This window comes from Oncorhynchus tshawytscha, unplaced genomic scaffold, assembly GCF_018296145.1.
Source record: "Oncorhynchus tshawytscha isolate Ot180627B unplaced genomic scaffold, Otsh_v2.0 Un_contig_7123_pilon_pilon, whole genome shotgun sequence".
Taxonomy (NCBI): domain Eukaryota; kingdom Metazoa; phylum Chordata; class Actinopteri; order Salmoniformes; family Salmonidae; genus Oncorhynchus; species Oncorhynchus tshawytscha.
In genome coordinates this window covers 1-125,000 of record NW_024609705.1, presented here as the reverse complement: position 1 = coordinate 125,000, position 125,000 = coordinate 1, and the positions used below count along the sequence as shown (strand labels likewise).

Sequence of the window (125,000 nt, the reverse complement as noted above, 5' to 3'; positions counted from 1 at the left end):
AGTCACAAGGCCTCTTGAAGGAAGGCAGCTGACTAGTGTAACAGATAAGGAGAGAGGCTTTGGGTTGTTGTGATTACAACACTGCCCTTACAGTTATGTTCCCAATCATGGTGCAAGACCTGGGCCTTCTTCCCCAGAGCCTGAGTAGCGCTAGTTTCAACATTGCATCATTACAGTTACCGTTAGCATTGTTTCCCCAAAAAACATTGTTGCCCTTAAACCTGTCAATAACACATACAGATGTGTTTTTACAAAAGTATTAAAAGATGATCTCTTTTGTTTTCTGACTCTTAGGTCCACGATGGCTCGCCGCTGCGCCTGTGGAAGGCGTCCGTGGAGGTGCCTGCGGGTCCTGAGGAGGTGTTGACGCGGGTCCTCCGGGAGCAGGGCCGCTGGGACGAGGACCTGATGGAGAGCCGTGTGGTGGAGACGCTAGGCGATCGCACAGAGGTTTACCAGTACACCAGGAACACCATGGCCCCCCACCCCACCAGAGACCACCTCGTGCTCAGGTAGAAGATCTCCCTACACTCCAGAAGGGTTCTTCAGCTGTCCCCATAGGAGAACCCTTTTTGGTTCAGAGTAAAAACCCTTTTTGGAAAGGTTTCTACATGGAACCCAAAACGGTTCTACTTGGAACAAAAATTGTTCTACCTTGAACCAACAATACTTCTTCAAAGGGTTCTCCTATAGGGACAGTGTAAAAACCCTTTTCGGTTCTAGATAGTACTTTTTTCCTGGAGACTGTACCTACCTTCCCACGCCTTGTATATCCCCTTCTTGTGTTGTTTTTATACTTCATCCATTATTTCTTTCCTTCTTTCATTATTCTCTTCCTAAATGATATAAAACATCTCTGTCTCTCTTTCTCTCAATGGTATAAAACATCTCTGTCTCTCTTTCTCTCAATGGTATAAAACATCTCTGTCTCTCTTTCTCTCAATGGTATAAAACATCTCTGTCTCTCTTTCTCTCAATGGTATAAAACATCTCTGTCTCTCTTTCTCTCAATGGTATAAAACATCTCTGTCTCTCTTTCTCTCAATGGTATAAAACATCTCTGTCTCTCTTTCTCTCAATGATATAAAACATCTCTGTCTCTCTTTCTCTCAATGATATAAAACATCTCTGTCTCTCTTTCTCTCAATGGTATAAAACAACTCTCTCTCTGTCTCTCTTTCTCTCAATGATATAAAACATCTCTCTCTCTGTCTCTCAATGATATAAAACATCTCTGTCTCTCAATGTATAAAACTCTCTCTTCTCTCTCAATGATATAAAACATCTCTCTCTCTCTCTTTCTCTCAATGATATAAAACTCTCTCTGTCTCTTTCTCTCAATGATATAAAACATCTCTCTCTCTGTCTCTCTTTCTCTCAATGGTATAAAACATCTCTCTCTCTCTCTCTCTCTCAATGGTATAAAACATCTCTCTGTCTCTCTGTCTCTCTTTCTCTCAATGATATAAAACATCTCTCTCTCTGTCTCTCTTTCTCTCAATGGTATAAAACAACTCTCTCTCTGTCTCTCTTTCTCTCAATGATATAAAACATCTCTCTCTCTGTTTCTCTCAATGATATAAAACATCTCTCTCTGTGTCTCTCTTCTCTCAATGGTATAAAACATCTCTCTCTCTGTCTCTCTTTCTCTCAATGATATAAAACATCTCTCTCTCTGTCTCTCTTTCTCTCAATGATATAAAACATCTCTCTCTCTGTCTCTCTTTCTCTCAATGGTATAAAACAACTCTCTCTCTGTCTCTCTTTCTCTCAATGATATAAAACAACTCTCTCTTTCTCTCTTTCTCTCAATGATATAAAACAACTCTCTCTTTCTCTCTTTCTCTCAATGATATAAAACAACTCTCTCTCTGTCTCTCAATGATATAAAACAACTCTCTCTCTGTCTCTCAATGATATAAAACAACTCTCTCTCTCTGTCTCTCTCTCTTTCTCCAATGGATAAAACAACTATCTTTCTCTCTTTTTGTGGGTGACAGACCTACCTAAGGGAGCGTGTGCGTTGGTGTGTACCTCAGTGGACCATGGCGGGGCAGCGTCTTTCTCTCAATGGTATAAAACAACTGTCTCTCTTTCTCTCTTTCTCTCAATGGTATAAAACAACTATCTTTCTCTCTTTTGGTATAAAAGTCAAAATGTCTTCTCTCTGCTCCAGGACGTGGGTGACAGACCTACCTAAGGGAGCGTGTGCGTTGGTGTGTACCTCAGTGGACCATGGCGGGGCAGCGTTACTGGGCGTGCGGGCCAATGTGCTCACCTCACGCTACTTCATCGAGCCATGCAGCAGCAACAAGTCTCGCCTCACACACATCTCCAGGGTCGACTGCAGGTGAGTCAGCTGGAACGGAAGCAGTAGAAACAGTAGGATAGAAACAGTAGAATAGAAACAGTAGAATAGAAACAGTAGAATAGAACCAGTAGAATAGAACCAGTAGAATAGAAACAGTAGAATAGAACCAGTAGAATAGAACCAGTAGAATAGAACCAGTAGAATAGAAACAGCAGAATAAAGGCTAGACATGCTCAACTCTGAACTAAAATGTTCAAGGGAACTAGAGGAGAGCTTTAAATCAAAGTAACTCTGGTCTGATACTAAAACATCTCCTCTCTAAATCAAAGTAACTCTGGTCTGATACTAAAACATCTCCTCTCTAAATCAAAGTAACTCTGGTCTGATGCTAAAACATCTCCTCTTTAAATCAAAGTAACTCTGGTCTGATACTAAAACATCTCCTCTGGTCTGATACTAAAACTAAATCAAAGTAACTCTGGTCTGATACTAAAACATCTCCTCTCTAAATCAAAGTAACTCTGGTCTGATACTAAAACATCTCCTCTCTAAATCAAAGTAACTCTGGTCTGATACTAAAACATCTCCTCTCTAAATCAAAGTAACTCTGGTCTGATACTAAAACATCTCCTCTCTAAATCAAAGTAACTCTGGTCTGATACTAAAACATCTCCTCTCTAAATCAAAGTAACTCTGGTCTGATACTAAAACATCTCCTCTCTAAATCAAAGTAACTCTGGTCTGATACTAAAACATCTCCTCTCTGTCTCTCTGTTTCCAGGGGTCGGTTCCCAGAGTGGTACAATAAACTGTATGGACACCTGTGTGCCAGTGAGGTGGTGCGGATACGCCAGTCCTTCACCACCCAGATGGATAAGTGAGGGCCAGGCAGCTCCACTTGACTTGGAGACCAAAGTCACAAGAAGGGGCGACACCCTGGAACCAGAAAGAGTCTCTATCCACCCCCACCTCAGCCCCTAATTCGCTACAGCCCTGATGCTGGTTGGGGTTGACTGGGGGAGGACAACCCATTGACTCATTGACATGATTCAAGCTCTTGACAGACATACCCTTGTGTCCTGGACAGAGAGACTTTGAACAGACTTTGTCGTCATCCGTAGACTGTCATCAACAGCCAGGTGGGGTTACTGCCTCCGAGGGGTCCTGCAAGGCCTGGAACGGCCATGGACCCTCACAGTTCTTTCAGAGTTGTGTTATGGTTCTTGTGCTAGGTGATGTGTTGCGGGCGGCACGACCAAAGTAAATGTGTCTGAAATGGAAGTATGGTGTCACTCATCCAACAAGCATAATACCTTTACAGAGAGGATGTGACATCACCGTCAGAGGATGTGATGTCACGGATTAGTTAAAAGAGAATCTATAGGGGAGGGGGGCTTCTGATAAGAGAGAAGGTTAGTGTGTGGGTGTGTGTGTGATGAATGGTTGATTAATTAGACGTATTTCATGCACTGGCTCCCAGCTGCAATATAGTGTGTATATACTATATCCTGCATCTGTTCATGTTGCTTTTTCCTGTTTCCTCTCTCTCTCTCTCTGTGTGTGTGTGTGTGTGTGTGTGTGTGTGTGTGTGTGTGTGTGTGTGTGTGTGTGTGTGTGTGTGTGTGTGTGTGTGTGTGTGTGTGTGTGTGTGTGTGTGTGTGTACTCGTTCACAAGTGTTTTTATCCTGTTACAGCGGAGGCAATGTCCACGACATTGTTTTCAGGAAGATACTGTATTTTTCGACAGATGGATAATATGGGCTAACAGTTGTGTGAATGTATTGAAAATATGCAATATCTGAGTTTGTATTGATAAGTGGGGTATGGTGAGTTGATAGTTGGTTAAATGGCATTAGGGAAAGCTAGTATAGAGTGGGTTTAAAGGATGGAACAGAAGCAAAATGGTGGCTGGAACACCAATTGGTTGAGAGGGTTAAAGTCGCCCCCAAAACTAAAATGGAGACTTAGATTCTGATGGACCAAGCTTAAAGAAAGTAGACATTCAGAGAACATTTTGATTGATTCCACTGCTTAAAAGAGCATCGAGAACAACAACAATCAACAGGGCTAGGATTCCAAAATGGCCGCCATTTGTAGGCTAAACGTTGATGAAAGGAACACTTCCGGTTGTTACTTTTGTAGTAGTACGATGTACAAGAGCAGTCAAGGTAGTCTTCTGCTTCACAGAAGAAAAACCTGGGGGGAAAGAAATAGAAAAGAAGAGAAGAAATGAATAGAAAACAAAGAAAAGAGAAGGTCCTTTTATAAAGGTGTGGGATTTTACAGGTTTTACTGTAAATAGAGGAGGAGAAAGTGCAGGGAATGTTTGTCTGGTTTAAAGAAGGAAAAATAATCTATATGCGCAGGTTTATTTTCTGTCTGTCTGTCTGTCTGTCTGTCTGTCTGTCTGTCTGTCTGTCTGTCTGTCTGTCTGTCTGTCTGTCTGTCTGTCTGTCTGTCTGTCTGTCTGTCTGTCTGTCTGTGTTACCTTAAATGAAGTATAAGACTAATAGTAACCAAGTACACCTTCATCCGGGCCGGATTTGGGCCCCGTGTTAAAACCTATACGTTCTCTGTTCAGTGTGTGACTCATTTGCTAAGCGTTGTGTTGTATTGTTAAACGTGTGTGTACATGATTTGTATGCCGTCAGATATGAGTAACGCATGACAATGACATTTAATTTAAAAATATATTTATACCTCAGATATGTTTTTTTTGTACCATGTTTATTTTATTGTAAATGTTACGCTTAAGTTACAGAAATGTGTTTTATATTTTGTATTATTAATATTATTTCTGTACAGATTAATCACAGTCACGTGCACTATTAAATGTATTAAACAAAGAGTGTTGTCTTAGTTGGGTCATTGGCTGCTGTTTTGAAATGTTGAGTGTTCAGGTGGATTGGAGTTGTTGACTTGGTTTCTGATGTCATTTAATATGATAATGCACTTCACAATGGTCTCATGTAGGCTGCCCCCCAAAAGTGCCCCTTTTAAGGTTTTTCGGGCCAAAGGAGTGCCATAAGCAGTACACCATTACCCAAACATTGGTTTTGTTGTAACTCTGAACTACCTTATCATGGCTCTGAGAGTTTGTTTCTACATTCCCTCTCAGACAGGCAGCTTAGCCTGGGGTCATACTGTACCCTGCCCCTGGATTACCTCTCTCTCTCCCTTCTTCTCCCTCTCTCTCTCTCTCTCCCTTCCTCTCACTCCCTCCCTCTCTCTCTCACTCCCTCCCTCTCTCTCTGTTCCTCTCACTCCCTCCCTCTCTCCCTTCCTCTCACTCCCTCCCTCTCGCTCTCTCCCTTCCTCTCACTCGCTCTCTCTCTCTCTCCCTTCCTCTCACTCACTCCCTCTCCCTTCCTCTCACTCTCTCTCTCCCTTCCTCTCTCTCCCTTCCTCTCCCTCTCTCCCTCCCTCTCTCTCTCCCTTCCTCTCACTCACTCCCTCCTCTCTCTCTCTCTCTCACTCTCTCTGTCTCTTCCTCTCACTCCCTCCCTCTCTCATTCTCTCTACCTCCCTCTCTCTCTCTTTTTGTCTCTCCCTTCCTCTCTCTTGCTCCCTCTCTCTTTCACTCCCTTCCTCTCTCTCTCACTCCCTCGCTCTCTCTCCCTCTCCCTCTCTCTCTCATTCTCTCCTCACAAACAACATGTACAGTAGAGCGAGAGAGAGAGTGAGAGAGGTCCAGAGAGAGGTCCAGAGAGAGGTCCAGAGAGAGGTCCAGAGAGAGGTCCAGAGAGAGGTCCAGAGAGAGGTCCAGAGAGAGGTCCAGAGAGAGGTCCAGAGAGAGGTCCGGAGAGAGGTCCGGAGAGAGGTGGACAGGCAGCAGGCGGTGGCTTGCTTGGTACATAGATGGTGATCTCACTCACAGTCAGTCTTACATAACTGGTTCATATGGCAGAGGTGGACAAAGGGGCTGTTGTGGCCACAGCTGGAGGGGGTGGACTGTCACAGGGTCTGAGGCTGGGCAGAGGGGGGACTTTGACCCCCCTAGTGTTCCTCTCACATGCCGTTCAAGCCAGCAGGGGCCATCTGTGGGCTTGAGGTGGGTGGGGTTGGCGCTTTTTCCCACACACACACACACACACACACTGGGCTCTCACTGGGCAGCTCACACACACACACACACACACACACACACACACTGGGCTCTCACTGGGCAGCTCACACACACTTACTGTGTGTGTTTTATGCACACATTCCCAGAGACACACGCACATCCTCAAATGCTGTATGAACATGCTGATTCTACACACATTAGATGCACACAGGCATTTGATACACGTGTTTTAGATCAATGCAGTGTTAAAACAAAGTGTTTTAATTTATGATGAGGCAACAGGAGTGGAAGAAATGTTACATACACATAGAGTGCATCCTTTATGGCACCCCTATGGGTCCTGGTCAAAAGTAGCACACTAAATAGGGAATAGGATGCCATTTGGGATTCTGCCACACTCTATGCCTTCACGGGGATTAGCCACACATACAGTACATGAACAGAGGTGACATGCACAAACCTGCGTGAACACCCACATACGCTGTACTCTACATCTAGATAATGTGCAGATATTATACAGTACACATTCATTCCCTCTCAACGACAACCCTCAGTCACGTGGACAACAAGAGTTTTCCACATTCTCTTCTGAAGGGTTTCTGTGAAACCAGAGATCAAATAGAGCTTCCAACTCACACACACGTGTTACCCTGTGTGTGTGTGTGTGTACAAGGGTGCGTGTGTGCATGCATCAGTATCTACAGTATGTGAGTGTGTGTTTGTGTGTGTGTGTGTGTGTGTGTGTGTGTGTGTGTGTGTGTACAAGGGTGCGTGCGTGCAGGGTGCGTGCGTGCATGCATCAGTATCTACAGTATGTGAGTGTGTGTTTGTGTGTGCGTTTGTGCATCTATCTGGGTGAGCATGCATGCATCTACGTGTATGTGCGTGTATCTATGCCTCCAAGTATGTGTGTGTCTCTTCTTGGAAACCAAACATCTCTGAGCCCGCCCCGGTAAGCGCTGACCTGGAGTCAGCACCAGGGACATGTTCCAGACAAATCCTTTGAGAATGGTGTGGAGGAGGGTTCCCAAATTGATAAACGGGTGGAGAGAGGGAGAAAGAGGAGAGGATGACAGAGTAAAAGTGTGTGGGAGAGACATCGTAATACAGCAACACTGGAATTCCTCTAGTTGTGACGTTACCTCATGAAACCTGAGGTGCAGGGTTGGGGTCCTTTCCATTATAATTTCAGGCAATTTTGGGAGTCAAATTCTCTTTAATGCTTGTCAGTGAGCAAAACGTGAAATTGGAATTTGGTTTATTTTCAGGATTGACTGGAATTGAAATGGAATTGACCCCAACCCTGCTGAGGTGTGTTCAGTGAGATAAAATGTTCATAAATGATTGCATATTCTACATGGCACACAGTCGTGTCTTTTCTACACAATTTGGATCTGATTGTTCTGTACTGTTGAACCATCCTGAACAGGTTCCCCCTCTCCAGGGGAGCGTTCAGCCAGACAAAACGTTTTGGTAGGTTCAGATAGAAACATGTAATGTAGAACAAACATGCTTCTCCGACGTGTCGCCTAAGGAAACACTTTGACTCCGTTAATGGAATTTCTATCTGCAATGTTCGACAACGTTTGGCAACTGAAACGTGGCCCAGTCATTGCAGTTACGGATGTCTCTCCTGATTGGCCAACAGCTACCAAATCCCTAGATGGCCATGCTACAAAGAATAACTACGAGCTACATCGTCAGAGTTAATGAGTTAGTACATTAGTTATCAGAATCGCCAATATAATCATTGGCCATTAAGGAGAATTAAGTCAAATCCCTATCTCCATCCATGGCTAATTTAGGAAAGGGACCATTTTAGCTAGTAAGCCACCAGAGGACAACAACCCCATGAGGAGCAACCATTCAAATTGTTTCTGTCAATGACGTATTTTGATGCGATGGGAGTGAAGCCAAATCCAAACTGGTTTTCCTTTACACTTTTTTTGGTGCACCAGGACCAATCACAGCTGAGCTCAGTTTAGCTCAACGCTGATTCGCTATTATTTTATACTTTTTTAATCAAAGGAGGCCAAATGCTCATTGGCTTCCCTTGCCTTCAAGGATACAGAAGGCAACAATGTCATACTCTTTATGACCAGACAGCATCAGATAGAGAAGCGCTGTTTTTCTTACTCAGATGCATTCTCCGGGATATTTTTTTTTTAACCTTTATTTAACTAGAAAAGTCAGCTAAGGACAAATTCTTGCTTACAATGACAGCCTACCCCGGCCAAAACCTACCCAATTGTGTGCCGCCCTATGGGACTCCCAATCACAGCCGGTTGTGAAAAAGCCTGGATTTGAACCAGTGTCTGTAGTGACACCTCTAGCACTGAGATGCAGTGCCTTAGACTGCCGTGCCACTCTGGAGATACAGTCAGCTTCTTGCGAATCGAAGGAAAATTATGAAACAGAGACGAAAGATAAATTATATTATGTTTTTTTTCTTGGTCAATTTTTGGATGCTTCCCTTGGCAGCCATGAATACACACCACTGCCTTGACCCAGGGTTTATCATGATCACTGAAGCTTTAACCTGGACCCAGGGTTTAACATGATCACTGAAGCTTTAACCTGGACCCAGGGTTTAACATGATCACTGAAGCTTTAACCTGGACCCAGGGTTTAACATGATCACTGAAGCTTTAACCTGGACCCAGGGTTTATCATGATCACTGAAGCTTTAACCTGGACCCAGGGTTTAACATGATCACTGAAGCTTTAACCTGGACCCAGAGTTTATCATCACTGAAGCTTTAACCTGGACCCAGGGTTTAACATGATCACTGACGCTTTAACCTGGACCCAGGGTTTAACATGATCACTGACGCTTTAACCTGGGGTTTACCCTGAGGGACCCAGGGTTTATCATGATCACTGACGCTTTAACCTGGACCCAGGGTTTATCATGATCACTGAAGCTTTAACCTGGACCCAGGGTTTAACATGATCACTGAACCTGGACTTTAACATGATCTGAAGAACCTGGACCCAGGGTTTAACATGATCACTGAAGCTTTAACCTGGACCCAGGGTTTAACATGATCACTGAAGCCCTGGAGGGTTTAACATGATCACTGAAGCTTTAACCTGGACCCAGGGTTTATCATGATCACTGAAGCTTTAACCTGGACCCAGGGTTTATCATGATCACTGAAGCTTTAACCTGGAACCCAGGGTTTAACATGATCACTGGCGCTTTAACCTGAAGGGTTTAACTTTAAACCTGGACCCAGGGTTTAACATGATCACTGAAGCTTTAACCTGGACCCAGGGTTTAACATGATCACTGAAGCTTTAACCTGGACCCAGGGTTTAACATGATCACTGAAGCTTTAACCTGGACCCAGGGTTTAACATGATCACTGAAGCTTTAACCTGGACCCAGGGTTTAACATGATCACTGACGCTTTAACCTGGACCCAGGGTTTAACATGATCACTGGACTTTAACCTGGACCCAGGGTTTAACATGATCACTGAAGCTTTAACCTGGACCCAGGGTTTAACATGATCACTGACGCTTTAACCTGGACCCAGGGTTTAACATGATCACTGAAGCTTTAACCTGGACCCAGGGTTTAACATGATCACTGAAGCTTTAACCTGGACCCAGGGTTTAACATGATCACTGAAGCTTTAACCTGGACCCAGGGTTTAACATGATCACTGAAGCCTGCTTTAACCTGGACCCAGGGTTTAACATGATCACTGACGCTTTCACCTGGACCCAGGGTTTAACATGATCACTGACGCTTTAACCTGGACCCAGGGTTTAACATGATCACTGAAGTTTAACCTGGACCCAGGGTTTACCATGATCACTGAAAGTTTAACCTGGACCCAGGGTTTAACATGATCACTGAAGCTTTAACCTGGACCCAGGGTTTAACATGATCACTGAAGCTTTAACCTGGACCCAGGGTTTAACATGGTTTAACAGGGTTTAATCACTGAAGCTTTAACCTGGACCCAGGGTTTAACATGATCACTGAACCTGCTTTAACCTGGACCCAGGGTTTAACATGATCACTGGCGCTTTAACCTGGACCCAGGGTTTAACATGATCACTGAAGCTTTAACCTGGACCCAGGGTTTAACATGATCACTGAAGCTTTAACCTGGACCCAGGGTTTAACATGATCACTGAAGCTTTAACCTGGACCCAGGGTTTAACATGATCACTGAAGCTTTAACCTGGACCCAGGGTTTAACATGATCACTGAAGTTTTAACCTGGACCCAGGGTTTAACATGATCACTGAAGCTTTAACCTGGACCCAGGGTTTAACATGATCACTGAAGCTTTAACCTGGACCCAGGGTTTAACATGATCACTGAACCTGCTTTAACCTGGACCCAGGGTTTAACATGATCACTGAAGCTTTAACCTGGACCCAGGGTTTAACATGATCATGATCCTGGACCCAGGGTTTAACATGATCACTGCGCGCTTTAACCTGGACCCAGGGTTTAACTTTAACCTGGACCCAGGGTTTAACATGATCACTGAAGCTTTAACCTGGACCCAGGGTTTAACATGATCACTGAAGCTTTAACCTGGACCCAGGGTTTAACATGATCACTGAAGCTTTAACCTGGACCCAGGGTTTAACATGATCACTGAAGCTTTAACCTGGACCCAGGGTTTAACATGATCACTGAAGCTTTAACCTGGACCCAGGGTTTAACATGATCACTGAAGCTTTAACCTGGACCCAGGGTTTAACATGATCACTGAAGCTTTAACCTGGACCACCGTGTGGTTTCCCTTGATGGTTAAGGATCACACATTCAGTATGTTCCTGCCACATGGTTGAGAGGACCTGGGAGTCATGGCCTGCGTCTTAAATGGAACCCTATTCCCTACATAGTGCACTACTTTTGACCAGGACCTATAGGGAATAGGGTGCCATTTGGGGCGTAACCATGGTAGCTCTGTCTGTGTAGATGGCCTGATTACAAATGCATGACAAGCGCATGAGACGTTTATTGTTGTGACAACAGGCATTATCAGTGATGAAGACATGGTATGTGTCAACATGAAGAAAAACATGGCTTGCATGAAGGTTGTCTTAAAGTTGACATAATAATATTATAAGACATTCTATGGCTCTAACGCACATACACAGATACACACACAAGCACATACACACACACACACACACTTCCAGTGACTTCACGTCCCAAATGTGTCCCATCTGGCCCTGATCCCTCTCCCCCAGCCAGTTCTCTGCTGGGCGGCCACACAGACTGGTGGTTTTACAGTCAGTCTGTCTGGACATGACATCTGAATGGCTTCTCTGTGGGCAGAGACTTGAGTCATAGAGAGACGGAAATTCAACCTTAGTAAAACATTAGTTCAACATTGACTCATTCTCTTTGAACCACCGTTTGACTATTTCAGGCCCTTAAGCATAGAGTCAGACCAACATACAGTATCATCAACATGGAAAGACACGTCCCAGATTCAAAGACAACCACATAGCCCAGAGGTTATTCCATCCTCAAACACGGTTGTCGAGGTACACAGTCAGCACAAGTAGTCATAGCCTTCCACCAAGACTGTAATTGGTTGAATGAGGTGAGTGATTGCCTGGCGGTAACAAAAGTTCCCCAGCAGGTCCTCTGCGGATAAGAGTTACCACCACTGGGGTCAGATTGATTTCTAACTGAGCAAGGGTTTAAGGAATGAGGCTACACTACCGTCTAGTGGTCGTTGTAAGCAACTACAAGACCCTGACACCGGTATGATCCAACAAAATGTGCTGAACAAAATTCAGAACATGACGTCTGTTTCAAAAGGTAATCATACTTGCAAAATATAAATAATTGCGTTATCACTATCATCATTAATGGTGATATTGATGATTAAACTGATTCGGAGGACTCATGTGTACAATGTGTACAAGTTATTTTTCAAGGAAATGATCAAATACAAATCCTATATCGTATCATCTCTATCCCTTATTATCGCAGCAAATGGATCAATGCAACAATGTATTCATTTTTTATAAATGTTTGATGTATTTGTTTATTTGTATGGATCCAAAGAGTACATGGCTAGGCTGACAACCAAGAAGGGTGCAATTGCGGCCCGCATTTCTGGCCCGCAATTCTGGGCCACTGTTTACCGGTTTCGCCGTCGTGGTTTTCCTGCTATCCCACCTTGGTTGTTCCATCAGCTAGTAATATATCTAGGGTTGCTTGAGAGGCTAATAGATGTTGAGGAAGGAGTAGATTCAGTTGTGAAAGTTAACATTTAATAACACAGAACTATGCTTTCTTTAATATATTCACAGATGGATCTAATGACCCTAAAAAAGGCAGGACAGGAACAGCTTTTAGAGTTTACGGTGGCAGTGACGAAAAGAGCAACAGGTCATTTATGTGTTTACACAATGGAGATGTCCATACTCTTCGCTGCAGAGTGGGCGGAGGAGGTGAGGATGACGGTAGTCATCTAGTCTGACTCCTGTGCAGCGCTGATGAGCTGAAATTCATGTGTGTCTCAGAGCAGACAGGGTGTATTGTACGAGGTCTTACAGTGCTTGTATAGGGTGAAACAGACAGGGGTGTTTGTGATGTTCCTCTGGGTACCAGCTCATGTGGGAGTAGAGGGGAATGAGGAGGTGGATGCTATCGCCTAGCAGCCTCTCAAACATCCTAATGTTGAGATGTATTTGTCCATCAGCAAAGCAGAAGCCAAGGGGTTATGAGAACAATGGTTAAAAACGTAAAAACAAATGGCAAGAGTTGTGGAACAGGAAGGGACAGGGAAGACACCTGTATAATATCTAGGAAAATGTGGGGGGCAGGGAGGTCCTCAGGCAGAGGGGGGAGGTCCTCAGGGAGGTCCTCAGGCAGAGGGGGGCAGAGGGGGAGGTCAGGGAGGTCCTCAGGCAGAGGGGGGAGGTCAGGGAGGTCCTCAGGCAGAGGGGGCAGGGAGGTCCTCAGGCAGAGGGGGCAGGGAGGTCCTCAGGCAGAGGGGGCAGGGAGGTCCTCAGGCAGAGGGGGCAGGGAGGTCCTCAGGCAGAGGGGGCAGGGAGATCCTTAGGCAGAGGGGGCAGGGAGGTCCTCAGGCAGAGGGGGCCTTAGGGGGGGAAAGGGAGGTCCTCAGGCAGAGGGGGAAGGGAGGTCCTCAGGCAGGGGGGCAGGTCCTCAGGCAGAGGGGGCAGGGAGGTCCTCAGGCAGAGGGGGCAGGGAGGTCCTCAGGCAGAGGGGGCAGGGAGGTCCTCAGGCAGAGGGGGAAGGGAGGTCCTTCCTCAGGCAGAGGGGGCAGGGAGATCCTTAGGCAGAGGTCCTCAGGCAGAGGGGCAGGGAGGTCCTCAGGCAGAGGGGGCAGGGAGGTCCTCAGGCAGAGGGGGCAGGGAGGTCCTTAGGCAGAGGGGGCAGGGTGGTCCTTAAGAGGGGGCAGGGAGGTCCTCAGGCAGAGGGGCAGGGAGGTCCTCAGGCAGAGGGGGCAGGGAGGTCCTCAGGGGGGAAAGGGAGGTCAGGCAGGGGGGAAGGGAGGTCCTCAGGCAGAGGGGGCAGGGAGGTCCTCAGGCAGAGGGGGCAGGGAGGTCCTCAGGCAGAGAGAGAAGGGAGGAAAGTGTAATCACAAGGCTGAGACTGGGAAACACAAGGCTCAACAGGACATTGAAATTGGTAGGAAAACAACCGACTGGGTGATGTCATCACTGTCAGGAGGAGATGGAGACAGTGGAACATGTTCCATTTCAGTGCCAGCAATATGGGAGGGAAAGGGGGAGATTATTGTTAGATTTAAGGAGTAATGGGGTTGAAGAGCCAATATTAAGTGAACTGCTGGGGAAATCTTCAGGGGCTGTAGTATTTAATGATGTATTTCGCTTCCTTAGGGAGATGAGAATAATGGGTAGGATTTAGACCTTCCTGTCTCTGGTTAACACTCCCGTCCAGTTGGTGGCGGTAATGCACCTTAAATAGTCCAATGAAGAAGAAGAAAACGAAAGTAGTTCTTTCTCAGGACAACCAGCGCTCTAGGAAAAACATCTATAGTTTGGTAAATGAAGTATATTCTATTGGAAATCTGTTTGTTTGGGGGTCGGGGGTGGAATAGGATACTTGTTTCTTAGTTTGTAAGGTGTATGTGATGAATGAATGTTGTTTTAATGGACGGCAATGGTCTGTGAAGAGAAAGTTTTTTTTTATAGGGGTGTATAGTGCACACCCAAGCAGTAGTGCACACCCAAGCAGTAGTGCACACCCAAGCAGTAGTGCACACCGTAGCAAACCACAGCAAAACGTTATGCAACAAAGACGAGAGTTTCTTAGTAGGCTACTACTTTAGTGTAGGCTAAATAGTTTAGGCATAACAACAATAATCCACATCTTAAAATGCTTGTTCAATTTCACAGGTGTTGAATCCTGGGGCAGTAAAGCACAGCATGGGTTGGAAACTCTTCTACTGTGTTTTTACATTGATGATCGGCCTTCTTGGTACGCTTTTCCTCAATGAATCATTTTAGATACACTATGTTCTTTTTGTGTGAACTGGCCTCTTGATCAACATCATTGAGTGTGTTCACTGTATTAGTCTAATGTTAAATATGTTGAGGATTTAGTTTGGCTACAAATATATAATCCTTGTATTTATTTTACTTCCCGACCGTTTCCACAGAATGCCCCTCGATTGGTAATGGTATCATTATTAAAACTGTGAATTTGAAGCACTCTGTCACTCTCCCTTGCAATGCAACCTGTGACAGTGGCATCGTTTGGAAGATTGTGGATGGCCAGGTCGTTGCCAAGACTGATCAAGGAAAATTAATTGAAGGAAAGCGCTTTGAGAAGAGGGTGGAAATCAACAAAGACCTCTCTCTCACAATCAGCTCTGCGGTGTACAATGACAAGGGCTCATATGAGTGTGTCTGTGATAATCGGAATGTTGCAGATGTGAAGCTAGATGTTCTGGGTAAGCTGAACAGATATGACAAAACTTTACATATTGAATGTTGACTGGGAACAAGAACTATGACTACTTCACTCAGGGATAGATTTGAAGAGTTTACTTCCAAAATGCTATATCCACCATTTTTTAATAAGAAATGATTGGTTATGGGTACCTTCATGTGTGTGTAAAATATTACTGCTTTCCATTTGTATGTCTCTGTATCCAGTGTGAAGGAAGATAGAGGTAGTCTCGTGAGCCAATGCTAACTAGCGTTAGCACAATGACTGGAAGGGTATCTGCTAGCAGTTTTTTTGTTACATTTGACTGTAAAACATAGTAGTACTACTTATTTCTCAAAGAGGCGGCTATATAGCGTTTTGTCTCTGAAATGAAACCATCCAGTGATAGATTTTAAACAAATACATTGAACAAACCCATACCATGATTAGAGAGTGAAAAAACATACCAATCTCTTTCATAATTTGTAATTACATTAAAAGACCAACATTTCTGAAAATGGATATACAGCGTTTTGGAATGAAACTCTTCATTTATGCATTTGCAATTGTTGTAATATTGTAATATTGACCAGACCACTGTTTTTCTGAAGTCAGTGTGTAATTCAAATTCTACATACTGTTGATTTGTGTTTTAGAGTTGTGATCAATGATAATAGTATAATATCATTCTATTCTTTATTTGCGTCTATTCAACTCATGTCCATTTGTCCTTCATTCCCTCATCCTCCACTCCTCTTCTTTTGGCTTTCACACTACGCTAACTTAACCCCCAGCACCTTCTCTCTGACCTTAACCGCCCAGCACCTTCTCTCTGACCTTAACCCCCAGCACCTTCCCCCTTCACTTTAACCCCCAAGCACCTTCTCTCTAACCTTAACCCCGCAGCACCTTCTCTCTAACCTTAACCCCCAGCACCTTCTCTCTAACCTTAACCCCCAGCACCTTCTCTCCAACCTTAACCCCCAGCACCTTCTCTCTAACCTTAACCCCCAGCACCTTCTCTCTAACCTTAACCCCCAGCACCTTCTCTCTAACCTTAACCCCCAGCACCTTCTCTCTAACCTTAACCCCCAGCACCTTCTCTCTGACCTTAACCCCCAGCACCTTCTCTCTGACCTTAACCCCCAGCACCTTCTCTCTGACCTTAACCCCCAGCACCTTCTCTCTGACCTTAACCCCCAGCACCTTCTCTCTAACCTTAACCCCCAGCACCTTCTCTCTAACCTTAACCCCTTCTCTCTAACAACCCCCAGCACCTTCTCTCTAACCTTAACCCCCAGCACCTTCTCTCTAACCTTAACCCCCAGCACCTTCTCTCTAACCTTAACCCCCAGCACCTTCTCTCTAACCTTAACCCCCAGCACCTTCTCTCTAACCTTAACTCCCCAGCACCTTCTCTCTAACCTTAACCCCCCAGCACCTTCCCCCTTCACTTTAACCCCCAGCACCTTCTCTCTGACCTTAAACCCCCAGCACCTTCTCTCTAACCTTAACCCCCCAGCACCTTCTCTTCCTTAACCCCCAGCACCTTCTCTCTGACCTTAACCCCCAGCACCTTCTCTCTAACCTTAACCCCCAGCACCTTCTCTCTAACCTTAACCCCCAGCACCTTCTCTCTAACCTTAACCCCCAGCACCTTCTCTCTAACCTTAACCCCCAGCACCTTCTCTCTAACCTTAACCCCCAGCACCTTCCCCTTCACTTTAACCCCCAAGCACCTTCTCTCTGACCTTAACCCCCAGCACCTTCTCTCTAACCTTAACCCCCAGCACCTTCTCTCTAACCTTAACCCCCAGCACCTTCTCTCTAACCTTAACCCCCAGCACCTTCTCTCTAACCTTAACCCCCAGCACCTTCTCTCTGACCTTAACCCCCAGCACCTTCTCTCTAACCTTAACCCCCAGCACCTTCCCCATTCACTTTAATTGTCATACATTCCATGTAGACCTATATCTAATTCAATTCCTTTCACAATGGCACACCATTCAAGGCCCACCCTCTTCTCCCTCCTCATCTAACAGTCCCGACAGAAATATCAGCTCACGTCGGAGATAATGTCACACTTCACTGCTATGGCTCAACCAATAAGCAGGCAACCGATGGTGAGATTTATGTCCAGTGGGAGAAAGAAGGACAGACTGTGCTGAAGATTGACCCGACCAATACTACCTTTGGCCCTGGATTCAATGACAGGACATCAGTGACCAGGGATGGTTACGGAGAGGGTGACCTGTCCCTCACCTTCACCGGTGTACGCTCGTCTGACCAGGGGACCTACCTGTGCTTCTTCAACCGGGATAGTAAGCCAGGATATCCACATGGAGTCACTCTCACTGTTAAAGGTGGGATGTCTATTGAATTCTTCTCTCACTTAAGTATTGTATTTAATATTCACTTTTTAACGTATAGACATTCTTTGTCTTATTATTATCATAGTAGTAGATGTAGTGTTAGTGTAATATTTCAAGAGAATAGTATTTAGTCATGACAGTCTTGCTGTTTTGTATTGTTGTCTGCGCTAGTTGAGATTATAAACTGGGTGGTTCGAGCCCTGAATGCTGATTGGCTGACAGCCGTGGTATATCAGCCTAAAACCACACCCCCTTAGGCCTTATTGCTTCGGTATAATATTGTTGTAATTTCCTTTATCTTTGCTGCACTAACACTACTATTTTCTATCTTTCTGTCTTTCTCTAGAAAAGCAATTGGAGCCTGCAATGACTAATAGTGAAAGGAGTAGGGTACCAGTGATAGGAATAATTATTCTGTTAATCATTTGTGTGCTCGGGTTAATGGCGATTCACAAGAGAAACAGGAGACAGCCAACAGTGGGCTTCACAGTCACTGGAAAAGAGGACAACATGATGATTGACATAGCATCACCAGCACATCTCTCCATCGAGGATCTTCCTGTTCCAGTTCAGGACAGCCAACCGTTGCCAGAAGTCCAAAGAATCCAGAGTTGTTGTGATGATCATCTTGATGAGACCACGTGTCCTGAGGGGATGGATGAACGCACAGAGGAAGAGGAGGAGCTCCATCTCCCAGTAGCTGAAAGTGGGACACTGCTAGAGCAGGAGAAGAGTAGCACAGGGAGTTGAGTTATGTATGAAGGTAGTCTGTTCTGGTCGCCAACTTCTTTGTTGTCGTGAAATGTTGGATGAAATGTTCTATGTTCACTGGAGTGGATGTGGATGTCTTCCTATCATAGTTTACTGTATGAATCGGTAGCCAATGACTGTAGCTTGATTGCCTTGAATCAAATGATACAGGGTTTATTTTATCTAGGGCCCAGTCTTTGCTGATGTTCTGCCTAGTCTTCCAGCCTCACTGGTGGCTTAAATTGTTTAAAGCTAGAGATTTTACACCAGCATAAGCATTTTATTGGGGGGTGAGAGGTATAAAGGAGGATCCTTTGAGTGTGTGGATATGAAAGGGAAGCTGGTAGGATATAAAGGAGGAATTATTAATCTCTCTGGTGGTGGTGCTACTGATATTGTAACTGGAAGGTTTACTAGTCAAGATCAATGTCACATTTAATCTGGCCTTGCTTGATATCAAAGGGGATATCACAGTACGTGTAATACACAATATCCCCACAAGAGGGCAGACGTACAACATCATTTTAAAGTAAACTATGATTCTTTTTGGGTCAGTGATACACTTGGGACGTCCCTACCCTAAATCCTAACCTTAATCCACAAGCAATACTTTAATCCTTACATTAACTATTTTATATTTCAACTTCTGTGGGGTAGGCACGTCCCAAGGATCCTCGATAACAGATGAATGTATTATTATAACGTATTACATGATGTGTAATAAATATATGTATTTGCTAAATGATTATAAAGAATGTTTGCTATATTTACATTTATTTTATCAAATGTAAGAAATATTATTGTTCACAAAGTGTAAACCTGTGTCGAAACTGTTTTGAGAAACTGGCGCAAGCACCTGTAACTTTTGTAGTGATGGTCATTTTCGGTGAGTCTTTTCAGTGAGCCGGATCTTTTGGCTCTGAGCCGTTCCATATGTCAGATCTGGCCAAATTATTAGATGTCCTGCAAAAACAATGTATTTTTTTTACGCACCTAAAAAAAAAATCTGTATGCACCAGATTGCCGTGATCTCCTCACTATTTATTCTGTCTGCAGTGAGAACTCACCCTCTTTACAATTAGTTTATAATGTATCTGCAGAAACAATAAATAGCTCATAAAGGAGTAGTAGCCGTATGCAAATCAGGGAGCCAAATGAACAACTCTTTCACCAATGTGATTCGGTTCCGTTAATTCGCTTACTACCCAAAGCTAAGAGCCAATTGGTGCTTGATCCGAAAATGTGTTCTGGGGTGCCCTATGGATGGTGTGACAGAATTGCGGACCCCCGGAGCCATGCAGAGACCAACTTGAGCTCCATACCGTATCGCCATGGCCTCTCAAATGTTGTAAAAATGCAGAGGGCATGATTGGTTGAAGGTAGGTGAGGTCGGGAGGTCCTGTATAAACATAAACTCCCTTCCTTGACAGCTGCACCATCGAGAGCATCCTGACCGGTTGCATCACCGCTTGGTATGGCAACTGCTCGGCATCTGACCGTAAGGCTACAGAGGGTAGTGCACACGGCCCAGTACATCACTGGGGCCAAGCTTCCTTTCCATCCAAGCCCAAAAAAGTGTCAAAGACTCCAGTCACCCAAGTCATGGACTGTTTTCTCTGCTACCGCATGGCAAGCGGTACCAGAGCATTAAGTCTAGGACCAAAAGGCTCCTTAACAGTTTCTACCCCCATGCCCCCATAACTGCTGAACAATTAACCTAATGGCCACCCGGACTATTTACATTATTTTATTGTGTTACTTTTTATTATTTTTTACTTTCGTTTATTTGGTACATATTTTCTTAACTCTTCTTGAACTGCATTGTTGGTTAAACATCTTTGGGCTGAGATCCCGCTAACGGGATCAATATGACAACAGCCAGTTAAAGTGCATGGCGCCAAATTCAAACAACAGAAATCTCATAATTAGAATTCCTCAAACATACAAGTATTTTAGACCATTTTAAAGATACAATTCTTGTTAATCCCACCACAGTGTCCAATTTCAAAAAGGCTTTACGACGAAAGCACACCAAACGATTATGTTAGGTGAGTGCCTAGTCACAGAAAAACACAGCCATTTTTCCAGCCAAAGGGAGGAGTCATAAAAAGCAGAAATAGAGATAAATTAATCACTAACCTTTGATTATCTTCATCAGGTGATACTCATAGGACTTCATGTTACACAATACATGTATGTTTTGTTTGATAAAGTTCATATTTATATCAAAAAATCTCAGTATACATTGGCACGTTATTTTCAGTAGTTCCAAAACATCCGGTGATTTTGCAGAGAGCCACATCAATTTACAGAAATACTCATAATAAACATTGCTAAAACATACAACTGTTATGCATGGAACTTTAGATAAACTTCTCCTTAATGCAACCGCTGTGTCAGATTTCAAAAAAGCTTTACCGAAAAAGCACACCATGCAATAATCTGAGTACAGCGCTCAGAGACCAAAACAACCCAAACAGATTTCTACCATGTTGTGTAGTCAACAGAAGTCAGAAATAGCATTATAAATATTCACTTACCTTTGATGATCTTCATCAGAATGCACTCCCAGGAATCCCAGTTCCACAATAAATGTTTGATTTGTTTGATGAAGTCCATAATTTATGTCCAAATACCTCCTTTTTGTTCGCGCGTTTAGCTCAGTAATCCAAAATCATGACGCGCAAGCAGACGAAAAGTCAATAAGTTCCGTTACAGTCCGTAGAAACATGTCAAACGATGTATAGAATCAATCTTTAGGATGTTTTTATCATAAATCTTCAATAATGTTCCAACTGGAGAATTCCTTTGTCTGTAGAAATGCAATGGAACGCAAGCTAACTCTTACGTGAACGCGCGTGGTCAGCTCATGCCTCTCTGACAGACCTCTGACTCAATCCCCTCTCATTCGCACCCACTTCACAGTAGAAGCATCAAACAAGGTTCTAAAGAGAGTTGACATCTAGTGGAAGCCTTAGGAAGAGCAATATGACACCATAGACACTGTGTATTCAATAGGCAATGAGTTCAAAAACTACAAACCTCAGATTTCCCACTTCCTGGTTGGATTTTTTTCTCAGGTTTTTGCCTGCCATATGAGTTCTGTTATACTCACAGACATCATTCAAACAGTTCTGGAACTTCAGAGTGTTTGCTATCCAAATATACTAATAATATGCATATCTTAGCTTCTGGGACTGAGTAGCAGGCAGTTTACTCTGGGCACCTTATTCATCCAAGCTACTCAATACTTCCCCCAGCCATAACAAGTTTTAAGGGCTTGTAAGTAAGCATTTCACGGTAAGGTCTACACTTGTTGTATTCAAAGCATGTGACAAATAAAGTGTGATTTGATTTGATCTTCCTTCACAACAGCCCTGCGCTGCTCCGCATAGTATAAGAAGTATAAATGCCCTGACTTCTGTAGAGGCCATATCACGGTAAATGCTTGACAGCCAAGGCAGACATCAGATTGAACATGTAGCGCCTTTGATGGTTTGGCACTACGGTTGTGGCGGAGGGATTTCATGACCTGGCGGTGGTTATGTGCCTGCTAGCTAAATAATGTGAGGCAAGAACACACCAACTAAAACACTGTCCCTCGTGTAAGTTATAAAAGAAGTCGACACTTTAGGTGTAATTATTGCGTTAATGTACTGTTACTATAATGTCACACAACGTATCAGACTTGTTTGCAGCTATCCAATACAACTAGATAACGTTCGCTAACTAGAGAGCACGGGCGAGCCCAGTCCGTGTTCGCTAGCTTGATCGCTAGTTCGGTTGGAAAATGTGGTTGGCTAGCTAGCTAGCTTTCTTAATTTCAGTTCACTTATTTGAAAAATTGTTAAATATCACACATACTTGTATTGTGTATTAAAAAGCTCTTCTTGAAAATATGGTTTTGATGGGTTTGTCGAGCTAGCTAAAGTTAACAAGCCTAACCAGATGTAACGTTATAGCATGTATTTCCCAACATGATTCCAACTAACCTCAGTCACAGAAGCTATCGAGGCCGATAATAATATTCGTTAACGTTCGTTCTGTCTGTGCAGATGAGGAAGAAGGCGCTAGCAACCGAGAGCGGTAAAAAAAAAAAAAAAAAACTACCGCCCGAACAGGGACTTGAACCCTGGACCCTCAGATTAAAAGTCTGATGCTCTACCGACTGAGCTATCCGGGCTCTGACTGGCAGAGAAAGTGGAAACATTTTGATTTTAAAAACGCGTAGGGTAGATCACGTCTCGACTTACTTGGAAAGCGACTATTCGCTACTACAGCGCATTGTTTCTGTGTTGCTCAGCTCAAGAGCTAGGGGGCACTTTTCACCCCCATAGCTAACGTTACTGTAAGTGTATTGCAGGCACCATCGTAACATTTATACCACAGATTAATAGAGTTTTGGTTTTACCCACAGGTGAATAGGGACAGTAATCGTATCTTTGGTTATACTAACGTTGATTTAGCTAGTTAATGTAGCTACATCATAGCTCGCTAGTGTTCCATTTCATTCTGTGGTCGGCTAACCTAGTACCGGCGCAAAGATACACTATTGGCAATGTGTACGTGTTGATAATAATACCCTACCGATGCAAAGATACACCATTGGCCATTTGTAAGTGTCAATATGCACGGAAAAGCTATTGTCAGCCTCTGTGTTGTTCCTTTAATCTTCATTTATTGGCAATTCATTGTTTTCCTCTGATCAACATACGTCATTTATTAACGTCATTAACGTGAGCAACAAAAAAAACTGAGACTAATGCATCGTGGCAGTTTTTTTTTTTTTGTCTTGTCCAAGTTTAGGACGTGAAAGACCGACGTGTTGATCCGATTAAAGGAAAAAAAATAAAAGTGTACAGGCCCCAGCGAGATTTGAACTCGCGACCCCTGGTTTACAAGACCAGTGCTCTAACCCCTGAGCTATGGAGCCCTGTTCTGTTGAGGCTGAAACGCAGACTGTTTTTGACTGTGGCATGGATAGTTTTCCATCAGAGTTCTACAAGCATTCTGATAACATATATGGTTGCTTACAAAGACCTCAATCGATCGATTTAATTTTATTGTTAAAACATCCTTATATCAGTATTTTAAATCAACACGATAAAGACAACAACAATATCCTGCATTCTGACTTGCAATGTGTTTTCAACTTCAACCACTAGATGGCGTCAAAGAACGACATTTGTCAACAAGCCGTTCAGAAGTTGTTTGTAGCCTGTCATTTGTTGCGCTCAAGTGGATAATTAAGCAATAAGGCCCCGAGGGGGTGTGGTATATGACCAAAATCCGCTGCCCCCGTACAACGCAACGCGGAGTGCCTGGATACAGCCCTTAGCCGTGGTATATTAGCCATATACCACAAACCCCAGAGGTGCCTTATTATAAACTGGTTACCAACATAATTGCAAATTAGTCTTCCAAATGGACAATGCTACCAAGCATACTTACAAAGTTGTGGCAAAATGGCTAAAGGACAACAAAGTCAAGGTATTGGAGTGGCCATCACAAAGCCCTGACCTCAATCCTATAGAAAATTTGTGGGCAGAACTGAAAAAGCATGTGCGAGCAAGGAGGCCTACAAACTTGACTCAGTTACACCAGCTCTGTCAGGAGGAATGGGCCAAAATTCACCCAACTTATTGTGGGAAGCTTGTAGAAGGCTACCCTAAACGCTTGACCCAAGTTTTAAACAATTTAAAGGCAACCAAATACTAATTGAGTGTATGTAAACGTCTGGCCCACTGGGAATGTGATGAAGGAAATAAATTATGAAATAAATCAGTATCTCCACTATTATTCTGACATTTTCACATTCTTAAAATAAAGTGGTGATCCTAACTGACATAAAACAGGGGATTTTTACTAGGATTAAATGTCAGGAATTGTGAAAATGTATTTGGCTAAGGTGTATGTAAACTTCAGACTTCAACTGTATATTCAAGTAAAATAACACTGCAACTAACACAGAATGGGCACACAAATAAATAAACCTGCAGTTGGCATAGCCTGTAAGGCAACACTATACACCTTGCTATTTTTGTGTTTGCCAATGCATTTACAATTTGGGATAACTTCAGGGCAGATCTGCACCAGTGGGGTACTACTACTTTGGGAATTCAATGCACATGACTGGCTTGCTGTAGACAGCCTCCTATGGCTTTGGGCGTGGTATAGAAATAGAACGGAGGTACCAGCCTCCGGAATGGAACATATTCAGTTTCGGAATACAGAGACGGATACGTATGGTTAGCCAGAGGACATCAAATATGTCCAATATTTTCCCTGGAAAACTGAATCAATTCCACCATGGAACTCGAATTCGATATCCAATAAATACGCGCAGGAATTTAATTGAATTGTATTTTATGGATTTATGAAAAGGCGTATTTTTTTTTCCATCACTAAAGCCACTTGAGGATTGTAAATGAGAAACATGCGTGTGGAAGACGGGCGGATAGTTAGTCTTGGTTTTGAACCCATTTCTAAAACCAAGCCTCCAACGCAACGAACGTAAGCAACTAGTGAATAGGCCAATATATGTGATTTTCAAATACCAATACAATGCTGCATTTGTTGTTTGCGTTTTGATTGTGTTTATAAAAAAAGACTAGCCCGTGCGTAAACATGCGTTCCAAATGCTCCATGATCACAATACATCATAATCACTTCTATCATAACAAGTCGCCTTTCTCTGAACTTGGACAAGTCAATAGAGAGGCTATAAAAAACCTATATAGATACCGGAAAGTTTTCTTATTGAATGGTTTCTTTCTTGTGCTTAGCCTAGGTAGTTGTGTACAGTAATTGACACAAGTGGTTTACTTGTAGCCTAATGTAGCCCATCTCCCACCCGGTGGACGATACATAGTTACAGTAATGATATGTAATAAACATGTTCAATAGGCCGACTGTACTGTTTCTAGGGAAAATGACGCGATGATTAGCCAATGATCACAAAGAGCTGAGTAATCGCCCACAAACATGTTGTGCCAGGCTTCATCCCAAAAAATGGTAGTGAATGAAATTGTATTGTACTGAATGCAACTGTACACCCAATCCGTTCTCTCTGCGTAGCATATACCTGTCCAGCCGGTTTCAAAGATTGTGAAAGCTCGATCCGGGAGTTACGGGTATTGGTAGGTAGGTCTATTACGAGAGGGGTGTTGGATGTCAGTTTGGAACAGTTCAACACACGACGCCCCAACGACTGGAACGGAGCTCCTTTCTCTCGCCACTCCAGAAGTGTAGCTTGGTCTCGCCACTTGCGCAACAAGTGACTCTGCCAAAGGGATTTATAAGATTCAGTCGGACACATTTTGTTTCTTTATGCTAGAACGTGACTGAAAAGCAAGGCTTTCGACGAGAATAACAGGAGCACTCTCTCCGTTTCTTTGCCTGTCCACGGTTTATATGAAGGCATCACAACCGGGTATAAAATCCGATTTCTCCGTGTTCGACCATGAAAGTGACACGGATTTTTGTGCCCAGATGCTGCGCTCCTTCACATTAGCACGTCGCCGGCTGACTAAATGTAAGATCCTCTTTGTTCATTTAGGGAGACCTGTATTTGTGTGTAGATATCACCTAGCTACAAGCCCATATAACTTCAAAACTACGGGACTTCGTGTAGGCTTGATTGAGCCAAGTGATGTTGGAATCAGTGATGAGACATCGATCCTCGTTTCAATAAACAGCGATAGGCTACTTTGTAGCCAAATCAAAATGAACAAAGTCTAGCCTGGTTCCGGATGTAAACACTACGTCGCGCCTTCCTTTTTAAACCATGGTTGCTAACAGAGGAGTATTTTCTCACTTCTCTTTCCAGGGCCACCATGCTCCATGCGTCCGCTGTGGTCGTGTGGGAATGGCTCAACGAACACGGGCGGTGGCGGCCCTACAGCCCGACAGTCTCCCACCACATCGAGGCGGTGATACGGAGCGATCCCCGTGGTGGGAGCGTCGTGCTAGGCCAAGTCGACAACCGCCTCTCGCCCTACATCCTAGACCTGCAGTCGATGCACCAGTTCAGGCAGGACACAGGTAAGAAGACGAGAGCTGAGAGGTGGGAATGGCTGTTGTTGTTGTGGGGATGCCGATGTGGTGTTGTTACGCGCCTGGTGTTGTTTGTGTAAGGCACGTGGATGTATATAGGTGGAGACCTTTTGTGAAACAGCACAGTTTAAAATATATGGCAAATAGAAATCAACACTGGATGGTCTTAAGAGAGAGACGGGAAACCATGTATTTGATACCATTCCACGTATTCTGCTCCAGTCATTACCACCAGCCAGTTCTCCCCAATGAAGGTCCTGCCAACTTCCTGTGATGTCCAGTGAGTGTCTCTGTGTCTCGGTCTGTCCAGAGTGGATATATTGTTATAGACAAAAGTCCTATCAGAATTCTTACTTCTACATAGGCCTTTTTAAACATCTTAGGCTCAGTTGTCAGTCTGTTCTGGTTTGTTACTGCACGGCTGTGTTAAATTCAGTTCGTTTTGCATGTGGTTCAACTAATAGACTGCTTCACCACTGGGGTGGAGCTTAGAGCTCACAGCTTGGTTCCATTCCGTCATAGAATGAGAATTAAGAATGAATTACAATCAGTTCCATATTCCTAGGGTCTGGGTCCCTGAGTTAAACCCTCTGCTTGCCTGTCAGACAGAATGGGGTGAAAGTGTGATGACCTACGACAGCTGTACCTCACAGAGCCTTGGCTTCTCTTACGAGAGACATTCTTCCCCCCTAGTCCCCGAATCTAACGCACGCAGCTGCTGTGTGGGGACTGACATTGGGTGGGAGAAAGGGCACCCTATTTCCGACATAATGCGCTAGTTTTAGTCAAAAGTAGTGCACTACATAGGGAATAGGGTGCTCTTTGTGACAGATCCAGAGTGTAAGGGGAAAGCAGAGAGAATGTGACATTTCAAGGCTTAAACAGCAGAGAATCTGCCTCCGGTACCCCCCTCTATAGTCTCAGCAACACTGTCTCCTGTTAATTTCTTTAGTCTTGTCTTTAGTTTTGTCAATAGGCCAGATCTGTAGGGGCCAGCGGCGTCAGAGGCTCGGGACGTGGGAGAGGGAGATGGAAGGAGGGATAGAAAGAGAGGGAGTCGGAGGGAGGTAATAGGGAAGCCCATCTATCTCTCTCTCTTTGTTGAAGTTGAGAGAACAGATGTTTGTTCCTCTATTGTGGCCTAGACATTCACGCAGGGCGCACACACACACACACACACACACACACAGGGAAGAGTGTGGGAGAGAGTTGTAGGAGTAGAACTCGGGCGCATCGAGTCGGGAGACGGGGTAGAGGGCGTACAGGCAATTCTAAGTTCACCGAAGTGGAAGATGAAGACAAAAGAGAGGACGAGAAAGAAAGGGGGAGAGAGCAGTAACGCCAGAAACATCTCTTTTTACCTTGTAGCTCCGCTCTGCTATTTCACCACAGCTGATGATTGTAATGACACTGTGACACCTCTCCCTCCCACATCCTCTCACAGCGTTGGTGCTAGAGACAGACCGCATGAGAATACAGAAGTTCGCAGCTCACCGCTAGCCAAGCAGTCTCTAAACGAGCTTGGCGCCCCGTGGGGATGGTTTTAAGCCTCACGTGTCCATGTTTCTCCTCACTCCGTGTCCTGGCTTTTCCCACCACTGTGTGATGCAGTGCTTCTATGATGCCGTCAAAGACTCCCATTACTTTGTTGCTTCAACAACTTTTTTAGAAATATTATTCGACTTTAAATCCCCTTCCAGTAGCTACGGGGAATTGCAGGATGTGGAAACGCAGCTTCCCAACTGTTCACAGGGCTAATAGTCAATCAGGGAAGCCAGACTGAAGGGTTTCCAGTTGTCACTGACGGCTGAGGTTTCCCTTTTTCTGGAGGAGCCCTGTGGAAGGTAAAACCCATCTAGCGTTAGCGTCTGGCTGTCATTTCAGGGAGCCGTTAGCCTTCAGGCTAGCTGCCGTCAACCAACTCGACATCTAGCATTAGCGTCTGTCAATTCAGGGAGCCGTTAGCCTTCAGGCTAGCTGCCGTCAACCAACTCGACATCTAGCATTAGCGTCTGTCAATTCAGGGAGCCGTTAGCCTTCAGGCTAGCTGCCGTCAACCAACTCGACATCTAGCATTAGCGTCTGTCAATTCAGGGAGCCGTTAGCCTTCAGGCTAGCTGCCGTCAACCAACTCGACATCTAGCATTAGCAGTCTGTCATTTCAGGGAGCCGTTAGCCTTCAGGCTAGCTGCCGTCAACCAACTCAACATCTAGCGTTAGCGTCTGGCTGTCATTTCAGGGAGCCGTTAGCCTTCAGGCTAGCTGCCGTCAACCAACTCAACATCTAGCGTTAGCAGTCTGTCATTTCAGGGAGCCGTTAGCCTTTAGGCTAGCTGCCGTCAAACAACGTTTGGGGAGTCTTTTCTCAAACATAGGCAAATATTTTTCTACCTGAATTGGGTGAATAGAAAGTAGATTCCCTTTGTAATTCTGAGATGCACTTGCCGACTGAGCCATTGCTGTTACCGTCTGTCAGACAACAGGCAGACTGTTGTGAAAGGACACACCCTTCTGACCACTGATTGAGTCACTGACTCCCTCTCTAACACATTGTCAATATGTCTTTCTCGCTCTTTGCTCTCTCTCCCGTCTGTCTCTCCCTCCTCTGTCTCTCCCCCTCCTCTGTCTCTCTCCTCTCTCTTTTCTCCCTGACTCCTGTCTCTCTCCCTCCTCTGTGACTCCTGTCTCTCTCCCTCCTCTGTGACTCCTGTCTCTCTCCCTCCTCTGTGACTCCTGTCTCTCTCCCTCCTCTGTGTCTCCTGTCTCTCTCCCTCCTCTGTGTCTCCTGTCTCTCTCCTCTCTCTTTTCTCCCTGACTCCTGTCTCTCTGCCTCCTCTGTCTCTCTCTGTCTCTTCTGTCTCTCATGTCTCTCTGCCTCCTCTCTCTCCTGTCTCTCTGACTCCTGTCTCTCTCCCTCCTCTGTGACTCCTGTCTCTCTCCCTCCTCTGTGACTCCTGTCTCTCTGCCTCCTCTGTCTCTCCTGTCTCTCTCTCTCTGTCCTCTGACTCCTGTCTCTCTGCCTCCTCTGTCTCTCCTGTCTCTCTGTCTCTCTGTCTCTCCTGTCTCTCTGCCTCCTCTGTCTCTCCTGTCTCTCTGCCTCCTCTGTCTCTGTCTCTCTCCCCCTCTGTGACTCTCTCCCTCCTCTGTGACTCCTGTCTCTCTCCCTCCTCTGTGACTCTCCTGTCTCTCTGTCTGTGACTACTGTCTCTCTCCTCCTCTGTCTCTCTGACTCCTCTCTCTCTCCTCTGTGACTCCTGTCTCTCTCTCCTCTGTCTCTGTCTCTCTCCTCCTCTGTCTCTCCTGTCTCTCTGCCTCCTCTGTCTCTCCTGTCTCTCTGCCTCCTCTGTCTCTCCTGTCTCTCTGCCTCTCTCTGTCTCTCCTGTCTCTCTGCCTCCTCTGTCTCTCCTGTCTCTCTGTCTCCTGTCTCTCTGCTCCTCTGTCTCTCTGTCTCTCCTGTCTCTCTGCCTCCTCTGTCTCTCCTGTCTCTCTGCCTCCTCTGTCTCTCTGTCTGTCTCTCTGCCTCCTCTGTCTCTCTGTCTCTCTGTCTCTCTCTGCCTCCTCTGTCTCTCCTGTCTCTCTGCCTCCTCTGTCTCTCCTGTCTCTCTGCCTCCTCTGTCTCTCCTGTCTCTCTGCCTCCTCTGTCTCTCCTGTCTCTCTGCCTCCTCTGTCTCTCCTGTCTCTCTGCCTCCTCTGTCTCTCCTGTCTCTCTGCCTCCTCTGTCTCTCCTGTCTCTCTGCCTCCTCTGTCTCTCCTGTCTCTCTGCCTCCTCTGTCTCTCCTGTCTCTCTGCCTCCTCTGTCTCTCCTGTCTCTCTGCCTCCTCTGTCTCTCCTGTCTCTCTGCCTCCTGTCTCTGTCTCTCTCTGTCTCTCTGCCTCCTCTCTGTCTCTGCCTCCTGTCTCTGTCTCTCTGCCTCCTCTGTCTCTCCTGTCTCTCTGCCTCCTCTGTCTCTCCTGTCTCTCTGACTCCTCTGTCTCTCCTGTCTCTCTGCCTCCTCTGTCTCTCCTCTCTCTCTGTCTCGCCTGTCTCTCTCCCTCTCATAGACATAAAACCCCAAACTCAAACGAATTGTCACATTGGTAAACACACCAACACAACCTTGTGGCATAGGGTGTTGTGGTGGGAGAGTTAGAGAATAATGGTTGAAATGACATGTTGGTTGATATAGAGTCCGAGACTGACAACAGGCAGCTAGGCAGAGAGTCTGACAACATGCAGAGAGTCTGACAACATGCAGAGAGGCTGACAACATGCAGAGAGGCTGACAACATGCAGAGAGGCTGACAACATGCAGAGAGGCTGACAACTCTGTCTCTCCAGAGAGGCTGACAACAGGCAGCTGGCAGAGAGGCTGACAACAGGCAGCTAGGCAGAAACCCCAAACTGAAACAGGCAGCTTGGCAGATAGGCTGACAACAGGCAGCTTGGGCAGAGAGGCTGACAACAGGCAGCTAGGCAGAAGGCTGAAATGACATGTTGCAGCTATAGGTCAGAGACTGACAACAGGCAGCTAGGCAGAGAGGCTGACAACAGGCAGCTAGGCAGCATGCAGAGAGTCTGACAACAGGCAGAGAGGCTGACAACAGGCAGAGAGGCTGACAACAGGCAGAGGGCTGACAACAGGCAGAGAGGCTGACAACAGGCAGCTAGGCAGAGAGGCTGACAACAGGCAGCTAGGCAGAGAGGCTGACAACAGGCAGCTGACAACAGGCAGAGAGGCTGACAACAGGCAGCTAGGCAGAGAGGCTGACAACAGGCAGCTAGGCAGAGAGGCTGACAACAGGCAGCTAGGCAGAGAGGCTGACAACAGGCAGCTAGGCAGAGAGGCTGACAACAGGCAGCTAGGCAGAGAGGCTGACAACAGGCAGCTAGGCAGAGAGGCTGACAACAGGCAGCTAGGCTAGAGGCTGACAACAGGCAGCTAGGCAGAGAGGCTGACAACAGGCAGCTAGGCAGAGAGGCTGACAACAGGCAGCTAGGCTGACAACAGGCAGCTAGGCTGACAACAGGCAGCTAGGCTGACAACAGGCAGCGAGGCTGACAACAGGCAGCTAGGCTGACAACAGGCAGCTAGGCTGACAACAGGCAGCGAGGCTGACAACAGGCAGAGAGGCTGACAACAGGCAGAGAGGCTGACAACAGGCAGAGAGGCTGACAACAGGCAGAGAGGCTGACAACAGGCAAATAGACAGAGAGGCTGACAACAGGCAGAGAGGCTGAGAGGCTGACAACAGGCAGATAGACTGAGAGGCTGACAACAGGCAGATAGACTGAGAGGCTGACAACATGCAGATAGACTGAGAGGCTGACAACATGCAGATAGACTGAGAGGCTGACAACATGCAGATAGACTGAGAGGCTGACAACATGCAGATAGACTGAGAGGCTGACAACATGCAGATAGACTGAGAGGCTGACAACATGCAGATAGACTGAGAGGCTGACAACATGCAGATAGACATAGATAGACAGAGTGATGGATCAGCTAAACACACAGATGAGACTGACAGGGAGGCATAGGTGCTTCTGAGGCATATATGGATAGGAAAGCACAGAGAGGGGGGGGGGTCTGGTCTTAGAAGAGACACACACACACACACACACACTGGTCTTGGAAGAAGCAGCCAGCTGCCGTCTGAGGCTCGGAGGCCCTGTTGCTGCTCCAGCTGGTCCAGCCGAAGGGGACACGTTTCCCAGACACCCCAAAGCCTCGGGTCGGGGTGCAGGGGTCACCCTGGGGGAGAAAGGATGGAGGCAAACTAAACACAAGCCAAACCTGAAATGTCTCTCTCTTTCAGGAGGGGAAAGAAGTGAAAGGCTCTAAGCTAGGACCCAAGGGACAGGCCACTTCTAAGGAGAACCAGGCTGGACAAAGAGGCAGCGAGAAAGAGGAATAAAGAGGGGAGGGGAGAGAGAAGATATTGAGAGAGAGAGATGGATGGAGGAGGGTAAGAGAGAGATGGATGGAGGAGGGTAAGAGAGAGATGGATGGAGGGAGGGTAAGAGAGAGAGATGGATGGGAGGGAGGGTAAGAGAGAGAGAGATGGATGGAGGGTAGGAGTAAGAGAGAGAGAGATGGATGGAGGAGGGTAAGAGAGAGATGGATGGATGGAGGAGGGTAAGAGAGAGATGGATGGAGGGGGGTAAGAGAGAGATGGATGGAGGGAGGGTAAGAGAGAGATGGATGGAGGGAGGGTAAGAGAGAGATGGATGGAGGGAGGGTAAGAGAGAGATGGATGGAGGGAGGGTAAGAGAGAGATGGATGGAGGGAGGGTAAGAGAGAGATGGATGGAGGGAGGGTAAGAGAGAGAGATGGATGGAGGGAGGGTAAGAGAGAGAGAGATGGAGGGAGGGTAAGAGAGAGATGGATGGAGGGAGGGTAAGAGAGAGATGGATGGAGGGAGGGTAAGAGAGAGAGATGAGGGAGGGTAGAGAGAGAGATGGATGGAGGGAGGGTAAGAGAGAGATGGATGGAGGGAGGGTAAGGTAAGAGAGAGAGATGGAGGGAGGGTAAGAGAGAGAGAGATGGAGGGAGGGTAAGAGAGAGAGAGATGGAGGGAGGGGGTAAGAGAGAGAGAGATGGAGGGAGGGAAGAGAGAGATGGATGGAGGGAGGGTAAGAGAGAGAGAGATGGAGGGAGGGTAAGAGAGAGATGGATGGAGGGAGGGTAAGAGAGAGAGAGATGGAGGGAGGGTAAGAGAGAGAGAGAGTGGAGGTGAAGTACAGATAGAGAGAGAGAGACAGAGGGGTAGAACAGAACAGAAAGGTTCCCCCAGCCCAATAGGTTGTTGGAGGAGAGAGAGAGAGAGAGACAGAGGGGGTAGAACAGAACAGAAAGGTTCCCCCAGCCCAATAGGTTGTTGGAAGAGAGAGAGAGAGAGAGAGACACGGAGGGGTAGAACAGAACAGAAAGGTTCCCCCAGCCCAATAGGTTGTTGAGAGAGAGAGAGAGAGAGAGACACGGAGGGGGTAGAACAGAACAGAAAGGTTCCCCCCCAGCCCAATAGGTTGTTGTTGGAGGAGGAGAGAGAGAGAGAGAGAGAGAGAGAGACTGAGGGGGGTGTAGAACAGAACGTTCCCCCCAGTACAACTCAGTAGGTTGTTGTGCAACAGTCTGTGTCAGATTACTTCAGGGCCCCAGGGCCTCTCGAGTGCCGTCAGTCACTGCGTGTTTCACAACGTAGGCCTTGGATTAGGAGCAGAGAGGCCTCACACACAAACACACACACACACACACACAGGGTAATGGATGATGAGTACACACACACACACACACACACACACACAGGGTCATGCATGATGAGTGCACACACACACACACACACACACACACACACACACACACACACACACACACACACACAGGTCAAGCATGAAGAGTGCACACACACACACACACACAGGGTCAAGCATGAAGAGTGCACAGACACACACACACACACACACACAAGCACCCATATGCAATGACGCACACACACTGGATTGTGTTTCATTCTATCTGATGGCTCTCGTGTTTGGGCTAAGAGGGTCGGAGGGCTACAAAGAGAAGGGACTCCCGAGGGGCGCAGTGGTCTAAGACACGGCATCTCAGTGCAAGAGACGTCCAGGCTGCCGCACATCTGGCTGTGATTGGGAGTCCCATAGGCGCACAATTGGCCCAGCATTGTCTGGGTTTGGCCGGGTTAGGCCGTCATTCTAAATAAGAATTTGTTCTTAACTAACTTGCCTAGTTAAATGAAGGTTAAATTAGATAGAATAAATCGATCTGAGTGTTGTTTTTGTGCTTCTAGGTTGAGCCGGCCATATTGTGAAGTCCTTGTTTACTGTTTTGGTAGTTTATACTCTCTCTCTCTCTCTCTTTATCTCATTTTAAGGGGCTTTATTGACATGGGAAACATATGTTTACATTGCCAAAGCAAGTGAAATAGATAATAAACAAAAGTGACATGAACAGTGAACATTACACTCAGAGGTTCCAAAAGAATAAAGACATTTCAAATGTTATATTATGTCTATATACAGTGTTGTAATGATGTGTAAATAGTTAAAGTCCAAAATAAATCAACATAAATATAGCAGCAGGATGGAGAGAGGAAGAAAATAGCCAGGAGAGGAGAGGAGAGGAGAGGAGAGGAGAGGAGAGGAGAGGAGAGGAGAGAGGAGAGGAGAGGAGAGGAGAGGAGAGGAGAGGAGAGGAGAGGAGAGGAGAGGAGAGGAGAGGAGAGGAGAGGAGAGGACTTCTGTCTAGAAGATCATCTGAGGTCAGTCAGACTAGAACACAGAGAAATGAGGAACGAGGGAAAAGAGAGATGAAGAGAGGGGGAGGGGCATTAGAAACCACAGCTCTTCTTTTAGAAGGGATCTAGCAGACACATTTATGTCTCTTCTTCTCGTTCCCCTGCTTTGTCTCTCCTTCTCCTTCCCCTGCTTTGTCTCTTCTTCTCGTTCCCCTGCTTTGTCTCTTCTTCTCCTTCCCCTGCTTTGTCTCTTCTTCTCCTTCCCCTGCTTTGTCTCTTCTTCTCCTTCCCCTGCTTTGTCTCTTCTTCTCCTTCCCCTGCTTTGTCTCTTCTTCTCCTTCCCCTGCTTTGTCTCTTCTTCTCCTTCCCCTGCTTTGTCTCTTCTTCTCCTTCCCCTGCTTTGTCTCTTCTTCTCCTTCCCCTGCTTTGTCTCTTCTTCTCCTTCCCCTGCTTTGTCTCTTCTTCTCCTTCCCCTGCTTTGTCTCTTCTTCTCCTTCCCCTGCTTTGTCTCTTCTTCTCCTTCCCCTGCTTTGTCTCTCCTTCTTCTCCTTCCCCTGCTTTGTCTCTCCTTCTCCTTCCCCTGCTTTGTCTCTTCTTCTCCTTCCCCTGCTTTGTCTCTTCTTCTCCTTCCCCTGCTTTGTCTCTCCTTCTCCTTCCCCTGCTTTGTCTCTCTCCTTCTCCTTCCCCTGCTTTGTCTCTCCTTCTCCTTCCCCTGCTTTGTCTCTCCTTCTCCTTCCCCCCCTGCTTTGTCTCTTCTTCTGCTTTGTCCCTTCCCCTGCTTTGTCTCTCCTTCTCCTTCCCCTGCTTTGTCTCTTCTCTTCCCCCCTGCTTTGTCTCTCCTTCTCCTTCCCCTGCTTTGTCTCTCCTTCTCCTTCCCCTGCTTTGTCTCTTCTTCTCCTTCCCCTGCTTTCTCTCCTTCTCCTTCCCCTGCTTTGTCTCTTCTTCTTCTTCTCCTTCCCCTGCTTTCTCTTCTTCTCCTTCCCCTGCTTTGTCTCTTCTTCTCCTTCTCCTTCCCCTGCTTTGTCTCTGCTTGTGACATCAGAGTGCTGCTACAGTGCAACTTAGATTCTGTTCCATTAGCGGCGTTTTCTCTCTGTTTTGAGAAAGCGACATTCTGGCACAAGGCTGGCTTTCCCATTGACGCTAAAGGACAAAGGAAGGAGAGACTGGGCCTTGGGTCGGGTCTGGTCTGTCAACCGAAAAGATTCTGTCGGAGTTAGTCAACATTTTCCTGCTCTATTTTTCTCTCTTTCCTTTCGCAATTGTGTGTGTGTGTGTGTGTGTGTGTGTGTTGTTTCTGTGTCTGCTTGTGTGTGTTGTGTGTGTGTGTGTGTGTGTTTGCTTCAGTGAGCAGAGCAGGAATTCACCTCTGAGTGAGGGGCAACAGGTAGTGGACCGCTTGACTGGCCAGGTTTGAGAATGGCTGGAAGGCATGTTTCTCACAGTCATGTAGTGACATGGAGACTGTCTCCCAGGTCCGTGAGAGAAATTTGACTCAATATGGCATAAGGGTCTGCAATACAAATTGATGGAAAGCAGTGTTGGGGGAGAAACATACAACATTATTAAATCCATGTACACAAACAACAAGTGTGCTGTTACAATTGGTCAAAAAAACACATTTCTTTCCACATTGCCGTTGGGTGAGACCGGGATGCAGCTTAAACCCCACCATCTTCAACATATATATCAACAAATTGACAAGGGCACTAGACCAGTCTGCAGCACCCAGCCTCACCCTGCTAGAATCTGAAGTAGGACTAGGTGATATGGCCTGAAACTCATTTCTCAAGTCTTTTCCAACTGATGGGCTATTCACGATACACATCTCGATTTACAACAAAAATACATCTCTAAATAAGCTGTGTTCTACAATTAAAGGTCAAATACACTGCATTTAATCAAATTAATTCACGCTCTTAAAAACCAATAATATTAAGAAACACTCAATTCTGCGATACAGGCATTTGGAATATTGAGCAAAAACATACATTCGAATTAATCAAATTAATTTGATATATTGCCCAGCCCTAATCTGAAGTCAAATGTCTACTGTTTGCTGATGATCTAGTGCTTCTGTCCCCAACCAAGGAGGGCCTACAGCAGCACCGAGATCATCTGCACAGATTCAGATTCTGTCTGGTTGACCTGGGTCCTGACAGTAAATCTCAGTAAGACAAAAATAATGGTTTTCCAAAAAAGGTTGTGAGGTCTGGGTTCCGGTCTGGGTTCCGCTCACCAACCAAAATTTCACAAAATGGGACAAACACCAAATTGAGACTCTGCGTGCAGAATTCTGCAAAAGTATCCTCAGTGTACAACGTAAACCACCAAATAATGCATAAAGAGCAGAATTAAGCCGATCCCCACTAATGACCAACATCCAGAGAAGAGACATTCTACAACCACTTAAAAGGAAGCGATTCCCAAATCTTCCATAACAAAGCTCTTCTCTAAGCCAGTTGTTCCCAAACATTTTATAGTCCCGTACCCCTTCAAACATTCAACCTCCAGCTGCGTACCCCCTCTAGCACCAGGGTCAGCACACTCTCAAATGTTGTTTTTTGCCATCATTGTAAGCCTGCCACACACACACTATATGATGCACTCATTCTTATGTTTAAGAAATGTGAGTTGTCACAACCCGGCTCGTGGGAAGTGACAAAGAGCTCTTATAGGACCAGACCACAAATAATAATAATAATTTTTCTCTTTCTTTACCCATCTGACATATAAAACCTTATTTGTTCATCAAAAATGGTGAATAACTGACCACAGCGTTCGGCGGACGACGTCACCGGCTTTCTAGCCATCGCCACTCCATTTCTCATATTTCCATTTGTTTTGTCTTGTTCCATTACACACCTGGTTTTCATTCCATAATCACACTGCATGTATTTAGTCCTCTGTTCCCCTCCATGTCTTTGTGTGTAATTGTTTATTGTTATGTGGATATTGTCAGGCGCTATACTTTTCCTGTGTTCCGTGTTTTTGGCACGTTATTGTTCTTATGTGCTGTCATTTTTGGACCGGAATTAAAGTGCGCCTCCCGTACACACCCCTGACAACAGGTTAATGAAGGGTCTGCTTGAAAGGATGTACATCACTCTGTAATGTAGGGTTGTATTGGAGAGAGTCTCAGTATCTGTTGCTTTTATACGTCTTACTTCTCGAAAGTCGTCTTTATTCTCGCTCCAAAAACTCCTGTGGCTTATTTTTCAAATGGTCATGTTTCGTTTCTAAATATCTGCTCAAAGGGGAAGGTTTCCTGTGAGAGAGTAACGGTTAATGTGATTGGATGTTAATTATTTGACTAGGCTACCTGTATTTGACATTGTGTTGTTATTTCACTGAACCCAAATGTATAGCTCCGTTAGAAAATATAAATGTACTGTTTGAATTGTCTTTTTTTTAATGTGAATCACATTTTTATTTGGCGTACCCCTGATGGCATTGCGTGTACCCCCGATGGCATTGCGCGTACACCCAGTTTAGGAATACCTGCCCTAAGCAGGCTGGTCCTGGGGCTCTGTTCACAAACAGACCCCACAGAGACACAGGACAGTAACACAATTAGACCCAAACAAATCATGAGAAAAGATAATAACATTTGAAAAAGAGAATTACTTGACACATTGGAAAGAATCAACAAAAAAACAAAGCAAACTAGAATGCTATTTGACCCTAAACAGAGAGTACACAGTGGCAGAATACCTGTCCACTGTGACTGGCCCAAACTTAAGGAAAGCTTTGACTATGTACAGACTCAGTGAGCATAGCCTTGCTATTGAGAAAGGTTGGCGTAGACAGACATGGCTCTCAAGCGAAGACAACCTATGTGCACACTGCCCACAAAATGAGGGCGAAACTGAGCTGCACTTCCTAACCTCCTGCCAAATGTATGACCATATTAGAGACACATATTTCCCTTAGATTACACAAACTCCCATATCTATTGGGTGAAATACCAGCAAGATGTGTGACATGTTGCCACAAGAAAAGGGCAACCAGTGAAGAACACCAATGTAAATACAACCCATATGTATGTTTATCTTTATCTATCTTCCCCTTTGCACTTTAACTATTTGCATATTGTTACAACACTGTAACAACACTGTATATAGACATAATATGACATTTTAAATGCTTGTCCGTGTAATGTTTACTGTTCATGATCTATTTCACTTGCTTTGTAGAGAGAGAGAGAGAGAGAGAGAGAGAGAGAGAGAGAGACCCCTGAGACAGGTGGATAGACTGTCCATCTGGAACCTATTGTTCCCCTCTGCTTCACCCCTCCTGTCAACACACACACTCCGGTTCTCACACACACACTAACTGACCAGTACAGACTGTTGATTGAGTAACGGTGGGAGGAAGAGGAACAGCCATCTGTTGAAAGAGTAATGTTGGGAGGAAGAGGCCAACCACAGTGACGTTGTCTGATCAACAGTTTCCATATCACCCTCATGGGAAAGCGACTTCATCATAAATCAGGTGTTTTATTCCAATAGGATCTTACTGTACTCCTGTCTCATCTGCCATTCAGTCAGTTTACCACGTCCACCATGTAATAGTTGAAGAGCAGGTTAATGAACAGCCATGGTCATTATCACCAGCGAGCTTCCCCTACCCCTAGGAGACTCATCAGAGACACCTCTCCTCCCCTACCACTAGGAGACTCATCAGAGACACCTCTCCTCCCCTACCCCTAGGAGACTCATCAGAGACAGGTCTCCTCCCCTACCCCTAGGAGACTCATCAGAGACACCTCCTCCCTACCCCTCATCAGGACATATCTCCTCCCCTACCACCCCTAGACTCATCAGAGACACCTCTCCTCCCCTACCACCCCTAGGAGACTCATCAGAGACACCTCTCCTCCCCTACCACCCCTAGGAGACTCATCAGAGACACCTCTCCTCCCCTACCACCCCTAGGAGACTCATCAGAGACACCTCTCCTCCCCTACCACCCCTAGGAGACTCATCAAAGACACCTCTCCTCCACTACCACCCCTAGGAGACTCATCAAAGACACCTCTCCTCCACTACCACCCCTAGGAGACTCATCAGAGACACCTCTCTTCCCCTACCACCCCTAGGAGACTCATCAGAGACACCTCTCCTCCCCTACCACCCCTAGGAGAGGTGGAGATGGGTGTAATGTGTATATTGATGTTGTATATACAGGACACCTTTGTAAAAGAGGCCGAGGTCTCAGTGTGTCTTCCCTGTAAATAAAAAGACAGAAGGGAAAACAACAGAATGAGTTGGGAGGGTTTTACGATCCACCGTTAAAATGAGTCCATATTCATTTGGGAACTTTGGATAACCTGAGCCTAGTGGATTTGGAGGGTAACGTAATCTGTGGCGACATGTTCTAAGAACCGGTTCTCAACAAGGAACCTTTGTGGAACTAGAAGGCTCAGGGGGCGAGCTGGAATAGTCCCTCAGTAGTGATGGAGGCTGCTGAAAGGAGGACGGCTCAGAATAATGTCCAGAACGGAGCAAACGGAATGGTATCAACCACCTGGAAACCATGTGTTAGATGTATTTGATACCATTCCACTGATTCTGTTCCAGTCATTACCACGAGTCTGTCCTCCCCAATTAAGGTGCAACCAGCCTCCTGTGCTCAGTAGGTGGTACCCCAGCTGGCCACTGTTTACCTTCACAGCAACCTGTTATTAAGTCACCTTCAACCCCCTGTAGACACACACACACACACACCTGACTTGCTCACCCACCCAAACCAAAACACACACACACACACACACCTGACATTCCATGAGCCACTATACCCCCACTCACTCAAACAAACACACCCACACACCCCCAACAACCCCATCAGCCTGCCCTCTCCCCAGTGGCCTTGGTGAAAGACAGTGAAGGGGCCAGAGAGGTGGATATTATCCCTCAGATCAAAGGAGAACAGTGTTTTCCCTCCCTTCAAAGAGAGGAGCGTCTGCAGACACACTGACAGGGTGGATAGTTGTTCTCCCTCTGGCTGCACCCCTGTGATGAGCCTCGGCCCTGTTCATCCGGGCACACTGTTCATCCGGGTTCAGGTAGTCCCTCCCTGTTTCAGTCCCTTATCGTCCGGTTGGTGCTTACTGAACACAGCCCTCTCTGTCTTCAGTAGAGACTATAGAAGGTGATTGAAGGACATTGACGTGGCCGGGGTCTATCACAGGACGGAAACTCGAAGGGGGGGGTGCACAGCTGTCTTGTCTCGTCACCACAATCCGTTCAGCCAATCAGAACCATTGATTGTGTCGACGGCGACGCTATTCTCCGTCTTGTCTTATGTGCACGTTGTGAACGGCGCTGTGCAAACGTAGCGAGAGTGAAATATTAAGACGAGGGGCCCGGAGTTTATCCTTCTGGCCAGGAAAGAGGTGGGCTGAAGTACGACCCGTATGTTTCTCTTCAAAGGTCATCCACCACTAGAGGTTTCTATCAGAATCCAGTCCACCCGTGACTGTCCTCATCCCAGCTAGTGGTTTGTCTTTGTGAGAGCTGGCCTTTGTTTCTGTGGAACTGAAAGAGGCCTGTTTCCTCTACAGTCTACTGAATCTCACATGCTACTCCTGGGGTCAAGTGCTCATTTCTCTTTTAGAACCATTGTATTGTTTTAGAGAGTGAAGAAGACCTCCCGGCTCAGCCTTTAGTCCCCCCCCCATACACACACACACACACACACACACACTTTTTCTCTCTTTCTCCCTCACTTTCTCTCTCAATCCAATTCAAAGGGTCTCTCTCTCTCTCTCCCTCTCAATTCAATTCAAAGGGTCTCTCTCAATTCAATGGGTCTCTCTCTCTCTCTCGTTCAATTCAAAGGGTCTCTCTCTCGTTCAATTCAATGGGTCTCTCTCTCTCTCTCGTTCAATTCAAAGGCTCTCTCTCTCAATTCAATGGGTCTCTCTCTCTCTCTCAATTCAAAGGGTCTCTCTCTCACACACACAATACCCTTGACTGTGTGCCTCTAACAAACATCGCTAGGCCTGCTGCATTCAGCCACCTCTTTTGATGTCTGTGTGTCCCAGTCTGTCTCGGCCAGGCCTCAGTGTGGGTCACTCTTCTCTCTACCTTGGCATTGGCTGAATGGTCGTGGCACACGTTGCCCCTGGTTACCAAGCTCGTCTCTGATTGGACGGTTCTTGATCCTCCTCGGTTTGGCACCGATGTGTGGTGCCATACTAAGCCTGCTGGTTTGGTTGATTTTAAACCCATTAAACATCTCTATGGTTACCACTATCGATTCATCATAAACCAATATGCATTTCAAATGGAATTTCGACAACTATTCGCTTCCCTAAACAACTATTACTGTTGGTCATTAAGAGTGTCTTTGTAGCTGTTTGGCTGACTGCATTTGGAAATACTTTAATTTGAGTTATGGTCATTTGAGTTGGGGTTGAGTTCAGGTCATTTGAGTTGGGGTTGAGTTCAGGTCATTTGAGTTGGGGTTGAGTTCAGGTCATTTGAGTTGGGGTTGAGTTCAGGTCATTTGAGTTGGGGTTGAGTTCAGGTCATTTGAGTTGGGGTTGAGTTCAGGTCATTTGAGTTGGGGTTGAGTTCAGGTCATTTGAGTTGGGGTTGAGTTCAGGTCATTTGAGTTGGGGTTGAGTTCAGGTCATTTGAGTTGGGGTTGAGTTCAGGTCATTTGAGTTGGGGTTGAGTTCAGGTCATTTGAGTTGGGGTTGAGTTCAGGTCATTTGAGTTAGATGAGTTAGGGTGGAGTTCAGGTCAGAGGATGTGTGAATGTGTGTAAGAGCTCATATTAACTTTCACTTCTGTGGGGAGAATCTAGCTTGTCAATTAAAACCATACGAAAGTTTCCCACATGCATTTCTGTTCCTGTTTCAACCTCTCCACACCTCTCCACACTGTTAGTACCATTTCCTACTCTTTTCATGATGTCGTCATGCATTCCTGGTTCCTCTCAAGGTTTCTTCCATCCAGGGCCTTCGTCCTGTCCACCGTGCTTCTGCTTGCTCTTCAGTGTCTAGACTAGTTTACTGTGAAGCCCTTTGACAACTGCCATTGGAAAAATACATTTGATTGATTGATAGTCGTACTAACCCCAGCATCTCCCCCTGCAGGTATGATCCGGCCGGTGCGCCGTAGCTTCTATGATCCCACGTCGGCGCCGGGCCAGGGTTGGCTGTGGGAGTGGGAGAACGACACGGGCTCCTGGACCCAGTACGACACGGAGGTCGGCATCGCCATCCAGACGGCCCGGGACCGCCAGCAGCCCTGGCTGGACCTGGCGCCGCTGGGCTTCTGCTACCTGGTGGACCTGCAGGGCATGACCCAGATCAACAGGCAGACCCAGAGACAACGCAGGATACAGCGGAGGTCCGACGTGGCCTACCCACTAGTGTCAGGACCGGTACCCAGGAACGGAGGTGGAGGATCGGGTCCGACTGGAGCGTTACTGGGTGTTGGGGTGTCGGGTGTCAACGGACGCGCTGTGTACACAAGCGGCGGGCTGGCTACCATGCAGTCCCTCGCCGGGCAGCCGTGCTCCTGCCAGCAGTGCATGCTGGTCTTTAGTGTGAAACAGAGCACTGTGAGGTCATCGACGCACAAGTTGGGCCACCGGCCGAGTAAACCTCAGAGTAAACCACCCAGCCCCAAATCTGCCACCCTGGGGCGGGGCCAACTCAGGAGCTCCCCCGCTAGATCTGCCTACTCCAAAACCTTACCTCACGGACTCTCCATATCCCGGAACCAGTCCTCACCGCGACGGAATGCTGCCCTCTTTGCCCGCTCCCTCTCTCTCCTCAGTGCCCAAACGGGCACCCTCTCCATCTCCAACCGACCCCCTCCTCCCTCCCTCCCGCCCCCTCAGCCGCCCTCCTCCAATCAGGGCCGCCTCCGTCCGTGCCGCCCCCCTCTCCCTCCACCACGAGTCAACCGGTGCCCACTGCCACGCTCGTCACCCCGGCGACCGCCGTGACGTCACCGCCCTCTCCCGTGCCGTCCCCGTCGCCGCGGCCCATGGCTCCCCAGCGCTCGGCGGCGTGCTCTGCCCCCCTGCCCCAGCGGTCCAGTCTGGCTGGGCTCAGCCGGCCCGCCCTGCAGCGCATAGCCATGGCCCAGTCACGAGCCCTCATTGCCTCTGGGTGAGTGACACACACACAATAACATACACTCACAAACACACACACACACTGATGTAACTGATACACACAAACACTCAGTGGTTGCCACGGTGAGTGAGATGGTTTTGGTTGAGTTGTTATGACTGAATGATTCTGGATGATCTCATCTGGTTCTACTTGGTCTTCCATTATGGAAATACTGTGTTGTTGAGATGGCTACATTCTTCAACTCTTTGGATGCTTTGGAAGTGAGTCTTTACGGGTCAGTGGATGTGGGACTGTGTCTACATGTGAGAGGGAGTACGCATCTAACTCTCCCAGCAGCACCTCTGACAGATGACCATCTGGGGTCCAGAAAGAAAGGAGCGGTTGTGGAGGAATGAGAGGATGGAGGGAGGGGAGGAATGAGGGGATGGAGGGAGGGGAGGAATGAGGGGATGGAGGGAGGGGAGGAGGGAGGGAGGGGGGAGGAATGAGGGGATGGAGGGAGGGGATGGAGGAGGGGAGGAATGAGGGGATGGAGGGAGGGAGGAATGAGGGGATGGGAGGGGATGGAATGAGGGGATGGGGGATGGAGGAATGAGGGGATGGAGGAGGGGAGGAATGAGGGGATGGAGGGGGGGATGAATGAGGGGATGGAGGGAGGGGATGGAATGAGGGGATGGAGGGAGGGGATGGGGGATGAGGGGATGGAGGGAGGGGATGGAATGAGGAGGGGGGGAGGAATGAGGGGATGGAGGGAGGGGATGGAATGAGGGGATGGAATGAGGGGGAGGAGGGAGGGGGATGGAATGAGGGGAGGAATGGAGGGGGGGAGGGGATGGAGGGAGGGGATGGAATGAGGGGATGGAGGGGGGGATGGAATGAGGGGATGGAGGGGATGGAATGAAGGGGAATGGGGGGGGGATGGAATGAGGGGATGGAGGGAGGGGATGGAATGAGGGGATGGAGGGAGGGGAGGAATGAGGGGATGGAGGGAGGGGAATGAGGGGATGGAGGGAGGGGAAGAATGAGGGGATGGAGGGAGGGGAAGAATGAGGGGATGGAGGGGGGAGGGGGGATGGAGGGAGGGGAAGAATGGGGGATGGAGGGATGGAGGGGATGGAATGAGGGAAGAATGAGGGGATGGAGGGAGGGGATGGAGGAATGAGGGAATGGAGGAATGAGGGAATGGAGGAATGAGGGAATGGAGGAATGAGGGAATGGAGGGAGGGGAGGAATGAGGGGATGGAGGGAGAGGAGGCCTCCCACCGTCACTCTCCTCCCCCTCTACCCTGCACTCGCCCACCCCCTCCAACTCTTTCTTCACTCTGTGTCTCTCTCTCTCTCTTTGGGTTTCCCAGGACTCCTGTGTTCTGGGGGCCCATCCCGGGCTCTATTGTGTGTGCCCAAGTGTTTCCACGGCAACCTTTGTGGCTGCATTGAGGCCTAGTCGGCATTAGCAACACAATGCCCGCCTCTGCAGTGGCCAGCCCGGGACGACAGGGTCTGGGCTGGGGGAGCAGTGAGGCGGGTAGGGGGGTTATTTTGGGGAGAAGAAGGTTAGGGGCGGAGGAGGGGAGGTCGAGGGATATATGCATGGGGGTGTAGGGATTTCTGGATAGTAGGGAGTGGGGGGTTAGAAGGAAGACAAAAGCAGAAGCCACAGTCATCATTGTAATGCTCCGTCTCGGTTTGTCTTGAGGCTTTTGTCAAGGAGGATCTTGGGGGTTGGGGAGCAAGAGAGACCTACATTTAGGGAGTTTGGGAGGGTAGACATAGCCAGTCAGACACAGACACTGTCAGAGGGAAGGAGGGGAGGGACGGACAAAGGAACAACTCAGCAACTAGCAGAGATTGATCACAATCAGGCCACAGCCGGAGGGAGAGAGGGAGGGAGGGGGAAATAGAGCAAACCTAGATTGTTGATTGTAATATGCAGAGCAGTGTTACGTTGTCAGTCAGTTGTCGCACACACACGGAGTTGTGAAATTGTTTCAATCCAAGGGGGACACACACAGAGAAAGTCAATATTGACGTCCTCACAAAGCTGCAGGAATGTGTCTCTCTTTCTTCTAGTGGGGGAGTGTGAGAAAGAGACGACAGAGTGAAAACAGAAAGGGGGAGGAAGGGTTTCAGAGGGCTGAGAAAAGAGGAGCGAGAGAGAGACAGTGTGGTAACACCGTTACACTGTATATAGACATCATGATATGTTAAATGTCTCTATTATTTGGGAAGTTGTGTGAGTCTAATATTTACTGTTCACTTTTTGTTTATTTCACTTTTGTTTATCATTTCACTTGCTTTGGCCATGTAAACTGTTTCCCATGCCAATAAAACCCTTAAATAGAATTGCATTTAATTGGAGAGAGAGAGAGAGAGAGAGAGGAAGGGTAATAGAATCTCTGGAAATCGAGCCAAAAGTTTAAAAAAATAATAGAACACAATTGAAATCGATAGAATTTATTCATATGGCAACAGGTACAGTATTTTGTAACACAACAGGGTTATGTTGCATTGACTGTGTCTGGCCAATAGGGGAGCTCTCTGCCACTTTAATAGTCCACCAATCTACCGCTTTGTCTGGCTGTGATGCCGTTTTCATACAGCATATTGGTTAGCAATTTTCAAATGTATCAAAGTTATGGAATAACAAACTGGTGTTTTAAGTGTGTGTATGTGTGTGTGTACTTACACACGAGAGTATGAGAATGCTTGGGAGTTTGTTGCTCCCAAGGCTAAATCATTCGATCTTCATGACCATCTGGGGACACAGGGAGGGGAGGAGGGGGTGGAGAGGAAGAGAGATAACAAAGAAGGGGAGGAGTGTGTGATGGAGTGGGGGTTAGGGTCGCTAGGGGTCAAGAGGCTCTCCCACCCCACCCTCCTCTCTCCCACCCCACCCTCCTCCCTTTCTTCTCCCCACCCCCCTTCCTCCTCTCCCCCTCTTCTCCCCACCCCTCCTCTCCCCCAGCCACCCTCCTTTCTCTTCTCCCCCCCCCACCCTCCTCTCCCCCACCCTCTTCTCTCTCCTCTCCTCCCCCCCCCCCCACCCTCCATTCTCTTCTCCCCCACCCTCCTCTCCCCCACCCCACCCTCCCCAGTCTCACTGTCTGTCTGCCCCTCTCCCACTAAGACACTAGATACACAAACAAACAACCCCAAAGAGAAATAAACTGTGCACTGCAATGTCCACATTCCATTGTCTTCCTAAGCTAACTAGTAAAGTATGTACACTGAGGGAGGGAGGGAGGGAGGTGTGGGAGGGAGGGAGGTGTGGGAGGGAGGGAGGGAGGGTGAGGGAGAGAGAGATGGTAGGATATAAAGAAGGGAGAGGAATATACAGATAAAACAACAGACAGACTCAGAGGGGAAGGGCCTTGGAAAAACCTCATCTGACCCTGAGAAAAGAGGAACAGATGACTGGAAGAGAAAGAAACTAATAGAGATATGGGTGAAGGACGTTGATGAAGAGGAGTGTGGGAAAGACATTCAGTTCATTTGTTTCATCTGCATTTTGGATAATGGGCTCCATGTAGTAAAGGCCCAATGCAGATGTTTTTATCTCAATATCAAATAATTTCTGGCTAACAATTAGGTACCTTACTGCGATTGGTTTCAATGAAAATGGTCAAAAAGAAACAAAAATAGCTTCTTAGCAAAGAGTAATTTCTCAAGCAAGAATTCTGCTGGGGCTGTCTGGGAGTGGTCTGAGTGGGGAGGGGAAAACTGAAAACAAGTTATTATTGGCAGAGAGGTTTGAAACTCTCTTTCTTATTGGTCTATTAACTACTTTCCCGCCTGGTGATGTCACCAGGGAGGCCAAAACTCCATCCCACCCAAACAGCTCTTACACTAAAAGGGCATTATCATCACTTTCACAGGCCATGTGTTTGTGCCTATGTGCTATAGGTGAAGCAGGCCATGTGTTAGTGCCTATGTGCTGTAGGTGAAGCAGGCCATGTGTTTGTGCCTATGTGCTATAGGTGAAGCAGGCCATGTGTTTGTGCCTATGTGCTATAGGTGAAGCAGGCCATGTGTTTGTGCCTATGTGCTGTAGGTGAAGCAGGCCATGTGTTTGTGCCTATGTGCTGTAGGTGAAGCAGGCCAACAACGGTGTGTGTAACTCTGAGTGCAGACATGCTAGTGTGTGTCACTGCGTCTGCGTCACAGGTGGTTGGTGGCACCTTAATTGGGGAGGATACACTCGTGGTAATGACTGGAGCAGAATCAGTGGAATGGTTTCAAATACATTAACCACATGGTTTCCATGTGTTTGATGCCATTCCGTTCGCTCCGTTCTGGACATTATTATGAGCCGTCCTCTCCTCAGCAGCCTCCACTGGTCTGAGTGGGTACATGTGTGTGTCAGTGTGTCTGAGTGGGTACGTGTGTGTGTCTGAGTGGGTACGTGTGTGTCTGAGTGGGTACGTGTGTGTCAGTGTGTCTGAGTGGGTACGTGTGTGTGTCAGTGTGTCTGAGTGAGTACATGTGTGTGTCAGTGTGTCTGAGTGGGTACATGTGTGTGTCAGTGTGTCTGAGTGGGTACATGTGTGTGTCAGTGTGTCTGAGTGGGTACATGTGTGTGTCTGAGTGGGTACATGTGTGTGTCAGTGTGTCTGAGTGGGTACATGTGTGTGTCTGAGTGGGTACATGTGTGTGTCAGTGTGTCTGAGTGAGTACATGTGTGTGTCTGAGTGGGTACATGTGTGTGTCAGTGTGTCTGAGTGAGTACATGTGTGTGTCAGTGTGTCTGAGTGAGTACATGTGTGTGTCAGTGTGTCTGAGTGAGTACATGTGTGTGTCTGAGTGAGTACATGTGTGTGTCAGGTGTATATATATACACTGCTCAAAAAAATAAAGGGAACACTTAAACAACACAATGTAACTCCAAGTCAATCACACTTCTGTGAAATCAAACTGTCCACTTAGGAAGCAACACTGACAATAAATTTCACATGCTGTTGTGCAAATGGAATAGACAACAGGTGGAAATTATAGGCATTTAGCAAGACACCCCCAATAAAGGAGTGGTTCTGCAGGTGGGGACCACAGACCACTTCTCAGTTCCTATGCTTCCTGGCTGATGTTTTGGTCACTTTTGAATGCTGGCGGTGCTTTCACTCTAGTGGTAGCATGAGACGGAGTCTACAACCCACATAAGTGGCTCAGGTAGTGCAGCTCATCCAGGATGGCACATCAATGCGAGATGTGGCAAGAAGGTTTGCTGTGTCTGTCAGCGTAGTGTCCAGAGCATGGAGGCGCTACCAGGAGACAGGCCAGTACATCAGGAGATGTGGAGGAGGCCGTAGGGGGGCAACAACCCAGCAGCAGGACCGCTACCTCCGCCTTTGTGCAAGGAGGAGCAGGAGGAGCACTGCCAGAGCCCTGCAAAATGACCTCCAGCAGGCCACAAATGTGCATATGTCTGCCCAAACGGTCAGAAACAGACTGCATGAGGGTGGTATGAGGGTCCGACGTCTACAGGTGGGGGTTGTGCAGGACGTTTGGCATTTGCCAGAGAACACCAAGATTGGCAAATTCGCCACTGGCGCCCTGTGCTCTTCACAGATGAAAGCAGGTTCACACTGAGCACATGTGATAGACATGACAGTCTGGAGACGCCGTGGAGAATGTTCTGCTGCCTGCAACATCCTCCAGCATAACCGGTTTGGCGGTGGGTCAGTCATGGTGTGGGGTGGCATTTCTTTGGGGGGCCGCACAGCCCTCCATGTGCTCGCCAGAGGTAGCCTGACTGCCATTAGGTACCGAGATGAGATCCTCAGACCCCTTGTGAGACCATATGCTGGTGTGGTTGGCCCTGGGTTCCTCCTAATGCAAGACAATGCTAGACCTCATGTGGCTGTAGTGTGTCAGCAGTTCCTGCAAGAGGAAGGCATTGATGCTATGGACTGGCCCGCCCGTTCCCCAGACCTGAATCCAATTGAGCACATCTGGGACATCATGTCTCGCTCCATCCACCCACGCCACGTTGCACCACAGACTGTCCAGGAGTTGGCGGATGCTTTAGTCCAGGTCTGGGAGGAGATCCCTCAGGAGAACATCAGCCACCTCATCAGGAGCATGCCCAGGCGTTGTAGGGAGGTCATACAGGTATGTGGAGGCCACACACACTACTGAGCCTCATTTTGAGTTGTTTTAAGGACATTACATCAAAGTTGGATCAGCCTGTAGTGTGGTTTTCCACTATAATTTTGAGTGTGACTCCAAATCCAGACCTCCATGGGTTGATAAATTTGATTTCCATTGATAATTTTTGTGTGCTTTTGTTGTCAGCACATTCAACTATGTAAAGAAAAAAGTATTTAATAAGAATATTTCATTCATTCAGATCTAGGATGTGTTATTTTAGTGTTCCCTTTTATTTTTTTGAGCAGTGTTTTATATATATATATATATATATATATATATATAATGGTGGATTACACCTATGGTCTCTAGTTGCTGTGTGTGTAATGATGAGTGGTTGTCTCTGTCTTTCTGTCTCTCTGTCTCTGTCTCTTGCTTTTCTTTCATTCATGTTTAGGGTTGTACACTGGTCATTCACTCTCTGACTCACTCATTGTTCCAGGTGTGTGTGTGTGTGTGTGTGTAGGACAGCTGGGAATTGTGTTAATGCATTGTAGATAAGCTGGGGCTCAAACGAGACTAAACCTTCTCCACAGTGCATTTCTACCTCACAATAACCGTCACGCTGCATGGTCAGCGGTCTCGTACGGCTTACTGTAGTATTAATAACCTCACTGACTGGTTACTGTCTCCATCTTCATTCAGCTCAGGTCTGGTCATAGGTCTAATATGCCATTCAGCACTTAACATGACCCCTGTGTGTGTGTCAAGTTGTCAACAACACTGACTTGAGGTCAGACTGGATCTACTGTAAACTCTTAGAGAAGAAGTAGCTACCTAGAACCATAAGGGTTGTTCAACTGTCCCCATAGGAGAACCCCCTGAAAACCATTTTTTTGGGGTTCCAAGTGGAACTTTTTTCACCACCAAAGGGTTCTTTCTGAAAAAATCTATACAGTTACATATGGGGATATCATATCATTTTTGACGATATATCGTGTCTTGTTGTTTTGACAATATCGCAAGATTGAACACACGTATTTTACCCCCAGTTATGATCTTGTCTCATCGCTGTAACTCCCCAACAGGCTCGGGAGGCGAAGGTGGAGTCATGTGTCCTCTGAAGCATGATCCGCCTAACCACCCTTAACACCCACAGTCCCTGTGGGACCTCCCGATCACGGTCGCTTGTAATACAGCCTGGGATCAAACCCGGGTCTGTAGTGACGCCTCCAGCACTGCGATGCAGTGCCGTAGACCGCTGCGCCACTCAGGAAGCCCTCGCAGTATTATTTTAGCGCCAGCTGCCTCAAAACTCCAGTGTCCTTCCTTCAGAGCTTGTTCTCCATCTGTTTCAATAGGGAGACATTTGGTTTTCATCACTTTCATTTCCATGACTGATTAAAAGTCATGTTCTCATGGCTCCCTCTTGTCCCTCTGCAGCAGACATGAGGTGAGCAATATGTTTGGAACATCCAATTGCAATGAAATCTCAGTAGCGAATCGAAATACATTTAGAATCGTGAGAATTGTAATACATATGGTATCATGATAAGTTTGTATCGCGAGGTCCCTGGTGATTCCCAGCCACACACACACACACACACACACAGTGAGTCACTCACTCACTCAGTGACTGTGACACCTGCAGGGGGGGTTAACCAAAAGCCTCTTAGCTCCAACTCGAAGCTTGTTAAGGCAGAACCCTGAACCGGAAGCTACAGATGATGATGATGACAGTCACCTGCCACCAGTCCCTTTCACTGTCCTCCTGTCTACCTGTCTGTCTTCCCGGATTTTACAGACTTCCGGCGCCTGAGAGATGGGGATAAAGAATATGTTCTAGGAAACTATGCAGTGAGTGATTTTACGTGCATTTCTTAGGCACTAGTACCCCAGGTGATCTTAGGTTTCTTTACATACAGCCGACAAGAACTACTGAATATAAGATCAGGCAACTCACCATCAGTACGTAGAATATGTTTTACATAAGGATGCCTGAGTTCTGCCTTAGAACCAGTGTAACCGTGGATCATATGCAGATGACCAAAAAAAAACATTATAAAAAGAGTAAACGCATTGTTCTGGTCAGACTAGTGAGACGGGCACATTTGCACCACTCCCCAGCATTCTTCTTGCCAATGTCCAGTCTCTTGACAACAAGGTTGATGAAATGAGCAAGGGTAGCATTCCAGAGGGACATCAGAGACTGTAACGTTCTCTGCTTCACGGAAACATGGCTCACTGGAGAGACGCAATCCTCGGTCCCAGCGGGTTTGCTCCACGACCGCGCCTTCAGAAACAAACATCTCTCTGGTGAGAAGACGTGGCTCGGGGGTTGATGTCGTGATGATCTTTTATGGCCAACGTGACATGGTGTGATGAAGGTGTGGCTACAGGAACTCAAATCCTTCTGTTCACCTGATTTAGAATTCCTCACAATCAAATGTAGACCCATTATCTACCAAGAGAATTCTCTTGATTATAATCACAGCCGTATATATCCCCCCGCCAGGCAGACACATCGATGGCTCTGAAGAACTTTATTTAGTGCTCTCTGCAAACTGGAAACGATTTATCCGGAGGCTGCATTCATTGTAGCTGGGGATTTTAACAAGGCTAATCTGAAAACAAGACTCCCTAAATTTTATCAGCATATTGATTGGCCAACCAGGGGATGGAAAGACCCTGGATCATTGTTACTCTAACTTCCATCGACGCATAAGGCCCTGCCCCGCCCCCTTTCGGAAAAGCTGACCACACTCCATTTTGTTGATCCCTGTGTACAGACAGAAACTAAAACAAGAAGCTCCCACGCTGAGGTCTGTCCAACGCTGGTCCGACCCTCCACACTCCAAGACTGCTTCCATCACGTGGACTGGGACATGTTTCGTGGCTTGTGAGACAACAACATTGACGAATACGCTGATACGGTAGTGCGAGTTCATTAGAACGTGCGTTGAAGATGTCGTTGCCATAGCAACGATTAAAACATTCCCTAACCAGAAACCGTGGATTGATGGCAGCATTCGTGTGAAACTGAAGGCACGAACCACTGCTTTTAATCAGGGCAAGGTGTCTGGCCCATGACTGAATACAAACAGTGCAGCTATTCCCTCCGCAGTGGCTACAAACAAGCTAAGCGCCAGTGTAGAGACAAAGTAGAATCTCAATTCAACGTATTCTCAGACACAAGAGGTATGTGGCAGGGTCTACATCAATCACGGACTACAGGAAGAAACCCAGCCCAGTCACGGACCAGGATGTCTTGCTCCCAGGCAGACTAAATAACTTTTTTGCCCGCTTTGAGGACAATACAGTGCCACTGACACGGCCTGCAACGGAATCATGCGGTCTCTCCTTGCTGCAGCCGAAGTGAGTAAGACATTTAAACGTGTTAACCCTAGCAAGGCTGCAGGCCCAGACAGGAATCCCCAGCCGCGCCCTCAGAGCATGTGGGACCAGCTGGCCGGTGTGTTTACGGACATATTCAACCAATCCCTATACCAGTCTGCTGTTCCCACATGCTTCAAGAGGGCCACCATTGTTCCTGTTCCCAAGAAAGCTAAGGTAACTGGCTAAACGACTACCGCCCGTTAACACTCAAATGTCATCATGAAGTGCTTTGAGAGACTAGTCAAGGACCATATTCCTCCACCCTACCATGACACCCTTGACCCACTCCAAAAAGTTTGCTTACCTGCCCAAATAGGTCCACAGACGATGCAATCTCAACCACACTGCACACTGCCCTAACTAGCCATCTGGACAAGAGGAATACCTATGTGAGAATGCTGTTCATCGACTACAGCTCGGCATTCAACACCATTTGTACCCTCCAGCCATCATCAAGCTCGAGACCCTGGGTCTCGACCCCGCCCTGTGCAACTGGGTACTGGACTTCTGACCATCCGCCCCCAGGTGGTGAGGGTAGGCAACAACATCTCCTCCCCGCTGATCCTCAACACTATCCCCACAAGGGTGCGCTTCTAATGAGCCCCCTCCTGTACTCCCTGTTCACCCACGATGCGTTGCCATGCTGACGCCTCCAACTCAATCATCAAGTTTGCGTGATGGACACAACAGTGGTAGGCTTGATTACCAGTGGCCTACAGGGAGGACAGACCCTCGGAGTGTGGTGTCAGTGATTGTGGACTTCAGGAACAGCAGAGGGAACACCCCCATCCACATCGATGGAACAGTAGTGGAGAGGGTAGCAGGTTTTAAGTTCCTCGGCATAACATCACAGACAAACTGAATTGGTCCACTTTTCAGACAGCATTGTTAGGAAGGCGCAGCAGCGCCTGAATGCAGCCTCAGGAGGCTGAAGAAATTCCAGCTTGTCACCAAAAGCACTCAAAACTTCTACAGATGCCAATCGAGAGCATCCTGGGGGCTGTATCACCGCTGGTTATAATCAACTGAACCGCCCTCAACCGTAAGGCTCTCCAGAGGATAGTGAGGTCTGCTAAATCACCGGGGGCAAACTACCTGCCCTCCAGGACACCTACACCACCCATGCTACAGGAAGGCCATAAAGATCATCAAGGACATCAACCACCCGAGCCACTGCCTGTTCACCCCGCTGTCATCCAGAAGGCGAGGTCAGTACAGGTGCATCAAAGCTGGGACCGAGAGACTGAAAAACAGCTTCTATCTCAAGGCCATCAGACTGTTAAACAGCCACCACTAACATTGAGTGGCTACTGCCAACACACTGTCAATGACACTGACTCTACAGCCACTTTAATCATGGGAATTGATGGGAAATTATGTAAATATATCACTAGCCACTTTAAACAATGCTACCTTATATAATGTTACTTACCCTACATTGTTCATCTCATATGCATACGTTGATACTGTTGTATATCATCGACTGCATCCTTATGTAATACATGTATCACTAGCCACTTTAACTATGCCACTTGGTTTACATACTTATCTCATATGTATATACTGGCTGTATCATCTACTGATCTTGCCTATGCTGTCTGTACCATCACTCATTCATATATCCTTATGTACATATTCTTTATCCCCTTACACTGTGTATAAGACAGTAGTTTTTTTTTTAGTCAATAATTGTTAGTTAGATTACTTGCTGCGTTATTACTGCATTGTGGAACTAGAAGCACAAGCATTTCGCTAACTCGCATTAACATCTGCTAACCATGATGTATGTGACAAATAAAATTTGATTTGATTTGATTTGTCTGTCTGTATGTGCTCCTGGACCTGTTAGGTAGTGGCTTGTTGACCCGTTAGGTAGTGGCTTGTTGACCCGTTAGGTAGTGGCTTGTTGACCCGTTAGGTAGTGGCTTGTTGACCCGTTAGGTAGTGGCTGGTGGACCCGTTAGGTAGTGGCTTGTTGACCTGTTAGGTAGTGGCTTGTTGACCCGTTAGGTAGTGGCTTGTTGACCCGTTAGGTAGTGGCTTGTTGACCTGTTAGGTAGTGGCTTGTTGACCCGTTAGGTAGTGGCTTGTTGACCCGTTAGGTAGTGGCTTGTTGACCTGTTAGACCTGTTAGGTAGTGGCTTGTTGACCCGTTAGGTAGTGGCTTGTTGACCCGTTAGGTAGTGGCTTGTTGACCTGTTAGGTAGTGGCTTGTTGACCCGTTAGGTAGTGGCTCCTGGACCTGTTAGGTAGTGGCTTGTTGACCCGTTAGGTAGTGGCTTGTTGACCCGTTAGGTAGTGGCTTGTTGACCTGTTAGGTAGTGGCTGGTTGACCCGTTAGGTAGTGGCTGGTGGACCCGTTTGGTAGTGGCTGGTTGACCCGTTAGGTAGTGGCTGGTTGACCTGTTAGGTAGTGGCTGGTTGACCCGTTAGGTAGTGGCTTGTTGACCTGTTAGGTAGTGGCTGGCTTGTTGACCCGTTAGGTAGTGGCTTGTTGACCCGTTAGGTAGTGGCTTGTTGACCCGTTAGGTAGTGGCTGGTGACCCGTTAGGTAGTGGCTGGTGGACCCGTTTGGTAGTGTCTTGTTGACCTGTTAGGTAGTGGCTGGTTGACCCGTTAGGTAGTGGCTGGTGGACCCGTTTGGTAGTGGCTGGTTGACCCGTTAGGTAGTGGCTGGTTGACCCGTTAGGTAGTGGCTGGTGGACCCGTTTGGTAGTGGCTGGTGGACCCGTTTGGTAGTGGCTGGTGGACCCGTTTGGTAGTGGCTGGTGGACCCGTTTGGTAGTGGCTGGTGGACCCGTTAGGTTGTGGCTGGTGGACCCGTTAGGTAGTGGCTGGTGGACCCGTTAGGTAGTGGCTGGTGGACCCGTTAGGTAGTGGCTGGTGGACCCGTTAGGTAGTGGCTGGTGGACCCGTTAGGTAGTGGCTGGTGGACCCGTTAGGTAGTGGCTGGTGGACCCGTTAGGTAGTGGCTGGTGGACCCGTTAGGTGGCTGGTGGACCCGTGTGCTGGTGGACCCGTTAGGTAGTGGCTGGTGGACCCGTTAGGGAGTGGCTGGTGGACCCGTTAGGTACCCGTGGCTGGTGGACCCGTTAGGTAGTGGCTGGTTGACCCGTTAGGTAGTGGCTGGTGGACCCGTTAGGTAGTGGCTTGTGGACCCGTTAGGTAGTGGCTGGTGGACCCGTTAGGTAGTGGCTGGTGGACCCGTTAGGTAGTGGCTGGTGGACCCGTTAGGTAGTGGCTGGTGGAGTTTTTAAACTGGGTTAAGGATAGAGATATAATAGCATGTTATCATAGTGTTTAATAGCCGACTCACTGGTTAATAGAGGACATTATTAAACTGCGGTGTGTGGTGACCATGAACTGAGCTGTGGTGTAGTCACTACATACCATCTAGAACTATTATTACTATACTACCATCACTACATACCATCTATAACTATTGTTACTATACTACCATCACTACATACCATCTATAACTATTGTTACTATACTACCATCACTACATACCATCTATAACTATTGTTACTATTCTACCATCACTACATACCATCTATAACTATTATTACTATACTACCATCACTACATACCATCTATAACTTTTATTACTATACAACCATCACTTCATACCATCTATAACTATTATTACTATACAACCATCACTACATACCATCTATAACTATTGTTACTATTCTACCATCACTACATACCATCTATAACTATTGTTACTATTCTACCATCACTACATACCATCTATAACTATTATTACCATCTATAACTATTATTACTATACTACCGTCACTACATACCATCTATAACTATTGTTACTATTCTACCATCACTACATACCATCTATAACTATTATTACCATCTATAACTATTATTACTATACTACCATCACTACATACCATCTATAACTATTATTACCATATATAATTATTATTACTATACTACCGTCACTACATACCATCTATAACTATTATTACTATACTACCATCACTACATACCATCTATAACTATTATTACTATACTACCATCACTACAAACCATATATAATTATTATTACTATACTACCATCACTACAAACCATATATAATTATTATTACTATACTACCATCACTACTACCATCACTACATAGTATGCACAGTATGTAAACATGCAGTGTAGTTGTCTATTTGAAAGGTCACACAAAAGCAATGATATCCTTTCTTTGGTGGGTCACAACACGAGGAACAAAGCTCCCAGGCTCAGCCCTCCTGCCGTGTCCGTGTGGTTGCTACCAGCGACAGTAACTCACAGCTCTCAGAGCGACTGACTAATTGCATGTCGGGAAGCTACAAAACGAACAACAAACCCTGTTTGTGATGAGTGGCAGCGCAGGAGGAACAGCGCGGGAGGAACAGCGCGGGAGGAACAGCGCGGGGGGAACAGCGCGGGGGGAACAGCGCGGGAGGAACAGCGCAGGAGGAACAGCGCGGGAGGAACAGCGCGGGAGGAACAGCGCGGGGAACAGCGCAGGAACAGCGCGGGAGGAACAGCGCGGGAGGAACAGCGCAGGAGGAACAGCGCGGGAGGAACAGCGCAGGGAGGAACAGCGCGGGGGAACAGCGGGGGGGGGAAACAGCGCGGAGGAACAGGGAGGGAACAGCGCGGGGGGAACAGCGCAGGAGGAACAGCGCAGGAGGAACAGCGCGGGGGAACAGCGCGGGGGAACAGCGCGGAGGAACAGCGCGGGGAACAGCGCGGGGAACAGCGCGGGGGAACAGCGCGGGGGAACAGCGCAGGAGGAACAGCGCAGGAGGAGCAGCGCGGGGGGAAAACTATTGTTTTTGATAATATTTGCCCATTCTAAATGACACCCCCCCCATCGAGGGGAGATGTAACATGGTTAGTTAGACTCCACAACTCTGCTGTGGTGTAGCCTGTACAGTACCGTGTACACATGGGAAGCTCTGTAGTTAATATATTACTAGTCATTTAAAAGACCAGGCCAAGACGTGTCAAGACTGGCTTTTGTTGTGGTCAAGTTTGTTGTTCATTATTGGAGATTTCCCAGGTGTGTGTGTGTGTGTGTGTGTGTCCGTAAGTGGTTAGTCAGGGTGGTATTAGTCAATAGAGCCGGTGACGTGGTGAAGGTAATCCATGATCCTGGGTGTGTGATGTGATGCTCACTGTCAGTTCTGTGACGTCTCCTCTCTCTCTGAGGTCACTGGCCAGCAGATGGAAACTCACGGATTACATATATAAGACAGGACACACACACACACTTGGTCCGATTCACACACTGCTTCTAGGACAGAGGGAGAGGAGGAGGTCTGTAGAGAGAAAGAACAGAAACTGAGTCCAGCTCAGAGATAGAATAAAGGTTTACGTAGCAGCCAATTCAAGCTGTGAGAGAGGGAGAAAGAAATAGAGAGAGAGAGGGGTAAAGAGGAGTGGAACCTCTTCTTCAACTTCTCATTGACACATCCCTAGTGGTTCTCTGTTCCCCCGGTGAAGAGAAAGGAAATCGATTCCTCCGTGACTCGTTTTCTTGTAGTTTATTACTTAATTGATTGTGCCGGGACTGACCTCTGTGGGAGAATGACAATCCTCACGTCCTTAATGTGAGTATCCATCTCTAGGAAGAAGTGTGTGTGTGTGTGTGTGTGTGTGTGTGTGTGTGTGAACTGCTGCTGATTTTATCGACAATGTAGCATACCCAACGACAACGCAGATCGTCATATCTTATCTATCTGCTCCGATATCGTTGACACTCAAAAGCTGTGTTGTCTGTGGTAAAAGTAGATGATCTGGGGAACTAGAGTTTAGTACAATATCTTTGGTGTGAAAGACACAGACGTTCTACCTGGACTCTAGAATGCTAGAGACGCTATTGGCGCGTTCTAAGAATCATCCAGAAATATGTCAAAGGACAAACAATAGGGATTGTTTGACTGACACCATCAGAGCCGTATATAGCTGGAGGCATCCTACGTGGGCTCTGGTCAGGCGTAGCTCGCTGTGTAGGGAATAGGGCGCCACTTAGACCCAACCCGTGTTCTCTGAAACGTACAGGCTAGACAGAGGATATCTGGCAGTACCATCTATGGTATGAGTCTTTGACCCAGATCAGGAGACTGGCCTGTGGGCCACACACACACACACACACACACACACACACACACACACATAGAAATAGATTATTCTAATTTTATGGGCACACACATACAGGTCATTGGCTCCTGGACATTTTTTGAATTGGTCACATGCAGCAGCTGGTCGTAGTAGGTGAGGTGTTGTTGCCAATAGAGATTACAGCTGGCCCGTGTACACCTCCTGAACGACTGATTCCCAAATGGCACCCTATTCCCTACATAGTGCACTACTTTGGACCAGAGCCCTATATGTAGTGTGCTATCTATGGTGGGGTGCCATTTGGGACAGACTTCTCTACCTGTCTATACTGTAGGTGGCTTGGTTAATGTCTTGTAATCACACGGACTAGGCTCGTCCCAACCCTGTGTGGGGGTCAGCAGTAAGCCTGCTGTATTTCTGTCTGTTAGTGTCAGGGAGGGTTTGTTTAGTGCAAGTCCTGTAACAGCTGATCCTAGGTCAGCGCTGCAACTCCCAGAGTCTTCCCAGGCGTATGTTTGGTGAGATGCCAGTGTGTAACCAGCATGTGGTTCCCGTTGTGTTTCAGCGTGCCCACTGTCCCAGTGAAGAACCTCAGTGGGAACAGCCCGGTCCACCCAGCGCTGGCCGGTATCACGGGGATCCTGATGAGCGCTGCGGGGTTCCCTGTGTGTCTCACCCGCCCACCCAAACTGGTGCTGCACCCCCCGCCCGTCAGCAAGAGGGACATCAAGCCCGTCCCCGGCCTGGGCCACTGCTGCCGCAAGACCACCAAGAAACAGGCCCGCAAAGGTACAATAGGACACACGATAAAACCAGCACTAATATATAGGCCTATACACACACACACACACACACACACACACACACACACACACACACACAGACACCCCTATACACAAATTCATTACATTGTGTGGAAGATTTTTGCTCAACACACTCATGTTCTCTCTCCTTCTCTCTCTCCTGTCTCCTTATGTTTTCTCTCTCCTTTCTCCTCTCTCTCCTCCTGTCTCTCCTTATGTTTTCTCTCTTTTCTCTCTCCTTATGTTTTCTCTCTCCTTTCTCTCTTCTCTCTCTCCTCCTCTCTCTCCTTATGTTTTCTCTCTCCTTTCTCTCTTCTCTCTCTCCTCCTGTCTCTCCTTATGTTTTCTCTCTCCTTTCTCCTCTCTCTCCTCCTCTTTCTCCTTATGTTGTCTCTCTCCTTTCTCCTCTCTCCTCCTCTCTCCTTATGTTTTCTCTCTCCTTTCTCCTCTCTCCTCCTGTCTCTCCTTATGTTTTCTCTCTCCTTTCTCCTCTCTCTCCTCCTCTCTCTCCTTATGCTTTCTCTCTCCTTTCTCTCTTCTCTCTCTCCTTTCTCTCCTTATGTTTTGTCTCTCTCTTCTCTCTCTCTCCTTTCTCTCCTTATGTTTTGTCTCTCTCCTCCTTTCTCTCTTCTCTCTCTCCTCCTCTCTCCTTATGTTTTCTCTCCTTTCTCTCTTCTCTCTCTCCTTATGTTTTCTCTCTCCTTTCTCTCTTCTCTCTCTCCTCCTCTCTCTCCTTATGTTTTCTCTCTCCTTTCTCCTCTCTCTCCTCCTCTCTCTCCTCCTCTCTCCTTATGTTTTCTCTCTCCTTTCTCTCCTTATGTTCTCTCTCTCCTCCTTTCTCTCCTTATGTTCTCTCTCTCCTCTCACTCCTTATGTTTTCTCTCCTCCTTTCTCTCTTCTCTCTCTCCTCCTTTCTCTCCTTATGTTTTCTCTCTCCTTTATCTCCTTCTCTCTCTCCTCCTCTCTCTCCTTATGTTTTCTCTCTCCTTTCTCTCCTTCTCTCTCACCTCCCCTTATGTTTTCTCTCTCCTTTCTCCCCTTCTCTCTCTCCTTATGTTCTCTCTCCTTTCTCTCCTTCTCTCTCTCCTCTCTCTCCTCTCTCCTCCCCTTATGTTTTCTCTCCTCCTCTCTCTCCTTATGTTTTCTCTCTCCTTTCTCTCCTTCTCTCTCACCTCTCCTTATGTTTTCTCTCTCTTTTCTCTCTTCTCTCTCTCCTCCTGTCTCTCCTCTCTCCAGGTAAGACAACAGAGGAGGTGGTGAAGCAGTATCTTCAGAAAGTCAGGATAGCACCAGAGGAGGTGAGACCTGTTCTCTCCAGTCATTGGTTAAGTCTGAAAGGACACCCTATGCCCTATAAAGTGCCATACGTTTCACCAGGGCCCATAGGGTGTCATTTGGGACGCGTCCATTATCATCACAACACATTATCTGTTGAAGGAAATGTGGATAGCCAAGTACATATTTAAAGAAAGACCTGCACGCTGCTCTGGCCTGTAACACTTTCATTGAGTAACATTACCTATTGGCCAGCTAGCCTTCATCAGCACTTTCAAGAATTGTATTGAATGATTCCCACTCACCTGCAACAGGCTGACTCAGCTGTGTGGGTGCTTTTCCTATTTTGGATAGCTAAGTACTTACAGGTTGGCTAAAGGATCCCTCCTATCTCCTCCTCTCCTCTCCTCAGAACTGTACCATCTGTATGGAGGCCCTCGGGGGGGCGTCAGGCTACAAGGGTGGTGACTTCATAGGTCGCCTGGCCCAGTGTGGGCACCAGTACCACCTCCAGTGCCTGGTGGCCATGTACAACAACGGCAACAAAGATGGCAGCCTGCAGTGTCCTACCTGCAAAACCATCTACGGCGTGAAGACGGGCAACCAGCCGCCCGGGAAGATGGAGTACCACGTCATCCCCCACTCGCTGCCTGGCCACCACGACTGCAAGACCATCCGCATCATCTACAACGTCCTGCCTGGCATCCAGGGCCCAGAGCACCCCAACCAAGGCAAGCCCTTTACAGCCAGAGGGTTCCCACGTCACTGCTACCTCCCAGACAGCGAGAAGGGACGCAAGGTAAGAACCTACGCTTTGACATATTCCATTGTAGCAGATACTGCTGTCCAGTACAACTCAAAGCTTTCTGGATTTTAGCCCAATCTTTGTCCTTTATAAACCCAGGACATTTTCCCTTGAAGTTGTATCGAGGAAACTCTGAAAGTTGAAATTATGAATCTGTCTCTAACCATCTCACCTCCTTTTCCCTCCACCTCCTCTCCCTCCACGTCCTCTCCCTCCCTCCCTCCACCTCCTCTCCCTCCACCTCCTCTCCTTCTCTCCCTCCACCTCCTCTCCCTCCCTCTCTCCACCTCCTCTCCCTCCATCTCCTCTCCTTCTCTCCCTCCACCTCCTCTCCCTCCCTCTCTCCACCTCCTCTCCCTCCACCTCCTCTCCTTCTCTCCCTCCACGTCCTCTCCCTCCCTCCCCCACCTCCTCTCCCTCCACCTCCTCTCCTTCTCTCCCTCCACCTCCTCTCCCTCTCTCCCCTCCACCTCCTCTCCCTCTCCCTCCACCTCCCTCCCCTCTCTCCCTCCACCTCCTCTCCCTCTCTCCCTCCACCCACCTCCTCTCCCTCTCTCCCTCCACCTCCTCTTCCTCCACCTTCTCTCTCTCCACCTCCTCTCCCTCCCTCTCCCCTCCACCTCCTCTCCCTCTCTCCCTCCACCTCCTCCTCTCTCTCCCTCTCCACGTCCTCTCTCTCTCCCTCTACCTTCTCTCCCTCTACCTTCTCTCTCTCTCTCCCTCTACCTTCTCTCTCTCTCTCCCTCTACCTTCTCTCTCTCTCCCTCTACCTTCTCTCTCTCTCCCTCCACATCCTCGCTCTCTCTCTCCCCCAGGTACTCAGACTCCTGCTGACCGCATGGGACCGGCGCCTGGTCTTCTCGGTGGGCACGTCCAGCACCACAGGCGAGTTGGACACGGTCATCTGGAACGAGGTGCACCACAAGACGGAATTTGGCTCCAACCTCACGGGCCACGGCTACCCCGACCCTAGCCATCTAGACAACGTCCTGGATGAACTGAAAGCACAGGGCATCACCGAGGAAGAGGAGCAATGATAGGAGGAAGAGGAGGAGACAGGACAATTAATTAATTCAGACTCTAACAGCACTTAAATGGGGTGGCGGTTTGGTGTAGAGGGGAAGGGTCCAATTACACTTTGGAAGATTCTCTGAAGATGCTGATTGATTGGAGGGTCCTAGAGGTTTGGGAAATCACACAAGCACACAGCGGAGTGTTAGGGTGTTTGTTTGAGTGAGGGCACAGGAGCGAGGGAACGAGAGAGAGAAATAGGCTCAGGCTTTGTTTAGATTTGACTGTGGTCAAAATGATGACTACACTGGTATAGTTAGGTACTAGCTAAATGAATTACAAAGAGTTGAGAGGCAGTACCATGTTATTTACTAACTAATTAACACTACTAAAAGAGAGAGAGAGAGAGAGGGGGAGAGAGAGAAAAGGATAGAAGAGATCAAGAGACTGAGGCAGAGAAAGGACAAAGATTGAGAGATGTGAAAGGGAGGGGAAGGGTATTAAGAAAGGAGGAAGAGAATAGAGCGAGCAAACGAGAGAGAAGATGGCAAGAGAATGTAGCTAGTATTAAATAGGAGTAGGGTAAATTAACTTAGAAATGGTACTACTTTAGCAGAGACACAGGAAGAGAGTGAGAAAGAAAAGAGGGGGAGAGACAGAGACAGAGAGACAGACAGACGTGCCTATAGTAACCACCTGCTTGAGTTTGATTATCAAGTGGCTTGTGCCCGTTGTGACTGTTTATATGTGTAGCCAGACGCCACCTAGTGGCCACTCTACTGAAAATACATTCAAAACACTGAATGTGACGAACAAAACAAACAAATCACACATTTCTTTTTAAAATGATACTCCGCTTATATTTGTATAATGAATGCATTGTCGTTATTGTCTTCATGTAACATCATTCCATGCGTCATACCTCTTTACATATATTTCAAAATTGTATTTTATACTCTGAATGATTTGAAGTCGTGGATGTTGTATGTTATGATACGATACGATGACAGTTAGCCCAGAAGATATATATGTTAATACCCATAAAACAACCTTGATGGATACTGGGATTGACTTTTTTCCCTTCCCTTCCAATTCAGATAGTTGTTGATTCTGAACCGATGTCTTGCTGTTTGTACTGTATGTACCCGTTGTATGTATGGAAAGGGGGACAATAAATCGAGTGCTGCTTACTTTTATAAAGGAGACGAGCATTTGAGATTCCCTGGGAAGACGCACTTGAGAAATGGGCCATGATTATGACCCGCCAGTGTTTGAAACCAGGTGAGAAGACACCAGGAACCCAGAACTTAAATATTGGACAGGTTGTGGTGTGTTGGTGGGTGAGGAGGGAGTCCGAGAAGGAACATAATAGCCTGTGAAGAAGAACTGAGTTTTATCATTGCATTAATGACCAGACTAAAACCAATAAATACCTCACTATTAAACAAACAACATCCGTAGCATATCCACACTGTAACGGATATACAAAATGTCTGCCTCCATTTCATTGGCTGGATTGGCTTCAATGCAACTGATTGGGTGGGCAGTGTAATGACATTCTTGTGTAGAATGTCGTTAGAAGGCGTCTACCTCCTGCCGGCAAACAGTGTCTTTGATCTTGTTCCTTATGGAGAACCTGTGCATCACCGGCCACTACGCCTGTCCGGTCTCAGTTGGGTCTATGAAGGACCTATTTCTAAGGATGTGTGTGTGTGTGTGTGAGCTCATACATATACCGTATGCATGCCTTTATACATGACATGTGTTTTAATGTGTACTGTTTGTACATCAACGTGTTTTGAGGTATGATTCTGTTACTAAACAACACACTTGGTCGTTTTTACCCCATTAATATCATGATCCGCTTTTCTGTTCTTTCTTTCTTTTAAATTGTCTGTTAACACTTCATTATTATTATTTAAATGTAAAAAGTTAACAGTTGTCTTGATCAAATGGTATATCCAGCTCTTTCTCATTTTGTACGTAAGCGTTGTTAGTGTCTGTTTGTCATTTTTTGGGTCAAATCTTTCTTACGGTTGAGTTGGCAACAGATAGTACTTTTCTTTTATCCACGGTGTACAGAAGGTCTGTATACTAAGTGTATTTTCATTGTGAAAAGGAATTTGAAGGTAGACTTTTTCTGACTATAATGTAATGTACTTTCACACCAAGCCACTAAGGGCGGCCTTCCCTCCTCCTGGAGACCTACCGCAGGTGGAGGCTTTTGTTCCAGCTCTGCTTTACCGTTGCCTGACGACTTAATTCAGCTTCTCTATCGATCACTCCACAGGGCAGGGATGGGCAACTCCAGTCCTCTGGGACCATCCCTCGCAAACACAGCTGATTAAGCTAATTGCGATGTAAACTGAAAATGGATTATTTGTGGCTTAATGGACTGTGTTAGCTGGGGCTAGGGAGAAAACCAAAACGTGCACCCCTTGGGGTCTCGAGTTTGGGAAATGCTGGTCTAGGCCCAACCCATCTCAATCTACTAACATTCTGCTCATCGGGGAACCTTGATTAGCGGAATCAGGTGTGGTATAGCAGGGCTGGAACAAAAGCCTGCACCCCCAGCCTTTCAGGGGGAGGGTTTGCCACCCCTTCCCTATGTCCCCTTTCCCCATTCAGATGACCCAGTTGTTCATCTTCGACTACAACCTCAAGTGTCTTTTGATGTGTACAGTCTTCACACAGCATCCCTTCATCGTTGTCCAATTGTTCATTTGAGGGGAACATGAGAGGTGTTTTACCTCATTCTTGGTGAAGAGGTTGGGAAGGGTGCTGGGTGTAGTGAATAAAAAGTGTTGCATTAAAAACATATGTACGTACACCAAAAACAATTGCTGGAATACGAATGATTAATACAAATAAAGAATCGAATGAAGAGTTGTTTGTTTTTTATTTGATTTCCTGTTCTGAAATATAAGCTGACTGACCACTGGTTTGATCAGATAGAGAACCCCTCTATTTGCCACAGTAGATTATGAACTGGCTGCAGCCCAAAATTGAAAGTGGATTGTTCTTCTACTTCGCTCCATGTCTGAACTCCCGCTCAAAGCCTCGCGTTCAACTGCGAATGTCTTTTAAACCTAGAAGTTGACCTCTTTACTTTCACAGTATGACGCTCAAAATAGATCTAATATATTTACTGTGTATTGCAATGTAGTTGTCGCCATATCAAGCCCTGGTACTTTATTGCGAAATAGTGGAGTTAACGTGGTTGATCGCTACAGTATCTAGCTAGCAGCAGGCCGGCAGTCAGATGTCAAAGCTGTGGCTAGCTAAAGTAGCTGACATTAGTTCCAGAGAGCCTACTATTGCAAATAGCTGCCAAAAACAACTGACTGGTTATATATGAGCTACAACAATTATGTAGATACAAAATACTTTTGTCTACTACATTTTGTGGTAACATCTAACAATGGAACTTGTGATGGATCAGTTGAATTGCTCAACCACAATAATCCAATGTGCACGCGCGTCCCCTATTACCAATTGCTGGATTTACACTCCCATTCCACCAGGAACAGTCTATCGAGCATTACATATAGTGAAGTAAAAAACAACTAACGATATTTTGGTGTTTTTTATTAAGATCCCCAATATGAATTGATTTAAATTTAGATCTGATCAGGCAAAAGCCTGGCTAGCTCAGTCGGTAGAGCATGAGACTCTAGTTTTGCTGCTGGCATTATTACCAATGTTCTTTGCGTTAGATATACAAAGGATAAAGAATGACTTACTAATGTACACTAATCTGGATATTGATAGTGCTTCTTCAGACAGTGAGTATTGCATATCAATGATGATATTGATGACTCATAAAATAGCAGTACTTTTGTGCCCTATAGCAACACTTTGCTTGTACTAGTCAATATGCCCAGCCAGTCCAGAAACAACCCATAGCACCATATCAACCCATTAAAATAGTGGTAGTCAAAGTTGGGGTCGTGACCCCAGTGGGGTGGGATGGGGCCGCAATAAATTATTGGGGAAAAAATTGGGGTTCCAAGAAATTCTAGCAGCAGAAATGGGTCGGTCCCCCCTGAAAACTTTTGAATAAAACTGATTTAAAATAACCTCTAGCGCCAGAACTATCCTTTAAGATCTACTCAAATGTGTTGGCTACGGAGTAAGGGCTAGGGCTTGTTTTTGGGATGGGGCCCATAGGTTCCATGTAGCTTTGAAAATGATTTCTGCAGGACATTAAACATACAGTAACTTTACCATTTCATATTGTGAACAGATTCATAAACTTTATCCTTCCCTGGTGGTCTAGTGGTTAGGCTTTGTCAGTCTCACCACTGTAGCCAGGGTTTGATTCCTGATCAGGAAACAAGTATTTTGCTCCTTGTTTACTGATGCAACCTGTCACAATGAATTTAGTCAGTTATCGCACATACTGTATGTACCACTTCAAATTGCAAACCGATTTGCCCTGCAGTGTCCTTCCCAGGTGTTCTAGTGGTGCACCAGACCCTCCTGCAGCAAAAAACCCCCACAACATGATGCTGTGCTTCACGGTTGGGATGGTTTTCTTCGGCTTGCGAGCATCCCACTTTTCGATATAGGACTCGTTTGCCTGTGGATATAGACCATTTTGTACCTGTTTCCTCCAGCATCTTCACAATGTCCTTTGCTGTTGTTCTGGGATGGAATTGCACTTTTCGACCCAAAGTACGTTCATCTCTAGGAGACAGAACGCGTCTCCTTCCTGAGCGGTATGACGCCTGCGTGGTCCCATGGTGTTTATACTTGCCTACTATTGTTTCTACAGATGAGCGAGGTACCTTCAGGCGTTTGGAAATTACTCCCAAGGATGAACCAGACTTGTGGAGGTCTACATTTTTTTTCTGAGGTCTTGGCTGATTTCCTTTGGTTTTCCCATGGAGTCAAGCAAAGAGGCACTGAGTTTGAAGGTAGGCCTTGAAATACATCTACAGGTGCACCTCCAATTGACTCAAAGGATGTCAATTAGCCTATCAGAAGCTTCTAAAGCCATGACATCATTTTCGGGAATTTTCCAAACTGTTTAAAGGCACAGACAACTTAGTGTATGTAAACTTCTGACCCACTGGATTTGTGATACACTGAATTATAAGTGAAACAATCGGTCTGAAAACAATTGTTGGAAAAATGACTTGTGTCATGCACAAAGTAGATGTCCTAACCGACTGCCAAAACTATAGTTTGTTAACAAGAAATGTGTGGAGGGTTGACAAACAGGTTTTAATGACTCCAGCCTAAGAGGATGGAAACTTACGACTTCAACTGTATGTACCAGCTCACACTGGGAAATGATTTTCACTCTAGTACCCTTCCCTGGTGGTCTAGTGGTTAGGATTCGGCGCTCTCACCGGCCCGGGTTCGATTCCCGGTCAGGGAACTACTCTTTTGCTACATGTTTACTTGTGCAACCTGTCACTATGAATATGGAAGGTTATCGCACATATGTACCAGCTCACACTGGGAACCGATTTGCACTGTAGTACCCTTCCCTGGTGGTCTAGTGGTTAGGATTCAGCGCTCTCACCGCCGTGGCCCGGGTTCGATTCCCGTTCAGGGAAATAGTCTATGCTCCTTCTTTACTTGTGCAACCTGTCACTATGAATTTAGTAGGTTGTCGCACATATGTACCACTTCAAATTGCAAACCGATTTGCCCTGCAGTGTCCTTCCCAGGTGTTCTAGTGGTGCACCAGACCCTCCTGCAGCAAAAAAAACCCCCACAACATGATGCTGTGCTTCACGGTTGGGATGGTTTTCTTCGGCTTGCGAGCATCCCACTTTTCGATATAGGACTCGTTTGCCTGTGGATATAGACCATTTTGTACCTGTTTCCTCCAGCATCTTCACAAGGTCCTTTGCTGTTGTTCTGGGATGGAATTGCACTTTTCGACCCAAAGTACGTTCATCTCTAGGAGACAGAACGCGTCTCCTTCCTGAGCGGTATGACGCCTGCGTGGTCCCATGGTGTTTATACTTGCGTACTATTGTTTCTACAGATGAGCGAGGTACCTTCAGGCGTTTGGAAATTGCTCCCAAGGATGAACCAGACTTGTGGAGGTCTACATTTTTTTCTGAGGTCTTGGCTAATTTCCTTTGGTTTTCCCATGGAGTCAAGCAAAGAGGCACTGAGTTTGAAGGTAGGCCTTGAAATACATCTACAGGTACACCTCCAATTGACTCAAAGGATGTCAATTAGCCTATCAGAAGCTTCTAAAGCCATGACATCATTTTCGGGAATTTTCCAAACTGTTTAAAGGCACAGACAACTTAGTGTATGTAAACTTCTGACCCACTGGATTTGTGATACACTGAATTATAAGTGAAATAATCGGTCTGAAAACAATTGTTGGAAAAATGACTTGTGTCATGCACAAAATAGATGTCCTAACCGACTGCCAAAACTATAGTTTGTTAACAAGAAATGTGTGGAGGGTTGACAAACAGGTTTTAATGACTCCAGCCTAAGAGGATGGAAACTTACGAATTCAACTGTATGTACCAGCTCACACTGGGAAACGATTTTCACTCTAGTACCCTTCCCTGGTGGTCTAGTGGTTAGGATTCGGCGCTCTCACCGCCGCAGCCCGGGTTCGATTCCCGGTCAGGGAAATAGTCTATGCTCCTTCTTTACTTGTGCAACCTGTCACTATGAATTTAGTAGGTTGTCGCACATATGTACCACTTCAAATTGCAAACCGATTTGCCCTGCAGTGTCCTTCCCAGGTGTTCTAGTGGTGCACCAGACCCTCCTGCAGCAAAAAAACCCCACAACATGATGCTGTGCTTCACGGTTGGGATGGTTTTCTTCGGCTTGCGAGCATCCCACTTTTCGATATAGGACTCGTTTGCCTGTGGATATAGACCATTTTGTACCTGTTTCCTCCAGCATCTTCACAAGGTCCTTTGCTGTTGTTCTGGGATGGAATTGCACTTTTCGACCCAAAGTACGTTCATCTCTAGGAGACAGAACGCGTCTCCTTCCTGAGCGGTATGACGCCTGCGTGGTCCCATGGTGTTTATACTTGCGTACTATTGTTTCTACAGATGAGCGAGGTACCTTCAGGCGTTTGGAAATTGCTCCCAAGGATGAACCAGACTTGTGGAGGTCTACATTTTTTTTTCTGAGGTCTTGGCTAATTTCCTTTGGTTTTCCCATGGAGTCAAGCAAAGAGGCACTGAGTTTGAAGGTAGGCCTTGAAATACATCTACAGGTACACCTCCAATTGACTCAAAGGATGTCAATTAGCCTATCAGAAGCTTCTAAAGCCATGACATCATTTTCGGGAATTTTCCAAACTGTTTAAAGGCACAGACAACTTAGTGTATGTAAACTTCTGACCCACTGGATTTGTGATACACTGAATTATAAGTGAAATAATCGGTCTGAAAACAATTGTTGGAAAAATGACTTGTGTCATGCACAAAGTAGATGTCCTAACCGACTGCCAAAACTATAGTTTGTTAACAAGAAATGTGTGGAGGGTTGACAAACAGGTTTTAATGACTCCAGCCTAAGAGGATGGAAACTTACGACTTCAACTGTATGTACCAGCTCACACTGGGAAACGATTTTCACTCTAGTACCCTTCCCTGGTGGTCTAGTGGTTAGGATTCGGCGCTCTCACCGCCGCGGCCCGGGTTCGATTCCCGGTCAGGGAACTACTCTTTTGCTACATGTTTACTTGTGCAACCTGTCACTATGAATATGGAAGGTTATCGCACATATGTACCAGCTCACACTGGGAACCGATTTGCACTGTAGTACCCTTCCCTGGTGGTCTAGTGGTTAGGATTCGGCGCTCTCACCGCCGCGGCCCGGGTTCGATTCCCGGTCAGGGAACTAGTCTTTTGCTACATGTTTACTTGTGCAACCTGTCACTATGAATATGGAAGGTTATCGCACATATGTACCAGCTCACACTGGGAACCGATTTGCACTGTAGTACCCTTCCCTGGTGGTCTAGTGGTTAGGATTCGGCGCTCTCACCGCCGCGGCCGGGTTCGATTCCCGGTCAGGGAAATAGTCTATGCTCCTTCTTTACTTGTGCAACCTGTCACTATGAATTTAGTAGGTTGTCGCACATATGTACCACTTCAAATTGCAAACCGATTTGCCCTGCAGTGTCCTTCCCAGGTGTTCTAGTGGTGCACCAGACCCTCCTGCAGCAAAAAAACCCCACAACATGATGCTGTGCTTCACGGTTGGGATGGTTTTCTTCGGCTTGCGAGCATCCCACTTTTCGATATAGGACTCGTTTGCCTGTGGATATAGACCATTTTGTACCTGTTTCCTCCAGCATCTTCACAAGGTCCTTTGCTGTTGTTCTGGGATGGAATTGCACTTTTCGACCCAAAGTACGTTCATCTCTAGGAGACAGAACGCGTCTCCTTCCTGAGCGGTATGACGCCTGCGTGGTCCCATGGTGTTTATACTTGCGTACTATTGTTTCTACAGATGAGCGAGGTACCTTCAGGCGTTTGGAAATTGCTCCCAAGGATGAACCAGACTTGTGGAGGTCTACATTTTTTTCTGAGGTCTTGGCTAATTTCCTTTGGTTTTCCCATGGAGTCAAGCAAAGAGGCACTGAGTTTGAAGGTAGGCCTTGAAATACATCTACAGGTACACCTCCAATTGACTCAAAGGATGTCAATTAGCCTATCAGAAGCTTCTAAAGCCATGACATCATTTTCGGGAATTTTCCAAACTGTTTAAAGGCACAGACAACTTAGTGTATGTAAACTTCTGACCCACTGGATTTGTGATACACTGAATTATAAGTGAAATAATCGGTCTGAAAACAATTGTTGGAAAAATGACTTGTGTCATGCACAAAGTAGATGTCCTAACCGACTGCCAAAACTATAGTTTGTTAACAAGAAATGTGTGGAGGGTTGACAAACAGGTTTTAATGACTCCAGCCTAAGAGGATGGAAACTTACGACTTCAACTGTATGTACCAGCTCACACTGGGAAACGATTTTCACTCTAGTACCCTTCCCTGGTGGTCTAGTGGTTAGGATTCGGCGCTCTCACCGCCGCGGCCCGGGTTCGATTCCCGGTCAGGGAACTACTCTTTTGCTACATGTTTACTTGTGCAACCTGTCACTATGAATATGGAAGGTTATCGCACATATGTACCAGCTCACACTGGGAACCGATTTGCACTGTAGTACCCTTCCCTGGTGGTCTAGTGGTTAGGATTCGGCGCTCTCACCGCCGCGCCCGGGTTCGATTCCCGGTCAGGGAAATAGTCTATGCTCCTTCTTTACTTGTGCAACCTGTCACTATGAATTTAGTAGGTTGTCGCACATATGTACCACTTCAAATTGCAAACCAATTTGCCCTGCAGTGTCCTTCCCAGGTGTTCTAGTGGTGCACCAGACCCTCCTGCAGCAAAAAAAAAACACAACATGATGCTGTGCTTCACGTTTGGGATGGTTTTCTTCGGCTTGCGAGCATCCCACTTTTCGATATAGGACTCGTTTGCCTGTGGATATAGACCATTTTGTACCTGTTTCCTCCAGCATCTTCACAAGGTCCTTTGCTGTTGTTCTGGGATGGAATTGCACTTTTCGACCCAAAGTACGTTCATCTCTAGGAGACAGAACGCGTCTCCTTCCTGAGCGGTATGACGCCTGCGTGGTCCCATGGTGTTTATACTTGCGTACTATTGTTTCTACAGATGAGCGAGGTACCTTCAGGCGTTTGGAAATTGCTCCCAAGGATGAACCAGACTTGTGGAGGTCTACATTTTTTTCTGAGGTCTTGGCTAATTTCCTTTGGTTTTCCCATGGAGTCAAGCAAAGAGGCACTGAGTTTGAAGGTAGGCCTTGAAATACATCTACAGGTACACCTCCAATTGACTCAAAGGATGTCAATTAGCCTATCAGAAGCTTCTAAAGCCATGACATCATTTTCGGGAATTTTCCAAACTGTTTAAAGGCACAGACAACTTAGTGTATGTAAACTTCTGACCCACTGGATTTGTGATACACTGAATTATAAGTGAAATAATCGGTCTGAAAACAATTGTTGGAAAAATGACTTGTGTCATGCACAAAGTAGATGTCCTAACCGACTGCCAAAACTATAGTTTGTTAACAAGAAATGTGTGGAGGGTTGACAAACAGGTTTTAATGACTCCAGCCTAAGAGGATGGAAACTTACGACTTCAACTGTATGTACCAGCTCACACTGGGAAACGATTTTCACTCTAGTACCCTTCCCTGGTGGTCTAGTGGTTAGGATTCGGCGCTCTCACCGCCGCGGCCCGGGTTCGATTCCCGGTCAGGGAACTACTCTTTTGCTACATGTTTACTTGTGCAACCTGTCACTATGAATATGGAAGGTTATCGCACATATGTACCAGCTCACACTGGGAACCGATTTGCACTGTAGTACCCTTCCCTGGTGGTCTAGTGGTTAGGATTCGGCGCTCTCACCGCCGCGGCCCGGGTTCGATTCCTGGTCAGGGAAATAGTCTATGCTCCTTCTTTACTTGTGCAACCTGTCACTATGAATTTAGTAGGTTGTCGCACATATGTACCACTTCAAATTGCAAACCAATTTGCCCTGCAGTGTCCTTCCCAGGTGTTCTAGTGGTGCACCAGACCCTCCTGCAGCAAAAAAAACCCACAACATGATGCTGTGCTTTTCTTCGGCTTGCGAGCATCCCACTTTTCGATATAGGACTCGTTTGCCTGTGGATATAGACCATTTTGTACCTGTTTCCTCCAGCATCTTCACAAGGTCCTTTGCTGTTGTTCTGGGATGGAATTGCACTTTTCGACCCAAAGTACGTTCATCTCTAGGAGACAGAACGCGTCTCCTTCCTGAGCGGTATGACGCCTGCGTGGTCCCATGGTGTTTATACTTGCGTACTATTGTTTCTACAGATGAGCGAGGTACCTTCAGGCGTTTGGAAATTGCTCCCAAGGATGAACCAGACTTGTGGAGGTCTACATTTTTTTCTGAGGTCTTGGCTAATTTCCTTTGGTTTTCCCATGGAGTCAAGCAAAGAGGCACTGAGTTTGAAGGTAGGCCTTGAAATACATCTACAGGTACACCTCCAATTGACTCAAAGGATGTCAATTAGCCTATCAGAAGCTTCTAAAGCCATGACATCATTTTCGGGAATTTTCCAAACTGTTTAAAGGCACAGACAACTTAGTGTATGTAAACTTCTGACCCACTGGATTTGTGATACACTGAATTATAAGTGAAATAATCGGTCTGAAAACAATTGTTGGAAAAATGACTTGTGTCATGCACAAAGTAGATGTCCTAACCGACTGCCAAAACTATAGTTTGTTAACAAGAAATGTGTGGAGGGTTGACAAACAGGTTTTAATGACTCCAGCCTAAGAGGATGGAAACTTACGACTTCAACTGTATGTACCAGCTCACACTGGGAAACGATTTTCACTCTAGTACCCTTCCCTGGTGGTCTAGTGGTTAGGATTCGGCGCTCTCACCGCCGCGGCCCGGGTTCGATTCCCGGTCAGGGAACTACTCTTTTGCTACATGTTTACTTGTGCAACCTGTCACTATGAATATGGAAGGTTATCGCACATATGTACCAGCTCACACTGGGAACCGATTTGCACTGTAGTACCCTTCCCTGGTGGTCTAGTGGTTAGGATTCGGCGCTCTCACCGCCGCAGCCCGGGTTCGATTCCTGGTCAGGGAAATAGTCTATGCTCCTTCTTTACTTGTGCAACCTGTCACTATGAATTTAGTAGGTTGTCGCACATATGTACCACTTCAAATTGCAAACCAATTTGCCCTGCAGTGTCCTTCCCAGGTGTTCTAGTGGTGCACCAGACCCTCCTGCAGCAAAAAAAAACACAACATGATGCTGTGCTTCACGTTTGGGATGGTTTTCTTCGGCTTGCGAGCATCCCACTTTTCGATATAGGACTCGTTTGCCTGTGGATATAGACCATTTTGTACCTGTTTCCTCCAGCATCTTCACAAGGTCCTTTGCTGTTGTTCTGGGATGGAATTGCACTTTTCGACCCAAAGTACGTTCATCTCTAGGAGACAGAACGCGTCTCCTTCCTGAGCGGTATGACGCCTGCGTGGTCCCATGGTGTTTATACTTGCGTACTATTGTTTCTACAGATGAGCGAGGTACCTTCAGGCGTTTGGAAATTGCTCCCAAGGATGAACCAGACTTGTGGAGGTCTACATTTTTTTCTGAGGTCTTGGCTAATTTCCTTTGGTTTTCCCATGGAGTCAAGCAAAGAGGCACTGAGTTTGAAGGTAGGCCTTGAAATACATCTACAGGTACACCTCCAATTGACTCAAAGGATGTCAATTAGCCTATCAGAAGCTTCTAAAGCCATGACATCATTTTCGGGAATTTTCCAAACTGTTTAAAGGCACAGACAACTTAGTGTATGTAAACTTCTGACCCACTGGATTTGTGATACACTGAAATATAAGTGAAATAATCAGTCTGAAAACAATTGTTGGAAAAATGACTTGTGTCGTGCACAAAGTAGATGTCCTAACCGACTGCCAAAACTATAGTTTGTTAACAAGAAATGTGTGGAGGGTTGACAAACAGGTTTTAATGACTCCAGCCTAAGAGGATGGAAACTTACGACTTCAACTGTATGTACCAGCTCACACTGGGAAACGATTTTCACTCTAGTACCCTTCCCTGGTGGTCTAGTGGTTAGGATTCGGCGCTCTCACCGCCGCGGCCCGGGTTCGATTCCCGGTCAGGGAACTACTCTTTTGCTACATGTTTACTTGTGCAACCTGTCACTATGAATATGGAAGGTTATCGCACATATGTACCAGCTCACACTGGGAACCGATTTGCACTGTAGTACCCTTCCCTGGTGGTCTAGTGGTTAGGATTCGGCGCTCTCACCGCCGCGGCCCGGGTTCGATTCCTGGTCAGGGAAATAGTCTATGCTCCTTCTTTACTTGTGCAACCTGTCACTATGAATTTAGTAGGTTGTCGCACATATGTACCACTTCAAATTGCAAACCAATTTGCCCTGCAGTGTCCTTCCCAGGTGTTCTAGTGGTGCACCAGACCCTCCTGCAGCAAAAAAAACCCACAACATGATGCTGTGCTTTTCGGTTGGGATGGTTTTCTTCGCTTGCGAGCATCCCACTTTTCGATATAGGACTCGTTTGCCTGTGGATATAGACCATTTTGTACCTGTTTCCTCCAGCATCTTCACAAGGTCCTTTGCTGTTGTTCTGGGATGGAATTGCACTTTTCGACCCAAAGTACGTTCATCTCTAGGAGACAGAACGCGTCTCCTTCCTGAGCGGTATGACGCCTGCGTGGTCCCATGGTGTTTATACTTGCGTACTATTGTTTCTACAGATGAGCGAGGTACCTTCAGGCGTTTGGAAATTGCTCCCAAGGATGAACCAGACTTGTGGAGGTCTACATTTTTTTCTGAGGTCTTGGCTAATTTCCTTTGGTTTTCCCATGGAGTCAAGCAAAGAGGCACTGAGTTTGAAGGTAGGCCTTGAAATACATCTACAGGTACACCTCCAATTGACTCAAAGGATGTCAATTAGCCTATCAGAAGCTTCTAAAGCCATGACATCATTTTCGGGAATTTTCCAAACTGTTTAAAGGCACAGACAACTTAGTGTATGTAAACTTCTGACCCACTGGATTTGTGATACACTGAAATATAAGTGAAATAATCGGTCTGTAAACAATTGTTGGAAAAATGACTTGTGTCATGCACAAAGTAGATGTCCTAACCGACTGCCAAAACTATAGTTTGTTAACAAGAAATGTGTGGAGGGTTGACAAACAGGTTTTAATGACTCCAGCCTAAGAGGATGGAAACTTACGACTTCAACTGTATGTACCAGCTCACACTGGGAAACGATTTTCACTCTAGTACCCTTCCCTGGTGGTCTAGTGGTTAGGATTCGGCGCTCTCACCGCCGCGGCCCGGGTTCGATTCCCGGTCAGGGAACTACTCTTTTGCTACATGTTTACTTGTGCAACCTGTCACTATGAATATGGAAGGTTATCGCACATATGTACCAGCTCACACTGGGAACCGATTTGCACTGTAGTACCCTTCCCTGGTGGTCTAGTGGTTAGGATTCGGCGCTCTCACCGCCGCGGCCCGGGTTCGATTCCCGGTCAGGGAAATAGTCTATGCTCCTTCTTTACTTGTGCAACCTGTCACTATGAATTTAGTAGGTTGTGGCACATATGTACCACTTCAAATTGCAAACCAATTTGCCCTGCAGTGTCCTTCCCAGGTGTTCTAGTGGTGCACCAGACCCTCCTGCAGCAAAAAAAAACACAACATGATGCTGTGCTTCACGTTTGGGATGGTTTTCTTCGGCTTGCGAGCATCCCACTTTTCGATATAGGACTCGTTTGCCTGTGGATATAGACCATTTTGTACCTGTTTCCTCCAGCATCTTCACAAGGTCCTTTGCTGTTGTTCTGGGATGGAATTGCACTTTTCGACCCAAAGTACGTTCATCTCTAGGAGACAGAACGCGTCTCCTTCCTGAGCGGTATGACGCCTGCGTGGTCCCATGGTGTTTATACTTGCGTACTATTGTTTCTACAGATGAGCGAGGTACCTTCAGGCGTTTGGAAATTGCTCCCAAGGATGAACCAGACTTGTGGAGGTCTACATTTTTTTTCTGAGGTCTTGGCTAATTTCCTTTGGTTTTCCCATGGAGTCAAGCAAAGAGGCACTGAGTTTGAAGGTAGGCCTTGAAATACATCTACAGGTACACCTCCAATTGACTCAAAGGATGTCAATTAGCCTATCAGAAGCTTCTAAAGCCATGACATCATTTTCGGGAATTTTCCAAACTGTTTAAAGGCACAGACAACTTAGTGTATGTAAACTTCTGACCCACTGGATTTGTGATACACTGAAATATAAGTGAAATAATCGGTCTGAAAACAATTGTTGGAAAAATGACTTGTGTCATGCACAAAGTAGATGTCCTAACCGACTGCCAAAACTATAGTTTGTTAACAAGAAATGTGTGGAGGGTTGACAAACAGGTTTTAATGACTCCAGCCTAAGAGGATGGAAACTTACGACTTCAACTGTATGTACCAGCTCACACTGGGAAACGATTTTCACTCTAGTACCCTTCCCTGGTGGTCTAGTGGTTAGGATTCGGCGCTCTCACCGCCGCGGCCCGGGTTCGATTCCCGGTCAGGGAACTACTCTTTTGCTACATGTTTACTTGTGCAACCTGTCACTATGAATATGGAAGGTTATCGCACATATGTACCAGCTCACACTGGGAACCGATTTGCACTGTAGTACCCTTCCCTGGTGGTCTAGTGGTTAGGATTCGGCGCTCTCACCGCCGCGGCCCGGGTTCGATTCCCGGTCAGGGAAATAGTCTATGCTCCTTCTTTACTTGTGCAACCTGTCACTATGAATTTAGTAGGTTGTCGCACATATGTACCACTTCAAATTGCAAACCAATTTGCCCTGCAGTGTCCTTCCCAGGTGTTCTAGTGGTGCACCAGACCCTCCTGCAGCAAAAAAAACCCACAACATGATGCTGTGCTTCACGTTTGGGATGGTTTTCTTCGGCTTGCGAGCATCCCACTTTTCGATATAGGACTCGTTTGCCTGTGGATATAGACCATTTTGTACCTGTTTCCTCCAGCATCTTCACAAGGTCCTTTGCTGTTGTTCTGGGATGGAATTGCACTTTTCGACCCAAAGTACGTTCATCTCTAGGAGACAGAACGCGTCTCCTTCCTGAGCGGTATGACGCCTGCGTGGTCCCATGGTGTTTATACTTGCGTACTATTGTTTCTACAGATGAGCGAGGTACCTTCAGGCGTTTGGAAATTGCTCCCAAGGATGAACCAGACTTGTGGAGGTCTACATTTTTTTCTGAGGTCTTGGCTAATTTCCTTTGGTTTTCCCATGGAGTCAAGCAAAGAGGCACTGAGTTTGAAGGTAGGCCTTGAAATACATCTACAGGTACACCTCCAATTGACTCAAAGGATGTCAATTAGCCTATCAGAAGCTTCTAAAGCCATGACATCATTTTCGGGAATTTTCCAAACTGTTTAAAGGCACAGACAACTTAGTGTATGTAAACTTCTGACCCACTGGATTTGTGATACACTGAATTATAAGTGAAATAATCGGTCTGAAAACAATTGTTGGAAAAATGACTTGTGTCATGCACAAAGTAGATGTCCTAACCGACTGCCAAAACTATAGTTTGTTAACAAGAAATGTGTGGAGGGTTGACAAACAGGTTTTAATGACTCCAGCCTAAGAGGATGGAAACTTACGACTTCAACTGTATGTACCAGCTCACACTGGGAAACGATTTTCACTCTAGTACCCTTCCCTGGTGGTCTAGTGGTTAGGATTCGGCGCTCTCACCGCCGCGGCCCGGGTTCGATTCCCGGTCAGGGAACTACTCTTTTGCTACATGTTTACTTGTGCAACCTGTCACTATGAATATGGAAGGTTATCGCACATATGTACCAGCTCACACTGGGAACCGATTTGCACTGTAGTACCCTTCCCTGGTGGTCTAGTGGTTAGGATTCGGCGCTCTCACCGCCGCAGCCCGGGTTCGATTCCTGGTCAGGGAAATAGTCTATGCTCCTTCTTTACTTGTGCAACCTGTCACTATGAATTTAGTAGGTTGTCGCACATATGTACCACTTCAAATTGCAAACCGATTTGCCCTGCAGTGTCCTTCCCAGGTGTTCTAGTGGTGCACCAGACCCTCCTGCAGCAAAAAAACCCCACAACATGATGCTGTGCTTCACGGTTGGGATGGTTTTCTTCGGCTTGCGAGCATCCCACTTTTCGATATAGGACTCGTTTGCCTGTGGATATAGACCATTTTGTACCTGTTTCCTCCAGCATCTTCACAAGGTCCTTTGCTGTTGTTCTGGGATGGAATTGCACTTTTCGACCCAAAGTACGTTCATCTCTAGGAGACAGAACGCGTCTCCTTCCTGAGCGGTATGACGCCTGCGTGGTCCCATGGTGTTTATACTTGCGTACTATTGTTTCTACAGATGAGCGAGGTACCTTCAGGCGTTTGGAAATTGCTCCCAAGGATGAACCAGACTTGTGGAGGTCTACATTTTTTTCTGAGGTCTTGGCTAATTTCCTTTGGTTTTCCCATGGAGTCAAGCAAAGAGGCACTGAGTTTGAAGGTAGGCCTTGAAATACATCTACAGGTACACCTCCAATTGACTCAAAGGATGTCAATTAGCCTATCAGAAGCTTCTAAAGCCATGACATCATTTTCGGGAATTTTCCAAACTGTTTAAAGGCACAGACAACTTAGTGTATGTAAACTTCTGACCCACTGGATTTGTGATACACTGAAATATAAGTGAAATAATCGGTCTGTAAACAATTGTTGGAAAAATGACTTGTGTCATGCACAAAGTAGATGTCCTAACCGACTGCCAAAACTATAGTTTGTTAACAAGAAATGTGTGGAGGGTTGACAAACAGGTTTTAATGACTCCAGCCTAAGAGGATGGAAACTTACGACTTCAACTGTATGTACCAGCTCACACTGGGAAACGATTTTCACTCTAGTACCCTTCCCTGGTGGTCTAGTGGTTAGGATTCGGCGCTCTCACCGCCGCGGCCCGGGTTCGATTCCCGGTCAGGGAACTACTCTTTTGCTACATGTTTACTTGTGCAACCTGTCACTATGAATATGGAAGGTTATCGCACATATGTACCAGCTCACACTGGGAACCGATTTGCACTGTAGTACCCTTCCCTGGTGGTCTAGTGGTTAGGATTCGGCGCTCTCACCGCCGCGGCCCGGGTTCGATTCCCGGTCAGGGAAATAGTCTATGCTCCTTCTTTACTTGTGCAACCTGTCACTATGAATTTAGTAGGTTGTCGCACATATGTACCACTTCAAATTGCAAACCGATTTGCCCTGCAGTGTCCTTCCCAGGTGTTCTAGTGGTGCACCAGACCCTCCTGCAGCAAAAAAACCCCACAACATGATGCTGTGCTTCACGGTTGGGATGGTTTTCTTCGGCTTGCGAGCATCCCACTTTTCGATATAGGACTCGTTTGCCTGTGGATATAGACCATTTTGTACCTGTTTCCTCCAGCATCTTCACAAGGTCCTTTGCTGTTGTTCTGGGATGGAATTGCACTTTTCGACCCAAAGTACGTTCATCTCTAGGAGACAGAACGCGTCTCCTTCCTGAGCGGTATGACGCCTGCGTGGTCCCATGGTGTTTATACTTGCGTACTATTGTTTCTACAGATGAGCGAGGTACCTTCAGGCGTTTGGAAATTGCTCCCAAGGATGAACCAGACTTGTGGAGGTCTACATTTTTTTCTGAGGTCTTGGCTAATTTCCTTTGGTTTTCCCATGGAGTCAAGCAAAGAGGCACTGAGTTTGAAGGTAGGCCTTGAAATACATCTACAGGTACACCTCCAATTGACTCAAAGGATGTCAATTAGCCTATCAGAAGCTTCTAAAGCCATGACATCATTTTCGGGAATTTTCCAAACTGTTTAAAGGCACAGACAACTTAGTGTATGTAAACTTCTGACCCACTGGATTTGTGATACACTGAAATATAAGTGAAATAATCGGTCTGTAAACAATTGTTGGAAAAATGACTTGTGTCATGCACAAAGTAGATGTCCTAACCGACTGCCAAAACTATAGTTTGTTAACAAGAAATGTGTGGAGGGTTGACAAACAGGTTTTAATGACTCCAGCCTAAGAGGATGGAAACTTACAAATTCAACTGTATGTACCAGCTCACACTGGGAAACGATTTTCACTCTAGTACCCTTCCCTGGTGGTCTAGTGGTTAGGATTCAGCGCTCTCACCGCCGCGGCCCGGGTTCTATTCCCGGTCAGGGAAATAGTCTATGCTCCTTCTTTACTTGTGCAACCTGTCACTATGAATTTAGTAGGTTGTCGCACATATGTACCACTTCAAATTGCAAACCGATTTGCCCTGCAGTGTCCTTCCCAGGTGTTCTAGTGGTGCACCAGACCCTCCTGCAGCAAAAAACCCCCACAACATGATGCTGTGCTTCACGGTTGGGATGGTTTTCTTCGGCTTGCGAGCATCCCACTTTTCGATATAGGACTCGTTTGCCTGTGGATATAGACCATTTTGTACCTGTTTCCTCCAGCATCTTCACAAGGTCCTTTGCTGTTGTTCTGGGATGGAATTGCACTTTTCGACCCAAAGTACGTTCATCTCTAGGAGACAGAACGCGTCTCCTTCCTGAGCGGTATGACGCCTGCGTGGTCCCATGGTGTTTATACTTGCGTACTATTGTTTCTACAGATGAGCGAGGTACCTTCAGGCGTTTGGAAATTGCTCCCAAGGATGAACCAGACTTGTGGAGGTCTACATTTTTCTGAGGTCTTGGCTAATTTCCTTTGGTTTTCCCATGGAGTCAAGCAAAGAGGCACTGAGTTTGAAGGTAGGCCTTGAAATACATCTACAGGTACACCTCCAATTGACTCAAAGGATGTCAATTAGCCTATCAGAAGCTTCTAAAGCCATGACATCATTTTCGGGAATTTTCCAAACTGTTTAAAGGCACAGACAACTTAGTGTATGTAAACTTCTGACCCACTGGATTTGTGATACACTGAAATATAAGTGAAATAATCCGTCTGAAAACAATTGTTGGAAAAATGACTTGTGTCATGCACAAAATAGATGTCCTAACCGACTGCCAAAACTATAGTTTGTTAACAAGAAATGTGTGGAGGGTTGACAAACAGGTTTTAATGACTCCAGCCTAAGAGGATGGAAACTTACGAATTCAACTGTATGTACCAGCTCACACTGGGAAACGATTTTCACTCTAGTACCCTTCCCTGGTGGTCTAGTGGTTAGGATTCGGCGCTCTCACCGCCGCGGCCCGGGTTCGATTCCCGGTCAGGGAAATAGTCTATGCTCCTTCTTTACTTGTGCAACCTGTCACTATGAATTTAGTAGGTTGTCGCACATATGTACCACTTCAAATTGCAAACCGATTTGCCCTGCAGTGTCCTTCCCAGGTGTTCTAGTGGTGCACCAGACCCTCCTGCAGCAAAAAAAAAACCCCACAACATGATGCTGTGCTTCACGGTTGGGATGGTTTTCTTCGGCTTGCGAGCATCCCACTTTTCGATATAGGACTCGTTTGCCTGTGGATATAGACCATTTTGTACCTGTTTCCTCCAGCATCTTCACAAGGTCCTTTGCTGTTGTTCTGGGATGGAATTGCACTTTTCGACCCAAAGTACGTTCATCTCTAGGAGACAGAACGCGTCTCCTTCCTGAGCAGTATGACGCCTGCGTGGTCCCATGGTGTTTATACTTGCGTACTATTGTTTCTACAGATGAGCGAGGTACCTTCAGGCGTTTGGAAATTGCTCCCAAGGATGAACCAGACTTGTGGAGGTCTACATTTTTTTCTGAGGTCTTGGCTAATTTCCTTTGGTTTTCCCATGGAGTCAAGCAAAGAGGCACTGAGTTTGAAGGTAGGCCTTGAAATACATCTACAGGTACACCTCCAATTGACTCAAAGGATGTCAATTAGCCTATCAGAAGCTTCTAAAGCCATGACATCATTTTCGGGAATTTTCCAAACTGTTTAAAGGCACAGACAACTTAGTGTATGTAAACTTCTGACCCACTGGATTTGTGATACACTGAAATATAAGTGAAATAATCCGTCTGAAAACAATTGTTGGAAAAATGACTTGTGTCATGCACAAAATAGATGTCCTAACCGACTGCCAAAACTATAGTTTGTTAACAAGAAATGTGTGGAGGGTTGACAAACAGGTTTTAATGACTCCAGCCTAAGAGGATGGAAACTTACGAATTCAACTGTATGTACCAGCTCACACTGGGAAACGATTTTCACTCTAGTACCCTTCCCTGGTGGTCTAGTGGTTAGGATTCGGCGCTCTCACCGCCGCGGCCCGGGTTCGATTCCCGGTCAGGGAACTACTCTTTTGCTACATGTTTACTTGTGCAACCTGTCACTATGAATATGGAAGGTTATCGCACATATGTACCAGCTCACACTGGGAACCGATTTGCACTGTAGTACCCTTCCCTGGTGGTCTAGTGGTTAGGATTCGGCGCTCTCACCGCCGCGGCCCGGGTTCGATTCCCGGTCAGGGAAATAGTCTATGCTCCTTCTTTACTTGTGCAACCTGTCACTATGAATTTAGTAGGTTGTCGCACATATGTACCACTTCAAATTGCAAACCGATTTGCCCTGCAGTGTCCTTCCCAGGTGTTCTAGTGGTGCACCAGACCCTCCTGCAGCAAAAAACCCCACAACATGATGCTGTGCTTCACGGTTGGGATGGTTTTCTTCGGCTTGCGAGCATCCCACTTTTCGATATAGGACTCGTTTGCCTGTGGATATAGACCATTTTGTACCTGTTTCCTCCAGCATCTTCACAAGGTCCTTTGCTGTTGTTCTGGGATGGAATTGCACTTTTCGACCCAAAGTACGTTCATCTCTAGGAGACAGAACGCGTCTCCTTCCTGAGCAGTATGACGCCTGCGTGGTCCCATGGTGTTTATACTTGCGTACTATTGTTTCTACAGATGAGCGAGGTACCTTCAGGCGTTTGGAAATTGCTCCCAAGGATGAACCAGACTTGTGGAGGTCTACATTTTTTTTTCTGAGGTCTTGGCTAATTTCCTTTGGTTTTCCCATGGAGTCAAGCAAAGAGGCACTGAGTTTGAAGGTAGGCCTTGAAATACATCTACAGGTACACCTCCAATTGACTCAAAGGATGTCAATTAGCCTATCAGAAGCTTCTAAAGCCATGACATCATTTTCGGGAATTTTCCAAACTGTTTAAAGGCACAGACAACTTAGTGTATGTAAACTTCTGACCCACTGGATTTGTGATACACTGAAATATAAGTGAAATAATCAGTCTGAAAACAATTGTTGGAAAAATGACTTGTGTCATGCACAAAATAGATGTCCTAACCGACTGCCAAAACTATAGTTTGTTAACAAGAAATGTGTGGAGGGTTGACAAACAGGTTTTAATGACTCCAGCCTAAGAGGATGGAAACTTACGACTTCAACTGTATGTACCAGCTCACACTGGGAAACGATTTTCACTCTAGTACCCTTCCCTGGTGGTCTAGTGGTTAGGATTCGGCGCTCTCACCGCCGCGGCCCGGGTTCGATTCCCGGTCAGGGAACTACTCTTTTGCTACATGTTTACTTGTGCAACCTGTCACTATGAATATGGAAGGTTATCGCACATATGTACCAGCTCACACTGGGAACCGATTTGCACTGTAGTACCCTTCCCTGGTGGTCTAGTGGTTAGGATTCGGCGCTCTCACCGCCGCGGCCCGGGTTCGATTCCCGGTCAGGGAAATAGTCTATGCTCCTTCTTTACTTGTGCAACCTGTCACTATGAATTTAGTAGGTTGTCGCACATATGTACCACTTCAAATTGCAAACCGATTTGCCCTGCAGTGTCCTTCCCAGGTGTTCTAGTGGTGCACCAGACCCTCCTGCAGCAAAAAAACCCCACAACATGATGCTGTGCTTCACGGTTGGGATGGTTTTCTTCGGCTTGCGAGCATCCCACTTTTCGATATAGGACTCGTTTGCCTGTGGATATAGACCATTTTGTACCTGTTTCCTCCAGCATCTTCACAAGGTCCTTTGCTGTTGTTCTGGGATGGAATTGCACTTTTCGACCCAAAGTACGTTCATCTCTAGGAGACAGAACGCGTCTCCTTCCTGAGCAGTATGACGCCTGCGTGGTCCCATGGTGTTTATACTTGCGTACTATTGTTTCTACAGATGAGCGAGGTACCTTCAGGCGTTTGGAAATTGCTCCCAAGGATGAACCAGACTTGTGGAGGTCTACATTTTTTTTCTGAGGTCTTGGCTAATTTCCTTTGGTTTTCCCATGGAGTCAAGCAAAGAGGCACTGAGTTTGAAGGTAGGCCTTGAAATACATCTACAGGTACACCTCCAATTGACTCAAAGGATGTCAATTAGCCTATCAGAAGCTTCTAAAGCCATGACATCATTTTCGGGAATTTTCCAAACTGTTTAAAGGCACAGACAACTTAGTGTATGTAAACTTCTGACCCACTGGATTTGTGATACACTGAAATATAAGTGAAATAATCCGTCTGAAAACAATTGTTGGAAAAATGACTTGTGTCATGCACAAAGTAGATGTCCTAACCGACTGCCAAAACTATAGTTTGTTAACAAGAAATGTGTGGAGGGTTGACAAACAGGTTTTAATGACTCCAGCCTAAGAGGATGGAAACTTACGACTTCAACTGTATGTACCAGCTCACACTGGGAAACGATTTTCACTCTAGTACCCTTCCCTGGTGGTCTAGTGGTTAGGATTCGGCGCTCTCACCGCCGCGGCCCGGGTTCGATTCCCGGTCAGGGAACTACTCTTTTGCTACATGTTTACTTGTGCAACCTGTCACTATGAATATGGAAGGTTATCGCACATATGTACCAGCTCACACTGGGAACCGATTTGCACTGTAGTACCCTTCCCTGGTGGTCTAGTGGTTAGGATTCGGTGCTCTCACCGCCGCGGCCCGGGTTCGATTCCCGGTCAGGGAAATAGTCTATGCTCCTTCTTTACTTGTGCAACCTGTCACTATGAATTTAGTAGGTTGTCGCACATATGTACCACTTCAAATTGCAAACCGATTTGCCCTGCAGTGTCCTTCCCAGGTGTTCTAGTGGTGCACCAGACCCTCCTGCAGCAAAAAAACCCCACAACATGATGCTGTGCTTCACGGTTGGGATGGTTTTCTTCGGCTTGCGAGCATCCCACTTTTCGATATAGGACTCGTTTGCCTGTGGATATAGACCATTTTGTACCTGTTTCCTCCAGCATCTTCACAAGGTCCTTTGCTGTTGTTCTGGGATGGAATTGCACTTTTCGACCCAAAGTACGTTCATCTCTAGGAGACAGAACGCGTCTCCTTCCTGAGCAGTATGACGCCTGCGTGGTCCCATGGTGTTTATACTTGCGTACTATTGTTTCTACAGATGAGCGAGGTACCTTCAGGCGTTTGGAAATTGCTCCCAAGGATGAACCAGACTTGTGGAGGTCTACATTTTTTTCTGAGGTCTTGGCTAATTTCCTTTGGTTTTCCCATGGAGTCAAGCAAAGAGGCACTGAGTTTGAAGGTAGGCCTTGAAATACATCTACAGGTACACCTCCAATTGACTCAAAGGATGTCAATTAGCCTATCAGAAGCTTCTAAAGCCATGACATCATTTTCGGGAATTTTCCAAACTGTTTAAAGGCACAGACAACTTAGTGTATGTAAACTTCTGACCCACTGGATTTGTGATACACTGAAATATAAGTGAAATAATCAGTCTGAAAACAATTGTTGGAAAAATGACTTGTGTCGTGCACAAAGTAGATGTCCTAACCGACTGCCAAAACTATAGTTTGTTAACAAGAAATGTGTGGAGGGTTGACAAACAGGTTTTAATGACTCCAGCCTAAGAGGATGGAAACTTACGACTTCAACTGTATGTACCAGCTCACACTGGGAAACGATTTTCACTCTAGTACCCTTCCCTGGTGGTCTAGTGGTTAGGATTCGGCGCTCTCACCGCTGCGGCCAGGGTTCGATTCCCGGTCAGGGAACTACTCTTTTGCTACATGTTTACTTGTGCAACCTGTCACTATGAATATGGAAGGTTATCGCACATATGTACCAGCTCACACTGGGAACCGATTTGCACTGTAGTACCCTTCCCTGGTGGTCTAGTGGTTAGGATTCGGCGCTCTCACCGCCGCGGCCCGGGTTCGATTCCCGGTCAGGGAAATAGTCTATGCTCCTTCTTTACTTGTGCAACCTGTCACTATGAATTTAGTAGGTTGTCGCACATATGTACCACTTCAAATTGCAAACCGATTTGCCCTGCAGTGTCCTTCCCAGGTGTTCTAGTGGTGCACCAGACCCTCCTGCAGCAAAAAAAACCCCACAACATGATGCTGTGCTTCACGGTTGGGATGGTTTTCTTCGGCTTGCGAGCATCCCACTTTTCGATATAGGACTCGTTTGCCTGTGGATATAGACCATTTTGTACCTGTTTCCTCCAGCATCTTCACAAGGTCCTTTGCTGTTGTTCTGGGATGGAATTGCACTTTTCGACCCAAAGTACGTTCATCTCTAGGAGACAGAACGCGTCTCCTTCCTGAGCGGTATGACGCCTGCGTGGTCCCATGGTGTTTATACTTGCGTACTATTGTTTCTACAGATGAGCGAGGTACCTTCAGGCGTTTGGAAATTGCTCCCAAGGATGAACCAGACTTGTGGAGGTCTACATTTTTTTCTGAGGTCTTGGCTGATTTCCTTTGGTTTTCCCATGGAGTCAAGCAAAGAGGCACTGAGTTTGAAGGTAGGCCTTGAAATACATCTACAGGTACACCTCCAATTGACTCAAAGGATGTCAATTAGCCTATCAGAAGCTTCTAAAGCCATGACATCATTTTCGGGAATTTTCCAAACTGTTTAAAGGCACAGACAACTTAGTGTATGTAAACTTCTGACCCACTGGATTTGTGATACACTGAAATATAAGTGAAATAATCGGTCTGTAAACAATTGTTGGAAAAATGACTTGTGTCATGCACAAAGTAGATGTCCTAACCGACTGCCAAAACTATAGTTTGTTAACAAGAAATGTGTGGAGGGTTGACAAACAGGTTTTAATGACTCCAGCCTAAGAGGATGGAAACTTACGACTTCAACTGTATGTACCAGCTCACACTGGGAAACGATTTTCACTCTAGTACCCTTCCCTGGTGGTCTAGTGGTTAGGATTCGGCGCTCTCACCGCCGCGGCCCGGGTTCGATTCCCGGTCAGGGAACTACTCTTTTGCTACATGTTTACTTGTGCAACCTGTCACTATGAATATGGAAGGTTATCGCACATATGTACCAGCTCACACTGGGAACCGATTTGCACTGTAGTACCCTTCCCTGGTGGTCTAGTGGTTAGGATTCGGTGCTCTCACCGCCGCGGCCCGGGTTCGATTCCCGGTCAGTGAAATAGTCTATGCTCCTTCTTTACTTGTGCAACCTGTCACTATGAATTTAGTAGGTTGTCGCACATATGTACCACTTCAAATTGCAAACCGATTTGCCCTGCAGTGTCCTTCCCAGGTGTTCTAGTGGTGCACCAGACCCTCCTGCAGCAAAAAAAACCCCACAACATGATGCTGTGCTTCACGGTTGGGATGGTTTTCTTCGGCTTGCGAGCATCCCACTTTTCGATATAGGACTCGTTTGCCTGTGGATATAGACCATTTTGTACCTGTTTCCTCCAGCATCTTCACAAGGTCCTTTGCTGTTGTTCTGGGATGGAATTGCACTTTTCGACCCAAAGTACGTTCATCTCTAGGAGACAGAACGCGTCTCCTTCCTGAGCGGTATGACGCCTGCGTGGTCCCATGGTGTTTATACTTGCGTACTATTGTTTCTACAGATGAGCGAGGTACCTTCAGGCGTTTGGAAATTGCTCCCAAGGATGAACCAGACTTGTGGAGGTCTACATTTTTTTCTGAGGTCTTGGCTGATTTCCTTTGGTTTTCCCATGGAGTCAAGCAAAGAGGCACTGAGTTTGAAGGTAGGCCTTGAAATACATCTACAGGTACACCTCCAATTGACTCAAAGGATGTCAATTAGCCTATCAGAAGCTTCTAAAGCCATGACATCATTTTCGGGAATTTTCCAAACTGTTTAAAGGCACAGACAACTTAGTGTATGTAAACTTCTGACCCACTGGATTTGTGATACACTGAATTATAAGTGAAATAATCGGTCTGAAAACAATTGTTGGAAAAATGACTTGTGTCATGCACAAAGTAGATGTCCTAACCGACTGCCAAAACTATAGTTTGTTAACAAGAAATGTGTGGAGGGTTGACAAACAGGTTTTAATGACTCCAGCCTAAGAGGATGGAAACTTACGACTTCAACTGTATGTACCAGCTCACACTGGGAAACGATTTTCACTCTAGTACCCTTCCCTGGTGGTCTAGTGGTTAGGATTCGGCGCTCTCACCGCTGCGGCCAGGGTTCGATTCCCGGTCAGGGAACTACTCTTTTGCTACATGTTTACTTGTGCAACCTGTCACTATGAATATGGAAGGTTATCGCACATATGTACCAGCTCACACTGGGAACCGATTTGCACTGTAGTACCCTTCCCTGGTGGTCTAGTGGTTAGGATTCGGCGCTCTCACCGCCGCGGCCCGGGTTCGATTCCCGGTCAGGGAAATAGTCTATGCTCCTTCTTTACTTGTGCAACCTGTCACTATGAATTTAGTAGGTTGTCGCACATATGTACCACTTCAAATTGCAAACCGATTTGCCCTGCAGTGTCCTTCCCAGGTGTTCTAGTGGTGCACCAGACCCTCCTGCAGCAAAAAAAAAACCCCACAACATGATGCTGTGCTTCACGGTTGGGATGGTTTTCTTCGGCTTGCGAGCATCCCACTTTTCGATATAGGACTCGTTTGCCTGTGGATATAGACCATTTTGTACCTGTTTCCTCCAGCATCTTCACAAGGTCCTTTGCTGTTGTTCTGGGATGGAATTGCACTTTTCGACCCAAAGTACGTTCATCTCTAGGAGACAGAACGCGTCTCCTTCCTGAGCGGTATGACGCCTGCGTGGTCCCATGGTGTTTATACTTGCGTACTATTGTTTCTACAGATGAGCGAGGTACCTTCAGGCGTTTGGAAATTGCTCCCAAGGATGAACCAGACTTGTGGAGGTCTACATTTTTTTCTGAGGTCTTGGCTGATTTCCTTTGGTTTTCCCATGGAGTCAAGCAAAGAGGCACTGAGTTTGAAGGTAGGCCTTGAAATACATCTACAGGTACACCTCCAATTGACTCAAAGGATGTCAATTAGCCTATCAGAAGCTTCTAAAGCCATGACATCATTTTCGGGAATTTTCCAAACTGTTTAAAGGCACAGACAACTTAGTGTATGTAAACTTCTGACCCACTGGATTTGTGATACACTGAATTATAAGTGAAATAATCAGTCTGAAAACAATTGTTGGAAAAATGACTTGTGTCGTGCACAAAGTAGATGTCCTAACCGACTGCCAAAACTATAGTTTGTTAACAAGAAATGTGTGGAGGGTTGACAAACAGGTTTTAATGACTCCAGCCTAAGAGGATGGAAACTTACGAATTCAACTGTATGTACCAGCTCACACTGGGAAACGATTTTCACTCTAGTACCCTTCCCTGGTGGTCTAGTGGTTAGGATTCGGCGCTCTCACCGCTGCGGCCCGGGTTCGATTCCCGGTCAGGGAACTACTCTTTTGCTACATGTTTACTTGTGCAACCTGTCACTATGAATATGGAAGGTTATCGCACATATGTACCAGCTCTCACCGCCGCGGCCCAGGTTCAATTCCCGGTCAGGGAAATAGTCTATGCTCCTTCTTTACTTGTGCAACCTGTCACTATGAATTTAGTAGGTTGTCGCACATATGTACCACTTCAAATTGCAAACCGATTTGCCCTGCAGTGTCCTTCCCAGGTGTTCTAGTGGTGCACCAGACCCTCCTGCAGCAAAAAAAAACCACAACATGATGCTGTGCTTCACGGTTGGGATGGTTTTCTTCGGCTTGCGAGCATCCCACTTTTCGATATAGGACTCGTTTGCCTGTGGATATAGACCATTTTGTACCTGTTTCCTCCAGCATCTTCACAAGGTCCTTTGCTGTTGTTCTGGGATGGAATTGCACTTTTCGACCCAAAGTACGTTCATCTCTAGGAGACAGAACGCGTCTCCTTCCTGAGCGGTATGACGCCTGCGTGGTCCCATGGTGTTTATACTTGCCTACTATTGTTTCTACAGATGAGCGAGGTACCTTCAGGCGTTTGGAAATTGCTCCCAAGGATGAACCAGACTTGTGGAGGTCTACATTTTTTTCTGAGGTCTTGGCTAATTTCCTTTGGTTTTCCCATGGAGTCAAGCAAAGAGGCACTGAGTTTGAAGGTAGGCCTTGAAATACATCTACAGGTACACCTCCAATTGACTCAAAGGATGTCAATTAGCCTATCAGAAGCTTCTAAAGCCATGACATCATTTTCGGGAATTTTCCAAACTGTTTAAAGGCACAGACAACTTAGTGTATGTAAACTTCTGACCCACTGGATTTGTGATACACTGAAATTATAAGTGAAATAATCGGTCTGAAAACAATTGTTGGAAAAATGACTTGTGTCATGCACAAAGTAGATGTCCTAACCGACTGCCAAAACTATAGTTTGTTAACAAGAAATGTGTGGAGGGTTGACAAACAGGTTTTAATGACTCCAGCCTAAGAGGATGGAAACTTACGACTTCAACTGTATGTACCAGCTCACACTGGGAAACGATTTTCACTCTAGTACCCTTCCCTGGTGGTCTAGTGGTTAGGATTCGGCGCTCTCACCGCCGCGGCCCGGGTTCGATTCCCGGTCAGGGAACTACTCTTTTGCTACATGTTTACTTGTGCAACCTGTCACTATGAATATGGAAGGTTATCGCACATATGTACCAGCTCACACTGGGAACCGATTTGCACTGTAGTACCCTTCCCTGGTGGTCTAGTGGTTAGGATTCGGTGCTCTCACCGCCGCGGCCCGGGTTCGATTCCCGGTCAGGGAAATAGTCTATGCTCCTTCTTTACTTGTGCAACCTGTCACTATGAATTTAGTAGGTTGTCGCACATATGTACCACTTCAAATTGCAAACCGATTTGCCCTGCAGTGTCCTTCCCAGGTGTTCTAGTGGTGCACCAGACCCTCCTGCAGCAAAAAAACCCCACAACATGATGCTGTGCTTCACGGTTGGGATGGTTTTCTTCGGCTTGCGAGCATCCCACTTTTCGATATAGGACTCGTTTGCCTGTGGATATAGACCATTTTGTACCTGTTTCCTCCAGCATCTTCACAAGGTCCTTTGCTGTTGTTCTGGGATGGAATTGCACTTTTCGACCCAAAGTACGTTCATCTCTAGGAGACAGAACGCGTCTCCTTCCTGAGCGGTATGACGCCTCGTGGTCCCATGGTGTTTATACTTGCGTACTATTGTTTCTACAGATGAGCGAGGTACCTTCAGGCGTTTGGAAATTGCTCCCAAGGATGAACCAGACTTGTGGAGGTCTACATTTTTTTCTGAGGTCTTGGCTGATTTCCTTTGGTTTTCCCATGGAGTCAAGCAAAGAGGCACTGAGTTTGAAGGTAGGCCTTGAAATACATCTACAGGTACACCTCCAATTGACTCAAAGGATGTCAATTAGCCTATCAGAAGCTTCTAAAGCCATGACATCATTTTCGGGAATTTTCCAAACTGTTTAAAGGCACAGACAACTTAGTGTATGTAAACTTCTGACCCACTGGATTTGTGATACACTGAATTATAAGTGAAATAATCGGTCTGAAAACAATTGTTGGAAAAATGACTTGTGTCATGCACAAAGTAGATGTCCTAACCGACTGCCAAAACTATAGTTTGTTAACAAGAAATGTGTGGAGGGTTGACAAACAGGTTTTAATGACTCCAGCCTAAGAGGATGGAAACTTACGACTTCAACTGTATGTACCAGCTCACACTGGGAAACGATTTTCACTCTAGTACCCTTCCCTGGTGGTCTAGTGGTTAGGATTCGGCGCTCTCACCGCTTCGGCCCGGGTTCGATTCCCGGTCAGGGAACTACTCTTTTGCTACATGTTTACTTGTGCAACCTGTCACTATGAATATGGAAGGTTATCGCACATATGTACCAGCTCACACTGGGAACCGATTTGCACTGTAGTACCCTTCCCTGGTGGTCTAGTGGTTAGGATTCAGTGCTCTCACCGCCGCGGCCCGGGTTCGATTCCCGGTCAGGGAAATAGTCTATGCTCCTTCTTTACTTGTGCAGCCTGTCACTATGAATTTAGTAGGTTGTCGCACATATGTACCACTTCAAATTGCAAACCGATTTGCCCTGCAGTGTCCTTCCCAGGTGTTCTAGTGGTGCACCAGACCCTCCTGCAGCAAAAAACCCCCACAACATGATGCTGTGCTTCACGGTTGGGATGGTTTTCTTCGGCTTGCGAGCATCCCACTTTTCGATATAGGACTCGTTTGCCTGTGGATATAGACCATTTTGTACCTGTTTCCTCCAGCATCTTCACAAGGTCCTTTGCTGTTGTTCTGGGATGGAATTGCACTTTTCGACCCAAAGTACGTTCATCTCTAGGAGACAGAACGCGTCTCCTTCCTGAGCGGTATGACGCCTGCGTGGTCCCATGGTGTTTATACTTGCCTACTATTGTTTCTACAGATGAGCGAGGTACCTTCAGGCGTTTGGAAATTGCTCCCAAGGATGAACCAGACTTGTGGAGGTCTACATTTTTTTTTTGAGGTCTTGGCTGATTTCCTTTGGTTTTCCCATGGAGTCAAGCAAAGAGGCACTGAGTTTGAAGGTAGGCCTTGAAATACATCTACAGGTACACCTCCAATTGACTCAAAGGATGTCAATTAGCCTATCAGAAGCTTCTAAAGCCATGACATCATTTTCGGGAATTTTCCAAACTGTTTAAAGGCACAGACAACTTAGTGTATGTAAACTTCTGACCCACTGGATTTGTGATACACTGAATTATAAGTGAAATAATCGGTCTGAAAACAATTGTTGGAAAAATGACTTGTGTCATGCACAAAGTAGATGTCCTAACCGACTGCCAAAACTATAGTTTGTTAACAAGAAATGTGTGGAGGGTTGACAAACAGGTTTTAATGACTCCAGCCTAAGAGGATGGAAACTTACGACTTCAACTGTATGTACCAGCTCACACTGGGAAACGATTTTCACTCTAGTACCCTTCCCTGGTGGTCTAGTGGTTAGGATTCGGCGCTCTCACCGCCGCGGCCCGGGTTCGATTCCCGGTCAGGGAACTACTCTTTTGCTACATGTTTACTTGTGCAACCTGTCACTATGAATATGGAAGGTTATCGCACATATGTACCAGCTCACACTGGGAACCGATTTGCACTGTAGTACCCTTCCCTGGTGGTCTAGTGGTTAGGATTAGGCGCTCTCACCGCCGCGGCCCGGGTTCGATTCCCGGTCAGGGAAATAGTCCATGCTCCTTCTTTACTTGTGCAACCTGTCACTATGAATTTAGTAGGTTGTCGCACATATGTACCACTTCAAATTGCAAACCGATTTGCCCTGCAGTGTCCTTCCCAGGTGTTCTGTGGTACCAGCTCACACTGGGAAACGAACTCTAGTACCCTTCCCTGGTGGTCTAGTGGTTAGGATTCGGCGCTCTCACTGCTGCGGCCAGGGTTCGATTCCCAGGGAACTTCCTTTTGCTACATGATGCAACCTGTCTATGTGGAAGGTTATCGGTACCAGCTTCCGGCACTGTAGTACCCTTCCCTGGTGGTCTCGGTCACCAGGGTTCGATTCCTGGTCAGGGAACTAGTCTTTTGCTACATGTTTACTTGTGCAACCTGTCACTATGAATATGGAAGGTTATCGCACATATGTACCACTTCAAATTGCAAACCGATTTGCCCTGCAGTGTCCTTCCCAGGTGTTATAGTGGTGCACCAGACCCTGCTGCAGCAAAAAAAAAACACAACATGATGCTGTGCTTCACGGTTGGGATGGTTTTCTTCAGCTTGCGAGCATCCCACTTTTCGATATAGGACTCGTTTGCCTGTGGATATAGACCATTTTGTACCTGTTTCCTCCAGCATCTTCACAAGGTCCTTTGCTGTTGTTCTGGGATGGAATTGCACTTTTCGACCCAAAGTACGTTCATCTCTAGGAGACAGAACGCGTCTCCTTCCTGAGCGGTATGACGCCTGCGTGGTCCCATGGTGTTTATACTTGCGTACTATTGTTTCTACAGATGAGCGAGGTACCTTCAGGCGTTTGGAAATTGCTCCCAAGGATGAACCAGACTTGTGGAGGTCTACATTTTTTTCTGAGGTCTTGGCTGATTTCCTTTGGTTTTCCCATGGAGTCAAGCAAAGAGGCACTGAGTTTGAAGGTAGGCCTTGAAATACATCTACAGGTACACCTCCAATTGACTCAAAGGATGTCAATTAGCCTATCAGAAGCTTCTAAAGCCATGACATCATTTTCGGGAATTTTCCAAACTGTTTAAAGGCACAGACAACTTAGTGTATGTAAACTTCTGACCCACTGGATTTGTGATACACTGAATTATAAGTGAAATAATCGGTCTGAAAACAATTGTTGGAAAAATGACTTGTGTCATGCACAAAGTAGATGTCCTAACCGACTGCCAAAACTATAGTTTGTTAACAAGAAATGTGTGGAGGGGTTGACAAACAGGTTTTAATGACTCCAGCCTAAGAGGATGGAAACTTACGACTTCAACTGTATGTACCAGCTCACACTGGGAAACGATTTTCACTCTAGTACCCTTCCCTGGTGGTCTAGTGGTTAGGATTCGGCGCTCTCACCGCTTCGGCCAGGGTTCGATTCCCGTTCAGGGAACTCCTCCTTTGCTACATGTTTACTTGTGCAACCTGTCACTATGAATATGGAAGGTTATCGCACATATGTACCAGCTCACACTGGGAACCGATTTGCACTGTAGTACCCTTCCCTGGTGGTCTAGTGGTTAGGATTCAGTGCTCTCACCGCCGCGGCCCGGGTTCGATTCCCGGTCAGGGAAATAGTCTATGCTCCTTCTTTACTTGTGCAGCCTGTCACTATGAATTTAGTAGGTTGTCGCACATATGTACCACTTCAAATTGCAAACCGATTTGCCCTGCAGTGTCCTTCCCAGGTGTTCTAGTGGTGCACCAGACCCTCCTGCAGCAAAAAAACCCCACAACATGATGCTGTGCTTCACGGTTGGGATGGTTTTCTTCGGCTTGCGAGCATCCCACTTTTCGATATAGGACTCGTTTGCCTGTGGATATAGACCATTTTGTACCTGTTTCCTCCAGCATCTTCACAAGGTCCTTTGCTGTTGTTCTGGGATGGAATTGCACTTTTCGACCCAAAGTACGTTCATCTCTAGGAGACAGAACGCGTCTCCTTCCTGAGCGGTATGACGCCTGCGTGGTCCCATGGTGTTTATACTTGCGTACTATTGTTTCTACAGATGAGCGAGGTACCTTCAGGCGTTTGGAAATTGCTCCCAAGGATGAACCAGACTTGTGGAGGTCTACATTTTTTTCTGAGGTCTTGGCTAATTTCCTTTGGTTTTCCCATGGAGTCAAGCAAAGAGGCACTGAGTTTGAAGGTAGGCCTTGAAATACATCTACAGGTACACCTCCAATTGACTCAAAGGATGTCAATTAGCCTATCAGAAGCTTCTAAAGCCATGACATCATTTTCGGGAATTTTCCAAACTGTTTAAAGGCACAGACAACTTAGTGTATGTAAACTTCTGACCCACTGGATTTGTGATACACTGAATTATAAGTGAAATAATCGGTCTGAAAACAATTGTTGGAAAAATGACTTGTGTCATGCACAAAGTAGATGTCCTAACCGACTGCCAAAACTATAGTTTGTTAACAAGAAATGTGTGGAGGGTTGACAAACAGGTTTTAATGACTCCAGCCTAAGAGGATGGAAACTTACGACTTCAACTGTATGTACCAGCTCACACTGGGAAACGATTTTCACTCTAGTACCCTTCCCTGGTGGTCTAGTGGTTAGGATTCGGCGCTCTCACCGCCGCGGCCCGGGTTCGATTCCCGGTCAGGGAACTACTCTTTTGCTACATGTTTACTTGTGCAACCTGTCACTATGAATATGGAAGGTTATCGCACATATGTACCAGCTCACACTGGGAACCGATTTGCACTGTAGTACCCTTCCCTGGTGGTCTAGTGGTTAGGATTAGGTGCTCTCACCGCCGCGGCCCGGGTTTGATTCCCGGTCAGGGAAATAGTCTATGCTCCTTCTTTACTTGTGCAACCTGTCACTATGAATTTAGTAGGTTGTCGCACATATGTACCACTTCAAATTGCAAACCGATTTGCCCTGCAGTGTCCTTCCCAGGTGTTCTAGTGGTGCACCAGACCCTCCTGCAGCAAATTCCTGGTCAGGGAACTAGTCTTTTGCTACAACAACCTGTCATGAATATGGAAGGTTATCTGTACCACTTCAAATTGCAAACCGATTTGCCCTGCAGTGTCCTTCCCAGGTGTTATAGTGGTGCACCAGACCCTCCTGCAGCAAAAAAAAACACAACATGATGCTGTGCTTCACGGTTGGGATGGTTTTCTTCGGCTTGCGAGCATCCCACTTTTCGATATAGGACTCGTTTGCCTGTGGATATAGACCATTTTGTACCTGTTTCCTCCAGCATCTTCACAAGGTCCTTTGCTGTTGTTCTGGGATGGAATTGCACTTTTCGACCCAAAGTACGTTCATCTCTAGGAGACAGAACGCGTCTCCTTCCTGAGCGGTATGACGCCTGCGTGGTCCCATGGTGTTTATACTTGTGTACTATTGTTTCTACAGATGAGCGAGGTACCTTCAGGCGTTTGGAAATTGCTCCCAAGGATGAACCAGACTTGTGGAGGTCTACATTTTTTTCTGAGGTCTTGGCTGATTTCCTTTGGTTTTCCCATGGAGTCAAGCAAAGAGGCACTGAGTTTGAAGGTAGGCCTTGAAATACATCTACAGGTACACCTCCAATTGACTCAAAGGATGTCAATTAGCCTATCAGAAGCTTCTAAAGCCATGACATCATTTTCGGGAATTTTCCAAACTGTTTAAAGGCACAGACAACTTAGTGTATGTAAACTTCTGACCCACTGGATTTGTGATACACTGAAATATAAGTGAAATAATCGGTCTGTAAACAATTGTTGGAAAAATGACTTGTGTCATGCACAAAGTAGATGTCCTAACCGACTGCCAAAACTATAGTTTGTTAACAAGAAATGTGTGGAGGGTTGACAAACAGGTTTTAATGACTCCAGCCTAAGAGGATGGAAACTTACGAATTCAACTGTATGTACCAGCTCACACTGGGAAACGATTTTCACTCTAGTACCCTTCCCTGGTGGTCTAGTGGTTAGGATTCGGCGCTCTCACCGCTGCGGCCGGGTTCGATTCCCGGTCAGGGAACTACTCTTTTGCTACATGTTTACTTGTGCAACCTGTCACTATGAATATGGAAGGTTATCGCACATATGTACCAGCTCACACTGGGAACCGATTTGCACTGTAGTACCCTTCCCTGGTGGTCTAGTGGTTAGGATTCGGCGCTCTCACCGCCGCGGCCCGGGTTCGATTCCCGGTCAGGGAAATAGTCTATGCTCCTTCTTTACTTGTGCAACCTGTCACTATGAATTTAGTAGGTTGTCGCACATATGTACCACTTCAAATTGCAAACCGATTTGCCCTGCAGTGTCCTTCCCAGGTGTTCTAGTGGTGCACCAGACCCTCCTGCAGCAAAAAAACCCCACAACATGATGCTGTGCTTCACGGTTGGGATGGTTTTCTTCGGCTTGCGAGCATCCCACTTTTCGATATAGGACTCGTTTGCCTGTGGATATAGACCATTTTGTACCTGTTTCCTCCAGCATCTTCACAAGGTCCTTTGCTGTTGTTCTGGGATGGAATTGCACTTTTCGACCCAAAGTACGTTCATCTCTAGGAGACAGAACGCGTCTCCTTCCTGAGCAGTATGACGCCTGCGTGGTCCCATGGTGTTTATACTTGCCTACTATTGTTTCTACAGATGAGCGAGGTACCTTCAGGCGTTTGAAATTGCTCCCAAGGATGAACCAGACTTGTGGAGGTCTACATTTTTTTCTGAGGTCTTGGCTAATTTCCTTTGGTTTTCCCATGGAGTCAAGCAAAGAGGCACTGAGTTTGAAGGTAGGCCTTGAAATACATCTACAGGTACACCTCCAATTGACTCAAAGGATGTCAATTAGCCTATCAGAAGCTTCTAAAGCCATGACATCATTTTCGGGAATTTTCCAAACTGTTTAAAGGCACAGACAACTTAGTGTATGTAAACTTCTGACCCACTGGATTTGTGATACACTGAAATATAAGTGAAATAATCAGTCTGAAAACAATTGTTGGAAAAATGACTTGTGTCATGCACAAAATAGATGTCCTAACCGACTGCCAAAACTATAGTTTGTTAACAAGAAATGTGTGGAGGGTTGACAAACAGGTTTTAATGACTCCAGCCTAAGAGGATGGAAACTTACGAATTCAACTGTATGTACCAGCTCACACTGGGAATCTCTAGGAGACAGAACGCGTCTCCTTCCTGAGCAGTATGACGCCTGCGTGGTCCCATGGTGTTTATACTTGCGTACTATTGTTTCTACAGATGAGCGAGGTACCTTCAGGCGTTTAGAAATTGCTCCCAAGGATGAACCAGACTTGTGGAGGTCTACATTTTTTTTCTGAGGTCTTGGCTAATTTCCTTTGGTTTTCCCATGGAGTCAAGCAAAGAGGCACTGAGTTTGAAGGTAGGCCTTGAAATACATCTACAGGTACACCTCCAATTGACTCAAAGGATGTCAATTAGCCTATCAGAAGCTTCTAAAGCCATGACATCATTTTCGGGAATTTTCCAAACTGTTTAAAGGCACAGACAACTTAGTGTATGTAAACTTCTGACCCACTGGATTTGTGATACACTGAAATATAAGTGAAATAATCAGTCTGAAAACAATTGTTGGAAAAATGACTTGTGTCATGCACAAAATAGATGTCCTAACCGACTGCCAAAACTATAGTTTGTTAACAAGAAATGTGTGGAGGGTTGACAAACAGGTTTTAATGACTCCAGCCTAAGAGGATGGAAACTTACGAATTCAACTGTATGTACCAGCTCACACTGGGAAACGATTTTCACTCTAGTACCCTTCCCTGGTGGTCTAGTGGTTAGGATTCGGCGCTCTCACCGCCGCGGCCCGGGTTCGATTCCCGGTCAGGGAACTACTCTTTTGCTACATGTTTACTTGTGCAACCTGTCACTATGAATATGGAAGGTTATCGCACATATGTACCAGCTCACACTGGGAACCGATTTGCACTGTAGTACCCTTCCCTGGTGGTCTAGTGGTTAGGATTCGGCGCTCTCACCGCCGCAGCCCGGGTTCGATTCCCGGTCAGGGAAATAGTCTATGCTCCTTCTTTACTTGTGCAACCTGTCACTATGAATTTAGTAGGTTGTCGCACATATGTACCACTTCAAATTGCAAACCGATTTGCCCTGCAGTGTCCTTCCCAGGTGTTCTAGTGGTGCACCAGACCCTCCTGCAGCAAAAAAACCCCACAACATGATGCTGTGCTTCACGGTTGGGATGGTTTTCTTCGGCTTGCGAGCATCCCACTTTTCGATATAGGACTCGTTTGCCTGTGGATATAGACCATTTTGTACCTGTTTCCTCCAGCATCTTCACAAGGTCCTTTGCTGTTGTTCTGGGATGGAATTGCACTTTTCGACCCAAAGTACGTTCATCTCTAGGAGACAGAACGCGTCTCCTTCCTGAGCAGTATGACGCCTGCGTGGTCCCATGGTGTTTATACTTGCGTACTATTGTTTCTACAGATGAGCGAGGTACCTTCAGGCGTTTGGAAATTGCTCCCAAGGATGAACCAGACTTGTGGAGGTCTACATTTTTTTCTGAGGTCTTGGCTAATTTCCTTTGGTTTTCCCATGGAGTCAAGCAAAGAGGCACTGAGTTTGAAGGTAGGCCTTGAAATACATCTACAGGTACACCTCCAATTGACTCAAAGGATGTCAATTAGCCTATCAGAAGCTTCTAAAGCCATGACATCATTTTCGGGAATTTTCCAAACTGTTTAAAGGCACAGACAACTTAGTGTATGTAAACTTCTGACCCACTGGATTTGTGATACACTGAAATATAAGTGAAATAATCAGTCTGAAAACAATTGTTGGAAAAATGACTTGTGTCATGCACAAAATAGATGTCCTAACCGACTGCCAAAACTATAGTTTGTTAACAAGAAATGTGTGGAGGGTTGACAAACAGGTTTTAATGACTCCAGCCTAAGAGGATGGAAACTTACGAATTCAACTGTATGTACCAGCTCACACTGGGAAACGATTTTCACTCTAGTACCCTTCCCTGGTGGTCTAGTGGTTAGGATTCGGCGCTCTCACCGCCGCGGCCCGGGTTCGATTCCCGGTCAGGGAACTACTCTTTTGCTACATGTTTACTTGTGCAACCTGTCACTATGAATATGGAAGGTTATCGCACATATGTACCAGCTCACACTGGGAACCGATTTGCACTGTAACCCTTCCCTGGTGGTCTAGTGGTTGCCCTGCAGTCAGGGAAATAGTCCTTCCTTCAGGTGTCACTATGAATTTAGTAGGTTGTCACATATGTACCACTTCAAATTGCAAACCGATTTGCCCTGCAGTGTCCTTCCCAGGTGTTCTAGTGGTGCAAAAAAAAAAAACCCCACAACATGATTGTGCTTCACGGTTGGGATGGTTTTCTTCGGCTTGCGAGCATCCCACTTTTCGATATAGGACTCGTTTGCCTGTGGATATAGACCATTTTGTACCTGTTTCCTCCAGCATCTTCACAAGGTCCTTTGCTGTTGTTCTGGGATGGAATTGCACTTTTCGACCCAAAGTACGTTCATCTCTAGGAGACAGAACGCGTCTCCTTCCTGAGCAGTATGACGCCTGCGTGGTCCCATGGTGTTTATACTTGCGTACTATTGTTTCTACAGATGAGCGAGGTACCTTCAGGCGTTTAGAAATTGCTCCCAAGGATGAACCAGACTTGTGGAGGTCTACATTTTTTTCTGAGGTCTTGGCTAATTTCCTTTGGTTTTCCCATGGAGTCAAGCAAAGAGGCACTGAGTTTGAAGGTAGGCCTTGAAATACATCTACAGGTACACCTCCAATTGACTCAAAGGATGTCAATTAGCCTATCAGAAGCTTCTAAAGCCATGACATCATTTTCGGGAATTTTCCAAACTGTTTAAAGGCACAGACAACTTAGTGTATGTAAACTTCTGACCCACTGGATTTGTGATACACTGAAATATAAGTGAAATAATCAGTCTGAAAACAATTGTTGGAAAAATGACTTGTGTCATGCACAAAATAGATGTCCTAACCGACTGCCAAAACTATAGTTTGTTAACAAGAAATGTGTGGAGGGTTGACAAACAGGTTTTAATGACTCCAGCCTAAGAGGATGGAAACTTACGAATTCAACTGTATGTACCAGCTCACACTGGGAATCTCTAGGAGACAGAACGCGTCTCCTTCCTGAGCAGTATGACGCCTGCGTGGTCCCATGGTGTTTATACTTGCGTACTATTGTTTCTACAGATGAGCGAGGTACCTTCAGGCGTTTAGAAATTGCTCCCAAGGATGAACCAGACTTGTGGAGGTCTACATTTTTTTTCTGAGGTCTTGGCTAATTTCCTTTGGTTTTCCCATGGAGTCAAGCAAAGAGGCACTGAGTTTGAAGGTAGGCCTTGAAATACATCTACAGGTACACCTCCAATTGACTCAAAGGATGTCAATTAGCCTATCAGAAGCTTCTAAAGCCATGACATCATTTTCGGGAATTTTCCAAACTGTTTAAAGGCACAGACAACTTAGTGTATGTAAACTTCTGACCCACTGGATTTGTGATACACTGAAATATAAGTGAAATAATCAGTCTGAAAACAATTGTTGGAAAAATGACTTGTGTCATGCACAAAATAGATGTCCTAACCGACTGCCAAAACTATAGTTTGTTAACAAGAAATGTGTGGAGGGTTGACAAACAGGTTTTAATGACTCCAGCCTAAGAGGATGGAAACTTACGAATTCAACTGTATGTACCAGCTCACACTGGGAAACGATTTTCACTCTAGTACCCTTCCCTGGTGGTCTAGTGGTTAGGATTCTCTCACCGCCGCGGCCCGGGTTCGATTCCCGGTCAGGGAACTACTCTTTTGCTACATGTTTACTTGTGCAACCTGTCACTATGAATATGGAAGGTTATCGCACATATGTACCAGCTCACACTGGGAACCGATTTGCACTGTAGTACCCTTCCCTGGTGGTCTAGTGGTTAGGATTCGGCGCTCTCACCGCCGCGGCCCGGGTTCGATTCCCGGTCAGGGAAATAGTCTATGCTCCTTCTTTACTTGTGCAACCTGTCACTATGAATTTAGTAGGTTGTCGCACATATGTACCACTTCAAATTGCAAACCGATTTGCCCTGCAGTGTCCTTCCCAGGTGTTCTAGTGGTGCACCAGACCCTCCTGCAGCAAAAAAAAAACACAACATGATGCTGTGCTTCACGTTTGGGATGGTTTTCTTCGGCTTGCGAGCATCCCACTTTTCGATATAGGACTCGTTTGCCTGTGGATATAGACCATTTTGTACCTGTTTCCTCCAGCATCTTCACAAGGTCCTTTGCTGTTGTTCTGGGATGGAATTGCACTTTTCGACCCAAAGTACGTTCATCTCTAGGAGACAGAACGCGTCTCCTTCCTGAGCAGTATGACGCCTGCGTGGTCCCATGGTGTTTATACTTGCGTACTATTGTTTCTACAGATGAGCGAGGTACCTTCAGGCGTTTGGAAATTGCTCCCAAGGATGAACCAGACTTGTGGAGGTCTACATTTTTTTTTCTGAGGTCTTGGCTAATTTCCTTTGGTTTTCCCATGGAGTCAAGCAAAGAGGCACTGAGTTTGAAGGTAGGCCTTGAAATACATCTACAGGTACACCTCCAATTGACTCAAAGGATGTCAATTAGCCTATCAGAAGCTTCTAAAGCCATGACATCATTTTCGGGAATTTTCCAAACTGTTTAAAGGCACAGACAACTTAGTGTATGTAAACTTCTGACCCACTGGATTTGTGATACACTGAAATATAAGTGAAATAATCAGTCTGAAAACAATTGTTGGAAAAATGACTTGTGTCATGCACAAAATAGATGTCCTAACCGACTGCCAAAACTATAGTTTGTTAACAAGAAATGTGTGGAGGGTTGACAAACAGGTTTTAATGACTCCAGCCTAAGAGGATGGAAACTTACGAATTCAACTGTATGTACCAGCTCACACTGGGAAACGATTTTCACTCTAGTACCCTTCCCTGGTGGTCTAGTGGTTAGGATTCGGCGCTCTCACCGCCGCGGCCCGGGTTCGATTCCCGGTCAGGGAACTACTCTTTTGCTACATGTTTACTTGTGCAACCTGTCACTATGAATATGGAAGGTTATCGCACATATGTACCAGCTCACACTGGGAACCGATTTGCACTGTAGTACCCTTCCCTGGTGGTCTAGTGGTTAGGATTCGGCGCTCTCGCCGCGGCCCGGGTTCGATTCCCGGTCAGGGAAATAGTCTATGCTCCTTCTTTACTTGTGCAACCTGTCACTATGAATTTAGTAGGTTGTCGCACATATGTACCACTTCAAATTGCAAACCGATTTGCCCTGCAGTGTCCTTCCCAGGTGTTCTAGTGGTGCACCAGACCCTCCTGCAGCAAAAAAACCCCACAACATGATGCTGTGCTTCACGGTTGGGATGGTTTTCTTCGGCTTGCGAGCATCCCACTTTTCGATATAGGACTCGTTTGCCTGTGGATATAGACCATTTTGTACCTGTTTCCTCCAGCATCTTCACAAGGTCCTTTGCTGTTGTTCTGGGATGGAATTGCACTTTTCGACCCAAAGTACGTTCATCTCTAGGAGACAGAACGCGTCTCCTTCCTGAGCAGTATGACGCCTGCGTGGTCCCATGGTGTTTATACTTGCGTACTATTGTTTCTACAGATGAGCGAGGTACCTTCAGGCGTTTGGAAATTGCTCCCAAGGATGAACCAGACTTGTGGAGGTCTACATTTTTTTCTGAGGTCTTGGCTAATTTCCTTTGGTTTTCCCATGGAGTCAAGCAAAGAGGCACTGAGTTTGAAGGTAGGCCTTGAAATACATCTACAGGTACACCTCCAATTGACTCAAAGGATGTCAATTAGCCTATCAGAAGCTTCTAAAGCCATGACATCATTTTCGGGAATTTTCCAAACTGTTTAAAGGCACAGACAACTTAGTGTATGTAAACTTCTGACCCACTGGATTTGTGATACACTGAAATATAAGTGAAATAATCAGTCTGAAAACAATTGTTGGAAAAATGACTTGTGTCATGCACAAAATAGATGTCCTAACCGACTGCCAAAACTATAGTTTGTTAACAAGAAATGTGTGGAGGGTTGACAAACAGGTTTTAATGACTCCAGCCTAAGAGGATGGAAACTTACGAATTCAACTGTATGTACCAGCTCACACTGGGAAACGATTTTCACTCTAGTACCCTTCCCTGGTGGTCTAGTGGTTAGGATTCGGCGCTCTCACCGCCGCGGCCCGGGTTCGATTCCCGGTCAGGGAACTACTCTTTTGCTACATGTTTACTTGTGCAACCTGTCACTATGAATATGGAAGGTTATCGCACATATGTACCAGCTCACACTGGGAACCGATTTGCACTGTAGTACCCTTCCCTGGTGGTCTAGTGGTTAGGATTCCGCTCTCACCGCCGCAGCCCGGGTTCGATTCCCGGTCAGGGAAATAGTCTATGCTCCTTCTTTACTTGTGCAACCTGTCACTATGAATTTAGTAGGTTGTCGCACATATGTACCACTTCAAATTGCAAACCGATTTGCCCTGCAGTGTCCTTCCCAGGTGTTCTAGTGGTGCACCAGACCCTCCTGCAGCAAAAAAACCCCACAACATGATGCTGTGCTTCACGGTTGGGATGGTTTTCTTCGGCTTGCGAGCATCCCACTTTTCGATATAGGACTCGTTTGCCTGTGGATATAGACCATTTTGTACCTGTTTCCTCCAGCATCTTCACAAGGTCCTTTGCTGTTGTTCTGGGATGGAATTGCACTTTTCGACCCAAAGTACGTTCATCTCTAGGAGACAGAACGCGTCTCCTTCCTGAGCAGTATGACGCCTGCGTGGTCCCATGGTGTTTATACTTGCGTACTATTGTTTCTACAGATGAGCGAGGTACCTTCAGGCGTTTAGAAATTGCTCCCAAGGATGAACCAGACTTGTGGAGGTCTACATTTTTTTTTTCTGAGGTCTTGGCTAATTTCCTTTGGTTTTCCCATGGAGTCAAGCAAAGAGGCACTGAGTTTGAAGGTAGGCCTTGAAATACATCTACAGGTACACCTCCAATTGACTCAAAGGATGTCAATTAGCCTATCAGAAGCTTCTAAAGCCATGACATCATTTTCGGGAATTTTCCAAACTGTTTAAAGGCACAGACAACTTAGTGTATGTAAACTTCTGACCCACTGGATTTGTGATACACTGAAATATAAGTGAAATAATCAGTCTGAAAACAATTGTTGGAAAAATGACTTGTGTCATGCACAAAATAGATGTCCTAACCGACTGCCAAAACTATAGTTTGTTAACAAGAAATGTGTGGAGGGTTGACAAACAGGTTTTAATGACTCCAGCCTAAGAGGATGGAAACTTACGAATTCAACTGTATGTACCAGCTCACACTGGGAAACGATTTTCACTCTAGTACCCTTCCCTGGTGGTCTAGTGGTTAGGATTCGGCGCTCTCCCGCCGCGGCCCGGGTTCGATTCCCGGTCAGGGAACTACTCTTTTGCTACATGTTTACTTGTGCAACCTGTCACTATGAATATGGAAGGTTATCGCACATATGTACCAGCTCACACTGGGAACCGATTTGCACTGTAGTACCCTTCCCTGGTGGTCTAGTGGTTAGGATTCGGCGCTCTCACCGCCGCGGCCCGGGTTCGATTCCCGGTCAGGGAAATAGTCTATGCTCCTTCTTTACTTGTGCAACCTGTCACTATGAATTTAGTAGGTTGTCGCACATATGTACCACTTCAAATTGCAAACCGATTTGCCCTGCAGTGTCCTTCCCAGGTGTTCTAGTGGTGCACCAGACCCTCCTGCAGCAAAAAAACCCCACAACATGATGCTGTGCTTCACGGTTGGGATGGTTTTCTTCGGCTTGCGAGCATCCCACTTTTCGATATAGGACTCGTTTGCCTGTGGATATAGACCATTTTGTACCTGTTTCCTCCAGCATCTTCACAAGGTCCTTTGCTGTTGTTCTGGGATGGAATTGCACTTTTCGACCCAAAGTACGTTCATCTCTAGGAGACAGAACGCGTCTCCTTCCTGAGCAGTATGACGCCTGCGTGGTCCCATGGTGTTTATACTTGCGTACTATTGTTTCTACAGATGAGCGAGGTACCTTCAGGCGTTTAGAAATTGCTCCCAAGGATGAACCAGACTTGTGGAGGTCTACATTTTTTTCTGAGGTCTTGGCTAATTTCCTTTGGTTTTCCCATGGAGTCAAGCAAAGAGGCACTGAGTTTGAAGGTAGGCCTTGAAATACATCTACAGGTACACCTCCAATTGACTCAAAGGATGTCAATTAGCCTATCAGAAGCTTCTAAAGCCATGACATCATTTTCGGGAATTTTCCAAACTGTTTAAAGGCACAGACAACTTAGTGTATGTAAACTTCTGACCCACTGGATTTGTGATACACTGAAATATAAGTGAAATAATCAGTCTGAAAACAATTGTTGGAAAAATGACTTGTGTCATGCACAAAATAGATGTCCTAACCGACTGCCAAAACTATAGTTTGTTAACAAGAAATGTGTGGAGGGTTGACAAACAGGTTTTAATGACTCCAGCCTAAGAGGATGGAAACTTACGAATTCAACTGTATGTACCAGCTCACACTGGGAAACGATTTTCACTCTATTTCCCTGGTGGTCTAGTGGTTAGGATTCTCTACCGCCGTACCCTTCCCAGGGAACTGGTGGTCTAGTGGTTATCGGTATTGGGAACCGATTTGCGCTTCCCTGGTGGTCTACCGCCGCGGCCCGGGTTCGATTCCCGGTCAGGGAAATAGTCTATGCCTTCTTTACTTGTGCAACCTGTCACTATGAATTTAGTAGGTTGTCGCACATATGTACCACTTCAAATTGCAAACCGATTTGCCCTGCAGTGTCCTTCCCAGGTGTTCTAGTGGTGCACCAGACCCTCCTGCAGCAAAAAACCCCCACAACATGATGCTGTGCTTCACGGTTGGGATGGTTTTCTTCGGCTTGCGAGCATCCCACTTTTCGATATAGGACTCGTTTGCCTGTGGATATAGACCATTTTGTACCTGTTTCCTCCAGCATCTTCACAAGGTCCTTTGCTGTTGTTCTGGGATGGAATTGCACTTTTCGACCCAAAGTACGTTCATCTCTAGGAGACAGAACGCGTCTCCTTCCTGAGCAGTATGACGCCTGCGTGGTCCCATGGTGTTTATACTTGCGTACTATTGTTTCTACAGATGAGCGAGGTACCTTCAGGCGTTTAGAAATTGCTCCCAAGGATGAACCAGACTTGTGGAGGTCTACATTTTTTTCTGAGGTCTTGGCTAATTTCCTTTGGTTTTCCCATGGAGTCAAGCAAAGAGGCACTGAGTTTGAAGGTAGGCCTTGAAATACATCTACAGGTACACCTCCAATTGACTCAAAGGATGTCAATTAGCCTATCAGAAGCTTCTAAAGCCATGACATCATTTTCGGGAATTTTCCAAACTGTTTAAAGGCACAGACAACTTAGTGTATGTAAACTTCTGACCCACTGGATTTGTGATACACTGAAATATAAGTGAAATAATCAGTCTGAAAACAATTGTTGGAAAAATGACTTGTGTCATGCACAAAATAGATGTCCTAACCGACTGCCAAAACTATAGTTTGTTAACAAGAAATGTGTGGAGGGTTGACAAACAGGTTTTAATGACTCCAGCCTAAGAGGATGGAAACTTACGAATTCAACTGTATGTACCAGCTCACACTGGGAAACGATTTTCACTCTAGTACCCTTCCCTGGTGGTCTAGTGGTTAGGATTAGAGCGCCGCGGCCCGGGTTCGATTCCCGGTCAGGGAACTACTCTTTTGCTACATGTTTACTTGTGCAACCTGTCACTATGAATATGGAAGGTTATCGCACATATGTACCAGCTCACACTGGGAACCGATTTGCACTGTAGTACCCTTCCCTGGTGGTCTAGTGGTTAGGATTCGGCGCTCTCACCGCCGCGGCCCGGGTTCGATTCCCGGTCAGGGAAATAGTCTATGCTCCTTCTTTACTTGTGCAACCTGTCACTATGAATTTAGTAGGTTGTCGCACATATGTACCACTTCAAATTGCAAACCGATTTGCCCTGCAGTGTCCTTCCCAGGTGTTCTAGTGGTGCACCAGACCCTCCTGCAGCAAAAAAACCCACAACATGATGCTGTGCTTCACGGTTGGGATGGTTTTCTTCGGCTTGCGAGCATCCCACTTTTCGATATAGGACTCGTTTGCCTGTGGATATAGACCATTTTGTACCTGTTTCCTCCAGCATCTTCACAAGGTCCTTTGCTGTTGTTCTGGGATGGAATTGCACTTTTCGACCCAAAGTACGTTCATCTCTAGGAGACAGAACGCGTCTCCTTCCTGAGCAGTATGACGCCTGCGTGGTCCCATGGTGTTTATACTTGCGTACTATTGTTTCTACAGATGAGCGAGGTACCTTCAGGCGTTTAGAAATTGCTCCCAAGGATGAACCAGACTTGTGGAGGTCTACATTTTTTTCTGAGGTCTTGGCTAATTTCCTTTGGTTTTCCCATGGAGTCAAGCAAAGAGGCACTGAGTTTGAAGGTAGGCCTTGAAATACATCTACAGGTACACCTCCAATTGACTCAAAGGATGTCAATTAGCCTATCAGAAGCTTCTAAAGCCATGACATCATTTTCGGGAATTTTCCAAACTGTTTAAAGGCACAGACAACTTAGTGTATGTAAACTTCTGACCCACTGGATTTGTGATACACTGAAATATAAGTGAAATAATCAGTCTGAAAACAATTGTTGGAAAAATGACTTGTGTCATGCACAAAATAGATGTCCTAACCGACTGCCAAAACTATAGTTTGTTAACAAGAAATGTGTGGAGGGTTGACAAACAGGTTTTAATGACTCCAGCCTAAGAGGATGGAAACTTACGAATTCAACTGTATGTACCAGCTCACACTGGGAAACGATTTTCACTCTAGTACCCTTCCCTGGTGGTCTAGTGGTTAGGATTCGGCGCTCTCACCGCCGCGGCCCGGGTTCGATTCCCGGTCAGGGAACTACTCTTTTGCTACATGTTTACTTGTGCAACCTGTCACTATGAATATGGAAGGTTATCGCACATATGTACCAGCTCACACTGGGAACCGATTTGCACTGTAGTACCCTTCCCTGGTGGTCTAGTGGTTAGGATTCGGCGCTCTCACCGCCGCGGCCCGGGTTCGATTCCCGGTCAGGGAAATAGTCTATGCTCCTTCTTTACTTGTGCAACCTGTCACTATGAATTTAGTAGGTTGTCGCACATATGTACCACTTCAAATTGCAAACCGATTTGCCCTGCAGTGTCCTTCCCAGGTGTTCTAGTGGTGCACCAGACCCTCCTGCAGCAAAAAAAACCCACAACATGATGCTGTGCTTCACGGTTGGGATGGTTTTCTTCGGCTTGCGAGCATCCCACTTTTCGATATAGGACTCGTTTGCCTGTGGATATAGACCATTTTGTACCTGTTTCCTCCAGCATCTTCACAAGGTCCTTTGCTGTTGTTCTGGGATGGAATTGCACTTTTCGACCCAAAGTACGTTCATCTCTAGGAGACAGAACGCGTCTCCTTCCTGAGCAGTATGACGCCTGCGTGGTCCCATGGTGTTTATACTTGCGTACTATTGTTTCTACAGATGAGCGAGGTACCTTCAGGCGTTTAGAAATTGCTCCCAAGGATGAACCAGACTTGTGGAGGTCTACATTTTTTTTCTGAGGTCTTGGCTAATTTCCTTTGGTTTTCCCATGGAGTCAAGCAAAGAGGCACTGAGTTTGAAGGTAGGCCTTGAAATACATCTACAGGTACACCTCCAATTGACTCAAAGGATGTCAATTAGCCTATCAGAAGCTTCTAAAGCCATGACATCATTTTCGGGAATTTTCCAAACTGTTTAAAGGCACAGACAACTTAGTGTATGTAAACTTCTGACCCACTGGATTTGTGATACACTGAAATATAAGTGAAATAATCAGTCTGAAAACAATTGTTGGAAAAATGACTTGTGTCATGCACAAAATAGATGTCCTAACCGACTGCCAAAACTATAGTTTGTTAACAAGAAATGTGTGGAGGGTTGACAAACAGGTTTTAATGACTCCAGCCTAAGAGGATGGAAACTTACGAATTCAACTGTATGTACCAGCTCACACTGGGAAACGATTTTCACTCTAGTACCCTTCCCTGGTGGTCTAGTGGTTAGGATTCGGCGCTCTCACCGCCGCGGGGTTCGATTCCCGGTCAGGGAACTACTCTTTTGCTACATGTTTACTTGTGCAACCTGTCACTATGAATATGGAAGGTTATCGCACATATGTACCAGCTCACACTGGGAACCGATTTGCACTGTAGTACCCTTCCCTGGTGGTCTAGTGGTTAGGATTCGGCGCTCTCACCGGTCCTATGCTCCTTCTTTACTTGTGCAACCTGTCACTATGAATTTAGTAGGTTGTCGCACATATGTACCACTTCAAATTGCAAACCGATTTGCCCTGCAGTGTCCTTCCCAGGTGTTCTAGTGGTGCACCAGACCCTCCTGCAGCAAAAAAACCCCACAACATGATGCTGTGCTTCACGGTTGGGATGGTTTTCTTCGGCTTGCGAGCATCCCACTTTTCGATATAGGACTCGTTTGCCTGTGGATATAGACCATTTTGTACCTGTTTCCTCCAGCATCTTCACAAGGTCCTTTGCTGTTGTTCTGGGATGGAATTGCACTTTTCGACCCAAAGTACGTTCATCTCTAGGAGACAGAACGCGTCTCCTTCCTGAGCAGTATGACGCCTGCGTGGTCCCATGGTGTTTATACTTGCGTACTATTGTTTCTACAGATGAGCGAGGTACCTTCAGGCGTTTAGAAATTGCTCCCAAGGATGAACCAGACTTGTGGAGGTCTACATTTTTTTCTGAGGTCTTGGCTAATTTCCTTTGGTTTTCCCATGGAGTCAAGCAAAGAGGCACTGAGTTTGAAGGTAGGCCTTGAAATACATCTACAGGTACACCTCCAATTGACTCAAAGGATGTCAATTAGCCTATCAGAAGCTTCTAAAGCCATGACATCATTTTCGGGAATTTTCCAAACTGTTTAAAGGCACAGACAACTTAGTGTATGTAAACTTCTGACCCACTGGATTTGTGATACACTGAAATATAAGTGAAATAATCAGTCTGAAAACAATTGTTGGAAAAATGACTTGTGTCATGCACAAAATAGATGTCCTAACCGACTGCCAAAACTATAGTTTGTTAACAAGAAATGTGTGGAGGGTTGACAAACAGGTTTTAATGACTCCAGCCTAAGAGGATGGAAACTTACGAATTCAACTGTATGTACCAGCTCACACTGGGAAACGATTTTCACTCTAGTACCCTTCCCTGGTGGTCTAGTGGTTAGGATTCGGCGCTCTCACCGCCGCGGCCCGGGTTCGATTCCCGGTCAGGGAACTACTCTTTTGCTACATGTTTACTTGTGCAACCTGTCACTATGAATATGGAAGGTTATCGCACATATGTACCAGCTCACACTGGGAACCGATTTGCACTGTAGTACCCTTCCCTGGTGGTCTAGTGGTTAGGATTCGGCGCTCTCACCGCCGCGCCCCGGGTTCGATTCCCGGTCAGGGAAATAGTCTATGCTCCTTCTTTACTTGTGCAACCTGTCACTATGAATTTAGTAGGTTGTCGCACATATGTACCACTTCAAATTGCAAACCGATTTGCCCTGCAGTGTCCTTCCCAGGTGTTCTAGTGGTGCACCAGACCCTCCTGCAGCAAAAAAACCCCACAACATGATGCTGTGCTTCACGGTTGGGATGGTTTTCTTCGGCTTGCGAGCATCCCACTTATCGATATAGGACTCGTTTGCCTGTGGATATAGACCATTTGTACCTGTTTCCTCCAGCATCTTCACAAGGTACTTTGCTGTTGTTCTGGGATGGAATTGCACTTTTCGACCCAAAGTACGTTCATCTCTAGGAGACAGAACGCGTCTCCTTCCTGAGCAGTATGACGCCTGCGTGGTCCCATGGTGTTTATACTTGCGTACTATTGTTTCTACAGATGAGCGAGGTACCTTCAGGCGTTTAGAAATTGCTCCCAAGGATGAACCAGACTTGTGGAGGTCTACATTTTTTTCTGAGGTCTTGGCTAATTTCCTTTGGTTTTCCCATGGAGTCAAGCAAAGAGGCACTGAGTTTGAAGGTAGGCCTTGAAATACATCTACAGGTACACCTCCAATTGACTCAAAGGATGTCAATTAGCCTATCAGAAGCTTCTAAAGCCATGACATCATTTTCGGGAATTTTCCAAACTGTTTAAAGGCACAGACAACTTAGTGTATGTAAACTTCTGACCCACTGGATTTGTGATACACTGAAATAAGTGAAATAATCAGTCTGAAAACAATTGTTGGAAAAATGACTTGTGTCATGCACAAAATAGATGTCCTAACCGACTGCCAAAACTATAGTTTGTTAACAAGAAATGTGTGGAGGGTTGACAAACAGGTTTTAATGACTCCAGCCTAAGAGGATGGAAACTTACGAATTCAACTGTATGTACCAGCTCACACTGGGAAACGATTTTCACTCTAGTACCCTTCCCTGGTGGTCTAGTGGTTAGGATTCGGCGCTCTCACCGCCGCGGCCCGGGTTCGATTCCCGGTCAGGGAACTACTCTTTTGCTACATGTTTACTTGTGCAACCTGTCACTATGAATATGGAAGGTTATCGCACATATGTACCAGCTCACACTGGGAACCGATTTGCACTGTAGTACCCTTCCCTGGTGGTCTAGTGGTTAGGATTCGGCGCTCTCACCGCCGCGGCCCGGGTTCGATTCCCGGTCAGGGAAATAGTCTATGCTCCTTCTTTACTTGTGCAACCTGTCACTATGAATTTAGTAGGTTGTCGCACATATGTACCACTTCAAATTGCAAACCGATTTGCCCTGCAGTGTCCTTCCCAGGTGTTCTAGTGGTGCACCAGACCCTCCTGCAGCAAAAAAACCCCACAACATGATGCTGTGCTTCACGGTTGGGATGGTTTTCTTCGGCTTGCGAGCATCCCACTTTTCGATATAGGACTCGTTTGCCTGTGGATATAGACCATTTTGTACCTGTTTCCTCCAGCATCTTCACAAGGTCCTTTGCTGTTGTTCTGGGATGGAATTGCACTTTTCGACCCAAAGTACGTTCATCTCTAGGAGACAGAACGCGTCTCCTTCCTGAGCAGTATGACGCCTGCGTGGTCCCATGGTGTTTATACTTGCGTACTATTGTTTCTACAGATGAGCGAGGTACCTTCAGGCGTTTAGAAATTGCTCCCAAGGATGAACCAGACTTGTGGAGGTCTACATTTTTTTCTGAGGTCTTGGCTAATTTCCTTTGGTTTTCCCATGGAGTCAAGCAAAGAGGCACTGAGTTTGAAGGTAGGCCTTGAAATACATCTACAGGTACACCTCCAATTGACTCAAAGGATGTCAATTAGCCTATCAGAAGCTTCTAAAGCCATGACATCATTTTCGGGAATTTTCCAAACTGTTTAAAGGCACAGACAACTTAGTGTATGTAAACTTCTGACCCACTGGATTTGTGATACACTGAAATATAAGTGAAATAATCAGTCTGAAAACAATTGTTGGAAAAATGACTTGTGTCATGCACAAAATAGATGTCCTAACCGACTGCCAAAACTATAGTTTGTTAACAAGAAATGTGTGGAGGGTTGACAAACAGGTTTTAATGACTCCAGCCTAAGAGGATGGAAACTTACGAATTCAACTGTATGTACCAGCTCACACTGGGAAACGATTTTCACTCTAGTACCCTTCCCTGGTGGTCTAGTGGTTAGGATTCGGCGCTCTCACCGCCGCGGCGGGTTCGATTCCCGGTCAGGGAACTACTCTTTTGCTACATGTTTACTTGTGCAACCTGTCACTATGAATATGGAAGGTTATCGCACATATGTACCAGCTCACACTGGGAACCGATTTGCACTGTAGTACCCTTCCCTGGTGGTCTAGTGGTTAGGATTCGGCGCTCTCACCGCCGCGGCCCGGGTTCGATTCCCGGTCAGGGAAATAGTCTATGCTCCTTCTTTACTTGTGCAACCTGTCACTATGAATTTAGTAGGTTGTCGCACATATGTACCACTTCAAATTGCAAACCGATTTGCCCTGCAGTGTCCTTCCCAGGTGTTCTAGTGGTGCACCAGACCCTCCTGCAGCAAAAAAACCCCACAACATGATGCTGTGCTTCACGGTTGGGATGGTTTTCTTCGGCTTGCGAGCATCCCACTTTTCGATATAGGACTCGTTTGCCTGTGGATATAGACCATTTTGTACCTGTTTCCTCCAGCATCTTCACAAGGTCCTTTGCTGTTGTTCTGGGATGGAATTGCACTTTTCGACCCAAAGTACGTTCATCTCTAGGAGACAGAACGCGTCTCCTTCCTGAGCAGTATGACGCCTGCGTGGTCCCATGGTGTTTATACTTGCGTACTATTGTTTCTACAGATGAGCGAGGTACCTTCAGGCGTTTAGAAATTGCTCCCAAGGATGAACCAGACTTGTGGAGGTCTACATTTTTTTCTGAGGTCTTGGCTAATTTCCTTTGGTTTTCCCATGGAGTCAAGCAAAGAGGCACTGAGTTTGAAGGTAGGCCTTGAAATACATCTACAGGTACACCTCCAATTGACTCAAAGGATGTCAATTAGCCTATCAGAAGCTTCTAAAGCCATGACATCATTTTCGGGAATTTTCCAAACTGTTTAAAGGCACAGACAACTTAGTGTATGTAAACTTCTGACCCACTGGATTTGTGATACACTGAAATATAAGTGAAATAATCAGTCTGAAAACAATTGTTGGAAAAATGACTTGTGTCATGCACAAAATAGATGTCCTAACCGACTGCCAAAACTATAGTTTGTTAACAAGAAATGTGTGGAGGGTTGACAAACAGGTTTTAATGACTCCAGCCTAAGAGGATGGAAACTTACGAATTCAACTGTATGTACCAGCTCACACTGGGAAACGATTTTCACTCTAGTACCCTTCCCTGGTGGTCTAGTGGTTAGGATTCGGCGCTCTCACCGCCGCGGCCCGGGTTCGATTCCCGGTCAGGGAACTACTCTTTTGCTACATGTTTACTTGTGCAACCTGTCACTATGAATATGGAAGGTTATCGCACATATGTACCAGCTCACACTGGGAACCGATTTGCACTGTAGTACCCTTCCCTGGTGGTCTAGTGGTTAGGATTCGGCGCTCTCACCGCCGCGGCCCGGGTTCGATTCCCGGTCAGGGAAATAGTCTATGCTCCTTCTTTACTTGTGCAACCTGTCACTATGAATTTAGTAGGTTGTCGCACATATGTACCACTTCAAATTGCAAACCGATTTGCCCTGCAGTGTCCTTCCCAGGTGTTCTAGTGGTGCACCAGACCCTCCTGCAGCAAAAAAACCCCACAACATGATGCTGTGCTTCACGGTTGGGATGGTTTTCTTCGGCTTGCGAGCATCCCACTTTTCGATATAGGACTCGTTTGCCTGTGGATATAGACCATTTTGTACCTGTTTCCTCCAGCATCTTCACAAGGTCCTTTGCTGTTGTTCTGGGATGGAATTGCACTTTTCGACCCAAAGTACGTTCATCTCTAGGAGACAGAACGCGTCTCCTTCCTGAGCAGTATGACGCCTGCGTGGTCCCATGGTGTTTATACTTGCGTACTATTGTTTCTACAGATGAGCGAGGTACCTTCAGGCGTTTAGAAATTGCTCCCAAGGATGAACCAGACTTGTGGAGGTCTACATTTTTTTCTGAGGTCTTGGCTAATTTCCTTTGGTTTTCCCATGGAGTCAAGCAAAGAGGCACTGAGTTTGAAGGTAGGCCTTGAAATACATCTACAGGTACACCTCCAATTGACTCAAAGGATGTCAATTAGCCTATCAGAAGCTTCTAAAGCCATGACATCATTTTCGGGAATTTTCCAAACTGTTTAAAGGCACAGACAACTTAGTGTATGTAAACTTCTGACCCACTGGATTTGTGATACACTGAAATATAAGTGAAATAATCAGTCTGAAAACAATTGTTGGAAAAATGACTTGTGTCATGCACAAAATAGATGTCCTAACCGACTGCCAAAACTATAGTTTGTTAACAAGAAATGTGTGGAGGGTTGACAAACAGGTTTTAATGACTCCAGCCTAAGAGGATGGAAACTTACGAATTCAACTGTATGTACCAGCTCACACTGGGAAACGATTTTCACTCTAGTACCCTTCCCTGGTGGTCTAGTGGTTAGGATTCGGCGCTCTCACCGCCGCGGCCCGGGTTCGATTCCCGGTCAGGGAACTACTCTTTTGCTACATGTTTACTTGTGCAACCTGTCACTATGAATATGGAAGGTTATCGCACATATGTACCAGCTCACACTGGGAACCGATTTGCACTGTAGTACCCTTCCCTGGTGGTCTAGTGGTTAGGATTCGGCGCTCTCACCGCCGCGGCCCGGGTTCGATTCCCGGTCAGGGAAATAGTCTATGCTCCTTCTTTACTTGTGCAACCTGTCACTATGAATTTAGTAGGTTGTCGCACATATGTACCACTTCAAATTGCAAACCGATTTGCCCTGCAGTGTCCTTCCCAGGTGTTCTAGTGGTGCACCAGACCCTCCTGCAGCAAAAAAACCCCACAACATGATGCTGTGCTTCACGGTTGGGATGGTTTTCTTCGGCTTGCGAGCATCCCACTTTTCGATATAGGACTCGTTTGCCTGTGGATATAGACCATTTTGTACCTGTTTCCTCCAGCATCTTCACAAGGTCCTTTGCTGTTGTTCTGGGATGGAATTGCACTTTTCGACCCAAAGTACGTTCATCTCTAGGAGACAGAACGCGTCTCCTTCCTGAGCAGTATGACGCCTGCGTGGTCCCATGGTGTTTATACTTGCGTACTATTGTTTCTACAGATGAGCGAGGTACCTTCAGGCGTTTAGAAATTGCTCCCAAGGATGAACCAGACTTGTGGAGGTCTACATTTTTTTCTGAGGTCTTGGCTAATTTCCTTTGGTTTTCCCATGGAGTCAAGCAAAGAGGCACTGAGTTTGAAGGTAGGCCTTGAAATACATCTACAGGTACACCTCCAATTGACTCAAAGGATGTCAATTAGCCTATCAGAAGCTTCTAAAGCCATGACATCATTTTCGGGAATTTTCCAAACTGTTTAAAGGCACAGACAACTTAGTGTATGTAAACTTCTGACCCACTGGATTTGTGATACACTGAAATATAAGTGAAATAATCAGTCTGAAAACAATTGTTGGAAAAATGACTTGTGTCATGCACAAAATAGATGTCCTAACCGATGCCAAAACTATAGTTTGTTAACAAGAAATGTGTGGAGGGTTGACAAACAGGTTTTAATGACTCCAGCCTAAGAGGATGGAAACTTACGAATTCAACTGTATGTACCAGCTCACACTGGGAAACGATTTTCACTCTAGTACCCTTCCCTGGTGGTCTAGTGGTTAGGATTCGGCGCTCTCACCGCCGCGGCCCGGGTTCGATTCCCGGTCAGGGAACTACTCTTTTGCTACATGTTTACTTGTGCAACCTGTCACTATGAATATGGAAGGTTATCGCACATATGTACCAGCTCACACTGGGAACCGATTTGCACTGTAGTACCCTTCCCTGGTGGTCTAGTGGTTAGGATTCGGCGCTCTCACCGCCGCGGCCCGGGTTCGATTCCCGGTCAGGGAAATAGTCTATGCTCCTTCTTTACTTGTGCAACCTGTCACTATGAATTTAGTAGGTTGTCGCACATATGTACCACTTCAAATTGCAAACCGATTTGCCCTGCAGTGTCCTTCCCAGGTGTTCTAGTGGTGCACCAGACCCTCCTGCAGCAAAAAAACCCCACAACATGATGCTGTGCTTCACGGTTGGGATGGTTTTCTTCGGCTTGCGAGCATCCCACTTTTCGATATAGGACTCGTTTGCCTGTGGATATAGACCATTTTGTACCTGTTTCCTCCAGCATCTTCACAAGGTCCTTTGCTGTTGTTCTGGGATGGAATTGCACTTTTCGACCCAAAGTACGTTCATCTCTAGGAGACAGAACGCGTCTCCTTCCTGAGCAGTATGACGCCTGCGTGGTCCCATGGTGTTTATACTTGCGTACTATTGTTTCTACAGATGAGCGAGGTACCTTCAGGCGTTTAGAAATTGCTCCCAAGGATGAACCAGACTTGTGGAGGTCTACATTTTTTTTTGAGGTCTTGGCTAATTTCCTTTGGTTTTCCCATGGAGTCAAGCAAAGAGGCACTGAGTTTGAAGGTAGGCCTTGAAATACATCTACAGGTACACCTCCAATTGACTCAAAGGATGTCAATTAGCCTATCAGAAGCTTCTAAAGCCATGACATCATTTTCGGGAATTTTCCAAACTGTTTAAAGGCACAGACAACTTAGTGTATGTAAACTTCTGACCCACTGGATTTGTGATACACTGAAATATAAGTGAAATAATCAGTCTGAAAACAATTGTTGGAAAAATGACTTGTGTCATGCACAAAATAGATGTCCTAACCGACTGCCAAAACTATAGTTTGTTAACAAGAAATGTGTGGAGGGTTGACAAACAGGTTTTAATGACTCCAGCCTAAGAGGATGGAAACTTACGAATTCAACTGTATGTACCAGCTCACACTGGGAAACGATTTTCACTCTAGTACCCTTCCCTGGTGGTCTAGTGGTTAGGATTCGGCGCTCTCACCGCCGCGGCCCGGGTTCGATTCCCGGTCAGGGAAATAGTCTATGCTCCTTCTTTACTTGTGCAACCTGTCACTATGAATTTAGTAGGTTGTCGCACATATGTACCACTTCAAATTGCAAACCGATTTGCCCTGCAGTGTCCTTCCCAGGTGTTCTAGTGGTGCACCAGACCCTCCTGCAGCAAAAAAACCCCACAACATGATGCTGTGCTTCACGGTTGGGATGGTTTTCTTCGGCTTGCGAGCATCCCACTTTTCGATATAGGACTCGTTTGCCTGTGGATATAGACCATTTTGTACCTGTTTCCTCCAGCATCTTCACAAGGTCCTTTGCTGTTGTTCTGGGATGGAATTGCACTTTTCGACCCAAAGTACGTTCATCTCTAGGAGACAGAACGCGTCTCCTTCCTGAGCAGTATGACGCCTGCGTGGTCCCATGGTGTTTATACTTGCGTACTATTGTTTCTACAGATGAGCGAGGTACCTTCAGGCGTTTAGAAATTGCTCCCAAGGATGAACCAGACTTGTGGAGGTCTACATTTTTTTCTGAGGTCTTGGCTAATTTCCTTTGGTTTTCCCATGGAGTCAAGCAAAGAGGCACTGAGTTTGAAGGTAGGCCTTGAAATACATCTACAGGTACACCTCCAATTGACTCAAAGGATGTCAATTAGCCTATCAGAAGCTTCTAAAGCCATGACATCATTTTCGGGAATTTTCCAAACTGTTTAAAGGCACAGACAACTTAGTGTATGTAAACTTCTGACCCACTGGATTTGTGATACACTGAAATATAAGTGAAATAATCAGTCTGAAAACAATTGTTGGAAAAATGACTTGTGTCATGCACAAAATAGATGTCCTAACCGACTGCCAAAACTATAGTTTGTTAACAAGAAATGTGTGGAGGGTTGACAAACAGGTTTTAATGACTCCAGCCTAAGAGGATGGAAACTTACGAATTCAACTGTATGTACCAGCTCACACTGGGAAACGATTTTCACTCTAGTACCCTTCCCTGGTGGTCTAGTGGTTAGGATTCGGCGCTCTCACCGCCGCGGCCCGGGTTCGATTCCCGGTCAGGGAACTACTCTTTTGCTACATGTTTACTTGTGCAACCTGTCACTATGAATATGGAAGGTTATCGCACATATGTACCAGCTCACACTGGGAACCGATTTGCACTGTAGTACCCTTCCCTGGTGGTCTAGTGGTTAGGATTCGGCGCTCTCACCGCCGCGGCCCGGGTTCGATTCCCGGTCAGGGAAATAGTCTATGCTCCTTCTTTACTTGTGCAACCTGTCACTATGAATTTAGTAGGTTGTCGCACATATGTACCACTTCAAATTGCAAACCGATTTGCCCTGCAGTGTCCTTCCCAGGTGTTCTAGTGGTGCACCAGACCCTCCTGCAGCAAAAAAACCCCACAACATGATGCTGTGCTTCACGGTTGGGATGGTTTTCTTCGGCTTGCGAGCATCCCACTTTTCGATATAGGACTCGTTTGCCTGTGGATATAGACCATTTTGTACCTGTTTCCTCCAGCATCTTCACAAGGTCCTTTGCTGTTGTTCTGGGATGGAATTGCACTTTTCGACCCAAAGTACGTTCATCTCTAGGAGACAGAACGCGTCTCCTTCCTGAGCAGTATGACGCCTGCGTGGTCCCATGGTGTTTATACTTGCGTACTATTGTTTCTACAGATGAGCGAGGTACCTTCAGGCGTTTAGAAATTGCTCCCAAGGATGAACCAGACTTGTGGAGGTCTACATTTTTTTCTGAGGTCTTGGCTAATTTCCTTTGGTTTTCCCATGGAGTCAAGCAAAGAGGCACTGAGTTTGAAGGTAGGCCTTGAAATACATCTACAGGTACACCTCCAATTGACTCAAAGGATGTCAATTAGCCTATCAGAAGCTTCTAAAGCCATGACATCATTTTCGGGAATTTTCCAAACTGTTTAAAGGCACAGACAACTTAGTGTATGTAAACTTCTGACCCACTGGATTTGTGATACACTGAAATATAAGTGAAATAATCAGTCTGAAAACAATTGTTGGAAAAATGACTTGTGTCATGCACAAAATAGATGTCCTAACCGACTGCCAAAACTATAGTTTGTTAACAAGAAATGTGTGGAGGGTTGACAAACAGGTTTTAATGACTCCAGCCTAAGAGGATGGAAACTTACGAATTCAACTGTATGTACCAGCTCACACTGGGAAACGATTTTCACTCTAGTACCCTTCCCTGGTGGTCTAGTGGTTAGGATTCGGCGCTCTCACCGCCGCGGCCCGGGTTCGATTCCCGGTCAGGGAACTACTCTTTTGCTACATGTTTACTTGTGCAACCTGTCACTATGAATATGGAAGGTTATCGCACATATGTACCAGCTCACACTGGGAACCGATTTGCACTGTAGTACCCTTCCCTGGTGGTCTAGTGGTTAGGATTCGGCGCTCTCACCGCCGCGGCCCGGGTTCGATTCCCGGTCAGGGAAATAGTCTATGCTCCTTCTTTACTTGTGCAACCTGTCACTATGAATTTAGTAGGTTGTCGCACATATGTACCACTTCAAATTGCAAACCGATTTGCCCTGCAGTGTCCTTCCCAGGTGTTCTAGTGGTGCACCAGACCCTCCTGCAGCAAAAAAACCCCACAACATGATGCTGTGCTTCACGGTTGGGATGGTTTTCTTCGGCTTGCGAGCATCCCACTTTTCGATATAGGACTCGTTTGCCTGTGGATATAGACCATTTTGTACCTGTTTCCTCCAGCATCTTCACAAGGTCCTTTGCTGTTGTTCTGGGATGGAATTGCACTTTTCGACCCAAAGTACGTTCATCTCTAGGAGACAGAACGCGTCTCCTTCCTGAGCAGTATGACGCCTGCGTGGTCCCATGGTGTTTATACTTGCGTACTATTGTTTCTACAGATGAGCGAGGTACCTTCAGGCGTTTAGAAATTGCTCCCAAGGATGAACCAGACTTGTGGAGGTCTACATTTTTTTCTGAGGTCTTGGCTAATTTCCTTTGGTTTTCCCATGGAGTCAAGCAAAGAGGCACTGAGTTTGAAGGTAGGCCTTGAAATACATCTACAGGTACACCTCCAATTGACTCAAAGGATGTCAATTAGCCTATCAGAAGCTTCTAAAGCCATGACATCATTTTCGGGAATTTTCCAAACTGTTTAAAGGCACAGACAACTTAGTGTATGTAAACTTCTGACCCACTGGATTTGTGATACACTGAAATATAAGTGAAATAATCAGTCTGAAAACAATTGTTGGAAAAATGACTTGTGTCATGCACAAAATAGATGTCCTAACCGACTGCCAAAACTATAGTTTGTTAACAAGAAATGTGTGGAGGGTTGACAAACAGGTTTTAATGACTCCAGCCTAAGAGGATGGAAACTTACGAATTCAACTGTATGTACCAGCTCACACTGGGAAACGATTTTCACTCTAGTACCCTTCCCTGGTGGTCTAGTGGTTAGGATTCGGCGCTCTCACCGCCGCGGCCCGGGTTCGATTCCCGGTCAGGGAACTACTCTTTTGCTACATGTTTACTTGTGCAACCTGTCACTATGAATATGGAAGGTTATCGCACATATGTACCAGCTCACACTGGGAACCGATTTGCACTGTAGTACCCTTCCCTGGTGGTCTAGTGGTTAGGATTCGGCGCTCTCACCGCCGCGGCCCGGGT

General features: G+C 46.2%; 3 protein-coding genes and 70 non-coding genes across 74 annotated transcripts in view; 71 read left to right on the top strand and 2 right to left on the bottom strand.

Moving 5' to 3' along the window:
- dlc1 (DLC1 Rho GTPase activating protein) overlaps positions 1-5,170 on the top strand; it is a 154,719-nt gene extending 149,549 nt beyond the window's left edge. For both annotated transcript variants that reach the window (XM_042317124.1, XM_042317125.1), the window contains 3 exons: positions 295-512; positions 2,177-2,350; positions 3,093-5,170. In XM_042317124.1, the coding sequence (XP_042173058.1) occupies positions 295-512; positions 2,177-2,350; positions 3,093-3,192 (492 nt within the window). In that variant the 3' untranslated portion in view covers positions 3,193-5,170. The remainder of the gene's footprint in view (positions 1-294; positions 513-2,176; positions 2,351-3,092) is intronic.
- A 9,121-nt stretch (positions 5,171-14,291) lies between these two features.
- Positions 14,292-19,158, top strand: LOC112242171. Its single transcript, XM_042317122.1, has 5 exons — positions 14,292-14,401; positions 14,757-14,838; positions 15,020-15,313; positions 17,334-17,654; positions 18,010-19,158. Exons 1-5 carry the CDS (start codon positions 14,330-14,332, stop codon positions 18,411-18,413), a joined length of 1,173 nt encoding a protein of 390 aa, XP_042173056.1. The 5' UTR covers positions 14,292-14,329; the 3' UTR covers positions 18,414-19,158.
- A 3,365-nt stretch (positions 19,159-22,523) lies between these two features.
- trnak-uuu lies at positions 22,524-22,596 on the bottom strand. Its single transcript has one exon. It is a non-coding gene; the product is annotated as a tRNA-Lys (tRNA).
- Positions 22,597-23,273: 677 nt separating this feature from the next.
- trnat-ugu lies at positions 23,274-23,346 on the bottom strand. Its single transcript has one exon. It is a non-coding gene; the product is annotated as a tRNA-Thr (tRNA).
- A 1,264-nt stretch (positions 23,347-24,610) lies between these two features.
- LOC112237797 (E3 ubiquitin-protein ligase DTX1-like) lies at positions 24,611-66,175 on the top strand. The gene is made up of 8 exons (XM_042317121.1): positions 24,611-24,926; positions 26,242-26,456; positions 42,810-43,574; positions 43,607-43,835; positions 59,963-60,186; positions 61,437-61,498; positions 61,888-62,274; positions 63,096-66,175. Exons 1-8 carry the CDS (start codon positions 24,841-24,843, stop codon positions 63,315-63,317), a joined length of 2,190 nt encoding a protein of 729 aa, XP_042173055.1. The 5' UTR covers positions 24,611-24,840; the 3' UTR covers positions 63,318-66,175.
- Positions 66,176-69,836: 3,661 nt separating this feature from the next.
- On the top strand, positions 69,837-69,908 carry trnae-cuc. The gene has a single exon. It is a non-coding gene; the product is annotated as a tRNA-Glu (tRNA).
- Positions 69,909-70,886: 978 nt separating this feature from the next.
- trnae-cuc lies at positions 70,887-70,958 on the top strand. The gene has a single exon. It is a non-coding gene; the product is annotated as a tRNA-Glu (tRNA).
- Positions 70,959-71,067: 109 nt separating this feature from the next.
- Positions 71,068-71,139, top strand: trnae-cuc. Its single transcript has one exon. It is a non-coding gene; the product is annotated as a tRNA-Glu (tRNA).
- A 109-nt stretch (positions 71,140-71,248) lies between these two features.
- trnae-cuc lies at positions 71,249-71,319 on the top strand. Its single transcript has one exon. It is a non-coding gene; the product is annotated as a tRNA-Glu (tRNA).
- A 976-nt stretch (positions 71,320-72,295) lies between these two features.
- Positions 72,296-72,367, top strand: trnae-cuc. Its single transcript has one exon. It is a non-coding gene; the product is annotated as a tRNA-Glu (tRNA).
- Positions 72,368-72,476: 109 nt separating this feature from the next.
- Positions 72,477-72,547, top strand: trnae-cuc. The gene has a single exon. It is a non-coding gene; the product is annotated as a tRNA-Glu (tRNA).
- Positions 72,548-73,523: 976 nt separating this feature from the next.
- trnae-cuc lies at positions 73,524-73,595 on the top strand. The gene has a single exon. It is a non-coding gene; the product is annotated as a tRNA-Glu (tRNA).
- A 109-nt stretch (positions 73,596-73,704) lies between these two features.
- Positions 73,705-73,776, top strand: trnae-cuc. The gene has a single exon. It is a non-coding gene; the product is annotated as a tRNA-Glu (tRNA).
- A 960-nt stretch (positions 73,777-74,736) lies between these two features.
- On the top strand, positions 74,737-74,808 carry trnae-cuc. The gene has a single exon. It is a non-coding gene; the product is annotated as a tRNA-Glu (tRNA).
- Positions 74,809-75,964: 1,156 nt separating this feature from the next.
- trnae-cuc lies at positions 75,965-76,036 on the top strand. Its single transcript has one exon. It is a non-coding gene; the product is annotated as a tRNA-Glu (tRNA).
- A 109-nt stretch (positions 76,037-76,145) lies between these two features.
- Positions 76,146-76,217, top strand: trnae-cuc. The gene has a single exon. It is a non-coding gene; the product is annotated as a tRNA-Glu (tRNA).
- Positions 76,218-77,192: 975 nt separating this feature from the next.
- Positions 77,193-77,264, top strand: trnae-cuc. Its single transcript has one exon. It is a non-coding gene; the product is annotated as a tRNA-Glu (tRNA).
- A 109-nt stretch (positions 77,265-77,373) lies between these two features.
- Positions 77,374-77,445, top strand: trnae-cuc. The gene has a single exon. It is a non-coding gene; the product is annotated as a tRNA-Glu (tRNA).
- Positions 77,446-78,421: 976 nt separating this feature from the next.
- Positions 78,422-78,493, top strand: trnae-cuc. The gene has a single exon. It is a non-coding gene; the product is annotated as a tRNA-Glu (tRNA).
- Positions 78,494-78,602: 109 nt separating this feature from the next.
- On the top strand, positions 78,603-78,674 carry trnae-cuc. Its single transcript has one exon. It is a non-coding gene; the product is annotated as a tRNA-Glu (tRNA).
- Positions 78,675-79,650: 976 nt separating this feature from the next.
- Positions 79,651-79,722, top strand: trnae-cuc. Its single transcript has one exon. It is a non-coding gene; the product is annotated as a tRNA-Glu (tRNA).
- Positions 79,723-80,879: 1,157 nt separating this feature from the next.
- Positions 80,880-80,951, top strand: trnae-cuc. The gene has a single exon. It is a non-coding gene; the product is annotated as a tRNA-Glu (tRNA).
- A 109-nt stretch (positions 80,952-81,060) lies between these two features.
- Positions 81,061-81,132, top strand: trnae-cuc. The gene has a single exon. It is a non-coding gene; the product is annotated as a tRNA-Glu (tRNA).
- A 2,022-nt stretch (positions 81,133-83,154) lies between these two features.
- Positions 83,155-83,226, top strand: trnae-cuc. The gene has a single exon. It is a non-coding gene; the product is annotated as a tRNA-Glu (tRNA).
- A 979-nt stretch (positions 83,227-84,205) lies between these two features.
- Positions 84,206-84,277, top strand: trnae-cuc. Its single transcript has one exon. It is a non-coding gene; the product is annotated as a tRNA-Glu (tRNA).
- Positions 84,278-84,386: 109 nt separating this feature from the next.
- Positions 84,387-84,458, top strand: trnae-cuc. The gene has a single exon. It is a non-coding gene; the product is annotated as a tRNA-Glu (tRNA).
- Positions 84,459-85,435: 977 nt separating this feature from the next.
- trnae-cuc lies at positions 85,436-85,507 on the top strand. Its single transcript has one exon. It is a non-coding gene; the product is annotated as a tRNA-Glu (tRNA).
- Positions 85,508-85,616: 109 nt separating this feature from the next.
- On the top strand, positions 85,617-85,688 carry trnae-cuc. The gene has a single exon. It is a non-coding gene; the product is annotated as a tRNA-Glu (tRNA).
- Positions 85,689-86,665: 977 nt separating this feature from the next.
- trnae-cuc lies at positions 86,666-86,737 on the top strand. The gene has a single exon. It is a non-coding gene; the product is annotated as a tRNA-Glu (tRNA).
- A 109-nt stretch (positions 86,738-86,846) lies between these two features.
- trnae-cuc lies at positions 86,847-86,918 on the top strand. The gene has a single exon. It is a non-coding gene; the product is annotated as a tRNA-Glu (tRNA).
- Positions 86,919-87,894: 976 nt separating this feature from the next.
- On the top strand, positions 87,895-87,966 carry trnae-cuc. Its single transcript has one exon. It is a non-coding gene; the product is annotated as a tRNA-Glu (tRNA).
- Positions 87,967-88,075: 109 nt separating this feature from the next.
- trnae-cuc lies at positions 88,076-88,147 on the top strand. The gene has a single exon. It is a non-coding gene; the product is annotated as a tRNA-Glu (tRNA).
- Positions 88,148-89,124: 977 nt separating this feature from the next.
- Positions 89,125-89,196, top strand: trnae-cuc. The gene has a single exon. It is a non-coding gene; the product is annotated as a tRNA-Glu (tRNA).
- Positions 89,197-89,305: 109 nt separating this feature from the next.
- Positions 89,306-89,377, top strand: trnae-cuc. Its single transcript has one exon. It is a non-coding gene; the product is annotated as a tRNA-Glu (tRNA).
- A 977-nt stretch (positions 89,378-90,354) lies between these two features.
- trnae-cuc lies at positions 90,355-90,426 on the top strand. The gene has a single exon. It is a non-coding gene; the product is annotated as a tRNA-Glu (tRNA).
- A 109-nt stretch (positions 90,427-90,535) lies between these two features.
- trnae-cuc lies at positions 90,536-90,607 on the top strand. Its single transcript has one exon. It is a non-coding gene; the product is annotated as a tRNA-Glu (tRNA).
- Positions 90,608-91,586: 979 nt separating this feature from the next.
- On the top strand, positions 91,587-91,658 carry trnae-cuc. Its single transcript has one exon. It is a non-coding gene; the product is annotated as a tRNA-Glu (tRNA).
- Positions 91,659-92,750: 1,092 nt separating this feature from the next.
- On the top strand, positions 92,751-92,822 carry trnae-cuc. The gene has a single exon. It is a non-coding gene; the product is annotated as a tRNA-Glu (tRNA).
- A 109-nt stretch (positions 92,823-92,931) lies between these two features.
- Positions 92,932-93,003, top strand: trnae-cuc. The gene has a single exon. It is a non-coding gene; the product is annotated as a tRNA-Glu (tRNA).
- A 1,156-nt stretch (positions 93,004-94,159) lies between these two features.
- Positions 94,160-94,231, top strand: trnae-cuc. Its single transcript has one exon. It is a non-coding gene; the product is annotated as a tRNA-Glu (tRNA).
- A 977-nt stretch (positions 94,232-95,208) lies between these two features.
- trnae-cuc lies at positions 95,209-95,280 on the top strand. The gene has a single exon. It is a non-coding gene; the product is annotated as a tRNA-Glu (tRNA).
- Positions 95,281-95,389: 109 nt separating this feature from the next.
- On the top strand, positions 95,390-95,461 carry trnae-cuc. The gene has a single exon. It is a non-coding gene; the product is annotated as a tRNA-Glu (tRNA).
- A 1,507-nt stretch (positions 95,462-96,968) lies between these two features.
- trnae-cuc lies at positions 96,969-97,040 on the top strand. Its single transcript has one exon. It is a non-coding gene; the product is annotated as a tRNA-Glu (tRNA).
- Positions 97,041-98,016: 976 nt separating this feature from the next.
- Positions 98,017-98,088, top strand: trnae-cuc. Its single transcript has one exon. It is a non-coding gene; the product is annotated as a tRNA-Glu (tRNA).
- A 109-nt stretch (positions 98,089-98,197) lies between these two features.
- trnae-cuc lies at positions 98,198-98,269 on the top strand. Its single transcript has one exon. It is a non-coding gene; the product is annotated as a tRNA-Glu (tRNA).
- Positions 98,270-99,569: 1,300 nt separating this feature from the next.
- trnae-cuc lies at positions 99,570-99,641 on the top strand. Its single transcript has one exon. It is a non-coding gene; the product is annotated as a tRNA-Glu (tRNA).
- A 1,586-nt stretch (positions 99,642-101,227) lies between these two features.
- trnae-cuc lies at positions 101,228-101,299 on the top strand. Its single transcript has one exon. It is a non-coding gene; the product is annotated as a tRNA-Glu (tRNA).
- Positions 101,300-101,408: 109 nt separating this feature from the next.
- On the top strand, positions 101,409-101,480 carry trnae-cuc. Its single transcript has one exon. It is a non-coding gene; the product is annotated as a tRNA-Glu (tRNA).
- Positions 101,481-102,456: 976 nt separating this feature from the next.
- trnae-cuc lies at positions 102,457-102,528 on the top strand. Its single transcript has one exon. It is a non-coding gene; the product is annotated as a tRNA-Glu (tRNA).
- Positions 102,529-104,403: 1,875 nt separating this feature from the next.
- trnae-cuc lies at positions 104,404-104,475 on the top strand. The gene has a single exon. It is a non-coding gene; the product is annotated as a tRNA-Glu (tRNA).
- A 978-nt stretch (positions 104,476-105,453) lies between these two features.
- Positions 105,454-105,525, top strand: trnae-cuc. Its single transcript has one exon. It is a non-coding gene; the product is annotated as a tRNA-Glu (tRNA).
- Positions 105,526-106,679: 1,154 nt separating this feature from the next.
- On the top strand, positions 106,680-106,751 carry trnae-cuc. Its single transcript has one exon. It is a non-coding gene; the product is annotated as a tRNA-Glu (tRNA).
- Positions 106,752-108,089: 1,338 nt separating this feature from the next.
- Positions 108,090-108,161, top strand: trnae-cuc. The gene has a single exon. It is a non-coding gene; the product is annotated as a tRNA-Glu (tRNA).
- Positions 108,162-110,424: 2,263 nt separating this feature from the next.
- Positions 110,425-110,496, top strand: trnae-cuc. The gene has a single exon. It is a non-coding gene; the product is annotated as a tRNA-Glu (tRNA).
- A 975-nt stretch (positions 110,497-111,471) lies between these two features.
- Positions 111,472-111,543, top strand: trnae-cuc. Its single transcript has one exon. It is a non-coding gene; the product is annotated as a tRNA-Glu (tRNA).
- Positions 111,544-111,652: 109 nt separating this feature from the next.
- trnae-cuc lies at positions 111,653-111,724 on the top strand. Its single transcript has one exon. It is a non-coding gene; the product is annotated as a tRNA-Glu (tRNA).
- Positions 111,725-113,892: 2,168 nt separating this feature from the next.
- Positions 113,893-113,964, top strand: trnae-cuc. Its single transcript has one exon. It is a non-coding gene; the product is annotated as a tRNA-Glu (tRNA).
- A 109-nt stretch (positions 113,965-114,073) lies between these two features.
- Positions 114,074-114,145, top strand: trnae-cuc. The gene has a single exon. It is a non-coding gene; the product is annotated as a tRNA-Glu (tRNA).
- Positions 114,146-115,118: 973 nt separating this feature from the next.
- trnae-cuc lies at positions 115,119-115,190 on the top strand. Its single transcript has one exon. It is a non-coding gene; the product is annotated as a tRNA-Glu (tRNA).
- Positions 115,191-115,299: 109 nt separating this feature from the next.
- trnae-cuc lies at positions 115,300-115,371 on the top strand. Its single transcript has one exon. It is a non-coding gene; the product is annotated as a tRNA-Glu (tRNA).
- A 1,155-nt stretch (positions 115,372-116,526) lies between these two features.
- Positions 116,527-116,598, top strand: trnae-cuc. Its single transcript has one exon. It is a non-coding gene; the product is annotated as a tRNA-Glu (tRNA).
- Positions 116,599-117,574: 976 nt separating this feature from the next.
- On the top strand, positions 117,575-117,646 carry trnae-cuc. The gene has a single exon. It is a non-coding gene; the product is annotated as a tRNA-Glu (tRNA).
- Positions 117,647-117,755: 109 nt separating this feature from the next.
- trnae-cuc lies at positions 117,756-117,827 on the top strand. The gene has a single exon. It is a non-coding gene; the product is annotated as a tRNA-Glu (tRNA).
- Positions 117,828-118,803: 976 nt separating this feature from the next.
- Positions 118,804-118,875, top strand: trnae-cuc. The gene has a single exon. It is a non-coding gene; the product is annotated as a tRNA-Glu (tRNA).
- Positions 118,876-118,984: 109 nt separating this feature from the next.
- trnae-cuc lies at positions 118,985-119,056 on the top strand. The gene has a single exon. It is a non-coding gene; the product is annotated as a tRNA-Glu (tRNA).
- A 975-nt stretch (positions 119,057-120,031) lies between these two features.
- Positions 120,032-120,103, top strand: trnae-cuc. Its single transcript has one exon. It is a non-coding gene; the product is annotated as a tRNA-Glu (tRNA).
- A 109-nt stretch (positions 120,104-120,212) lies between these two features.
- Positions 120,213-120,284, top strand: trnae-cuc. The gene has a single exon. It is a non-coding gene; the product is annotated as a tRNA-Glu (tRNA).
- A 976-nt stretch (positions 120,285-121,260) lies between these two features.
- Positions 121,261-121,332, top strand: trnae-cuc. Its single transcript has one exon. It is a non-coding gene; the product is annotated as a tRNA-Glu (tRNA).
- A 976-nt stretch (positions 121,333-122,308) lies between these two features.
- trnae-cuc lies at positions 122,309-122,380 on the top strand. Its single transcript has one exon. It is a non-coding gene; the product is annotated as a tRNA-Glu (tRNA).
- Positions 122,381-122,489: 109 nt separating this feature from the next.
- Positions 122,490-122,561, top strand: trnae-cuc. The gene has a single exon. It is a non-coding gene; the product is annotated as a tRNA-Glu (tRNA).
- A 976-nt stretch (positions 122,562-123,537) lies between these two features.
- Positions 123,538-123,609, top strand: trnae-cuc. Its single transcript has one exon. It is a non-coding gene; the product is annotated as a tRNA-Glu (tRNA).
- Positions 123,610-123,718: 109 nt separating this feature from the next.
- On the top strand, positions 123,719-123,790 carry trnae-cuc. Its single transcript has one exon. It is a non-coding gene; the product is annotated as a tRNA-Glu (tRNA).
- Positions 123,791-124,766: 976 nt separating this feature from the next.
- On the top strand, positions 124,767-124,838 carry trnae-cuc. Its single transcript has one exon. It is a non-coding gene; the product is annotated as a tRNA-Glu (tRNA).
- The last annotated feature ends 162 nt before the right edge of the window (positions 124,839-125,000 follow it).

Bases quoted from the DNA above. Each gene is read 5' to 3' on its own strand.
- LOC112237797 (XM_042317121.1), top strand. From the start codon at position 24,841: ATGAGAAACATGCGTGTGGAAGACGGGCGGATAGTTAGTCTTGGTTTT. The intron at 24,927-26,241 runs GTAAGCAACTAG...TTCTCTTTCCAG, and splicing joins AAGCCTCCAACGCAACGAAC to GGCCACCATGCTCCATGCGT. The intron at 43,836-59,962 runs GTGAGTGACACA...GTTGTGTTTCAG, and splicing joins CGAGCCCTCATTGCCTCTGG to CGTGCCCACTGTCCCAGTGA.
- LOC112242171 (XM_042317122.1), top strand. From the start codon at position 14,330: ATGAAGAAGAAGAAAACGAAAGTAGTTCTTTCTCAGGACAACCAGCGC. The intron at 14,839-15,019 runs GTACGCTTTTCC...CCGTTTCCACAG, and splicing joins ATTGATGATCGGCCTTCTTG to AATGCCCCTCGATTGGTAAT. The intron at 17,655-18,009 runs GTGGGATGTCTA...GTCTTTCTCTAG, and splicing joins AGTCACTCTCACTGTTAAAG to AAAAGCAATTGGAGCCTGCA.